Source organism: Dromiciops gliroides, chromosome 4 (genome assembly GCF_019393635.1).
Source record: "Dromiciops gliroides isolate mDroGli1 chromosome 4, mDroGli1.pri, whole genome shotgun sequence".
NCBI classification, from domain to species: domain Eukaryota; kingdom Metazoa; phylum Chordata; class Mammalia; order Microbiotheria; family Microbiotheriidae; genus Dromiciops; species Dromiciops gliroides.
The window spans coordinates 179,805,133-179,944,498 of record NC_057864.1 but is presented as its reverse complement, the minus strand read 5'-3'; the positions used below and the strand labels follow the sequence as shown (position 1 = coordinate 179,944,498).

General features: G+C 44.4%; 9 protein-coding genes and 1 long non-coding RNA gene across 18 annotated transcripts; 7 read left to right on the top strand and 3 right to left on the bottom strand.

The window, feature by feature from the left end:
• Positions 1-48,009: 48,009 nt before the first annotated feature.
• RAMP2 (receptor activity modifying protein 2) lies at positions 48,010-52,066 on the top strand. Of its 2 annotated transcripts, XM_044004713.1 has the most exons (5): positions 48,010-48,216; positions 49,079-49,153; positions 49,539-49,653; positions 51,310-51,414; positions 51,913-52,066. In XM_044004713.1, exons 1-5 carry the CDS (start codon positions 48,120-48,122, stop codon positions 51,986-51,988), a joined length of 468 nt encoding a protein of 155 aa, XP_043860648.1. In that variant the 5' UTR covers positions 48,010-48,119; the 3' UTR covers positions 51,989-52,066. The 2 variants fall into 2 exon arrangements, with proteins under 2 accessions (XP_043860648.1, XP_043860647.1); XM_044004712.1 differs by lacking the exons at positions 51,310-51,414; positions 51,913-52,066 and adding an exon at positions 49,878-50,342 and having other exon boundaries at positions 48,024-48,216.
• Positions 52,067-61,754: 9,688 nt separating this feature from the next.
• Positions 61,755-66,340, top strand: VPS25 (vacuolar protein sorting 25 homolog). The gene is made up of 6 exons (XM_043964831.1): positions 61,755-61,890; positions 62,360-62,505; positions 63,374-63,427; positions 63,827-63,915; positions 64,689-64,764; positions 65,704-66,340. The coding sequence occupies exons 1-6, from the start codon at positions 61,838-61,840 to the stop codon at positions 65,814-65,816; spliced, it is 531 nt and encodes a 176-aa protein (XP_043820766.1). The 5' UTR covers positions 61,755-61,837; the 3' UTR covers positions 65,817-66,340.
• Positions 66,341-67,463: 1,123 nt separating this feature from the next.
• Positions 67,464-82,115, top strand: WNK4 (WNK lysine deficient protein kinase 4). Of its 6 annotated transcripts, XM_043962908.1 has the most exons (19): positions 67,464-68,250; positions 70,119-70,291; positions 70,519-70,739; positions 71,147-71,304; positions 71,767-71,855; positions 72,005-72,221; positions 72,858-73,122; positions 73,397-73,518; positions 73,796-73,854; positions 73,972-74,089; positions 74,334-74,450; positions 78,436-78,573; positions 78,738-78,792; positions 78,945-79,663; positions 79,742-79,799; positions 79,887-80,298; positions 80,433-80,632; positions 80,769-80,866; positions 80,980-81,121. In XM_043962908.1, exons 1-19 carry the CDS (start codon positions 67,636-67,638, stop codon positions 80,980-80,982), a joined length of 3,837 nt encoding a protein of 1,278 aa, XP_043818843.1. In that variant the 5' UTR covers positions 67,464-67,635; the 3' UTR covers positions 80,983-81,121. The 6 variants fall into 6 exon arrangements, with proteins under 6 accessions (XP_043818843.1, XP_043818844.1, XP_043818839.1 ...); XM_043962909.1 differs by lacking the exon at positions 80,769-80,866 and having other exon boundaries at positions 80,980-82,115; XM_043962904.1 differs by having other exon boundaries at positions 80,769-82,115.
• Positions 82,116-82,175: 60 nt separating this feature from the next.
• On the bottom strand, positions 82,176-84,196 carry LOC122725689 (cytochrome c oxidase assembly factor 3 homolog, mitochondrial). The gene is made up of 2 exons (XM_043962910.1): positions 83,931-84,196; positions 82,176-82,753 (listed from the first exon to the last, which is right to left on the bottom strand). The coding sequence occupies exons 1-2, from the start codon at positions 84,142-84,144 to the stop codon at positions 82,650-82,652; spliced, it is 318 nt and encodes a 105-aa protein (XP_043818845.1). The 5' UTR covers positions 84,145-84,196; the 3' UTR covers positions 82,176-82,649.
• Positions 84,197-84,465: 269 nt separating this feature from the next.
• CNTD1 (cyclin N-terminal domain containing 1) lies at positions 84,466-94,467 on the top strand. Its single transcript, XM_043964812.1, has 7 exons — positions 84,466-84,637; positions 86,205-86,280; positions 90,803-90,977; positions 91,562-91,724; positions 92,539-92,683; positions 93,335-93,431; positions 94,297-94,467. Exons 1-7 carry the CDS (start codon positions 84,466-84,468, stop codon positions 94,465-94,467), a joined length of 999 nt encoding a protein of 332 aa, XP_043820747.1.
• Positions 94,468-94,687: 220 nt separating this feature from the next.
• Positions 94,688-103,710, bottom strand: BECN1 (beclin 1). Of its 2 annotated transcripts, XM_044005076.1 has the most exons (12): positions 103,530-103,707; positions 103,169-103,297; positions 102,634-102,701; positions 101,269-101,327; positions 100,521-100,611; positions 100,276-100,412; positions 99,902-100,096; positions 98,290-98,436; positions 97,764-97,913; positions 97,422-97,482; positions 96,744-96,886; positions 94,692-95,944 (listed from the first exon to the last, which is right to left on the bottom strand). In XM_044005076.1, the coding sequence occupies exons 2-12, from the start codon at positions 103,293-103,295 to the stop codon at positions 95,776-95,778; spliced, it is 1,347 nt and encodes a 448-aa protein (XP_043861011.1). In that variant the 5' UTR covers positions 103,296-103,297; positions 103,530-103,707; the 3' UTR covers positions 94,692-95,775. The 2 variants fall into 2 exon arrangements, with proteins under 2 accessions (XP_043861012.1, XP_043861011.1); XM_044005077.1 differs by lacking the exon at positions 97,764-97,913 and having other exon boundaries at positions 94,688-95,944; positions 103,530-103,710.
• Positions 103,711-106,373: 2,663 nt separating this feature from the next.
• On the top strand, positions 106,374-111,380 carry PSME3 (proteasome activator subunit 3). The gene is made up of 11 exons (XM_044000239.1): positions 106,374-106,921; positions 107,683-107,715; positions 107,852-107,914; positions 108,474-108,578; positions 109,367-109,415; positions 109,711-109,823; positions 110,068-110,136; positions 110,451-110,518; positions 110,610-110,664; positions 110,805-110,891; positions 111,138-111,380. Exons 1-11 carry the CDS (start codon positions 106,880-106,882, stop codon positions 111,216-111,218), a joined length of 765 nt encoding a protein of 254 aa, XP_043856174.1. The 5' UTR covers positions 106,374-106,879; the 3' UTR covers positions 111,219-111,380.
• A 1,515-nt stretch (positions 111,381-112,895) lies between these two features.
• Positions 112,896-123,747, top strand: AOC2 (amine oxidase copper containing 2). Its single transcript, XM_044000238.1, has 4 exons — positions 112,896-116,268; positions 120,296-120,581; positions 120,815-120,944; positions 123,480-123,747. Exons 1-4 carry the CDS (start codon positions 114,681-114,683, stop codon positions 123,744-123,746), a joined length of 2,271 nt encoding a protein of 756 aa, XP_043856173.1. The 5' UTR covers positions 112,896-114,680; the 3' UTR covers position 123,747.
• LOC122753116 lies at positions 116,344-123,700 on the bottom strand. The gene is made up of 3 exons (XR_006356243.1): positions 123,452-123,700; positions 120,791-120,954; positions 116,344-116,570 (listed from the first exon to the last, which is right to left on the bottom strand). It is a non-coding gene; the product is annotated as an uncharacterized LOC122753116 (long non-coding RNA).
• Positions 123,748-124,647: 900 nt separating the features above from the next.
• On the top strand, positions 124,648-133,166 carry AOC3 (amine oxidase copper containing 3). Of its 2 annotated transcripts, none has more exons than XM_044000236.1 (4): positions 124,648-126,252; positions 129,206-129,491; positions 129,921-130,050; positions 131,870-133,166. In XM_044000236.1, the coding sequence occupies exons 1-4, from the start codon at positions 124,656-124,658 to the stop codon at positions 132,146-132,148; spliced, it is 2,292 nt and encodes a 763-aa protein (XP_043856171.1). In that variant the 5' UTR covers positions 124,648-124,655; the 3' UTR covers positions 132,149-133,166. The 2 variants fall into 2 exon arrangements, with proteins under 2 accessions (XP_043856171.1, XP_043856172.1); XM_044000237.1 differs by lacking the exon at positions 124,648-126,252 and adding an exon at positions 128,942-129,067.
• Positions 133,167-139,366: the final 6,200 nt, after the last annotated feature.

The window sequence follows — 139,366 nt, the reverse complement described above, 5'->3', positions numbered from 1 at the left end:
GCTAGGTAGATGAATGAATGGATACAAAGTAACAGAAATATTGCATGATGATCACTGTGAAAGATCTAGCTACTCTGACCAAGACAATGATCCAACACAATTCCAAAGGAACCATGATTTAAAAAAAAATGCTATCCACCACCAGAGAGAGAACTGAGGAACTCTGAGTACAGATTGAAGCGTACTTTTTAGGAAAAAACCCTTTATTTTTCTTGCTTTTGAATGTTTTCTTTGCAACATGGCTAATATGAAAATACGTTTTATATGACTTCACATGTATAATCAATATTATATTGCTTGCCTTCTCAAGGAATAGGGGAGGAATGGGAGGAACAAGGGAAAGGAGTAAGAAAATTTGGAACTCAAAGTTTAAAAAATGAATGCTAAAAATTTTAAATGTAATTGAAAAATAATTAACTTAAATAAAAATATTTTTAAAAAAAACATCAAAAAACCAACCAAACAAATAAAACATAAGGTAAGTTTATCAGCTTTGGAGGGAGAGGGGAGGGGGAGTCATGGAAGATTTGAGGAGAAATAAAAAGGTTTGAAAGAATCACTGTGGAGAGTGGGATAGTGAGTATCACTATAGTATAGTATAGTAAAATTGTCCTGTTGAAGTTGTGTAACAAAAACTCATAGCTACATAAAGAACAAAGACCTGAGTGGTGAATCCTGATTCAGACACTTACTAGATATGTGACCCCTAGGCAAGTCACTTAACCTCTCTGTATCTCAATTTCCTCATCTGTAAAATGAGGATGATAATATAATAGCACCTACTTCACAAAATTGTTTTGAGGAGTAAATGAGTTTAACATTTGTAAAGTACTTTGCAAACCTTTAAAAACTATATAATGCTATTTAGTTAGGGTTGGGGGGTTTTTGCTATTTATGACTGATTATTCACTATGTATATGCATGTGCTCTAGGATATGAATGTACTATTACTGTATATAATTTTTAATTTAATTTTTTTCAATAATCAGTTTTTCTTCCCACCTTCTTCCTAAGGAGGGGGGGGGGGAACCCAAAACCCTTGTAACAAAGAAGTAGAGTCAAACAAAATAAATCTTCCTATTGGTTATGTCTAAAAAATTGTGTATCATTCTGTATATTAATCTATAACCTTTCTGTTTTTTGTTTGTTTTTTTGAGAGGCAATGGGGGGTTAAGTGACTTTCCCAGGGTCACACAGCTAGTAAGTGCTAAGTGTCTGAGGCCGGCTTTTGAACTCAGGTCCTCCTGAATCCAGGTCCAGTGCTTTATCCACTGCGCCACCTAGCTGCCCCAATTATAACCTTTCTGTCTGAAAGTGGGTAGTATTCTTCATCGGACCTCTGGAATCATGATCAATCATTGTGTGGATCAGTTTAAAGTTGTTTTTTCTTACTTGTTCTCCTCATTCTACTCATTTCACTTTGTATCAGTCCACACAAGTTTTTCCATGTTTCTCTGAAACTTGCTTTTTCTTAATTTCTTATAGCACAATAGCATTCCATTCCATTAATATACTATTATATAGGGGCAGCTAGGTGGTGCAATGGATAGAGCATTGACCCTGGAGTCAGGAGGACCTGAGTTCAAATCCAGCCTCAGACATTTGACACTTACTAGCTGTGTGACCCTGGGCAAGTCACTTAACCCTAATTGCCTCACCAAAAAAATAAAATACTATTATATGTTCATCCATTCCCCAAATGATGTATACCCCCTTAGTTTCCAAATCTTTGTCATCACAAGAACTTCTATAAATATATTTGTATAATAAGACCTTTTCTTCTTTCTTTGTTCTCTTTGGGGTATAGTTCTAATTTTGTTACTGCTGGGACAAAGAGTAGGTATGGCAGTTTTTTAGGACACAGTTCTAAATTTATTTCCAAAATGTAGTTCACAGCTCTACTAACAGTCTGTCAATATACCTGTTTTCCCACCCCTTCAATATTTGTCATTTTCATTTTTATCAGCTTTGCCAATGTGATAGGTATGAAGTAGAACCTCAAAGTTCTGCATTTAATTGAGTAATTTAGGTAGGGAAGCACCCTGTCAAGTGATGCTTTGTATTGTGCCATATCTATTGTGTGCATTGTTAATATGCATTTTATTTAAATGGTACTGTGGAATAATTAACTGGGATATGGGGATAATTACCCTTGTTATTTTAAAATGTTGGTGTTTCATTTATGCTGTATAATTACATGTTCTATATAATTTAAGTATAGCCCAACTGATTTTTGCAAGGGACTGCAAAATTTCTGACTCCAGAGAGTAATGTCATCCCTAGATTCCAGACTGCAGCCTGGTGAGGATTGATAGAGAGAGATAAACCTTTGGAAATGCCAAATAGACTCTGTCCCAGAGTTCACCAGTTTGGTGACATCTTTTTGAACTTGTCCTTGGAGGCTTCCTCCTTTGGTTGAAGGCGAGAAACCATCTATTTTGCACTACATGGGAGAAAGAGTAGTACAACAAGGGTAGGTAGTATCCTAAGTTCTGTTTATAATCACACAGAGACATACATGATATTTTGAGCAAGGTGGATTGCCACATAAATAACATAAATAAATCCTGGCTGCTTTACCTAGTACCAGGGGTCAGACCCTGAACAAGAGGTTCTTTTTCTTCTTCCAACCATGCAGAAAGTTAAGGAGGACTGGTACTGAACTTTCTATCAGTAAGTTCTATGTGCCATTGCCATGCAGCCTGACACAGTAATGAATGGAAAGGAGAAGAAACAGCATCAGAGAATCAAATGGCCCACTTGACCCTATACATTACTTTGTAACTAACATTGTAAAACTTAATAGTCACTTAAAAAACTTATGAAATAGATACTCACAGTTTATACACAATCCTCTTTTTCTATTCTTTGTACATTTTAATACTTACTGGTATATATCAAATTCATAATTTAAAAAATAAAAAAGAATAAAATCTCCTTATACAATGAAGAAATATGGATTAAGAAAAGCTCAGGGGCAGCTAGGTGGCGCAGTGGATAGAGCACCAGCCCTGGAGTCAGGAGTACCTGGGTTCAAATCCGGCCTCAGACACTTAACACTTACTAGCTGTGTGACCCTGGGCAAATCACTTAACCCCAATTGCCTCACTAAAAAAAAAAAAGAAAAAAAAAGAAAAGCTCAAGAGATAAATACAGAAGAAGACAATACATGATAAGTACACATAAATCCTCAGCAAAAAATAATTTCTTGGACACAGGAACTCCAATAGCAGATAGACAAGCTGAAGCAAGAGATAAATGAAATTGCAATTCTTGAGGAAGCAATTGGAAAGAGAATAAGCAAGATAGAAGGTAGAAAACATGACCCAAATAGTGTACAACCTGAAAAATAAAATGGAGCAAACAGAACTCAGATATTTAGTGGGAAAACAAACAAGAAATATTTGAATAAAGTAAAAAGATTGAAAAATTAGAACATGTAAAGTATCTACTATCAAAAACAGCTAAACTGGAAAATAGAACAAAGAAAAACACTTTAAGAATCAGTCAATTACCTGAAAAGCATAACCAAAACCAAAAAATCCTAGATACCTGGATAGCATGTTTCAAGAAATCATAAAAGGAGGGATACAGGGAGAAATTTATGTCATATACAAACAAAAGATAAAATTGATTAAAAAAAATTTCCTCTTGAAAGGAATTTCGTATTGAATATACATAGAAATGTCAGAATCAAAATTCAGGTGAAAGAAAAAGTACTATAAGCAGCCAGAAAGAGCTTAAGTACCAAGGAAACACAGTCAGGATCCCACAAGACTAGGCTGCAACTACAATCAAATAATGGAAGTTTTGAAATGCTATATATCAAAAAGAAAAAAGCGTTATGTAATAGATGTGGGGCAGTCCGCAGGGCTGTTCAATTGCTCCTATTTGCCCCTCTACTGACTTATTTTTTTCCTACTGACTTATTGAATAGATGTGTTTACCAATATAAATTCTCCTTCTCTACTATGTAATTTTCTTTTTGTTTTTTTTTGGGAGGGGGTCAGGACAATGAGGGTTAAGTGACTTGCCCAGGGTCACACAGATAGTAATCATCAATTGTCTGAAGTCAGATTTGAACTCAGGTCCTCCTGAATCCAGGGCCAGTGCTTTATCCACTTCACCACCTAGCTGCCCCTACTCTGTAATTTTCGCTATTTTTTTTTTTTAGTGAGGCAATTGGGGTTAAGTGACTTGCCCAGGGTCACACAGCTAGTAAGTGTTAAGTGTCTAAGGCCAGATTTGAACTCAGGTACTCCTGAATCCAGGGCTGGTGCTTTATCCACTGCGCCACCTAGCCGCCCCTCGCTATATTTTTTAACCCCTCACCCCTCACTAGTCAGTGTTCTGTCAAAACACCTCAATTTCTCTCTCTCTCTCTCTCTCTCTCTCTCTCTCTCTCTCTCTCTCTCTCTCTCTCTCTTTCTCTCACTCTCTCTATAAAGAAGTGAATGTTGAAGGAAAAGAGAGGAAAAATTACAATAGGGTATAATGGAAAGAAAACACAATTAACAATCTTCACTATGTGGAATATTATTGTGCTATAAGAAATGACAAGTGGGATGATTTCAGAAAGGCCTGGAAAGACTTGTATGAACTGATGTATCGTGAAGTGAGCAGAAACGAGAACATTGTGCACAGAGACAGTAATATTGTTTGATGAAGAACTATGAAAGACTACTATTCTCAACAAAGAACAATCCAAGACAATCCCAAAGGACTATCCATGAAACATACTATCCACCTCCAAAGAAAGAACTGATGTTGATGAAACAGAGAATGAAGCATGTTATTTTTCACTTTCTTTCATTTTTTCTTTTATTCAAATTTTCTTGTACAAAACTACTAATTTGGTAATGTTTTACATAATCATACATGTGTAACCTATATCTGATTGCTTACCACCTCAGGGAGGGGTAAGGAGAGTGAGGGAATGAGGGATAAAAATTGGAACCCCAAACTATAAATAAAAATGTTTATTACTTAAAAAAATAGGGCAGCTAGGTGGCCCAGTGGATAGAGCACTGGCCCTGGAGTCAGGAGTACCTGAGTTCAAATCCGGCCTCAGACACTTAACACTTACTAGCTGTGTGACCCTGGGCAAGTCACTTAACCCAAATTGCATCACTAATAAAAAAAAAAGTCAAGCAAAAAATAAAAACAAAAACCCAATCTTCACTATGAATGTCAATGGGATGAATTTACACCTAAAGTGGAGGAAGATAGTAGAATAGATTAGAAAGGAGAATCTGATATGTAGTTTATAAGAAACCTACTTGAAACATAAAAATTCAAACAGAATTCAAATAAGAGGCTGAAACATAATTTATTCTGCCTCAGTGGTATAAAACTAGATCTTAAATGGCTCCCTACTATCTACTGAATAAAGTTTAAACTTTCTGTTAGGCTTTCAAAACCCTTAAAATCTGGCATCATCCTGCCTTTCTAACTTGATCTCATACTTTATCTCCATGATAAGCTTTAGCCAAACTGGGCTACTCTCTGCCTCTAGAACAAGCACTGAACTCCCCCACCTGTGTGTCTTTGCTTACACAGCTCCCTATGCTTGGAATGTCCTCCTTCCCCCCTTCACCTGTTCAATTACTACCCATCCTTTAAAGCCTGACTCAAATGCCTCCTCAATGAAGTCTTCTCTGATTCCTTAGTTAGTAATAACCTTTCTCCTTAAACTTCCCACAATGCTTTGTTTACCAATTGTCTAATTTACTTCTCATCTAATGTTGGTGTTTTATAGCTTTCTATAATACTGACTTATCCTCTTACTGGATTGTAGGTTCTTTGGGGGCAGGATCAGTGTCTTAGTCTTTGTAATTTCCCCAATATTGAGCACAGTGATCTACACGTGGTAGGCGCTTAATCAATCAATCAATCAATTAACATTCATCAATAATTCACTATGTGTCAAGCACAAAGCCAGACATTTGGAATACAAAGACAAAAATGAAACAGACTGTGTTCTGAAAGGAATTTATGTTCTATCAGGGGAAATAATACATACATGAATAAGTGTAAGATAGATGCTCTGGCCAGCTTCCAATGTTCCTTAAAGGATTTGTGGGGTGTCTTCTTTCTCTGATGTCATTGACTCAAATCTCCATTAGCTGTGTTCCTCCTATTTTTACAGGCCAATGACCAGTACTCTAGTTCCATTAAACTATTTAACAGTGATTCATTTTAATAAATAGATATTTACTTCATATACATAGCAAGGACATATAAACATTTTCCCCCAACTCTTTAAGAAATACTCTCTCTTATACCATTTCGATTACTGGGAGAATAGACTCAAACCTTGACTCATTTCCTATATAGAATTGGTCCCACTGAATGTGTCCAAATGTGTCATCACTGCTGAACAAGTCCTCATTTCAGCTTTCGCTTGCATGGGTCTAGAAAGTTGCTCCCCAAGTTTATTCCTTGCTTCTTTGAGCATCAATGCTAAGGTGTAGTCAATGCCCAGCCTTCACTCCAACTCCTGGCTTACTTTCTCAACCAATTCAGAGACTCTATTACCTGTACCTAGAATGAATGAAAAGACCAATGACAGAGATCTTTTTTTCTTCAGGGCCATATGGCCTCAGAGGGGAAGAAGACCCTGAGGACTTATCCTTTATAGTCTTTCTCCCACAAGATGTTATGAGTAAAAGAGTCACCTTGTTCCCCAAGTCTCAAATGCAGCAAAGATTTGGACAAAGCTGACTTCTTATAAAAAGGGTCTTCCCAATCACATGGTTAGCCAACCAGAACTAGTTACAGAATGTACATATAAGCTCTCTCCAAGGTACTTTCCTTACATGGCATAAGAACTATTCCAGAAACAATATCCCAGTCACTCCACATGGAGAAATTCTATCCTCGGTGGTATGGGTAAGTGCCAGATGTCTATTACACAAGTATCCAAAGCAGACACAAGGTAATCTTGGAAGGGAAGGAAATAGCAACTGAGGGTGTCAGGAAAGTGAGATGGCACTTAAATCGAATCTTGAAGGAAGCTAAGGACTCCAAGAGGCCAAGGTGAAGGGAAAGAATGTTCTAGGTACAAGGGACAGTCAATGCAAAAGCCCTTGCATCACTGTCCTGTTAATATGCAGAAGAGAAACTTTTAGTAAGATTCACAAAAGATTTTATTATTTTTTTTAAAGTCCTCTTTTGGGTGGCTAGGTGGCGCAGTGGATAAAGCGCTGGCCCTGGATTCAGGAGTACCTGGGTTCAAATCCGACCTCAGATACTTGACACTTACTAGCTGTGTGACCCTGGGCAAGTCACTTAACCCTCATTGCCCTGCAAAAAAACAAAACAAAACAAAAAAAGTCCTCTCTTTCATTCGGAGGTACTGAGGGGAGAAGGGGGAAAGGATAGCAATTACATCACTGCTGATTTTTAGTGCACCTCTGGTGCCAGGGAAAATTAAACAAATGGAGTTGAGAAACCTAATAGGACTATTTCTTTTTCTAGGAATTCCCAAGGCAGAAAAATAAAATTATGAATTTAATTCTTGTAACCTGATCTCTGATTTATCTTGGCAGTGAGTTTTCTAAGCTTGGCTAAAGCATCCTGTAGTCTTACAACAAGCACTGATTAATACCAGCTCTGTTCCCTCCCTGGAGATGAACTTGATTTACTGTATAATAATAATGACAATCGCCCTTGTTTTTATTTATTTACATTTTGGCTTCTTATTGGTTTAAACATTATATGGAAAGATAGTTTTGATGTAGTAAAAAGAGCAGTAGATTGGGAGTATGCAACTGGGCTTGAAAATATTCTGCAAATAAATGCTTATTGCAAAGAGTAAAAACAACAACAACAATAACAACAACAAAACAACAAAACAACTTCTTAGCCTGGCATTGAAGGGCCTTCATAATCTGGCTCCAACCTACCTTTCTAGTTTTATCTTAAGCTCTGTCCAGTGATAAACTCTACATTCCAAACAAAAGGGACTATTCTTTGTCCTCTATTCTCATACTACCTCCTCCCTTGCCATGCCTTTTCTCATACCATCTCCCATCCCTGAAACGGACTTTCTTCCCTCTCTGATTCTCAAGCTCTTGTTTGTTCCTTTGGGCCCAATTCAAGTACCACCACTGCCTAGTGAAAATGATCTGTTCTTCCTCAAATTTCTCCTGACATTTCAGATAGTTCTCTCCTTTGTACTCATCTCCCTCTCCTATGCATTATGGTCTTTTGTGTCCCCATTTCTTTTTCCTTCCCATTATAAGTTCTTAGGAGTGGGTTTTTTGTTTTGGTTTTGTTTTTTGAGTATTTGGCAAGGACTCTTCTTGATTAGTATCTTGGAAATGTCCCTTCCTGTTTGTTGGTTTGAATTGAATTTCTAGCCTTGTAACTTTGGGCAACTTAATTAATCTCTATCAGACTCAGTTTCAATGCTACCCCTATGTCTGGGTCTTAGCTCAATGACTTGCACATGGTAGACATATGGATTCAGTCTGTGACTTCACTAGTATAGGGAACTCCTGGAGAAATTTCCTCTATTAATATATGTCAGCACCTTCTCTGATAATCTTAGAGTCTGGGAATAACTTTGTTTTATTTAATGTTTTGGTTTTTAACAGAGGAAAGAAAAAGGAGAGAAAAAGTAATCTACTAGGGAAGAAATGAGGAAGAAGAGAGTGGAACTGATGATTTTACATAATTGAGGTGCTGAAGAAGAATGTACAAATATGGAGGTGTTAAGTGACTTGCCCAGGATGGCAGAATTTGAACCCATGCCTTACTGACTTGGAGGCTGATGCACTATCCACCAGACAAAATTGCTTCTTATCAGACTGCTCTTACCATCCTCAAATATTCCTTTGGAAAAGCTAAAAACCAAAAGGCTAAAAAAAAAACCCCACAACACCTAATACTTATATATTTTTTAAATTTTTGGGGGGTGAGGCAATTGGGGTTAAGTGACTTGCCCAGGGTCACACAGCTAGTAAGTGTTAAGTGTCTGAGGCCGGATTTGAACCCAGGTCCTCCTGAATCCAGGGCTGGTGCTCTATCCACTGTGCCACCTAGCTGCCCCTTCAATATTTTTTTTTATTTAATATTTCCCCCAATTACGTTAAGAACAATTCTTAACATTCATTTTATACCTTTTTTTGGGGGGGGGCAGGGCAATGGGGGTTAAGTGACTTGCCCAAGGTCACACAGCTAGTAAGTATCAAGTGTCTGAGGCCGGATTTGAACTCAGGAACTCCTGAATCCAGGGCCAGTGTTTTATCCACTGCGCCACCTAGCCGCCCCATTAACATTGATTTAAAAAATTTTTTTAATTCCAAAATTCTTTTCTTCCCTTCTTCCCCTTCCCCCTCATTGAGAAAGCAAACAATTTGATATAGGTTATATATGTGTAGTCATGCAAAACTTATTTCCATGTTAGTCATGTTGTGAAAGAAAACATAGAAAAACAAGAAAAATAAGGTAAAGTAAAAATATTTTTTGATCAGCATTTCAATTCCATCAGTTCTTTCTCTGGAGATGTTTAGCATTTTTCATCATAAGTGCTTCAGAATGAGGGGCAGCTAGGTGGTGCAGTGGATAAAGCACTGACCCTGGATTCAGGAGGACCTGAGTTCAAATCTGGCCTCAGACACTTGACACTTACTAGCTGTGTGACCCTGGGCAAGTCACTTAATCCCCATTGCCCGGCAAAGAAAAAAAAAGTGCTTCAGAATGGCTGAACAAATTGTGGTATATGAATGTAATGGAATACTATTGTGCTGTATGAAATGATGAGCAGGCAGATTTCAGAAAAACCTGGAAAGACTTAAGTAGACTAATGCTGATTGAAGTGAGCAGAACAAGGAGAACACTGTACACAGTAACAGCAACATTGTGTGATGATCAACTGTGACAGACTTAGCTCTTCTCAGTAATACAATGATCCAAGACAATTCCAAAGAACTCATGATGGAAAATGTTCTCCATATCCAGAAAAAAAGAACTGTGGATTCTGAATGCAGATTGAATCATACTGTTTCTACTTTTGTTTTTGTTTTTCGTTTTTTGAGGTTTTTCCCTTTTGTTCTGATTCTTTTTTCACAACATGACTAATGTAGAAATATGTTGAATGTGATTGTACATATATAACCTATATCAGATTTCTTGGGGGGAGGGAAGGAAGGGAGGGAGAAAAATTTGGAACTAAAAAATTTTATGAAAACAAATGTTGAAAACTATCTTTACATGTAACTGGGAAATAATAAAATACTTTTATAATTAAAAAAAATAAGCCTTTCAGAGTTGTCTTGGATCATTGTATTGCTGAGAATAGCTAAGTCATTCACAGTTGGTCATTGTATAGTATTACTAGGACTGTATATAGCTCATTTCACTTTGCATCAGTTCACGTAAGTCTTTCCAGTAAACCCTAGTACTTTCAATTCCTTATGGACTTAACTAGCAAGAGACTTGAGCCAGGTTTGGGATAATGTGGATAAATGTCATGCCCTCCACCCCACCCCCATATACTCACTTACACTTTTAAGTTTAACCTGTATTATTTTTGTTTGTTTGTTTGCAGGGCAATGAGGGTTAAGTGACTTGCCCAGGGTCACACAGCTAATAAGTGTCAAGTGCCGGAGTCCAGATTTGAACTCAGGTCCTCCTGAATCTAGGGTTGGTGCTTTATCCACTGTGCCACCTAGCTGCCCCTAACCTGCATTATTAACACTTTCTAGATAAGTTTAGATAATCAACGAAGTAATGAATTAAAGCCTGAGTTGTAGTCATTGTGAATTTCTAAGGTACAAATGTCTACACTGAAAATTTAACGATCTTTTGCAAATAAACAAATTAAGTAGAGTTGGCTCCAGCACTCCTTTGACCAAGGACTCATACTTTGGAGTGCTTTTTTTTGTTGGGTTTGGAGGGGATTCTGTTTAATTTTCATCTGAAATGAGAATAATAAAGATAATATCTGCACTGTTTCCCAGGGCTGTAGCGTGGATCAAATGAGATTATTTATGCAAAGTAACATGTAAATGTCAATAATTATTATTATTAATATTATCCTTCTAATCACTTGGTTAAGTCAAGGCCTAGGGAAAGGAATATTTACATGCTTGTATCCAGTTTGTCTTTCATGGCAGAACAAATCAATTAATGAACAAGCATTCATAGGTGTAATGAAGTTTGGATCAAGCACAAATTTATCTCTTACTATGTGCCAGTCAATCCACAAGCACTTATGTGCCTGGCACTGGGCTAAGCATTGTAGATACAAAGAAAAAGCAAAAACAATCCCTGCCCTCAAAGAACTTACATTCCGATGGGAGAAGGCAACATAAAAATCAATGGTAGGGGGCAGCTAGGTGGCACAGTAGATAGAGCACTGGCCCTGGATTCAGGAGGACCTGAGTTCAAATCTGGCCTCAGATACTTGCAACTTACTAGCTGTGTGACCCTTGGGCAAGTCACTTAACCCTCATTGCCCCACCAAAAAAAACCAAAATCAATGGTACATACAAGATAGAGTAAATGGAAAGTAGCCTTAGAGAAGGCAAAGAGGAAATATTATATAGCACAAAGTCACCTGGTTCGACACCCCTCTTCTTACAGATGAGGAAACTGAAGCTAAAGCCAAAAGATGTTAAGTAACTTGCCTAGGATTACCCAGGGGAACCTCTAAAAGGGTTATTTTCTCTCTTTGGCTTATGCCCTGAAAATCTCCTGATATACACATGGTATAACTAAGTCCAGGTTCTTTAGACGTAGGTAACAAGGTTGCCTAGTGCCTATATAAGCACTCAAGATTATAATCAGGCATGAGACCTCACAGTAAAAGCAGAAGATGCATATGATTTACAGGAGTCCATAAACAGATACTGAAAACACATGAGGCATTCAGATGTAAGGGGCTAAAATTCTAGCTATATTGTCTAAAATATCTAATGAGTGGTTGCCAATAAATTATAAGCTTTAGCAAGAGTTAGACTTTTAAGCATTTATTAAGGAGAATAAGAATTTGGTAAAGAGAGAGAAAGGCCTACATTCATCTATCTATTAAAGGGAGAGCGCATTTCTCGCTCCACTCTCAACCAGAGTCCTGAGGAAAGAGAGTAAGAGCGCTAGCCTCGCCCTCTCTTCCTTCCACAAGCAAATGTCACTTCCTGACGCCAAAGAGCTGGATGTCTTGCCCTCAGATGCCTTCTCCTCATGGTGGAGCTTTGCTACAGTAAGTCTCCAGCAGGTGGCGTCATTGCAGTCATTACATAGATAACCCATCTGCTCTTCCTAGAAGGCAACTAAACTCACGGTTACTGCCCAGGCAACCCTGTAACATTTACAGTGAGTCCTATTTTCTTGCAGGGTCCTACATGCCCCCCCTAAAATCATCCTGTTGGTTATATTATACCCTGGAATGTTGTAACCCCAGTCCCAAAGTCCATTGTTATGGGACTCTCTCTCCTTTGGTGGAGATAAATGCATGCCCTGCATGAGTTGCATGGCAGGGGTAGCCAGATGAGAGTGGGGGAGAGCTCTTTAAGCCTTCATTGGATTTTATAAATAGACTTTGGCGCCTACTGAAGAATCAATCCTCTTTCCATCAGACCTGTGTTATGTGAGTAATGGCTATAATGAAGGGTGGCAAGGTCCAACTTTCATGCTGTGGGTTTTTTTTAGTTCTTCAGCTACAGGCATCATGTTAGTGATCCTCTTTGCCTTTTGCAGACATCTTCCTCAGATGATGCCTGAACTCTCAAAATTAGAGTCACCTATGAGGTAATCCCCACCTCCAAGACTGAGCTACCTCTCTTGGGCTGATTGGACATACATATATCTGCTTCTTGAAATAATCCCCCAGAGCCTCAGATGTTAACATCTCTTAAACTGGAAAAGTCCATTCCTAGAGTCTCTCCCCTCAGGCTACTTGTGTCTACATCTGCCATGTGCTTTTGTTTTGGTCCGAACCTGTGATTTCATGCTTTTGTTTTGGTCTGAGCATGTGGTGTTGGGAATTCCTAGTGAGGAAATTACCTCTACAATGTTAATTCCTCAATTTGAAGTTTTGGGGAATTGCTTGGGGCACTGAGAAGTTAAGTAACTTTCACAGGGTTATACAGGCAGTAAGTACATTTCAGAACTCTACCTTTTCTTGACTCTTAGACTGGCTCTCTATCCACTATGCCATGGTGACCCTCACTGCCACATGCTTTTGCTTCAAGTGTACCATTGGAGGAAAAGGCAAAATCTTTATTTTCCCCTTCTCCATTCCACAAACTCCAGACACAAGTGCAAGGGGATGGGGTGGGGGGGGGGGAAGCAAAGAGGAGATGAAAAAGGGCTTAGCTAATATGTCAGCTTGCTTTTATGGTGAAATGGTGGGAAATGGGGTACAGGTTGGTGGGAGTTGGGGTTCTTGGGAATTCCTCTTTAAAGAATTAAACCCTCTTGCACACAAAACATAGTTAGAATAAGGTGATAATTTATTTAGGAGCAAGGGAAAGGAAGGGTGGGGGGAGGGAAACCATGAGAGAAATCCTTGGACTTTTCATGGGAAGATTTGGCATAAAGCACATGGCTCAGAGGTACCAAATCTCCTCGAACAGGAGACTGGAAGGTACTTTTATAGAGGACTGATGGGGGTGGACCATCTGCCCATGAAAAGTTCCTTTAGTGAGAGAGGACCATCCCCCACTGGTGGTAGCTGGGGGAATTGGGTGAGGAGTGGAGGACCATCCCCCACTGGTAGGGACTAGAGAAATTGGGTGAGGGGTGGCTACAGATCCTTCTTGAGAACGCAAAGGCCACAGCCACACCCAAACTTATCTCCCCAGGGTAAGGGAGACCAGAATGAAGGGTAGGACAGTCCAATTTGGTTCAGTTTATCTCTCTAGGCGTTATTTGTCCTCTGGTTTAGTTTCTCAAGGAGAAGCTTCCTTGATGTGCCCCAGAGAACTTCTGGGGTGCTCTGCACCCCATGACAATGGACAGCAGAGAGGGGTATTTCCTCAGCCAAAAGTGTGTCCTCTTGAGTCCTCACTAGTAGAACATGTCAGAGGCAGCCTCAGTCTCTAAAATCATGTCAATAGGGGATCTTCTCTCCTAGGTGCCAGTAGCCATATGTATGCTCCATAAGGTACCCCTTAGCAATCTGATTTAGAAACTCATTAAAATGATCAGAGACCCCTCTTATTAACCTCCTAACATTTTAGTATCACTTTACCTCTCTGGGCCTCATTTTCCTCCTTTGAAAAATAAAAAAAAAAATTCAATTAAAAAAATTAAAAGGGGGAGGGAGGGAGAAAAATTTGAAATTGGAAATATTATCTAAACAAATGTTGAAAACTTAGATAAATAAGTAAATTTTTAAAAAAAATAAAAAATAAAAAGGGGTTAGAATGTGAGCTCCTTGAATACAGGAGTTTATTTTTCTATTTGCAGCCCCAACCTTTAGCCTAGTGCTTTGCAAATAGCAAGAACTTAATATTTATTCATTCCAGCTCTGACATTCCAAATTCTATGTATCCTAGAAGCCAATCAAAACTGCCCATCCCCTCAACAAGGTGCTAACCTGAGTCTCTTAATTTCTTTTTTTAATTTTTTTTTTTTTGCAGGCAATGGGGGTTAAGTGACTTGCCCAGGGTCACACAGATAGTAAGTGTCAAGTGTCTGAGGCCAGATCAGAACTCAGGGACTCCTGAATCCAGGGCTGGTGCTTTAACCACTGCGCCATCTAGCTGCCCCCAAACCTGAGTCTCTTAAATTGTCATTCCTCAGCACATCTGTCCTCCTCCCTTCCCATCAAAGGAAGGCCTTTCTGGATGGAGATCATTTATATATAGTCCAGCAGCAGTTCTAGAGTCAGGGGATCTGAATTTAGAGGCAGAGGAAAGAATAGGCAGCAGAGGCAACCCCTCCCCTCCCCCAGGGAAGCTCAACACATCTGGCCAGGGTAGAAGAGATCCAACCAGACCCCCACCACTGCCCCTGTTCAAATAAGCTGCTTTGTAAACAGAAACAAACTAAACGGAGAAGGCTGCATGAAGGTCACTAGAAACTGGGGACTTTGCCCAGAGCTTGGTGGGGCTCAACCAAAGTGCCAGTCAGTCCCCTCCCTCAGCAGCAGCATGGAACCCAGAGCCAGGCATTCCTGCGTCTGTCAACAAGACTGTGTTCCAGCTTAGCCTTTCAATCCCAACTCACCCACCTCCTAGGTACTCAGCCCCCTCCCTCCTGGGACCGAGGGGATGGGAAACATGCTTTTAATTGAGCTTTTGAGTGCCCAGATTGAATCCTTACACACACAGTGACATGTTTAAATTCCGCCCTTCCCACCCCACCCCACCCCCCAAGCCATCAGAAAGGGCCCCTTATCCTTTGTTAATGAGAAAATAAACATCTCCAGCTGAGAAAAGGGCCCTTCCTTTTGGGACTACATATATTATGCCTATGTTTGTACATAGCCCATAGCCAGGGTGGTGCCTTGCCAGCCTCTCTGCCCACTGTGCCTCATTTCATGCCTGATCTTGGCCGGAAGCAGTTCCAGATGACTAACTTCTCAAAGGGACACTCCACTGCCTCTCTTCTCTCTCTCCCTAGCTGCACAGGCCTAGAGAGTCTGCTTGGGGCACAGAGACATGCAGCTCCTGACTAAAAAGGGTCTCCTGAGAGGGTATAAAGGGCCCCAGGGACTCTTTCAGGCTCCATCTGCTCATCCGAGCCCCATATCAGCGAGGAACAGCCTGTGAGGAAGAAAAACAAATCCCAGCCAGACAGGAAAGGGGAGTTGCCTTCTGTTTCCAGACTTCCTCGCCGGTCATCCTGTCCTCCTCTTCCAGGCTCATACCTCCTGCCCAGCCTGGGACTCAGGCGAGAGACATTAGACAGACAAAGTGCTCCTCTGACTGAACACAGGCCTATAGTGGAGGCCCCAAATTTCCAGGTGAAGACAAGGTTAGGTAGGAGGTTAGTGAGGTGGTTTCTGTGGCTGAGGATGGGGAAATGAGGACCAAGAGACCTTTTAAGAAGAAGGAAAACTGAGGCTGTACATGAGATGCACTAGCTATATAGACACCCCAGGCTTGACATCTTATACACACACATACACATCTAGGGAATAGATGTTTATACAATGTGTTTGGAATCCTCGGTGTAATCCATGAGACCACTACTTAACTCCACAGACCTGTGTTGGAGCAGAGGGAAATATCAGTAACAAAAAAATGAAAAGTCCTAGAAAAGGAGCATTATGAAAAACAAAAGGGCTTCCTACAATTTTCTAATCATAACAGCTATCTATAAAAATTTAAGAATAATGATTTTTTGGGGGGGGTGGGGCAACGAGGGTTAAGTGACTTGCCCAGGGTCACACAGCTAGTAAGTGTCAAGTGTCTGAGGCCTGATTTGAACTCAAGTCCTCCTGAATCCAGGGCCAGTGCTTTATCCACTTCACCTAGCTGCCCCAAGAATAATGTTGTTGTTGTTTTTTAAATAGAGGTCACCTTACCAAAAACCTCTGAGCTGTATGGAATGAAAAGTTTTCAAAATATAGAGACCTACTGTGTTTTCTTTCATAACATGACTAATATGGAAATATGTTTTGCATGGTTGCACATGTATAAACATTTATAAATTGCTTACTATCTCAGGAAGAGGGGAAGGAAGGGAGAGAGGGAGAGAATTTGGCACTCAAAATTTTAAAACAAATGTTAAAAATTGTTTTTACATTCAATTATGAAAAAAGTAAATATTACTTTTTAAAACATCAAAATATAGAGACCTAGCAGATGAACTCAAATGAAACCCATATCATCCATTCCCTATCTATGTGTGTTATAGCCTGGGGGAGATGTTCTGAAGATGCTGTGGGGAGAACCTACAGATTGGGCTTACATCCCAATGCTCTTTTCAATTAACAAAACCAAAAACTCCAAAAACATTGTTATCCATTAGTATACTAGCTTTCATAACAATAAATCTATTTTTTAAAAAAATAGCAGGATAGTGGCTTGTCCCAAGTTTATTTCTCTCTGAATTCTATTGAAAAGATGGGAAGGGGACAGCTAGGTGGTGCAGTGGATAAAGCATTGGCACTGGATTCAGGAGAACCTGAGTTCAAATCTGGCCTCAGACACTTGACGCTTTTTAGCTGTGTGACCCTGGGCAAGTCACTTAACCTTCATTGCCCTGCAAAAAAAAAAAAAATGGGAAGAATGAGATGATAATGATGGTTGGTTGTGCCACCATCCTCCCAGGCACCCAGGCTCACAATTTCAGTATCATTCTCAGGTCTTCACTCTGTCATGGGGCACAGAGCACCCCAGAATTTCTCTGGGGCACACCGAGGAATCTTCTCCTTGAGAAACTAAACCAGAGGACAGATAACGCCTAGAGAGATAAACTGAACCAAATCGGACAGAGCTAGTTTGGGATTCCTACCCTTCATTCTGGTCTCCCTTACCCTGGGGAGATAAGTTTGGGTGTGGCTGTGGCTTTTGCGTTCTCAAGAGGGATCTGTAGCCACCCCTCACCCAATTTCTCTAGTCCCTACCAGTGGGGGATGGTCCTCCACTCCTCACCCAATTCCCCCAGCTACCACCAGTGGGGGATGGTCCTCTCTCACTAAAGGAACTTTTCATGGGCAGATGGTCCACCCCCATCAGTCCTCTATAAAAGTACCTTCCAGTCTCCTGTTCGAGGAGATTTGGTATCTCTGAGCCATGTGCTTTATGCCAATCTCCCCATGAAAAGTCCAAGGATTTCTCTCATGGTTTCCCTCCCCCCCCCCCCTTCCCTTCCCTTGCTCCTAAATAAACTACCACCTTATTCTAACTACTTTTGTGTGCAAGAGGGTGTAATTCTTTAAAGAGGAATTCCTAAGAACCCCAACCCCTAACCAAACCCATACTCCATTTCCCCCCATTACAACTCTCACTCACCCCACATATCCAAATTCTTTGCCAAATCTTATCATTTCTACATTCGTAACTTTTTTTTAATGTCTCCTTCATGTTCACACGATCACAACCCTCTCATTACCCATCATGTGTACTGTTGCAATAGCCTCTTGGTCCTTCTCTGATGCTCCAGAAATCTCTTTGCCCTGGAAGCTCAATCCCACTCTCACCCCCGGACTTCACACATTGGAAATACCCTCTGCTCCTCTGGCCTTTCCCTCTGATTGTTTTTTTCCTTTTAGAATTTCCATTTAAAATTTTAAAAATTTTCTGTTCTAAAATCCTCTCCCTCCCTCCACCCCCTTTCCCATCCATTGAGAAGGCAAGAAATACAATACCCATTATATATTTGAAGTCATGCAAAACATATTTCTACATTATCCATGTTGCCAAAAAAAAAAGACAAGAAAAATAAAGGTAAAAAAAAATATGCCACCATTTGCATTGAGAGTTCATCACAACTCTCTGGAGGTGTATAGCATTTTTCATCATGAGTCCCTTGTATTTGTTGTGGATCATTGCATTATCAGAGTAGCTAAGTCTTTAATAGTTGATTATTTTTTGTTTGTTTTTTGTTTTCTGTGGGGCAATGAGGGTTAAGTGACTTGCCCAAGGCCACACAGCTAATTAAGAGCTGCTAGAAATATTTCTGTACAAATAGGTCTTTTTTGTTCTTTTGTGTGTGTGTGTGGGGGGGGCAATGAGAATTAAGTGACTTGCCCAGGGTCACACAGCTAGTAAGTGGCAAGTGTCTGAGGTTGAATTTGAACTCAGGTCCTCCTGAGTCCAGGGCCAGTGCTTTATCCACTGTGCCACCTAGCTGCCCTAATAGTTGATTATGTTTACAATATTGCTGTTATTATGTACAATATAGAACTTCTATTTTAAGGAGAAGGTCCAAGTCAAGCTGTGCTTTCATTTCTTCCTAGTACCACTCCTGGCTCTCTCAGACCTTCTCACAATGCCCCAGAGTTATGAGCCTTCATCTCTCCCAACCTTTTTCACTCCCCTTAATGTGTTGTCTGTCCCCTTCACCATGTAAGCTTCTTGAGGCAAGGGCTGTCTTTCTACCTGTACAGTTAGCCCTTCCACATAACGACTTTCCCCATTGTGGTTTCGATATATCATAAGAAATTGAATGAGAATTTGGGGGGGGGTAGAAGCTGAAGATGACATGGGAAGGCCATGAGACAACACAGAGCCTATGATCAAATACTTCAAAATTTTACCATAAGGGGGCAGCTAGGTGGCGCAGTGGATAGAGCACTGGCCCTGGAATCAGGAGAACCTGAGTTCAAATTCGGCCTCAGACACTTTATACTTACTAGCTGTGTGACCCTGGGCAAGTCACTTAACCCCAATTGCCTCACCAAAAAAAAAAAAGAAAGAAAGAAAGAGAGAAAAAAAAGTTAAAAATTTTTTTTTTTACCATAAGGCATTGTAAATACCATTTAAAACAAAAAGAAAAAATTCAGACTTCTTCTCTGGTATGAAGGAAGGGCTAAAGAATTTTACACCGATGCCGATGGGGGAGGGGAGTGGACCTCCGCACCCCTAACCTTGGCATGTGGAAGGGATAACTATATTTATATTCTTCAAGGTGCCTGGCATATATAGTAAGCACTTTATAAATACTTTTTGACTTGACTAGCCTCCAAGTTGACCTTCTTGCCTCCAATCTCTCCCCAATTCAATTCATTCTTTATTCAGCAGCCAAGTTAATTTTTCTAAAGCATGGATCTGACTATGCTACACTCCCCCCATCCCCTCTCATGAGCTCAAACAACTCCCTATTATCCACAGGAACAAATACAAGCTCTTTTTGTTTGACATTTAAAGCTCTCTATAAACTGGCCCCTTCTTACCTTTCCCATCTTCTGGTTTATTCTTTTCCCTGAACTCTACATTCTAGTAACACAAATAATGCTGGTCTACCTGAAGTTTCTTTAACAGTCCACCCCGTTTTCCATTTCTCTGCCTTTGCTGTCCTACATGCCTGGATTGCTTTGCCCTCTCATGGCCATCTCCTAGTTCCTAGGGCTTCCTTCGAGTCATCTCAAAGCCCACATACAGGAGGCCTTATCTCCCTAGCTGTTAATGCTTCCCCTTTCCAAGGAAAAGCTGACCAGATATTCTGTGTCTATGTTGCATATATCTAGTTTTTTGTTTACATGTTATTTTCCCCAGTTGAATACAAGCTCCTTGAGGGCAGGCACTGTTTTTGCTTTTCTTTGTATCCTTAATACTCTGTACAGACCAGAGCCTGGCACATAGCAGGTATTTAATAAATGCTTGTTGCCTGATGACATTCATTTAGTGCTTATGATTGACATACAGTATTTCATCTGACGCTCACCATAGCCCTCTGAGGTAGGTCCCCACCCTTTTTTTTTCCTTTTTGGTCTAGCTCTGTGATTTCATCTACATACTGAAGTACATTGGCAACTCCTATGTAATTTAGTTTCAGAGAAATGCCTGGAGCACAGAGTGATGAAGGGACCTGCCCAGTATCACACAGTCTGAGGAAGGATTGGAACTCAGGTCTTCCGAACCCCAAGTCTAGCTCTCTAGTCACTAAAATAGACTCCCTGGAAAGGAGGGGCTCAAGCACAAAGGAATTCTGCCTGTAACTGAAGAAAGTCATGTCCGGGAAGCCTCCTGTCTGTGGTGGGATAGACAAGATAGGGGATCCTTCTGGTTAGTTCCCTTCGGTTCCCTCAACTGTTAAGAACTCACGTTTGTTTGGTACTTTAAAGTTTAGAAAATGCTTTTCTTGCAACAATACTATGATGTTGGATACTATGGTGCAGGTATTGATGAATCTAATTTTGATAGTTTTATAAAGGGGGCAGCTAGGTGGCACAGTGGATAAAGCATCAGTCCTGGATGAGGAGGACCTGAGTTCAAATCCAGCCTTAGACACTTGACACTCACTAGCTGTGTGACTCTGGGCAAGTCACTTAACCCTCATTGCCCCGGGGGGGAAAGCCCACTGATAGTTTTATTTTTTTTTTTGCGGGCAATGGGGGTTAAGTGACTTGCCCAGGGTCACACAGCTAGTAAGTGTCAAGTGTCTGAGGCCGGATTTGAACTCAGGTACTCCTGAATCCAGTGCCGGTGCTTTATCCATTGCACCACCTAGCCGCCCCCACTGATAGTTTTATAAAGATGGTGAATCAGGTATGCCTAGGTGTACCACTTAGGGAAAGGATCAATGGCAATGAAGTCTCTTCCTTACCGCCCCCCCCCCCCCATGCCTCCTTCAGGTGATTTAGCCTTCATCTAGAAGAGTGAGGTCATTAGAGAAGAGTTCCACTTTGCCCCAGGCATGCCTGGGCCGGGGTTCTATGCACACCTATGTTCATTTTACAAATTGGGAAACTGAGGCTCAGAGAGAGATTTAGTGACTTGCCCAAGGTCACAAACCTACTTAGCTGGAGGTGAACCCAGTTTCAACGTTTTGTTTTGTTTTTTGTCTGTATCATATAACTTAGTCTTACAGGAAGGTTCAGATCCCATCAGGAGATGTGCCTCTTCTTGACCACTGTGTTGAAGGAGGAAGTGGGACAGAGAGAAAAGTGAAGGAACAGTTCCTGGAACAAACTTTCCTCCTCCTCTTTCACCCAGGCCAGCAGCAGCAAGCACAGCTTCTCTTTGGGGAGTGAAAGGCAAGAGAGCAAACCCGGAGCCAGGTCCTGACAGCAGCAATGATTCAGCCACAAGTGTCAAGGGACTGTTCCTAGTCTTAGAACTGTCAGGCATATGGTCACTTGGCCAAGGCTCCCTGTGGTCACACTGTCTGAGTTGGATCTGTTGCAATCAGGCCTGACTGGCCAGAGGAGTGTGCTCATTTCAGAAAAACAATCACCAAGTAATGTCAAGGTCCAGGATGTGGGGAGCTGAGAAGGGAGCAAGGGCTAAGAGTGATAGGAGCTTCACTTCCATTCAGAGAAAACCTCATCTCCATTCACGTTCCCTTCCCACCCCACCCCACAACATCCACATAGCTGTTCTGGTCTGGGGAATGGCAGCCAATCCCCGCTTCAAACAAAGAAATAAAGTGATTCCCAGAGACCATCAATCACAAAAAATCTAATTTTTACTATCCTTGTCCCTTTGACAACTTGGACATCAATATGTCCCTTACATGGATTAGAAGCCATCCAACCAGACTTTAAAGCCAACTTGGAAATGTCACTCATAAAGAGAGACTTTTTGGTTGTTTTGCCCATTTCCTTGAGTCTGCTCTCAACCTTGTTGATTTCACTTACTAATAATGTTTGGTTTATAACTTTTACCTGGGTCCCCATGGCTACTTAACAATCCTATTTTACTCTTCTCCATCTCATTTGCTGATATGGACTCACTTCCAAACCTTTTCCTCTTTCCTCAAGCTATCCCACTGGCCACCCTCTTCCCAGCCCCTGTAGTCCTACTGCAGGTGATGTAGCCTTCTTCATCTATAAGAGCAAGGCCATTAGATAGGAGCTCCTCATTCCCTCTCCCTTCCTGCCATAGAGAAACAAGTAGTCCCATTTCTAAGACCATTCTCTCTACTGGTGTTCCTTTCATTGCCTTCCACTCCTTGCTTCAGTAATCATCCCCTCTCATTCATAGATCTTTACTCTGTCCCTCTCCACTAGCTCCTTCCCATTTGCCTACCAACATGCCCTAGTCACCCCAATCCTAAAAAGGACTCTCTTTGACCCTTTACAACTTTGCAAAGACACACAGCTTTGAAAGATTTAAGAACTCTGATCTATACAATGACCGACTACTCTTCTAGGGGACTCATGATGAAAAATGCTATCTACCTCCTGGCAGCCTAACAATGGGCCCAGGGTACAGATTACACACACACACACACACACACACACACACACACACACACACACATGCACATATACATGCACACATACACACATATACAAAAAATATGTATATATTATATATAAAATAGATATACATGTATATGTATATGTGCATATATATCCATATCTATATATTATAGTATATAGCATGGCCAATGAAAGAATTAGTTTTTCTTGACCATTCATCTTTGTTACAAGGGTTTCTATTTTTTCTTTCTCTCAATGGAGTGGGAGTAGGAGGAAGAGAAAATAGATTTATTTTTAATTAAAAAAATATCAAGAGAGTTGAGAACAGGTGTTATCCTAGAGTTCAAGTTAAGTATAGTGTTTCAGTAAAATCCTGAAAGAAGAATTGCTTGGAGGAGGAGGGAGAGACCTTGGTTTTGGCCTTGGCCTAGATCTCTTTCCCAAAGCCCTTGACTGGAGGATCCAATGGAAGCTTCAAGCTCCAAAGGGTAACAAAGATGTTGAACTTTTCATCTTACCATCCCTAGTGATATCTCCAGATTCATTGACAATAATGTCTGAATTAGGAATCATGGGTGATGAAGATTCATACCTCCATACAGAGAATAACAAAGAAGCTATAACGTGCCTAAAGGGAAGCTCCTAAACACACTTATGGACAACATGAAATCCAGTAGAACTGAAAGACATTTGTCTCTTGTTGCAAGAGAACTAAGCAGATATCACATCCAAATAGCAGCCCTGGGTGAAACAAGGCTGGCAGATGAAAGCCTGCTCAATGAAGTCATAACTGAATAAACATTTTTCTGGAGTTACCAACATGAAAGGGAACATCATTTGCTATCAAAACTAATCTAGTCAACAAGCTTGTATGCCCACCAAAAGGAGTAAATGACAGACTCAGGACAATGTGATTGCCACTTGTAGGAAAGCACCATGCCACCATTATCAGTGCCTATAACAAACCCTGATGAGGTCAAAGAAAACTTTTATGAAGACTTGGATACACACCATCCTCCCTCTCATCTGCAGTGGGGAGGAATTTCACTTTCCTCTAAACCAGAAAAATAGCCAGTTAATTTAACCTTATCATAATACCATATAAACATTAGCAGGCAGATGACAAACCTGAATATTAATATACCCTGTTGTTTGGCATCTCAAGTGACCACACATTTAAACTGAAAACAGTAAGACTGTACATACTTGCATTGTGCTCATTTCTTCTACTGACTACTTGCTCTGATTATAGAAATCTGCTATAAAAGAAAAAGCAGGGACATGATTATAAGGCCAGGATAAAACATCCTTAGCTCTGTTTGATTTCAAGTAAAAATTACAAGTGACCACCAGTCATACAGTAATAGCCAAATTCAGGAATAGCCAGGTGGGAAAACATTTCCTGTTTAGTAGGAATTCAATGAGCCAAAAGGAGCCTACCTCAGATTGAGTCCAAAATTGTCCTTGGCTTTTCTCCAGATACCTCTACCTTTAAACAGCACATTCCCTCTTGTGGCATTGCTTTGTGGCATTCTCTCCAATACTTGGTTTACTGGCTTAACCATCCAAACAATTATACCTGAATTCAAAACTCAAAACAATACAAATTACTGTCCCGAAAAATATTTTATCTTAAATAGCAAACCTCTACTCTCATGAAATTGCAATGAACAAAAAAGATTTACCAGGACACACACACACATGTTGCTTGGTTTTTTTTTTCTTCCTTCTTCTCAAGTTTAAACTTTATCCTGGTGTAAAGATCAATCATTAAAAATTACTTCTATACAATAAGCAACCTTATAAATCCTCAGCGAAACCATTCTTTGTAACAAAGCTCTTTTCTAGCAAGTTTACAAATTTTAAAAAGTCTAGAAGGCCTTTTTCTGTGTAATGATTTACCAGCTTCCAATGCTTTCTTCTGTCTTAGAGGAAACAACAACTATACCTGTTTTTGTTAAAACCATCAATTGCTTTTCCAATTTTAGCACAATTACAAATTTAACACAATTTTAACACAAATACATCAATTTAAAAATAACTTTAAAACTTTATTTTTTTTTTTGGTGGGGCAATGGGGGTTAAGTGACTTGCCCAGGGTCACACAGCCAGTAAATGTCACGTGTCTGAGGCCGGATTTGAACTCAAGAACTCCTGAATCCAGGGCCAGTGCTTTTATCCACTGCACCACCTAGCTGCCCCTAACTTTAAAACTTTAATAGTACTCTTTGGTTTCTTCCAGAATTCACAAACCTTGAAATGGTAGGTGAGCACTTAAAGTGGCAGTGAACCTTAAATATACTCCCCCTTTTTTCCCCCCAAAGTCTTTGAACAGTCAGTACAAAACAGCACAGCTTTCTTTTTATCTGCTTTTACCGATTATTTAAAATACTCTGGACAGTTTCTTAAGATTTTCTAAACAATCTCTCTCTCACTCTGCTTTGGTGCTGGGTAGCCAGCCAGCCAGCCCTTGAGAAGGAGGTGGGGGAGAGAAAGAGAGCAGCAGCACAAGTCACGCTTGACTAGCTTTGAAACTTTTATACATTACAAATAGTTCCTGATTTTTAACCATTCCACTGCAAAAGATTTCAAAGTAGCAGCATTTTCAAACCAGTTTTTACAATGTTCATCTAAGGCTATGAATGCCTAGCAAAGAAATTACATCCCAATTCCAAATTCAAACTCTTAAGTAGACACACACCTGTAAAGATTTTCAGAAGTCAGAGACTTCCCTTCCCCCTTCTTTCAGAGCCTGGCCACCAGTCTGAAAGACTATGGGGGTACAACCAAAAATTCCCCACAGATTTTTGTACAACACAGTTCCAACATTTGACACACATATATGCACGAGACAACAAGTAGACTAGCAGCCACACACAGACAAGCAAACAAACAGCCATAAAATATTACTTCTTCCTGACCAGCCCAGTCTGGTAGCGGGCTGATCAGGAGGTCTGTTACCTTAAATATTTCCCTTGCAAATCATTTGTTCCTTTTCACCCATGTCCAATTTTTTCCCTTTTTTCCCAAATTTGTAAGGCTACACCGGAGGGGTCATGCAGAATGTTTTTTCTCCCTGTCCTTTTAAGGTGGGTTGGGCTAAGACCACACCTGAGAAAAATCCTACCTCAGACCTTGGGGGCCCACCCAATGAGACTGAGGTTTCTGAGGCAACTGAGGAGAAAAACACAATGCATACTCCATCCTGGGGAACCCAAGAGCCAAATGAGGGGGTTGCTGTGGCCAGACAGTATTGCAATAAAACACCACCTATTTTATTTTTCAGGTCAGTGCAATTGGACTTGTCCCAATTTGTAATTTTCTTTTTAGCTACATCCAAGTTTTTTTTTTCTCCTTACTCCCTTTTTCCAATTTGTCAAAATTTCATGACCCATCTGTAACCTCCTGGAGGTTACCAACACTGCACCTGCGTCCAAGTGGGTGTCCATTAAAACAGCAAAGAACCCAATCCAGGGTGTCCCCCAGACTGCTGGGTCTTGCCAACAGGGCAATTCCTTTCTTCCCTTTTCAAGAAAAAAATTAAATCACTCAGGGTAAATTGCTTGATCCCAGATCAACAAGAAATACCCCTGCTCCCTTGGGTGAGCCGGCCAGGACTCCCAAATGAACCAAAACCCGAGTGCAGGAATTAAAGGTATATCCCAAACTTACCATAGCAAGATCTCACCCCACTGCTTTCAAAAAAAGAAAAAGGAAAAAGAGTTTGAGTCTTGGACTTTAAGTCACGTGGGGCACCAAATGATGTGGGATAGAATTGGGGGTCAAATTGATTGTGAATCATCCCAAAAGAATCACAAGACTCAGTGATTCAGTTTACCAAGTTTTATTGCAATACTGTGGGTGACCACAGGAAGAGAACCAGAATAGTGGAAAGGTATCTCTCAAATAAGGAAAGGAAAGAGAGTTATATTTATAGTATGGATACATTGATTATCAGTCTCATTATAATAATCTCCACCTTGGGGAGGTACAGGGGAGGACCTGTCCTCATTATAATATTCTCCACCTAGGGGTGTTACAGGGGAGGGCTTATCCTAATTTGGAGTTCCTGGGGTCCTAAGCCAACCCCCAAGGCGGGTACCTTTTTTAGTGGAAGTGTGTTTTGGGGGTTTGCATGTCACAAGGTGAATCTGGGGACAAATTTGCCCTTTTCTGAGCATGTCTCTTTCTGATTCCCATGCTGTTTCTTTTTTTTTTCTTTTTTTTTTAAAGTGAGGCAATTGGGGTTAAGTGACTTGCCCAGGGTCACACAGCTAGTAAGTGTTAAGTGTCTGAGGCCAGATTTGAACTCAGGTACTCCTGACTCCAGGGCCAGTGCTCTATCCACTGCGCCACCTAGCTGTTCCCCCATGCTTAGTTTCAAAACACCTTCATTTTTCATTAGAATTTCTATAGACTGTCATTTAGTCTAAGGTTATCATGGCTTCTCTCCCTCTGTTCCTTTTATGGGCACTGATTTCTGTGTGTACAAGAACCTAGTATCCTGACTTATAAGTTATCCATTAACTGGGGTCTGACTCCCTTTTTGAGTTAATATCTGAGTTAAAGCTTGGGTCTTAGGTTTTTCTATTAACCCCTTTTTGCCTCCTTCATCAAGGGATAAACTTGTAATCCTGGTGATTTTAATGAAAGAGTAGGCACAGACTACCAGACATTGCTGTAAGTTCTTGAGAGAAATGGAGTTGGAAACAGCAACAGCAATGGTCACTCTCTACTGAAGACTTATGGGTCTCATAACTTCATCAGCAATACTGCCTTCCATTTGCATAAACAAAATAAAATTTCTTGGATTCACCCTAGCAACAAACATTGGCAATTAATTAACTATGTCATTGTAAGGAGAAGAGAAATACATGATGTGAGAGTGAGGGAGGCAATGTGTAGTGCAGGGTGCTGGACTGATCTTAGACTTATCCAAGCTGAATATTCATATTCAACAAAAGTGGTGGCCCCAAGGCAAGAAAACTACCAGATGACTTGATGTCAACAAAGTAGAGCACTTCTCCAAGTGGGAACAGTTTGTTTCTAACTTGGAGAGAAAGCTGAGCCAACACTCGGTTGGCAACAGTGGAGCAGAAAAGGAGTAGGCAACTTTCAGAGATTTTGTGTACAGAACTGTATTTACTCATCTGGGCCAAAGCACTCACAAATATCAAGATTGGTTTGATGAAAATTATGGGGAAAGTTAGAAGCTGTTAAACAAAAAATGAGAACTGCACAGGGTTTATCAACAGGATAGTTCATCCATATCTAAGAAGGCAGCATTTAACCATTAAAAGAAAAGTGCAAATGAAGCTTAGAGAGATTCAGGACTCTTGGCTCAGTAAGAAGGAGGATGAAATTCAATTTTATGGTAATAGCAACAATCCAAAGCACTTCTGTTGATGTCCTGAAGGCTATTTATGGACTAAAGACCTATGTTGCATCTCTACTACTCACCACTAATGGAGCCACATTGATTAGTGATAAGGACATGATCCTGGAAAGATGGACTGAACACTTCCATAGTATTCTCAACAGTTCATCATCAACAGATGCTGAAGCCATTCACCTTATGTTGTTGTTGTTGTTTATGAGAAATAGCACTCAAAAATTTCTGGAACCCAGCTTTGGAGATGTTTCAAAAAGCTAATTTATTTTCATTCGCAGGAGAACGGGCCATTTCCTAGTGAAATGCACCACAAAATGGAGGCTCTCGGGCCTTTTTATCTCTTAACGTGACTGCCCCCCTCCCTCTTCTCCACGAGCCAAAAACTGGTGCCCAAAACTACCCAATCAGAATTCAGTGTAGCCAATGGGGGAGGCAACACAGGGACAATCCTTCAAACTCCTCCCTGACATGACCAGCCTAGGGTTTCCCTGAATCATGTGATTTTGGGGGTGGGGGGAAGAGAGAAGAGGCAGACTTTTACCTGCTTCTATTCTAATCAATTCCCCAGCTGAACTTGAGTACACTTCCCAGACATTAAATCACCTGTAATTGTTCCCCCAGACAGCTCCAATCAACTGAGGGGAGCCCACATTTCCCACATTGTTCATTCTTCATTCTCAAAATCATCAAGAAGGTGATATTTTGACTGGAAATTGAATCGACTTGCCTCCAGAACCTTTGGAGTCCAGTGACAAGACAAGAGTCGAGATGACTGGAGATGGTCCAGGATGCAATAGCTGACCTTGGCCATTTAAAATGAAGGACTTTCCCTGGTCTCTGTTTGTCAGAGACAATAACCATCCAAAGGCTAAGGGCTAGGCAAGAATTGAGACTAAAGATGGCCTAGTTTACCATCACAAAAATATCAGTCTGGGAGGGGAAGACCCCCAGAGTTTCTGGCCAGAACAGAAAACGACTGCTATTTGCACTCACTCTAAGCCATCAAAACCCAAACAATAAGCAACATAAGCCTAGCCTGGGGTTTATTATTGGCCATTCAATGAAAGCCAGAGTGATTTGGGTTTAAAGGCATGGTCTTGTATCTCCATTTGAATCACAATGGGCTTTTTTTTTCACAATGGGCTTTTACAAAGCCTGTTTTTTCAGAGCTATACTTCAAGAAATCATAAATGAAAACTGCAAAGGACAAAATCGATCCAGCTTTTTGAGGAAAATATAATAAAATAAATAGAAATTTTTAAAAATTCTAACCTCTAAACCCCAAGATATCTCACAAAATATAAGCAACCAAAGTTTATGTTCCTTTAGACAGAGTATGTACATATAAGGGTGCTCTCCTCAAGTGGAGAAAGGGACCACATGTGGCAAGGGAAGAAGAGGAGAAGAGGAGTCAGTGAAGGAGGAGAAGGAAGCTTCTACTACTCACTACTACTACTGTTCATCTTTCGTTCTTGAAGAGGACCAATGACATTACCAGGGTGATCCATTAATGCCTCAGGTTGAAGTCAATCCCTCTCCAGCTGAATTTCCAGCTGAAGAAGAAGTTTTGAATGACATTAGACTCCTTTCATGTGGCAAAGTGCCTGGTGCTAATTCTATTCCGGTTGAGATGTATATAAGGCAGGGGATCCACCTATCATACAAAAGGTTCATACACACACATATATACATACACACACACACACACATATACTTATACATATATACACACAAAAATGCTCATACACCTCTGTTGTTCTAACTAAGGTCTTTGATACTGTCAATTGTGAGGGCTTGTGGAAGATCATGGCAAAATTTGGTTTCCCAGAGAAGTTCGTCAGGGTAAAATATTCTTGTTTATAATATCCTGTCTTCTTCTTTTTGAAATATTGTATTCCAAGATTTCTTTTATTTATAGTTGGAACTGCTAATAAGATCTTATGTGGGGGGCAGCTAGGTGGCACAGTGGATAAAGCACTAGCCCTGGATTCAGGAGGACCTGGGTTCAAATCCAGCCTCAGACACTTGACACTAGCTGTGTGAACTTGGGCAAGTCACTTAACCTTCATTGCCCCATAAAAAGAAAAAAGATCTTACGTGATCCTGAATTGGTTTCTTGGTACTTGAATCCCTTTCTGAGTGCTCGTAGTATTTTTTTCTTTGATGTGAAAGTTCTGCATCTTGGTTATAACATTCCTGGACTACCAAACCTGGAGCTTTACTAGAAAGTGGCAGTCATCAAAACTATCTGGTACTGGCTAAAAAATAGAGTGGTAGATCAATGGAATAGGCTAGGCACAGGAAATGCAGTAGTAAATGACACTAGTAATGTAGTGTTCGATAAACCCAAAGACTCCAGCTTCTGGGATAGGAACTCAGTATTTGACAAAAATTGCTGGGAAAACTGGAAGATAGTATGGCAGAAATTAGGCATAGACCAACATCTTACACCTTATACTAAAATAAGGTCAAAATGGATACACGATTTAGACATAAGAGGTGATACCATAGGTAAATTAAGAGAGAAAGGAATAGTATACCTATCAGATCTTTGGAAAGGAAAACAGTTTATGACCAAACAAGAGATAGAGTATATTATAAAATGCAAAATGGATGATTTTGATTACATTAAATTAAAAAATTTTTGTACAAACAGAAGCAATGCATCCAAAATTAGAAGGGAGGCAGAAAGCTGGAAAACAATTTTTGTGGCCAGTACTTCTGATAAAGGCCTCATCTCTAAAATATATAGGAAACTAAATCAAATTTATAAGAATCCAAATCATTCCCCAATTGAGAAATGGTCAAAGGATATGAACAGGCAGTTTTCTGATGAAGCAACCAAAGCTATCTATTCCCATATGAAAAAATGCCCTAAATCTCTAATGATTAGAGAGATGCAAATTAAAACAACTCTGAGGTACCACCTGACACCTATCAGATTGGCTAAAATGAGAAAAAAGGAAAATAATAAATATTGGAGAAGCTGTGGGAAAATTGGAACACTAATGCATTGTTGGTGGAGCTGTGAACTGATCCAACCATTCTGGAGAGCAATTTGGAATTATGCCCAAAGGGCGATAAAGCTGTCCATACCCTTTGACCCAGCAATACCACTTTTGGGTCTTTTTCCCAAAGAAATCATGGAAAGGGGAAAGGGACCCATATGTACAAAAATATTTATAGCTGCTCTTTATGTGGTGGCAAGGAATTGGAAGTTGAGGGCATGCCCATCAATTGGGGAATGGCTGGACAAGTTGTGGTATATGAATACAATGGAATACTATTGTGCTGTAAGAAATGATGAGTAGGAGGAGTTCAGAGAAACCTGGAGGGTCTTGCATGAGCTGATGATAAGTGAGATTGTACACAGTATCATCAACATTGAGTGTTGATCTACTGTGATGGACTATATTCTTCTCACCAATGCAATGGTACAGAAGAGTTCCAGGGAACTCATGATAGAAGAGGATCTCCAAATCCAAGAAAAAAAAAAGAATTGTGGAGTATAGATGCTGAATGAACCATACTATTTCTTTTGTTTTTAGTGCTGTTGTTTTTTCTATTTTGAGGTTTTTTATCATTGCTCTGATTTTTCTCTTATGACATGACTAAGGCAGAAATAGGATTAATGTTATTATGTATGTATACATATATATATATATATATATAACCTATATCAGATTACCTGCTGTCTAGGGGAGGGGGCAGGGAGAAAAATCTGAAATTGGAAAGCTTGTATAAACAAAAGTTGAGAACTATCTTTACATGTAATTGGAAAAAATTAAAATACTTTATTAATTAAAAAAACCACATTCCTGGACTTTTCATTTTGGAATTCTTTCAGAAAGTAATTGGTAAATTTGTAGTATCTTCACTTTGTCCTCTGGTTCTAATAGATCTAAGCAGTTTTCCTTTATGATTTCTTGAACCATAGTGTGCTGGATTTGTTTTTTAGATAACATTTTGGGGGGAGTCCAATAATTTTAAAATTATTTTTCCTTGATATATTTTCTGGGTCAGTTGTTTTTGATAGTAAATACTTTACATTTTGTTCAATTTTTTCAGTCTTCTGATTTTGTCAATTTTTTATTTAGTTGTTATTGATTTTGTTCTAATATTTATTTCCCCAGGGAGTCATTGAATGCTATTTGATCCATTTAATTTCCAAGGAGTCTGTTATATGGATACCACTTGGATACCATTTATAGCTCTTATTTAATTTCTCATTTTCACTCTCTTCTTACTCACTTTCAATCTCATTCATTTCTTCTAGTTTTTTTTTAATGTAGTCCTTATGGAAAATAATTTTTCCCCTTTAAGTCTTTACTTATGGTAATTTTGGCATCAATCTGTCTCTCTGGGTTGGAATTTGGAGCATCCCTGGAGGTATAATAATTTCTTTCATGGTCAGTTTCACCTTCTGTTTAGTCATCTTTCCAGCCTCCCTTCCTGAATTGGGGCTTGATGCCAAGACCAGGCTCTGCCACCCTGCTGCACTTTTGGGTGGAACAGTCAGCTCAGCTTGGTTTGGACCTGGGTGACCTGGATTCCTGTGCTGAGCTCCCCTTCCTATGATTAGTGCTTCCTCTCCCTAGATCTTTGAGATTCTCACTGGATCTTCTAAGTCCTCTCTGTTGTTTCAAGGCAGAATGCTAGGTACCTTAGAGCTGATGGAGTGTCCAGATGTGAGTGCTGCCAGGCCTGGACTAGTCACTGGTGCTCCTGATGGCTTCCAATGTACATTCTGTAGGTTTCCATAGGCGACACATATCTCTGGTCTGTGTCTGAATGTTTGGGGATGCTGCCAGATTATTTGCCTGTTCTAGTGCCAGCCTTGTTGGTGGCCCCCTTTTCTATTACCTGGTTGATTTTTGTGTGCAGTTCTGTGGTGGAAGAAATAACTTACTATAGTTTTCATTGGCTTTCTTAATAGCTATTTGGCTTGAAACAATTTTTTAGGCTTTTGCTGGTGTGGGTATATGGGAGCTGGTCAGTCTGCTTATGTTCAGGCAGGCATCATATTCTCCCATTGCAGTTCGTAAATGCTCAGACAATTAACAATCTTTTCTGAAGGCCCATGGTTGGTGGGCCTGAATGTAACAATCATCCCCAAATATAAAGCTCCACAAATTCATCAATTAAAAGACATTTTATGAAGTTTTCATAGATGACCTAATGCTTTTAAGGACCTGTCCCAACCCAAAAGAAGTAAGAGAAAGTGGAAACCCAGCAGCCAGCCAGGTACCACTAGTCTGAAGCCACAGAGGCTTCATCAATTCATAGCTCTTGGTGATTTGTCCTGAGTTTATTGCTTTGGGATTGCTTTCTCCTCAATAGGTGACCAGATTCCCAGGGTTTCAATTCTACCCCCACCTCAGGTTCTTAAGGAATAATTCTATTTTGACTCTTTTCTAAGGGATTCTCTAGAGCAAGGGAGGATGAAGCTAAAAAAAAAAAAGGGACTCAGAGTACATGCTGAAGCATATTTTTTTCACTTTCTTGCTCCAACCCCTCAACATGGCTATTGTGGAAATAGGTTTTGCATCATTTCATATGTATAATAGGTATCATATTTCTTACCTTTCCAATGCATGGAGAAGGGGTAGAAGAAAGGAGAGAATTTGGAATTGAAAATAATGTTTTTTTACAAATTTTAAATAAAAAAATAAAAAGGTACTCAGAGTACAAACACAAATTAGATTTGGAACAGGCAGTTTTTAAACCGCACAGAAAGGGAACGCTAAGAAATAAAGAATCATTGAATAATCTTCCAATCAGTTACAAGTCTAGTACACAAACCTCCTTGGGACATTTGCAAAAGAGCTGCTCATTAGCTGTTTTACATTTCACCTCCACTGAGTATAACTTGATGGATGCCAAGTGGGCTCTTTTCTCTCTCTGTGGTGACTCTGTATTTCAGCCAGTCTCCCATTGCCTCTGCTACTATTGTGGTTACTGCAACCTCTCTAGTAGCTGACACTGGAAGACCAAAGGTATCAGCTGCCTTTAAATGTCTCACAAGAACCAGTACCAAGGAAAGATGACACAAACAGAAGATGGTCTGATCTCAGACTCCCTTTCTCTTTTTTTAAGTAATAAACATTTTTATTTATAGTTTTTTGTTTTTTGTTTTTGTGGGGCAATGAGGGTTAAGTGACTTGCCCAGGGTCAAACAGCTAGTAAGTGTCAAGTGTCTGAGGCCAGATTTGAACTCAGGTACTCCCGAATCCAGGGCCAGTGCTTTACCACTACATCACCGAGCTACTCCTATGTATAGTTTTGAGTTCCAATTTTTATCCCTCTTTTCTTCCCTCCCCTAACCCCTCTCTGAGGCAGTAAACAATCAGATATGGGTTATGCATGTACGATTATATAAAACATTACCAAATTAGTCATTTTGTACAAGAAAACTTGAATAAAAGAAAAAAATGAAAGAAAGTGAAAAATAGCATGCTTCAGTCTGTGTTCCATCAATATCAGTTCTTTCTTTGGAGGTGGATAGTATGTTTCATCAATAGTCCTTTGGGATTGTCTTGGATCATTGTATTGTTGAGAATAGTTAAGTCATTCACAGTTCTTCATCAAACAATATTGCTGTCTCTGTGCACAATGTTCTCCTGGTTCTGCTCACTTCACTATACATCAGTTCATACAAGTCTTTCCAGGCCTTTCTGAAATCATCCTGCTTGTCATTTCTTAAAGTACAGTAATAGTCTATCACCATCATATACCACAACTTGTTCAACCATTCCCCAATTGATGGGCATGCCTTTGATTTCCAATTCTTAGCCACCACAAAAAGAGCTGCTATAAATATTTTTGTACAAATAGATCTTTTTCTCTTTTTAGGGGTGTCAGACTGTCTTTCTGAGAAAGCCACAAGCTCATAGGCCAACCCCCAGCCCTCCAGAGCTCAGAGAGTCATCCTTACAGCTCATGGCCAGCAGGAAGGAGACTTCTCAAAGTTGAGGATTGCTATATCTTTAAGGGTTCTGGCTCAGCAGTCATGGCTGACAAAAAGGGCCCCTCTGCCAAGCATCTCCAAGGTGCAATTGAAATAAACCAAATAAGAGAATCTAAAGAAAAAAATAAAAGAAAAGAAGGGGGAAAGTAAGCTTCCCCTCTCAGGTGGAAATTTTAGTCCCAAAAGAGCTCCTGGAGCACATGCATCCCCAAAAGAGATTAGAGATTTGGAACTGAAGGTCACCAATTCGCCAGCAGTTGAGAAGTTAGTCATGGCTGAACAGTCCTCCATGAGTCCCTCCAGCATATTTGGCAAACCATAAATTAGATTCCTGCTAATGCACATAGTTCAAAAAGAAAGCAAATGGGGGCAGCTAGATGGCACAGTGGATAAAGCACCGGCCCTGGATTCAGGAGGACCTGAGTTCAAATTTGACCTCAGACACTTGACACTTACTGTGTGACCTTGGACAAGTCACTTAACCCTCATTGCCCTGCAAAAAAACAAAAACAAAACAAAAAGAAAGCAAATAAATTCAGATGAGTCGTGTACACCCATGACTTTATCCCCTTCTCTGAAGCCATAGGTGGTGCTAGAAAGCCGGATAACCTTTCTCCAGCCAGTGCTTCACTTACAGGAGGGGATGTTCTTCCTCCAATCAGCTCTTTCAAACAACTCTAAACAAAACAGCCTTCTGCATCAACAGCAGAGGCTATAGTCAGCAGGTCTCAGTTTCTGTGAACCTCTCTGCTCCAATGCGTCCTGATATGTTCTACTGTGTTTAGGGTGGGCCAAAAGTCACGATGAGGTTTCAATATTTAATAACTCCTTTATTTTTTGTTTTTAATTTGGAGTTAGCATCATATACAGTATATGTAGGAAATGAATTTACATTATATGTGAAAAATCAAATCTTGCTTTGCACAAACATACCCTTCCTAAGACATTTTTCATTACATCTCTTAGTATTTCAGGGTCCAGTACTCTGATTTTGGCCTGAATATTATTCTTCAGCTGCTGGAATGTCTGAGGCTTGTTAACATAAACTTTTTCTTTGAGGTAGCCACATAGGAAGAAATCAGGAGCCATCAGATCTGGAGAAGGCATGGCCAAGTTATTTCACAACTGTGGGAAATTATTCTTCCCTCAAAAGTTTGCCTTAGCATTTGAATTATGGCCCTTGCTATGTGGGCTGTCACTTTGTCTTAGTAGAATCATATGTCATGTTTATCTTGAACTTCTGGGAGTAGGAAATTTTCTATCATAGATGGATATTCATCTCCTGTAACACTGACAGGGTTCCCAATGGGATCTTCAAAAAGTAAGGTCTGGGGGCAGCTAGGTGGCACAGTGGATAAAACACTGGCCCTGGATTCAGGAGTACCTGAGTTCAAATTCGGCCTCAGACACTTGACACTTACTACCTGTGTGACCCTGGGCAAGTCACTTAACCCCCATTTCCCGCAAAAAAAAAAAACAAAGTAAGGTCTGATCACATCTTCCTGTCATGGGGTGCAGTGTCTGAGGCTGGCTTCAAACTCAGGTCTTCCTGATTCTAGGCCCAGTGCTCTATCCACTGCATTACTTAGCTGTCCTTCAAATTAGTTGCTGGGGAAGAATACTTGTTGGTTATCAGCCAGTACTTTTTTTTTAATGTTTTTTTGTTTGTTTGTTTTTGTTTTGTTTTTGTTTTTGTTTTTTTTTAGTGAGGCAATTGGAGTTAAGTGACTTGCCCAGGGTCACACAGCTAGTAAGTGTTAAGTGTCTGAGGCCGGATTTGAACTCAGGTCCTCCTGACTCAAGGGCCGGTGCTCTATCCACTGTGCCACCTAGCTGCCCCCAGCCAGTACTTTTGTCTGAGAAAGGAGCTGCTTTCTTTCTTTCTTTCTTTCTTTCTTTCTTTCTTTCTTTCTTTCTTTCTTTCTTTCTTTTTTTTTTTTGCGGGGCAATGAGGGTCAAGTGACTTGCCCAGGGTCACACAGCTAGTAAGTGTCAAGTGTCCGAGGCTGGATTTGAACTCAGGTCCTCCTGTATCCAGGGCCAGTGCTCTATCCACTGTGCCACCTAGCTGCCCCAGGAGCTGCTTTTTTTTACTTAGGTCCTCTCAATATTTTTATCTGAAGGGTTGTTTTTCTCTCAGATCTTCAAAACTCTTAAGTTACTTTTCTCAGTTTCACATATGATGTCTTTTTTCAGCTCTTTTCAGCAAATAAAATGTCCTCCAAGATGGGGGAAGTAACTTATACTTAAAACATTAAAACAGGAAATACTTCATGATACTGCTGAAGAGCCATTTCATTTTCATCTTGAATCTGCAACATCTGAGCAAATCACTCAAGATCCATTCCTTCTATATTGTCCTTTCTGTGTCTCCTCCAAGAAGCAATGGATTAGTAAGAATCACTTCTTGCTGTTGGTTACCACTTCAAGAGCTCTCCATTTCTCAAAACTCACAAGGTTGCCACATCCATCTTAGAAGTACTAATAATGGGGGTGCCTAGGTGGCGCAGTGGATAAAGCACCGGCCCTGGATTCAGGAGTACCTGAGTTCAAATATGGCTTTGGACATTTGACACTTACCAGCTGTGTGACCCTGGGCAAGTCACTTAACTCCCATTGCCCCGCAAAAGAAAAAAGAGGAAGAAGAAGAAGAAGTACTAGTAACTCTCTTGTGCTTAGGGAAAGGTCCTTTCCACAACTGAACTGCAAACTCTACTGCAGTGAGCGCAACTCCAATGAGCTGGCCACATTGTTTGAATGCCAAACGTGCATTTACATAAGAGACTCGGCATGGAAAACTCACACAAGGCAGGCATTCACACAAAGGTCAGAAGAAGCAATACAAGGATACTCTCAAGGTCTCTATGAAGAACTTTGGACTCAATTGTGATTCATAGGAGACGATGGCAAAGGACAAACCAGCATGGTATGCCCATATCAAAGAAGGTGCTGTGCTCTATGAGCAAAGCAGAATTGCAATAGCTCAAGAGAAAAGTAAGATGCTCAATTTTAGAGACATCTCCACTCCAAATGTTCATGTGAGCTATTTGTGCCCAACCTGTAGTAGAGCCTTCCAAGCTCCTATTGATCTGATTATCCACAGTTAGATACACTGTACCTTGACTCCAATGTTGTGATGTCATTTGGGTCCTCTTCAAGAATGAAAGACAACAACCAACTTAGGAAAAGAAACAGAAAGCAGAAGAGGCAGCCAGGATCTTGAGAACCAATCTCTGACTTGCCTAAGACAAAACACATGCTCTCAGTACCATGTAAGAGCTTCTACCATAGCTGTTGGAGGAGAGAAGAAAAATACCCATTCCTCCTCAATGAAGTCCAAGGAAAGGGCTTGAAGAGTCCTAAAACACTTTGTAAAAAAGCAAACACCAACTAACCCAGTTTGACTGAAGAGTAGAGTATAGCTAGCACAGTGGATTGAGCGCCAAGCTTGGAGTCAAATCTAAGTTCAAATCTGGCCTCAGACACTTACTAACTGTGTGACTTTAGGCAAGTCACTTACCCCTGTTTGCCTTAGTTTTCTCATGTGTAAAATGAGTTTAAAAAGGGGCAGCTGGGGCAGCTAGGTGGCACAGTGGATAGAGCACCGGCCCTGGAGTCAGGAGTACCTGAGCTCAGATCCAATACTTAACACTTACTAGCTGTGTGACCCTGGGCAAGTCACTTAATCTCAATTGCCTATCTAAAATAAAAATAAAAATAAAAAGGGGCAGATAGGTGGCACACTGGATAAATTACCAGCCCTGGATTCAGGAGGACCTGAGTTAAAATCCGACCTCAGACACTAGACACTAGCTGTGTGACCCTAGGCAAGTCACTTAACCCTCATTGCCCCACAAAAAAAAGAAAAAAAAATGAGTTAGAAAAGGAAATGGAAAACAACTCCAGTATCTTTGCCAAGAAAACCTCAAACAGGGTCACAAAGAGTCAGATATGACTGCAATGACTGAACAACAACAACAAAGAATATATGAAAGAGAGAAATATATAAGAAGCTTGGAAAGACTTTTTTTTTTAAGTGAGGCAATTGGGGTTAAGTGACTTGCCCAGGGTCACACAGCTAGTAAGTGTTAAGTGTGTGAGGCCAAATTTGAACTCAGGTCCTCCTGACTCCCAGGGCCGGTGCTCTATCCACTGTGCCATCTAGCTGCCCCAAGACTTATTATTATTACAATGGAATCAAATTGTGAAACATTTTTAATGCTAAATAAAGGCCTTTGTATTTAATCTCAGAAGCAAAAGGGAAATTGCATGAGCAGGAGAATAATGTGACCAAACTATGTTTTGTGAATATTACCTCGAGCTATGTGCTGAAAGGACTAGAAAGGGGAGAGATTAGAGGCACAGAGACCAATTAGGCTATTGCAATGGTCAGAGGTGATGAGAGAGGTTGTAGAGTTGGAGATAAGAAGGTTTGTCATCTGATTGGATATATGGGATGAGGAGAGGTGAACAGTCAAAGATAATGGCAAGGTTGTAAACCTGGATGCCTGGAAGGATGGTGGTAGCTCACCTCATAAGAAACTGGGAAGTGGGCAGCTAGATGGCGCAGTGGATAAGCACCGGCCCTGGATTCAGGAGGACCTGAGTTCAAATCTGACCTCAGACACTTAACACTTACTAGCTGTATGACCCTGGGCAAGTCGCTTAACCCCCATTGCCCTACAAAAAAAAAAAGAAGAAATTGGGAAGTTAAGAAGGGTTTGCTTCAGGGGAAAGACAATGGATTAAATTTTGGCCATGTTAAGTTTGAGATGCTATGGGACATCCAGTGAGGAATGTCCAACAGGCAGTTGATGATACAGCTGTGGTGCTCAGGAGAGTGATCCATACCTATGATTTCCCTGATGTAGAAAACCCATCAGTGTAGAGCCTTCTTCTATTGATGGAGGGAGCATGCTACAGGGGAAAGACTGCTAGCTCTGAAGTCAGATGACCTAGGTTTAAATCCCCTTTCTGATTCTACTACCATCTCTGTGACCTAGGCCTCAGTTTCCTTATTTGTTAAATGAGGGCATTGTACTATGTAGTCCTTTTCAGTATTAGGTCTATAATCCTTGGGGAATATGGGGTGTTCAAGGAGAACAAGCACCTCTGGTGTGATGGCTTGCTGAGCCCTTTTCAGGGCTGCTCATCCATTTTTGGTGTCTATCTGCCACCCAGCTCTCGCCTGTGGCTCCAAGAAGCTGTAGCATGTACAGTGATCATGCTTTGGTAAAAACCACCTGGGTAGATGGGTTAAACCAGGTTGAGAGTAAACCAATAGTCCGAGTTAGTGGGATGCCTACCCCAGGCATGGAAAGACATTCCCCTGGAGAATGGGTAGATGAGAACAATTTGTTCCAACATCCATGAAGGCAGCTGATGCAGGCTCTGTGGAGTGCTTAGAGCTTAGTGAGACATTGGAGACCCCCAGGCCATTGACCGGCGTCCTGACTTTTGTCCTGTCATTGGATTTCAATGACTCTGAAAAATAGAGCAAGGCTGATGACTTTGTGCAACTCTGCCTCACTCTTAAGTCAAGACATTACCCCAAGATGTCATTGGCCATCTTCAAAAATGACAGATGGGGGCAGCTAGGTGGCGCAGTGGATAGAGCACTGGCCCTGGATTTAGGAGTACCTGAGTTCAAATCCAGCCTCAGACACTTAACACTAGCTGTGTGACCCTGGGCAAGTCACCTAACCCCAATTGCCCCTCCCCCCCAAAAAATGACAGATGAACAACAACAACAGATCTATGATCCTATACGCAACTCATTAAGTTCTTATAAATAAATGAAAGCATACTTAACTAGAAAGCAGCATGGAACAGTGAACAGAGCACTGAACTTGGAGGGAAGATTTGGATTTGAATCCTGCCTCAGGTACTTAACTAGCAGCAGGACCCTGGGCAAGTCATTTAACATCTCTGGGCCCTAGTCTCCTCATCTGAAAAATGAGATGGTTGGATGTAATGACCTCTAAGGTAATTTTCAGCTCTAAATGTATAATCCCATGGTACAGCTAGGCAACTTCTAATTTGTAATTTAGATAATTGTCTGGACAACTAAAAGGTTAAATGACTTACCCAGGGTCACTCAGCCAATATGTGTCAGAGGCAGGACTTAAACCTAAGTCTTCCTGACAGTAAGGCTAGACTCCTATCCACTCTGCAACTCTGCTTTCAAATTTATATCTATTTATCTACCTATATATAGGGAGAGATATAATGAACACCTTTACCTCATTAATAACAACTATCAATAATAATAGCTATCATTTATACAACACTTTAATGTTTTCAGAGTGCTTTACAAATATTATTTCATTTTATTCTCACACTAACCCTGAGAGATTAGGTATTATTATCCCATTTTTATAGATGAGCAAGCTAAGACAAGCAGAGGTTAAGTGACTAGCCTAGGTCACAAAGCTAGTAAGTACCTGAGGCCATATTTGAATTCAGTTCTACCTGACTACAGATCAACTGCTCTAACCACTGTACCACCTAGCTGGCTCATTATATAATGCAAATGTAAACCACTGCTACACCAAATCTGTGGGGAGAGCCTGTTTCAATATAACAAACAGCTATATGTTAACAAAAAAGCAATATGGCATGGTGAGTTAAAAGCTGGCCTTGAAATAACAAGTCCTGGGTTTGTCTCGGCTCTGACATGTTCTGTCTGTGTGTCCCTAGGAAACCATTTAGCCTTTCAACCCTTTGAGACAGCTCTCTGAGGACAATAAATTGCAGGATTGCATTGGTAGAGGGGTCCTCTTTACCGATGAAATAATTAGTTCTAACAAAAAAAAGTTTTTAGAAAATATGCAGACATTAAAAATTTTAATCCTAGCTAAATTTCCAGGTCTTAAGTGTCTTGTTCTGCTTTGAAAAAAAAAAATCATTTGTTTCTGTAGCTATGATCTTGCATAGATAGAAAGGGAGATAGGCCTTCACTAAAATATTACTTCTGTCACTTATTTCTGTGGTCCATCAGTCAAGCATCAGAGAGAAGCTGGAGTACCTCATATCTGTACTCAGGGGAACCAGGAAATGATGTCAACACCTGGAGTCTTTGGGCCCCTGTGCCAATTAAGTCTGGGGGGGGTTTTAATACTATTTATTTTATTTTATTAATACTATTTAAGAAAAAAAATAGCCTAACTTGTGTGAGGGAGAGGAAGTTAGATATTGCTCCCACCACACCATTCATAGCAAGATTGTTTTAAGCTCCAAATATAAATTTGATTCCAGGTACATGAATTTTGTGTATTTGACTTTCGTTTGTCTGGTATGGCCAGTGGTTTACCATGAAATTACCCATTTGGAAAGCATTTGCTATAAATGGTAGGGAAAGTGTACAAGAGAACCTGATTTCCTCTCCCACCCCCAGAAAGCCCCTGAGAGTCCCATATTAAGTCACCTGATCACCTGCTTGTATACTCTATTTTCTCTTGGTTTATGATGATACATTCTTCTGGTTCTCCTTCTACCTCCCTAACTGCTCTTTCTCTGTTTTGTTTTTGACTTCTCACTTTCTTCCCAAACCCTTGAGATTCCCCAAGGCTTGTCTTTGGCCGACTTCTTTTCTCTGTGTTCTTTCCCTTTTCAATCTCATTTACTTCTGTGACTTCAACTATTTATTGGTTGGTTGGTTGTTATCCTTCATTCTAGAAGAGGACCAAAATGACATCACAATGTAAGGGTCAAAGTATAGTGTGTCTGCCTCTGGCTGATCAGACCAATAGGAGCTCAGAAGGCTCTACTAAAGGTTTGGCATTTGGGATGGAGAGGTCTCTCAATTTGCACATCTCACATTTCCTTTGAGATACTGTAATTCTGCCTTCTGTAATGTGGGCATGCCATGCTGGGCTGTCCTTTGTCAGTGTCTCCCTTATCATGCAATTGATTTCAGAGTTCTTCAGAAAGAACTTAAGAGTGTCCTTGTATTGCTTCTTCTGACCTCTGTTGGAGTGATTGCCTTATGTGAGTTCTCTGTAAAATAGTCTTTTAGGCAAAGCTATGTTTGGCATTCAAACAACATTGTCAGGGGCAGCTAGGTGGTGCAGTGGATAGAGCGCCAACCCTGGATTCAGGAGGACCTGAGTTCAAATCCAACCTTGGACACTTGATACTTACTAGCTGTGTGACCCTGGGCAAGTCACTTAACCCCAATTGCCTCACCAAAAAAAAAACCAAAACCCAAAACAAAACAAACAATGTGGCCAGTCCTTCAGAGCTTCATTCTGCTGTAGAGTTTGAGTGCTTGACAATTCAGCTTGAGAAAAGACCTGTGTTCAGTACCTTATCTTGCCAGGTGACCATCAGAATCTTCCTAAGACAATGCAAATGGAAGTGATTCAATTTCTTAGAATGGCACTAGTGTATTATCCAGGTTTCACAGGCATATAACAATGAGGTCAGCATAATGGCTCTATAGACCTTGAACTTGGTAGGCATCCCAATACCTTTTCTCTCCCACACTTTCCTTCTTTTCTCTCCCAAACACTGAGCTAGTTCTGGCAATGTGTGTGTCAGCCTCATCATCTACGTGCACTTCCTTCAAACATATACTTCCAGGACAAGTGAACTTATCCACAACATTCAAAATTTCTCCATTTGCTGTAACTGATGGGTCCAGGTATGGATGGTTCAATGCTGGATGCTGTGTTTTCCTGTTGTTGATTGTCAAGCCAAAGTTTGCACAAGCAGCAGAGAATTGATCCATACTCTGTTGCCTTTCAGCCTCAGAGATTGCATTGAGTGCATAATCATCTGCAAAAAGTCATGCACCAACTCTCCCTCCATTTTAGTATTGGCTTGTAGCCTTTTCAAGTTAAATAATTTACCCTCAGTGTGGTAGTTGACCTTGATGCCGTTTTCATCTTCTTTGAAGGCATCTGACAACACTGCTTGAAAACATCATGCTAAAAACATGGGAGCAAGCACACAGCTCTGCTGACTGGGAAAATGTGAGAGCATTGTCAGAACTCATGCAAGCATGCCATCATGGAACTGACATATAATACTGATGAACTTCTCTGGGCAACCAGATCTTGCTATGATCTTCCACAAGCCCTCACAACTGATAGTACCAAAGACCTTGGTTAGATCAGCAAATGTGTACAGATCTCTGTTCTGCTCCTGGCATTTCTCCTGGAGTTGTCAGGCAGCAAACATCATCTTGACCATCCCTCAATCCTTTCAGAAGCCACACTTCAATGTGCCAAAAGAGGACATGCTTCAACTATTATCTCTAGCCCTAAGCTCTTCTAAGCTCCAGAGCTGTATTTCCAACTGCCTAATTAATAATCTCTACCAGGATGTCCCACTTTTACCTCATTTTCAGCATTTCTAAAACTATGTCATCTTTTCCCTTTAATCTGCTCCTCCTTTTAGTGCCAAGAGCTTCTGGGGCTACCTGCCCAACTCCTCCTGGAAGTGGAAGAATGGGTTCCTGGGGGGGGTCTAGAAGGAACCCCAAGGGACTGCATTTCTAATATTCACATGGATGATACATTAATACTAACATGGATGGGAGCATTGATAATCAGCAAGACTTAATTAGCTTTTTTTTTTTTTGTAAAGGACAATTACTAAGGTAGTTTAATAAAAGCAGTTGGTACAAAAAAAAAAAACCAACCCTGGGCTACACTCTCTTACAAGTTCACAGAATCTAAGGGAAGAGTGGATTACTTGTGAGAGAAATGGGCAGGTTACACATGGGGCAACCGGGCAAATTCACATCACCTGGCTATTGGATTCCATAGCCGGAATTATTTTCTGGTACAAGGGGTCGGGCTCCTTGTAGTTGCTTCCTTCTTTGGGTGGCTATCTTTCAGTATTGGGACAGGATAGAGTACTGACCCTGGAGTCAAGAGAATCTGAGTTCAAAAATTCGGGGGGGGGGGTGGGTGGGTGGGTGGGGGCAGGGCAAAGAGAGTTAAGTAACTTGCTCAGGGTCAAGTGTCTGAGGCCAGATTTGAATTCAGGTCCTCCTGATTCCAGATCTGGTGCTTTATCTACTGCACCACCTAGCTGCCCCGAGTTCAAATTTCACCTCAGATACATACTAGCTGTGTGACCCTGAGCAAGTCACTTAACCCCAATTGCCTTAAACATCTAGGGCCACCTCCAGTCATCTTGATATATATCTTACCACTGGATCAAGATGGCTCTGGAGGAGAGAGTGAGGTTGGTGATCTAGCACAGCCCTCCCTCTCTTAAATCCAATCCACTGCAAGTCATGACATCACCTCCGGATGTCATGGTCCTCTTGGAGAATGAAGGACAAACAACAACAATCTCACTATCTCTTTATGTCCATGTTTATCCTTGTGTTTCTCTCTGTTCTTGGCTAGATGTCTTGTCTCTTGTCTCCAGGACATAGTCAATGGGGATGGGTGGGGGGTGGGGGGGGTGAAGGGAGAAAGAGAGAGGGAGAAATTATTTTCCAGTCCCCAAGAATGATTCTCTCTGAACCTGGAGTGATTCCTTATAGAAATGGCTGGACTGGGTCAACTACTGAAAATCCTTTGTTATTTAAATTCTCCAGGGAAGAGGTTAGCTTGTTTGATTAGCCAGTTAGGCTGTTTACTTCTTCTTCTTTTTAATGGTGAGGCAGTTGGGGTTATGTGACTTGCCCAGGGTCACACAGCTAGTAAGTGTCAAGTGTCTGAAGCTGGATTTGAACTCAGGTCCTTCTGAATCCAGGGCTGGTGCTCTATCCACTGAGCCACCTAGCTGTCCCAGGCTGTTTACTTCTTGATCCAATTAAAGAGGAATAACAATACTGAACTACCTTGTTCAGACATTTAGAACTTTATCACTGTGACTACCCTTACATTGAACATCTTGTAATTAATCATACAAGTTGGGATAGGGATGTCAACTCTATCCTTATGCTCTGATTTCTCTTGTGTATGGCACAACTTTTCACCCATTGTTTCATGTTCAAAACCCTGATAGTATCTTTGACTGTACTCTTTCCTTCACCTTCCATATAGAGGTGCCAAATTTTGCCAATTTTATTTCTAGATCCTGTCTTTTCCTATTTGATCTTGCACCAGTGCAGGTCTTTATCTCTCACTTATGTTATTGGAATAACCACCTAAACAGACTTTTCACCTCCAATTCATCCTCTTTCCTTTTCTCTAATCCTCAATACTACAGCCGAACGAATCCTTATGCATGTAAAAGGGTAGTTGTGGACTGATTTAGTCAATCAAATGATTTGCACTCCAATTAAAGTATGCTATGGCCTGTCCAAAAATGTTTAATTCTTCATCCTTCTATTTTAAGTACAAACCTGTCAGAAACAATTTTTTAAAATTAATGTAACATTATTTCCCTCCTCCTTTTGATGCTGGTTATAATACCAGTAATAATATATAAGATCTGGAATGTGTAAAGTGAATCCCATTATCCCCTGGGCTGCCTTAGGAGGTACAGCTCCCCAACTCCAACCCTGAAATCCCTAAGCCTCAAATCATAGCCATACCCATCTGAGTATTTCCATCAGCAAATATAAAAGTGGAACCTGGATGGAAGGGAGAAGGAGGCAAGGGAGAAAGAGATGAGAGAGAGGGAAAAATACCAACTCCTCTCCCTATTAAGTGGACCCTCAAGTTTGAGAATAGACATTCAGACTCAGCTGCCCGTGTTGATAAATCATCTCTCTACCAGTCCCAGGTGTGCAAACTACCTGAACTATAATGAAGAAGGTGATTTAACCCTAACTTTCACTTTAACCCTATTATAATACACAATTTGTAATCCCAATCCTACTCCTAATCCATATTGGAGACAACTAGATCCAAGTGTTCAAAGATTTATTAGGTCTGATCAGTGAACCTAGACTTACTCAAGGCTTATATATGGAGGCAAAGGAATATTGGAATATAAGAAATCTTTGAGTAAGGGCAAAATCAGGAAATTTGTGGGGGTAATGGGAACAATTTAGAGTCATTTTCAGGGGAGATGATTATTGCTGTGACAGTCATTATCCAGATGGGGCAGCACCTCTAACCTTACTCTCTTCCCTCGAGGTTTTAACTCCACAGAGCTTCAAAGGTTTGTTCTATCTGCCCCTGTCATGTTGGGTCTTGGACACCATGTTGAGAATCCACACCAATTCCTTTCTTTGATGCTCTTAAGTGCCAACTGCCCGTTGGAGCTCTCACCTTTCTGTCCACTAGCCCACCGCTCATCCTCTTAAGAGCCAGCGGCCCTAGAGGGAGGATAACAAGACTTCAGGCTCCCCTTGCCCAGGCCCTTTCCCCGCCCAAAGAGGCCCCTTTCCCTCCCCTCCTCCTCTCGAGTTATACTGGGCTGACATCAGAGGGTGTTCCCCTGGAAAATAAATTCTAAGTTACCCGGCCCAAAGCCCAGTTCCAGGCAGCCCCTAGCTCGATCCCGGTCCCTATCCCCACCCCAGTCTGCAACAGTTCCCAGATCCATACATGAGTTCGCTGAGGTCAGCGGCCTTAACCTGAACCTCGCAAACTCCCAAATCAACTAAACCAAATCCCCTATTCTCAGACCCACTAAGACAGCTCGAGTTCCCCCACTTCCAAGGAGGAAACGGGGGACTAGGGGCAGAGGAACCGGGAGTCCGGGAACCTAGGAGTCAACGGATAGAGTACAAGGGTCCAGTGCTGCTGAGACTGGGAAACTGATTCCAGTTTCCAAGCTTCGAGGGGGAGCTGTCCAGCGAGTCGGGGTACCTCGCTTTGAAAGGGAGGAGAGTCAAAGTTTTGGCGGGGCAGGAAAAGAAGAAGAGGCCACGGGGTAGGGAAGGGAAGCTGACTCCCCCTCTAGCCGTCCGGTCCGGGGCGTCCCCCGCCCCCCACGTGTCCACAGCTGCCCCAGCCCCTCGGAGGAAACGGCGCCGCTTCCTGCGGGTCGGGCCGGGGATAAAGGCGTCCAGCCCCCCGCCCTGGTCCCGGCTCTGGGTCCGCCAGCTGCCTCTCTGCTTCGGCTGCACCATGGCCTCAATCGGGACCGACCGCTCTGGCTCTTCTCATCTCCCTGCGATCCCAGCCAGACTTCGAAGCCCCCTCTGGCTCCTCCTCCTGCTCTGTTGTGAGTGAGATGCTTCCCGGGGCCAGGGAAAAGGGAGCTAGAAAGAAGGGCTGGGGAGAGGGTCAGGAGGAAGGACGCGTGTGAGGGACCGGGATGGGGGAGGTAGGGCAACTGAGGGAGAGATGGCTCTGGGTTTGGCGCACCATGTGTCTTGAATCCCTCCACTCCAGCCCATCTCGAGGAAAGTCCAAGCACTGTACTGAAAAGGGTAAGCCCCTGGGAGGGCTGGGATGTGAACCAGAGGATGAGTTTTGTGGGGGAGAAGTAGGGGGTTCAAGGAAGCTGTGGCCTGACTTTTCTAGCAGGGGCCTGTCCCAACCAGTTCCTTCCGGGAGCTTGGAGAAACCCATGTATGAAAGGATCTGTTCTACCTCTTGCCCCAGTAAACTAGTCCCAAGCCAGAGCAACTTAGTCTTACGAGGAGCTAAATGATAGCTTACATTGATATAGCAGCTTACAAAGCGCTTGTCTTGAAACAGTCTTTGTTCGGAAGGTGGTTAAGTATTATTGCCCCCATTTTGGGGAAAAAAAAAAGGGTGGGGGAAGGGGTCTCCGAGGATTTCAGTGACTTGGCCATTGCCAGTAAGCGTTGGACCTAGGGATCCAAATCTTCTTGCTCTGGGACTCCAATTCACCTGGACCTTCTGACTCTAAGTCCATTGCCCATTTTACTACATCGCAGTACCTTTACTAATCCATGCAAGGAATCTTGAAGGTTGTCCCTTGCCATCCTTTCTCCTTTCCCTTCTCCACTCCCTAAGCCTTACCCACATCCTTTCTGCAGTCTCCTTGAAGCACTGGCCTGAGGTTGATCCCCATGGTTTGCTCTCTCACTTCAGTTCATAGCTTCCTCTTCCCGCAGCTACCCTAAACTCGAAAGGCTCTGATGCACAGACAGTCCCTGATGTCAACAATGTAGACCCCTCTAAGCTGAATGGTGAGTGTCCAAAGTGGCATTAGAGTAAGAGCCCAATCTTTATCAATGCTTCCTGGGGAGGGGGATACTCCCTTGAGATCCTACATTGTTCTTCCTTTCCAGCAACACCCCCCACCCCCAGTAAATACGATTGCCCTTCTTCTTTGTTTCCCTTTTCCCTCTCTGCATTTTGCTGTTTTAAGCTACCTATCTCCCCATCCAGAACTGACTTAAGGAGCTCCTTAATTGACTAAAAAAGCTTGAGAGTATCCAGGGCTTCCATGGGATCTCAATATCTGGAAGGAGGGAGGAGTGATCCTCTTAGTGGGGAAGATTGTTCAGGGCTGTGAGAGAGGAAAGGCACAAGGGTACACAGATGAGGGACCTTTTGCATTTGTGCCTATAGTGATGACCTCAGAGCAGAAATATGAACTAACAGCCAGACAATGCTGGTTTTACTATTCGGAACACATGGAAAACATCAGCAGAGAGGACTGGTGTGAATGGGACATGATCAGCAGGTAGGAGGCAGAGGCTGGGCTGGGAACTAGGCCATGGGCCTGGGATTATGCACCAGAATCTAAGGGGTGGGACCTACTTCTCCAGGCTGGGTATTATCTTAAAGAGTTATGTACAAATGAAGGCAGAGCCCTGGGTCTGGGGTGGGACAGTGGCACAGGGGATGGCTTTTCCCCAGCCCTCCCTCATTCTGATTCTCCTTTTCCCCTTTCCCCCATGCCCACAGGCCATACAGTGATTTACAATCCTGCCTGGAGAAATTGGCAGAATTTTTCAAAATGGGTTTCCCCAATCCCTGGGCCGAGCAGATCATCTTCCAGAGCCACCAGATGTACTTTGCAAACTGCTCACTAGAGCGAAGGCCCCTCTTCTTTGACCCCCCAGAGGAGGTGCTGCTCGCACTGATCATTGCTCCCATCTGCCTCATCCCTTTCCTTGTCACCCTGGTGGTATGGCGGAGTAAGGACAGTGAGGTCCAGACATAAAATGTCCCTGCCCCTCATCAAAATGTCTCAGTCCAATTTCCAGTTCCTCCCCTCCCCTGAGACTCTATTCCATCACACCCACCCCCTGGGGAAGCTCAGTCTGAACTTCTGGTGGGAATGGGGGCAGAAAGGGAAAGACATGTGTGGACCTAGGCTCTAGAATCACCATAATAAATAAACCAGTTGTTGGTCCTCCCCCCCAAGAAGTTTATTGAGCTGTGTGTCTTCTCTCAGTCTGTTTCTGGCATGGTCCCTGGGCTTGGGGTAGCAAGGGTGGAAGGAGTCAAATGGACCCCACGGCCCTCTCATAAAGGCTTTCCTGATCCTTGACTCCATTCCTGCTCCTTCCTCTGAGGGTAGGGCCCTTCCTGACACTGCTCCTAACCCAGCCACAGGAAACATTCAGGAAACAACTCCCATCCGCCCTGGATCGGGAGATTGGATAGGGGGAGGGGGAAGTATAACACCCTTGCTTTCCTGGCCTTACTTTCCTTTTTAGGGCCTAAGGTGCTAGACCTCCTAAGGTGAGTGCAAGGAGATTCATCCAAAGAGGTCTCAGGACAGAGGGCAGTATGCAAGAGAAGCTCTCTCTCAGTTACACTGAGCTCCCTCCTGGACCCTGTTCTCCCCTCCCCCTCTAATTCAGAGGTGTTTTCTACAATTCTGGACACCAAACTGCAGCCTGGCCACATGCTGCCCTCTGGCGTCCACACAAATCAAGGACACTCAAGGGGGATGGGGCCAGTGAAATCATCCACATGTGGCAGAACAAACTCTAGTGTACCACACTTGGCATTTCACCAGAACCTACTTACCCACTTATTATGACCCAGGGTCCTCCCAATGAAGATGCTTGCCCACTCCTTTGTATGCAGGGGCTCCTTCTGGGATCCATCTGCCCTTGGACACCCCTCATTGCTCCCTGAGAGTTACCCCATCCCCTCAAAGTACACACCTTTCCTCTTTATGAGCAACATCTACGTGCCCCAGGTACATTCCCTGGGACACACCTATTTGTACCATATGGCATGCCTGTCCTCATATATGTCTCTGTCCTTATGGATACTCATCTCATAGGACACACCTCTTCTTTCCCATTAATGTGATTGACATCTGGGATACACTTAGACTCCTTCAAGTAGGCTCCTTTCTTCTCATTTAATATACATGTAGTCTACAGGTACATGGTCTCACTCAAATGGCCTTTAGAGATGGAGTCCTAGAAAAAAAGCTCCTGGGTGAGAAGAAAGCCCTGACACAGGATTCAAGATGCCTGGGGTAAGAACATGCAGACAATGGGGCAGCTAGATGGCGCAGTGGATAGAGCACCGGCCCTGGAGTCAGGAGTACCTGAGTTCAAATCCGGCCTCAGACACTTAACACTAGCTGTGTGACCCTGGGCAAGTCACTTAACCCCAATTGCCTCACTAAAAAAAAAAAAAAGAACATGCAGACAAAACACTCTCCCCTCTTAGTCTCCTTGCCAATCAGTACTTGGGGGGGGGCACAAAGATGCCTTCATTTGAGACATTCCAGGGACCTGCTAGACAATGCAGCTGTATCACTCCTGAGCTGTAGAGGCTTACCTAAATTTGACTTTTTCTCTGCAAACCATACAAACCAGCAGAAATGCACCTAGGCAAGATGGCTGGTGGCCCAATTATCTGCAAGTAAACCAGTATTTCTCCTTAAGTCTCCTCTAACCACTATTGCAGGGGCAGCACTATTATTTCCAATGTATTTCACCTACTCCTCTTGGACTTCTTTGGTTACTAGGAGGCACCTTGGTGGCTCTGTAGATGGAGTGCTGGACCTGGAGTCCTACCTGTGTGACCCTGAGAAAATCACTTAACTGCTGCCTGCCTCAGTTTCCTCATCTGTAAAATTGAGATAAATAACAGCAAGAGTGTTGTGAGAATAGAACGAGATAATAGTTGTAAAGAGCTTTGCAAATCGTAAAAATATAAACACTTGCTATTATTATTACAGTTCTGGAAATGTCTGTCCTCTGAGATCTCAGCCCTTTTACCTTCTCCATAGGAGAGGATATATTTGGTCTCCTACATGCTTGGGTGGATACTGGGGGGAGGGGGAACTGGTTTACACTAACTGGCACATGAATGCCCTTCCTCTCTGTTGGTATACAATTTGGTTGCCACATTATTTATATCTATCTGTTGTTAATTGGCTACTTTCCCTCATATCAGTTGTTCAGTATTTATTTTTCATGTCTTGATGTTTCAACATTACATTACATAGTCTCTTTCTTTGCTCTTCTCTTGAAGTGATGCCTGGTTGGTTAGTGCTAGTGGTCAGTCCCATTATTCCCTAGGCTCCCTTTGTACTTACAGGCTTCTACTAGGAGATGGTAGACTGTGGGTTCCAGTCCTTTCTCTTTTGCTTATATCTTTCCCACCTGGTGCAGAGGCTTGACTTTTTTTTTTTGGTGAGGCAATTGGGGTTAAGTGACTTGCCCAGGGTCACACAGCTAGTAAGTGTTAAGTGTCTGAGGTCACATTTGAACTCAGGTCCTCCTGACTCCAGGGCCGGTTCTCTATCCACTGTGCCATCTAGCTGCCCTGAGGCTTGACTTTTTTTTTTTTAATTGACATTAAAATTGTTTTTATTATTTTTTTTAAATTTTTTTATGAGATATTTTATTTTTTCCATTACATGTAAAGATAGTTCTCAACTTTTGTTTATACATGCTTTACAATTTCAGATTTTTCTCCCTCCCTCCCCTCCCTCCCCCCTCCCCTAGACAGCAGGCAATCTGATATAGGTTATATCTATATATCTCTATACATATACATATAGATATATATATATATACACACGCACATATATATACACATAATAACATTAATCCTATTTCTGCATTAATCCTGTTACAAGAGAAAGAATCAGAGCAGTGATGCAAAACCTCAAAATAGAAAAAAAAACAACAGCACCCAAAACAAAAGAAATAATATGGTTCAATCAGCATCTATACTCCACAGTTCTTTCTTTCTTTTTTTTTTCTTGGATTTGGAGATCCTCTTCTATCATGAGTTCCCTGGAACTCTTCTGTACCATTGCATTGGTGAGAAGAATATAGTCCATCACAGTAGGTCAACACTCAATGTTGATGATACTGTGTACAATGTTCTTCTGGTTCTGCTCATCTCACTCATCATCAGTTCACGTAAGACCCTCCAGGTTTCTCTGAACTCTTCCTGCTCATCATTTCTTACAGCACAATAGTATTCCATTGTATTCATATACCACAACTTGTCCAGCCATTCCCCAATTGATGGGCACCCCCTCAACTTCCAATTCCTTGCTACCACGTAAAGAACAGCTATAAATATTTTTGTACATGTGGGTCCCTTTCCCCCTTCCGAGGCTTGACTTTTAATAGTTTTGTTTGCCAAGTGCTTCTCCTACTCCTTAAAAACAAGGTTCCCTGAACTACTGTGTACTCATGGTGAGAAAGCTGTTGTTACTTGGCCCTTCTCCAATCCAATCTAATCCAGTCCAATCCAATCCAACAAACTTTTTTTAAACAAGATTTTTAAGGATATATTTTGTTTTTGCAACACCTTCATTTCCAAATATATCCCTTTCTCCTCCCCTAACAAGTAACCCATCCCTTGTAACAAGGCATCTTTTATTAAAGAGCAAGAAAAAAAAATCAGTGAAGTAAACTAAACAACACATCAACAGAACCTAATGGTATACGCAATGTTCCATACACATCATCTCTCACCTTTGCAAAGAAGTGGAGGAGGTGCATTTTCTCAACTCTTCTCCAGTGCCAAGTTTGGTCAGTATAATCATACCATGTCCAGGTTTTTAAAATTTTGTTCTTTCCATTTCCATGGTCGTTTCCTGGTTCTGCTGATGTCACTCTACATCATTTCAAAGGTCTTCTTATGCTTCTCTGAATTCTTCATATTCATCATCCCTTATTACACAGTAATATTTAATTACATTCATGAACCATTCTTTGTTTTTGTTTTTGTTTTTGCTTTGCGGGGCAATGGGGGTTAAGTGACTTGCCCAGGGTCACACAGCCAGTAAGTGTCAAGTGTCTGAGGTCGGATTTGAACTCAGGTACTCCTGAATCCAGGGCCGGTGCTTTATCCACTGTGCCACCTAGCCGCCCCCCCCCCCATTTTTTGTTTAGCTGTTCCCAGTGGATGAGTGTCTACATTGTTTCCAGATCTTTGCTAATAACAAAAAAATGCTTCTATGAAAATGTGGTCCTACATGGAAATTTTCTTTCTATTTTGGACTTTTTTGGCATACACGTCAGCAGTGGAAGTCTTGCCTCAAAGATGCAAAATAGGGGCAGTTAGGTGGTACAGTAGATAAAGCACTGGCCCTGGATTCAGGAGGACCTGAGTTTGAATATGGCCTCAGACACTTGACACTTACCAGCTATGTGAACCTGGGCAAGTCACTTAACCCTCATTGCCTGGCAAGAAGAAAAAAAGATGCAAAATATTTTAAGACATTTTAGCATAATTCCAAATTCTTTCCCAGGAGTAATTCACCACTAACAATGTACTTCTCTTTCTGAAGTCTCTTCGGCATGGACTATTTCCAACTGTGTCACCTTTGACAATTTGTTGGTCATGAGGTAAAACCTCAGAGAAGTTTTGATTACATTTCTCTTAAATTATGTAGGGCTATCTTTCATATGATTGTTAATAGTCTGCAATTCTTTTGAGCACTGTTTGTTCATATCCTTTGACTATCCACTGGGATCAGGATCATGGATTTAGAGCTGAAAAGGAACCTCAGAAATGATCAAGTACAAACCTCTTATTTTGTAGATGGGGAAATTGAGGCCCAGGAATGTAAAGTAACTTTGCCCAAGGTAAGTGGCAGTGTCAGGATTCAAACCCAGGTTCTCTTATTCCAAATCCTGTGGCTTTTGCACTGCACTATGTTGCCTACATGCTAGTCAATGGCTCTTAGTTTTATATATCTGTTCTCTGTATATATTAGCTATCTTTGTACCCTGTATATTGAATATCATGATCCTTATCAGAGATATTTGATTCAAAGATATTTTCCCCAACTAGCAGCTTTTTATCCTAGTTGCATTGCTTTTGTTTATGTGAAAGCTTTTCAAAGTAATACATTTTATGTTCTATAATCATCTCTATCCCTTCCTTTATTAAGAACCCTCTACTCTTCCTTCCCATCCAACCTCAGCTGTAACAGTGAAAGGTATCTGATCTCATTCTTTTCTAAATTTATGACATGACCTTTAATATTCGGATTACTTATCCATTTTGAGTTTATGTGGTTTCTGCTAAACTTCTTTCTAATTTTCCCAGAAGTTCTTAGTAAATATGGAGCTCTTCTCCAAGTAATTTATGTTCTAGGTTTATTGAACAAACTAAGTTATGGGGTTCATTTTTTTCTGTCTCTTATTTAGTCTGTTCTATTGATCTATATTTCTGTTTTCCAATCAGTACCAACTATTTTTGATGATTACCGCTTTATAATGTAATTTGAATTCTGGAAGTTTTATTCCTCTTTCATTACAACTTCATCACTTTCTACAGGAAGTCTTTCTTGATTCCTCAACTCCAGTGTCCCCCCTTCCCTAACTTTTGTTGTCCTTGTTTAGTAGTTTCAGTCCTGTATGACTCTTTGTGACCCCCATTTGGGGTTTCCTTGGCAGAGATACTGGAGTGGTTTGCCATTTCCTTCTCCAGCTCCTTTGACAGATGAGAAAACTGAGGTAAGAAGGGTAAAGTGACTTGTCCAGGGTCATATAACTAGTAAGTGTATGAAGCCACATTTAAACTTAGGAAGATTAGTTTTTCTGACTTCATACTTGGCACTCTATCCACTGTGCCAGCTAGCTGCCTTGTATTAATTCTGAAAAAAAAATTCTATAATGTACAGGTCTCACATAATGTTTCTGTCTGTGTTACCTTAGATGAATCACTTTACCTCTCTGAGCCTCCGTTCCTTTATCTGTAAAATAAGAGGATTGCATTTGATGACTGCTGAGGTCACTGCCAGTGCTAAATCTATGATTCCATGATCCTAAAGGATAAGTGCAGGAAAAAGAGCCAAAATCTGAAAAGAAGAATTGCAAACTATTAAAAGCTCCTTGAAAGCCTGGATAGTTTCATTTTTTTGTCTTCACATCCCCAGCACCCAGCATAATGCCTGGCACAAGAGAGGCTCTTAAATGCCTGTCGATTAATTGACTAATTGCTTTTTTCATTATTCCTTTTGATATTTTGGATCTTTTGTTCCTCCAAACAAATTTGGATATTACTTTGGCTAGCTCTAGCCCTTGGTGGTTTGACTGGTGTAGCACTAAACCTGTAAACTCATTTAAGTATGGTCATACTTGACCATGCCAATGAATATTCATCTAGTTATTTAAGTCATCCTTTATTTCTTAAAGAGTAATTCTGGGCTAGCTATGTGGCACAGTGGATAAAGCACCAGCCCTGGATTCAGGAGGATCTGAGTTCAAATCTGGCCTCAGACACTTGACACTTACTAGCTGTGTGACCCTGGGCAACTGCCTCACCAAAAAAAAGAAAAAGAAAAAAAAAGAGTAATTCCAACAAGCATTTATTAAGTATCTACCAGGTACTAGGTTCAGGGCTATGTGCTAGGAATTCAAAGACAAAAACAAAAACAAAATACTCCTTGCACTTTAAGAACCTACTAGGAGGTGAAAGGTGTGAGAGGAGGGGAAGGAGAGAGAAATGTAAACAGTTACATTTATATAGATATAGAGAAAGATACATATACATATATACAGAGATACATTTAAATACAGAGAAAGCTATGTATAAACATATATACATATATGTGTACATATATTTATTTTTTGAGAAGACAGATTACTAACAACTAAGGGGATGAGGAAAGGCTACCCATAGGAGATGGCACATTTGATGAGCCTCGAAGAAAGGTTTCTAAGAGATAAAAGTGAGAAAGCATAGGGAACAGCCTGTGCAAAGGCAGGAAGTGGGATGCGGAGTTCAAGAAATAGCAAATAGGCCAGATTAGCTGGAAGTGTGAAGGCTACTAAGCTGCAACAACAATAGTGATGGCTAATGTTTATGTAGTGCTTACTATGTATTAGGTACTTTACTAAGTACTTTACAATGATTATCTTATTTGATCCTCATGGCAACCCAAGGATGTAGATACTAATAATATAACCATTTTTACAAATGGGAAAACTGAGGCAAAATCAGGTCAAATAACTTTCCCAGGGTCACACAGCTAGTAAGTATCTGAGGCTGGGTTTGAATTCAGGCCTTCCTGAATCCAGGCCCAGGGTTCTATCCACTGCACCACCTAGCAACAAGTCTAGAAAGGAAGGTTACAGTTTATATGTGCTAAATTCAGTTTACATGTTTTCTAGAAACAATAGGAAGCCATTGAAGCTCCTTGAGTAAGGGAGTGACGTATACTTTTATTTTAGGAATGTTAATTTGGAACTACAGACCATTCCCAAAACCACCTGATCTAACCTGCCAATTCAATTCAATATACAGGGATAAAAGGCCTACTTTATACTAGGAACTAGAGAAACAAAGACAAAAATGAAATAATCCCTGCCTTCAAAGAGCTTACAAAGGACACACAAGTAAATACAAGTTGATTTGAGGAAGGAGAGGGCACTAAACAATTGGAGCAGGTGGGGGCACAATACTGGGGAAGGAAGCCTCAGGGAAGAGGTGACATCTAAAGGAAGACAGATTCTGAGCAGCAGCAATGAAATACTTGGATGGACCCACAGGCGTGGGAGATGGATGATGGAGTTTGGGGAATGCTTAATAGTCTAGTTTGGTCGGAATGTAGCATTCCCGAAGGAGAGTGTTAAGGATGGAAAGGTAAGTGGGAGCCAAGTTGTGGAGGGTTTTTTGTGTCCTATCTGAGTCGATATGAGAAAAGTTCATTAAAACATAGGAAATAATAATACTGATCCTCCTCCTGGGCTCCAGTGATGGTAATAGTGTTTTCCCAAGGTCTGTGGATTGGCTTCCTGCCATAGGAACAAGTATCAAGCACAGCAAAGACCATAAGATACCTGGGGAAATGACATGGCCAAGGTATCACAGTCCTCCACCCGAGGTAAACTTTGATTTCTCTTCTAGCTTAAAATCTATGATCCTGATGTATATCTTGCCACTGGACCCAGATGCCTCTGGAGGAGTGAGGCTGGTGACTTTGCACAGACCTCCCTCACTTAAATCCAATTCACTGCAACTCATGACATCACCTCCTGATGTCATGGTCCTCTTGGAGAATGAAGGATAAACATTATTATTAAATGTCTCCTCTAATAACAATGGCAGAATAATTACTTGAAATGTATCTCACCTGACCTCTGTTCAACTTCTCTAATTATAGTGCTAATAGTACATTCCTTGGGATGTACCTGCCCTTCCTGTGAACCTCTCTCTTCTCCCCCTGAACACAGTCATCCTTTACCAATAGATCCAACAGTCTGCTGCCCAAGCTCCAACTATTTGCTTCTGATGACAACTTTTCTTTCCATGAACATATGAATGCTCTTCAGGTACTTCCCAGGGAAACACCTCTTTATATTTAACATCTGTCCTATGTACATATCTATTCCTGCCCTGAACACAAATGTATCCAATGACACACCCATTCTCTCCCATAAATATTCCTGGCTACACTCAGCCTTAATCATTTTAATGAAAATTTATTAAGCACTCATGAAATGTAGGTCATTGTGGTAGGCATTGGGGAGAGATGAAGTTTGGCATTTACAGTACGTGTTACCCCCTGCATCTACATGGATTATAACTCCTCTACAACCTAGTAGAGAGTTTTTGAGGATTGCTATGGCCAAATCCTTCATCACTCTGTAGCTAACCTAGAGATGTCTCTCAAAATTTAGCTGGGCTGGTCAACAAATGGCAGATACAAAGTCTGTTGGCCAGCCCACTCTCTAGCTTGGTAGGTCTTCCCAGAGCTTACGCCGAAGCAGTACTCACATCCCCTTTGAGAGGACACATGTGGAAGACAGGGTAAATATTATAACAGTCAGGAGGGGCTAGTTTAGGGATAAAAAAGATGAATTTACTTTCAGAAACAATGAGCTTGAGATGGTATCCAGATATAGAAAGCCTATGGGTAGTGGGAAACACCAGATGAGAGTTCAGGAGAAGTCAGGGTGGGTGATAGGGATTTGAGAATAAACTGCATAGAGACAACAGAAGAAGACATAAGTGATTAAACATAATGAAAAAAATGTCCTCTTGTGTTGTTTTCTATTTGAAGGCAAAAAAAAAAAAAAAAGGTCTAGGCTATAGGAAAGATTCAAAGATAAATAGGGGGCAGCTAGGTGGCGCAGTGGATAAAGCACCAGCCCTGGATTCAGGAAGACCTGAGTTCAAATCCAGTCTCAGACACTTGACACTTCCTAGCTGTGTGACCCTGGGCAAGTCACTTAACCCCAATTGCCTCACCCAAAAAACCAAACCAAAACAAAAAAGATAAATAGGACACAATCCTTGACTTTAAGAAGCTCATGATCTGGTACTGGAGAGAAGACAAAATTGAAAACAACAAGAAAGGTATAAAGTGCTATGAGTGTTCTTTCTAAGGAAAGAAAGTCAGTTTCTGCTTGGGAGGAATTGGAGGAGGCTTAATGGAAGAGGTAAGATTTCACCTGTATGGAGGGCAGCTAGGTGGAGCAGTGGATAGAGCACTGGCCCTGGATTCAGAAGGACCTGAGTTCAAATCCAGCCTCAGACACTAACACTTACTTGTGTGACCCTGGGCAAGTCACTTAACCCCAATTGCCTCCAAAAAAAAAAAAAAAGATTTCACCTGTATGAAGAGGTTCAGCAAGAGGGACTAGAGGTGAGAATCACAGATCTGGAACAGGAAGAGACCTCAGAAGCCATCTAGTGCAGCAGCCCCCTCATTTTACAAAAGAAACTGAAGCCAAGGGAGGGGTAAGAGACTTGCCCCAGGTTGCCCAGGTAGTGAGCACCAAGGTGACATTTGAACCTTGGTCTTTTGCCACCAGATCCAGTAAGTGTTTTCTACTGAGAGTTCTTCTTGACTAGAAGACATTGCTTTGCCCTTGAAGGGCATCCAAGGCATTGAAGAAACAATGTTAACCAAGTCACAGAATGGGGGGCAGGGGCGGCAGGGGGGGGGTGTTACAAGGACAGAAAACAGCTCAGTTAGGTTGGAGTGAAGAGTATGTGGAGGAGGAAGAGATGGGGCTGGAAAGTTGAAGTGATATCGGGTTTTAGAGGGTGTTGGATACAAAGTAAAGGAAAACTTTGCTCAGTAGATGCCGATGAAAGCCAATAGAAAGGTTTTCAGCAGAGGAGTGACCTTGCCAGGAATCATTAGAAAGATTAGTCTGACCGGAGTGTGAAGGATAAAGGAAGGGGAGTAGGGGAGGCAACAGTGGAGGAAGGAAAATCTTTTAAGAGCCTACTCTATGTAATACAGCAGTTGGCAGTGAGGGCCTGATGGGAGGCTAGGGGTGGTAGGAATAAAGGGGAAGGGATGGATGTGAACCATTGCCAACATAGAGTTAAGAGCTTGTGGTCACTGTCTGGATATGAGAAATGAAGAAAGGGAAAGAGCCAGAGATCTTGAATGTGGAAGGCAGGGTAAATATTATTGCACTTGCAAAAAGAATCAAGTTCAGGAGGGGCTGGTTTGGGGGTAAAGAGGATGAATTTCATTTCAAAAACAAGGAGCCAGATGGAGATAGCCTGTGGGTAGTGGGAAATACCAGGCAAGAGTTCAGGAGAGGTCAGGGCTGGAGAGAGGGATTTGGGAGTCAACTGCATGGAGATAGCTGAAGCCAGGGAGTGACTAAGATTGTCAAGGGAGAGAGAAAAGAGACAGAAAGAAAAGAAGGCCTAGGACACCCTGGGGAACACTCAAGTTATGGGGGTAGGGCATTCTGAGGGGCCATCGAAGGGGCAGTTTGGGAAACAGGAGAATCAGAAGGAGCCACAGATGCCAAGTCAGATAGCTTCCTGAGTCATGGGAGCTAATAGGGTGAAAAGGAAAACAGACCGGGAAATCACTCTTCTCCCTATGGACTGGCTAGAAGACTCAACAGATTGGCAGTCACAGAGCCAGAGTTTCACCATGCTCTTTGCTAACTCGCTGTAGGCACCAGGCCAACTCACTTAATCTCGGGGCCTTCCCTCTTTTGATTATCTCCAATTTATCCTGTAGAGAGCCTTACTGACAATGTGATCTTTGAGAGTAGGGCTGGTTTTTTAAAAAATTATTATTATTTGCTTGTTTGTTTTTGGCCTTTCTTGGTATGCCAGGGCCTGGCTCATACCAGGTACTTCACAAAGGCTAGTTGACTGACTGACTTCATCTCTCTGGGCCTCAGTTTCCTCATCTGTGAAATGGGCTACATGGCCTCTCCACCCTAGCGTTTGGTGACCCCCGGACACCTCCCACGGACACGTGGCTTGGTCCCTTGTATGCACACAGTGAGGTCCCTAACAGTCTCCGAGACCACCCCCTCACCCGCACTTCAACAGGGTGTACTCGACGTCTCCCTCTCTCACTGGCTCAGCCCCATCTAGAGCGCAAGGATCTCAAAGTGCCCGGAACCTTTCTACTGAGCTCGGTTCCGGAAATACTGCATCGGATCCCGGAAGTCCGTTCACAGCGATTCCGGTTTCCCCGGGTGACGATGGCGACTAGTTTCGAGTGGCCGTGGCAATACCGCTTCCCTCCCTTCTTCACGTGAGCCTCGGATCCGTTTAGGGAACACCCCCCACACACACACACACCCCTTTTTGAGGGACTTCCCCTCCCCACTTCTTCCTAAAGGTCGCCCCCCCCCCCGTCCCCTTCCCCCAACGGCTGAGAAGCGTGAATTCGGATGCCCCTCCCCCCGGGTGGAGGGCACAAGGACCCCTTAGCCGACCCCCAGCGCTCTCGTCTCTTCTCCCCTCCCCGTGCCTCGTGGGGGCCTCTCCCTTCCCCTACTCCGTGTGCTTTTCCCTCCCCCCTTCCTGTGGCCCCCCCTTCCCCCTCGCTGCCGACGCCTTCCCCCCTCACGCCCCCCCTTCCCCCGCTGCGCTCGCTTCCCCCAGTGGCCTCCCTCCGCCCCTCGGACGGTCCCCTCCTCCTGCCCTTCTCGCTTCCCCGTGTGCCCCTCCCAGCCCTGATTCCTCTCCATCCCCCTCGGACCCCCGGGTCTCTCCTCCAGGTTACAGCCGAATGTGGACACCCGGCAGAAGCAGCTGGCGGCTTGGTGCTCCCTGGTCTTGTCCTTCTGCCGCCTGCACCGACAATCCAGCATGACGGTGATGGAGGCTCAAGAAAGCCCTCTTTTCAACAACAACAAGCTGCAGAGTATCCTCCCTTAAGGAGCCCCGCCCCTCCTCGTCCTGCCCCGACACATTCACTGACACCCTCCCCCCACAGCCCCCCAATCCCCTCGGGGTGGAACCTCGGTGCAGATTTAGACTCAGATGTCAAGACAGACTTCTTAGCAAACAAGAGATGGTGAGTTTTCCCGTTAGTGACACCTGGATGTTGTAGAAGAGACTTAGGTCTGGGCTAACATTGGGCCTCGAAGGTTCCCTCCAGCTCGGGAGGTCCTCAGATTCTGTGATCTGCCCAGTAGTGATTTTGCAGCTCAGCCCTGACTGACCCGGCTCTTTTCTGTCTTCCTCCTTGACTGTTTTGTGTTGCTGGGGTGGCTGGCCTGGTAATACAGGACAAGCGGATTCGAGGCCAAATTGGCCTTCAGCAAGAAAAGGAAATTAAACTGTTTTGGCCCAATAATTGCACCACAGAGCTCTGGGTCCACTTTGGACAGACACTGGGTTCTCTGGTTCATCCTTAGAGCATCTGAGAAAAACAGTTAGAATGACAAAGACAGAGGCCAAGAAATCCTTTTATTCCTATAACCTGTTCTTCCTGTAATAAAAGGCACTGTTCTTGATGCTGGAGAAAGAAAGACAGGATATAACCCCTGCCTTTGAGGAGCTTACATTCCATGGCTGAAAATAGCAGAGACATATATAAGAAAATATAATGTGTACAAAGTAATTATAAGCCCTTCTCCCCATCTCCACTCTCCAGAGACATCCATCCAGATCCCATTTGGATATTCTAAATATTGTATGTGGTCTCCAGGGTTTTATTCTCTGTTGGGTTTGGCTTTATAATTTGTTCCACCTCCCCCATTCCTGTCATTCCCTTAACCCTAAGTCAGGGAAGCTCCCCATGGAATCTATCCAGATTGTGTTGGAGGAACTGAGGAAGAAAGGTGGGTGCCATTCCTCAGTCCTTGTACTGTCTTTTCCATGATGGTTTTACCTTCCAGTAGATCCCCTGGTGTTTTCCCTCTTCTCCTTGTCCCTCTTTTACCTCTCTCCTCTCCTTCATGGCAGCAGAGCCCAGGGTGACTGGCAGAGTAATAGCTATGCTTTCTTGATTCATGGCCTTTCATCTGCCTCTAAAAGTTGGGGTTTTCTTACCCATCCTCTTTATACCTATGTAAATGGGAAGAAAGGAACATTCTTTGGTAAAGGCAACAGTAAATTTGGGATGGGAGCTGGGTGTGGGACAGGGTTAATCTCTCAGTGTCCTGAAAGTAGGACCTCCTCCACTCTTTTCCACCTCATTAACCCTCTTAGCAACTTTCCCATGCATGATTGCTTTCCAGGAAACCTGGAGTGGCTGGATAAGAACAAGTCCAGCTTCTTGATCATGTGGCGGAGACCAGAAGAATGGGGGAAGCTCATCTACCAATGGGTGAGACACCCCAGCATTAGTACAGAAAAAGCACCTCACCTTGGGGCTAGAAAGGAATTGGGGTTCAACACTGTGTGTGCACACTTACTTCACTGTGCAGATCTTCATACCAAGCACTTTGGGAACGAGTTGTAGAAGAAAGCTACGTCTTGGGCAGGCCTTTCCTAATGCCTCAGTTTCTCTGGCCGAATAAAGCTTCCCTCTCTTTCCCTTCTCACTGTCAGGAGCCATGGGGCTGGGCAAGGCCATATTTTCAAAGCACAGTGAGGGGAACAACAGGCTACTTTTTGACCGGAGGCTCTGACCACAGGAGATAAATGAGGAAAGGGCAAAAAAATAACTCGAGGCCTCCTCCTCACACACATACTCAGGTTTTCCTCAAACTCACAGAATGCCAATGAATTTCTTTGAGCCATTGTAGAGTCAGAACAGGCTGAAACTTGCAGCCACAAACCCAAAGCCCTCCAAAAAGGGAAGCAGCACTAGTAGCAATCCAGCTTGTACAACAACATCTAGCCCCCACCCTCTCTCCTGAATAGGGGCCTAACCAGGACAAGAGGCCCCTCATTAGCCACGTGAGAAGTTGTGGTTTGAGTGCTGTGTATGTATGTAAATATAGCTTCCCTTAGAGAATGTGGCTACTCAGCCACTCTTCCTCAGAGGCTAAAATCAGCTCTGGTACCTGATTCCTGGATTAGAGGGGTGGGGTCAATGAGGTGACAACCCTGAGGACCTCTCAGGCCCCACTTAGCCCTCATTTTCTATGTCCACAGGTTTCCAAGAGTGGCCAGAACAACTCTGTATTTACTTTTTATGAACTAACCAATGGAGATGACACAGAGGATGAGGGTAAAACCTTTGATAACCTCCCTCCCTCCCCCCTCCCCACTTTGAATCCTGTATTTCCTATTCTGTTTTATTATCCATCTCATATTCTTGACCCCTGGGCTGCAGATACTGAGGAAAAGCTGAGTGAATGTGTGTGTATGTTTGGGGGGACAGGATAATAATATTCTTCATTCCCCCCTGACTCAAGTATCAGCAGAGGTGAGTTGGGGGGAAGGGAGAACCTAGCTCATTCAGGTGTTTTTGGCTTCTGTCTAGTCAAGAATTGGGGTTCATTTTGATTTCTGAATCCTTTTCCTTATAAGCCCGTTCTTCTAGATCCTCAGAATCACCTCTTCTCCCTAGAGCCAGTTTCTAGATCAGTAGCAGAACCGATAGCTCTTGGCTTCAGCTCCCACCCTTTGGGGTCCTGCTTGCTCCTTCTACCCTCTTCTCCCTTAACTTGGAATGCTATTGCCTTGCATAGTGGCCAACACCACACAACAGCCCGGTCTGGGGAAAGCTCAAGGTGCTTTCAGAAAGTAGGCTCCTTTGTGTCTATGGGGTCCATGGACATGTTATGACCTGTACTGCCTTGCCTTTGGCACCTTACCTCACCAGTCATCTTGCCCATCTCCTCTCCTATCCATGGCCAGGAAAGTTGGCTATACTAGCTAGTATCCTGGACCTATATAGCCCTGGGATATGCCCTCTCCTCCCCTCCTTTGCCAGTTATTGAAATGCTAGGTGGAGTGTTAGCTCCAGCCCACCAGGTATCTTGAGTTCAGCAGCCTATATCTGTCGCCAACTAGCAATGACCCTACCCATTTCTTTTAGGGGAGAGAGAGAGAGAGACAGAGAGAGAGAGAGAGAATGTGTGTGTGTGTGTGTGTGTGTGTGTGTGTGTGTGTAGGTGGGGGCTCCTCTACAGAGGGGCTCCTCACAGCTCTGCTTTTCCCACAGAGTTCCATGGGCTGGATGAGGCCACGCTTCTTCGAGCTCTGCAGGCCCTGCAGCTGGAGCACAAGGCTGAAATCATCACAGTCAGTGATGGCAGAGGGGTCAAGTTCTTTTAGTGGACCCCCTTCCCCCACCCCATTCCTCAGTTCTTTGAAGGAGATAGGCGCTGTCCCCACAGATTGGAGCTCAGACCAAAATGTAACTTAAAGGAACTTTTCACCTCTCCTGCCCCCCCACCCCAGTTGTGGGCTGGGAGAACCATGGGAGAATTTGGAAAAGAATTCCTCTGTTACCCCACTGTTCTGCTCCATGAGTGGGTTGAGGTAATAGCCCCAGAGAGAAAACATGTGCCTAGTTTCTCCTTACTCTTTCTATTCCCTTACTTCTGTCACTTCGGCTGATCCAGGGTCAGTAAACCTACAAAACAGTCACACATATCTATAAGTACACAGTACCTACTGACTTCTCCCCTCGGGTTTAGCCTGGATCCTCTAAAGAGGGGTAGGGGTTACATAGAGGACCTGGCTGCAGGCAGCCCACAGGGCATCATAGGAATAGGAGATTGGAGAGGGAGGACTGGCAGCCAAATGCCAGGCATGGCTCTGATCTGTGTTATTAAAGCTGGATTTTTCAGCTCTCACTGCCTTTGTCCGAGTGACTCTTGTGCATGTGGGAGAGGGGGCCTGGAACCGAGGATGGCTAGAGTGGTGTATGAACGGGTAAATCTTAGCATAGAGATTTGGGAGCCGCTAAGGTGAGGAAGAGAAAGAGGTCCTGTGGTCTTTTTAAAATATCCACAAGGAATTTCTGGATCAATTTTCTCCAAACCAATTCTAGTCTCTTCCACTAGGATTTAGCTGTTAATGCTTTTTTGGTCAGCATTGAAAGAAGGACCTTGCAACTTGAAGAAACACTAAGATTCAAGCCACAAAGCAGACAGTCCCTCTTTCCCCTGCAGGTCCTAAAGATTGGGTGGGGCTCTCTTTAGTAAGCGGAAGCAAAGGGGTTAAGGCGGATTTGGACTTTGCTTTATTGGAGAGGTGGTCAAACAGGAAAGCGCAGATGACTGCAGGATAGCCAACTGGCCCGGGTTGTGGTCCCTTGGTTGGTTGGGTGGGTGGGGAGCTGAGAGGAGACGTAGTTCTCAATATTGGAGTGGGTGATGGAGAGAGGCGTGTCCTGACCGGATAGCTCATCAACTGGAGCAAACAGCTGAGTGACCAAGGGGGGCGGGGGCGTGGAAAAGAAACCCAGGCGTTCTGTACTCCTTGTGCCCTCTGTCTTTGCTTTCGCCGCTGGAACTACTCAGGCCAGTTAGTGGACGGGGGTGGGGCTGCCTTATCGAGGGAGAGCAGGCTGGTGGCTGTCTCACCCCGACCCTGGAACCAAGAGCTACTCGCATTTCCTCCCCTCCTTTAGGCTGGCGCGCTAGCTCCTTGTATAGCGAAGAACCTCCCTATTCAGAACAAGAATTTACTTCTGGGGGAAAGCGGAGAGAGGTTGTCGGCCGTGAGGAGGAGGGCGAATAGTTGTGGGAGATGGGACGGAGCGGGTCTTAGGAGGTGGAGTCCTAAATGAAGCAGGTTTAGCAGCATCAATAATCCAGCCCTTCCTGGCTCGCTCTGGGGGAATGTGAGAGTACTGAAACCCCGAAGGGGCGGCCTGGGGTGGGCGGGAAGGGAGGTGGAGAATAGGCGGGGGTTAGAGAGGGAGCCCCCCAACTGAGGGGCCTGTGGGTAGGGCCAGAGTGGAGGGGGCGGAGCTTCGAAGCAGGAGAGCTGGGGGCCGGGGCTGGAGCCCTATTGCAGGAGCTTGAGCCCAAACCTGAGTGAGGCTCTCAGAGCTAGCGCAATTCTCTGGACCCAGAGCCCAAAGCGCAGAGTCCTGCTACCCTTGGCTCCTGGCCTCCGGTGCCACCAGACCCTTTCCTTCCTCATGCTGGCCCCCCCTGCTCCGGAACCCCCCGTTCCTATGTCTCAGACCGAGGCGGACCTGGCGCTGAGGTCCCCGCAGCCTCCTGCTCCTGCCGGGGTCCCCCGCCTCGGCCCCGCACCCCGGCGGATGCGTCGCTTCTCCGGAAAAGGGGAGCTCCGACCACGCTCCACACGTTTCAGCCGCCGCAGTTCGGTGGACCTGGGGCTCCTGAGCACTTGGTCTGAGCCCGCCCCGCCCCTCCCTGATCCCCCGGGCCCTCCGGATTTAAGCCGCCCGGGCTCCCCCAAGTCTTTACAGTCTAGCTCCAGGGAGCAGGCGGAGGGCGCACCGAGCGGGGGTCCTGCAGGGAAGCCGGGAGATCTAGGGCGTCCGGAACTCTCAGGGTCGGGGGGAGGCCTGGGTTTCGGGGAGATGCTGCAGAGCCCCGGTGGGATGGCGCCTGAGAGGCTACGAGAGCAGGAGGAGAAGGAAGATACGGAGACGCAGGCTGTGGCCACGTCCCCGGACGGTCGCTATCTTAAGTTCGACATCGAGATCGGACGTGGCTCCTTTAAGACTGTCTACAGGGGTTTGGACACGGATACTACGGTGGAGGTCGCTTGGTGTGAACTGCAGGTGAGAGTGGGCTGGGGCAGGGGGTGGGGGTGGATGCACTTGAGCCGTGGCAGAGTGCAGAGGAAGGTAGTAAATCGCTTCCAATCCGGGACCCCCACCCCCCACCCTCCGTGGGATCTTCATGGGAGAGAGTTCCTGAATCGAGAGAACACAGCAGGCAGGATACCAAGTTTGTCTCCCTGCCTCTATCCTACCCACATGTCCCAAATGGTCTGCGTTGAAGGTAGTGCTGGTCCGATCACTCTACCTAAACCCTAGAGAATCCCTCTGAGAAAAAAAACACAGATGAGTAACGTGCAGTGGAGATTGCTTGTCCCTTAGCAGTTAATCCCCCTGATTTCCAATTTAACCTTAGGTCAAGAGGAAGGATAAGAGGCGAGGTTGTTCCCTGATCCCTGTTGCTGGCTAGACCTGTTCGAACACAGCGGGTTAAGGTTGATCCCAGGGGTTATTTGCTTACTCTCCCTCTCACCCCAACCAAAGATCCAAAGGGAAACCAGCCCTGGATCCCTTCTCCTCAGCGCCCTCCCTAGAGGTCACTAGAGGTCATGGGTGCAGAAGGAGAAGCCCAAGTCCCTGGGGCAGGGTCCTCAGAGCATCGGATTTAGTTGGACCTAAGAAAGACCCATCTTTCCGGGGTTTTTTCCAGCATAGGGAAGGAAGAGACAGTATGTGGGAACTCCTAGAATCCATCACCCCGAGACTGCTCCGGCGGCATGGATTCAGGGAAGTTCCCCCCAAAAGATTCTTAGAGCCTTCAGCGAGAAAGCGAGAACAGGGATCCTATGTCCTGGGTTGGGCATCGGAACACGTAATTCCTCAATTCTCTCTTCACCCCACGGCCGTCCCCAACCCTCAGGTGTGGGTCTGGGCTGAAGAGTGTGAGTGCTGGAAGGGGTGTGAAGTCGCTTACGTCTCCCTCCTCCCGCCCTTTCAGACTTCACTACAGGCTTGAAGAATAGAATCAAATCTGGGTCCTGAGAGAGGCTGCTTAGCCCCCGATTCCTCAATGAGACTGTGTGTGGGGGGGGGAAGCAGGGGTGGAGTGGGCACCTTGAGGGAAGGGTCCCTCCCCTTGGGTCCTGGCACCAGGCTGGGCCCTCACTCCTGCCAACGCCTCGCCCCGGGACCAGGGCCAGGAGGAAAGTGGCAGCCAAAATGAGGGGGGTGGAGATGAAGGAGGAGAGACATGAGGCGGGGGCGAATGGTGGAGGGTAGGTCAGGGGGAGAGGCAGGGGCTTAGGCTTCAAGAAACCTAGTCCAAGATCTTCGCACTCCTCTCCGTGACCCTACCTTGACTCTTCTACCCAGTTCCTCTCGTTCTCCTACCTTTCCTCTTCTGGCCCTCTCTCTCCTTTCCCACTTTTCTTCCAACCTGCTTCCCCTCCGGTTCCCCCTCGGGCCCCAGGTCGCCCCCTCCCACTCCCACCATCGGAGTCGGGCACAAAGACAGCATTGAACTCTAGGCCCCTAGAACGTACCACATAAAGGCGCTTGTGTTCATTGGTGGGGGTCCGAGTACCGCGGCGGGTACGTCCTTGGAGCCAGAGCGGGAGAGGGCGAGCAGGGTGGGGCCGGGGGCCGGGAGCCTATTGGCCAATAGCCCCACCCGCCCCCCAACCCGGTCCGTCCCCGTCCCCACCCCCAGGGCGCAGACCTCCAGGAGTTTCCAGACCTGCCCCACTCAAGTCCCATCCCCTCCAGCCTCCCCCGTTCTGTTCCTTTCTTGACCTCCCTCCCTCCCTCTTGCCCCGAAGAGGACCCCACAGTTAGTTGCTACCCCTTGTCCAGGCTTTCTCACGGTTAGAGGCACACTCCCTGGGCGTTGGGTCTCGAATGTCATTCACTGCCCTCTCCCCTGCCCCCAGACTCGAAAACTGTCCCGGGCAGAGAGGCAGCGTTTCTCTGAAGAGGTGGAGATGCTGAAAGGGCTACAGCACCCGAATATCGTCCGCTTCTACGACTCGTGGAAATCTGTGCTGAAGGGCCAAGTCTGCATCGTGCTAGTCACAGAACTTATGACTTCGGGCACGCTCAAGACGTGAGTTCTGAGACTATGCCACAGCAGCTCTCGGGAAAGAGCTGGGAGGTGAAAGTGCAGGGGAAATGATGGGGGTGGGGAGAGAGAACGTAGGATGAGCTGAGAGTATGCTCAGGGGTGCTCGATGGAGGACATGGAGGCCCCAAGACTTCCCCGAATGTCCAGTGTGCCATTCTCATACCCTTAGGTGAACATCACCGTGCTCAGCATTTCATTTCTCCTTCCAGATACCTGAGGCGATTCCGTGAAATGAAGCCTCGGGTCCTTCAGCGCTGGAGCCGACAGATCCTGCGTGGGCTGCACTTCCTGCACTCTCGGGATCCCCCTATCTTGCACAGAGACCTCAAGTGTGACAATGTCTTTATTACGGGTCCCACTGGCTCAGTCAAGATCGGGGACCTTGGTCTGGCCACGTTGAAGCGCACCTCTTTTGCCAAGAGCGTCATCGGTGTGCCCCCACACTCCCCTCTAGCCTGACTTTCCCGACTCGATTTCACATCTCCTCCACTCACTCTAGAGCTAGAGAAGCAGCCCCAGAATCCCCCAAATCCAGGGACCTTTGAGATCTGAGGGGTTGAAAGGCTATAGGAACTCGTTGGAAGTGTGGCCAAATGCAAAGAGAATAAACCCCGGATATGACTAGAGAAGCGAAGCAACGTCCAACCCAGCCCTAATTACAGATGTGGGGATCAGTCTTGTCCTAGAGTCCCTCTCTCCTCACTCCCAACATACTTCTACCCCACCTCACCCCTACCACCGTCCACTCAATCTTTCTTGCCCTGGTTGAAACTCCTCTATTGGGGGCTATGGAGAGAATAGGGACCACTGGTTGATCCCCATTTTGCCCCCACCTAGGGACCCCGGAATTCATGGCACCTGAGATGTACGAGGAGAAATACGATGAGGCAGTGGATGTGTATGCATTTGGCATGTGCATGTTGGAGATGGCCACTTCTGAATACCCCTATTCTGAGTGCCAGAATGCTGCCCAAATCTATCGCAAGGTCACTTCGGTGAGGAAGTGGGAGGAAAGGATCCCCCAACTGCTGATTCCAGTGCTTCTTCCCAGTCTCCTTTGCTGCCTCATTTCTAATACATATACCTGGACAAATAAATACTGCCCCACCTCCTCCTGGGAAGACAAGAATTTGAACCCTTATTTCCAGTCTTCCATTCTGAAATTTGTGAAACAATGTAGGAGATGGTAGGTGGGCAGCTAGGTGGTACAGTGGGTAAGTTATTGCCCCTGGAGTCAGGAAGACCTGAGTTCAAAATCAACCTCAGACACTTACTAGCTGTGTGACCCTGGACAAGTCACTTAACCCTGTTTGCCCTGGTTTCCTCATCTGTAAAATGAGCTGGAGAAGGAAATACCAATATCTTTGTCAAGGAATACCCCAAATGGGTATCATGTCCAGCTCTGAGGTCAGACACTACACTAAGTCTAGCTCTCTTCTCTTCTTTCTTTTGTCCAGGGCACCAAGCCTAATAGCTTTCACAAAGTGAAGGTACCAGAGGTGAAGGAGATAATTGAAGGCTGTATCCGCACCGATAAGAATGAGAGGTGGGGGCTGGGGATGGAATTCTGTGAGATATTGAGGATGGGGTAAAGAAATGAAGAAGATTGCAGGGGGGGGAGGGGCGGCCTTCGGGGGGAGGAGAAAGAAGAACACCATATTGGCCCTCAATTAATCTGTCCTGCTCCATTTCAAGGTTCACCATCCAAGATCTCCTGGCCCACGCCTTCTTTCGAGAAGAGCGGGGTGTGCATGTGGAACTGGCAGAGGAGGATGATGGGGAAAAGCAGGGCCTGAAGCTGTGGTTGCGAATGGAAGATGCCAGGAGGGCTGGCCGTCCTCGAGACAACCAGGCCATTGAGTTTCTATTCCAGCTAGGAAGGGATGCGGCTGAGGAGGTGGCCCAAGAAATGGTGAGAGGACTGGACCTTAAGGATGAAAGTAGAAATGTGTGTTGGGGGAGGGGGCAGTGGTGGCAGCATTATTGTATGGAGGGAGGGTCTTGGTGGAAAGAATGGAAAGAGAAAGAGAATGTCGATGATGGGAAATGGAGAGGAAGTTGGTTCCAGTCACTACAAGAAGGGAAGCTGTGGGGAGGTGGATGACACTAATTTGGGAAAAGTCTAGCTTAAAAGGAGAATTTAATAATATTCCTCCCCCATGCTTATTTAGGATTGAACCCTTGGTGGGGAAATTGAAGTTGAAAGGTCTGGGGATTCTCATCCATTTCTTTTTTTTTTCTTTTTCTCATCCATTTTTTTCTTTTTTCTTTTTTTTTTAGTGAGGCAATTGGGGTTAAATGACTTGCCCAGGGTCACACAGCTAGTAAGTGTTAAGTGTCCTGAGTCCGGATTTGAACTCAGGTACTCCTGACTCCAGGGCCGGTGCTTTATCCACTGCGCCAACTAGCTGCCCCTCTCATCCTTTTTTAATCCTGGATCAAGTAATCTAGGAGGAATGATAGTTGTAGGTGTCTGTTGCTGTCTCAAACTGTCTGTGTATGTAAACTTGTCTCTGTCTCTATGCATTGTTCTTTTCCTTCCCATCAGGTGGCCCTGGGACTAGTCTGTGAAGCCGATTACCAGCCCGTAGCTAGAGCTGTTAGAGAAAGGGTTGCTGCCATCCAACGAAAAAGGGAGAAGCTTCGGAGAGCTCGGGAAACAGAGTCACTCCCACCACCCCCAGGACCACCTCCAGTAGTTGCCCCAACAGCTCCTGGTCCCGAAGCTCCCTTCCCCCCTGAACCTGAGGAACCAGAGGCAGATCAGCACCAGCCATTCCTTTTCCGTCATGCCAGTTACTCCTCTACCACTTGTACGTGACTTCTGACCCCTGGGACTGGGCAGTCCCCCCTCCTCCCAACCTTTGATTTTTAATCCCTGGGGCTGGACTTGTAACACCTCTCTTTAGAACAGTCTCCCCACCTGGGTGGGAAAGATTCTTCCCCTTTCTAGCCCTAGAGCTGTCTCTGGGAAGGAAGAAATGGAACTGTTTGGGGCCCTTTACCACTCAGGCATACTCCTTTATTGTTTGGCACCCTTCACTTGGCCCTTTCTAATGAATTCTTCCTCCCTTCTCTCTCCTGCAGCGGATTGTGAAACTGATGGCTATGTCAGCTCCTCTGGTTTCATTGAAACTTCAGAGTCAGTGCCCCAGCCCCCTGGAAGTGTACCATCCAGCCCTGCTGATCCCCAGCTCTGTCTGCCTTCGGTGAGAGAGGCCAAATTGGGGGAAGGGGATGCTAGTGGTTTAAGTCTCTGACTCATCTTCTAGTGACTCATAACCCCATGAGCCCAGATGTTCTCTCTTACCTGATGATCCCTGGCTATACCTCCTTGGAACTTCACCACCCTTGACTTCATTTGTTCCCAATCCAATTTCCTAGGATCCTTGACTGTCACCCCCAAAACCCAGAACCACAGAATGTCAGAGTGGGAAGGGACTGTCCTGATTTCTTCTGACCCCATGTACTTTCATCCTTTTTCAGGCCTTTGCTTTGTCCATTCCTCGATCTGGTCCAGCCAGTGACTTTTCTCCTGGGGATAGGTATGCTCTGGGCTAGGATGGATGAAGTAGGTGTGGGGATGTGGTTGGGGGAGGGATTTGGGTTCAGTGTGCCCAAAGCTTTCTTCTCCTTTCTTCTACCTCCTCCCCTCTCTCCAGTTATACTTCAGATGCGGCATCAGGACTCAGTGATGTAGGAGAAGGGCCAGGAAGAATAAGGAGACCTTCTGGAAGGAGTCCAAAGCGCAGACCCCGATCCCGTCTACGTGTTACCAGTGTGAGAAGGGGATGATGGGGCAGTTGGACTCTGGCAAAACCATAGGAAGAACCAGGAGGGAACCATGGGGGATGGTGGGAAGAGGCTGGGAAACATAAATTATGGATGGAAATGAGGACCTATCCCCCCCTGGTTTCTGTGATCTGGTTTTAAGGTGTCACCTGTCCTCTTTCCCCAAGTTTGATCACTGTCACTTAGGGGCTAGGGCAGTGACCTCTATCCCACACTGACTCTGTACCCAAAGGTATCGGACCAGAATGATCGAGTCGTTGAGTGTCAGTTGCAAACACACAACAGCAAGATGGTGACCTTCCGATTCGACTTGGATGGAGACAGTCCTGAGGAGATTGCTGCAGCCATGGTTAGGAAGAAGGGAAAGAGGCTTTGGTGACTGACCTCGGATGGATCTCTCTCTCTATTGATGGCCCCCAAAATCATTCTAGGCATAGTGGGGAATTCCAAGGAAGTAGAAGGGATGGTCCCTGGACTTGAAGGGCATTTGGGAGAGAAAGATCACTTAAAGCCATAAAACAAAGGAAGGCAAGATCTAGTCAAGTGTTCATTAGAATGGCATAGACATAATGTCAGAGTTTAAAGAGATGGAAAGATAGTATGGAAAATAGTGGAAAGAGCCCTTGTTCTGGAGCAGGGGGTCAGTCAGTAAACATTTATTAATCACCTACTATGTACCAGACACTGTGTTAAGTGCTGGGAGGAGAACCCAGTTCAAGTCTCACCTCCGATGTGTGACCTTGGGCAAATCACTTGACCTCCTTGGGCCTGTTTTCCTATTACTAAAACCAGTAGATTGGGCTAGATGACCTCTGAGGTCTCTTCACAGCTCTGTCTATAATAAGCTCATAGACTGATCTAACCAATGATGACTTTTACAGCAATTGATTTAGTATTAAGTAAGACGGGTGGATGGAAGGGCAGGTAGGTGGCGCAGTGGATAAAGCACCGGCCCTGGATTCAGGAGTACCTGAATTCAAATCCAGCCTCAGACACTTGACACTTACTAGCTGTGTGACCCTGGGCAAGTCACTTAACCCTCATTGCCCTAAAAAAAAAAAAAAAAGATGGATGGGTGGATGGATGGATGGATGCATGGGTAGATATAGGTGATTAGATAGAGGCACATATAAACATGCATACACTCATGGATATGTGTATATACATGTATATGTGTGTGTTGAATATTAGGCACAAAAAAGAGGAAGAGTCAAGGATTAGTCTAGAGTTTCTAGCCCAAGAAATTGGAAGGAGAGCTGCCATTAAAGGAATAGAAACGGATACACACAGTGAAAATTGAGAGGCAGTGTTGCATATTAGAAAGAGGATGGGGACCGGACCTAGGATTTCATAGGAAGAAAAGGAACTCCCAGATAGGAAAATTTCCTCTACAAATAAAAGTCAGCACCTCTGAAACTGAGTCTTAGAGAATTGCCTTCTGAGAGGTTCAGTGACACAAAGTCAAGATCAGAGGCAGGGATTTGAAACTGGGTCTTCCTGACTCCAAAGCACATCCTCTAACATCATGTTGTATAGTGGAGAGACCACTGGATTTGGAGCTTAGCACAGTGCCTAACATATAGTAAGCATTTAATATTTCTTTTCTTTCTCTTTCTCTCTCTTTCTGTCTACCCATCCATCTACCCCCCTCTTTCTCCCCCCCCCATTAATCTATCTATTTACCTATCTATCTGTGCATCAAACTATCTGTCCAGTCACTTTTTTTTTTTAGGGCAATGGGGGTTAAGTGACTTGCCCAGGGTCACACAGCTAGTAAGTGTCAAGTGTCTGAGGCCGGATTTGAACCCAGGTACTCCTGAATCCAGGGCCGGTGCTTTATCCACTGCGCCACCTAGCTGCCCCAGTCCAGTCACTTTCTATGGAAATCTGGTTTTGAATCCAGCCTCTACTCCTTACTACCTTTGTCCTTAGACAAGTCACTTCAGGTCTTTGGACCTCAGTCTCCTTGTAAATGAAGGGGTTGAACTAGGTGAACCCTAAGTTTAATTCAATTCAATGAAGAGCTCATCCAACTAAGAATATATTACATTTGAAGTAATAGTATTTCTTTATAGATAGAATACGGGGGTGGAAATTTAGGGGAAGTCATCAGAAAAGTAATAGTTAAAGCTTTGCAAGTGGATAAGAGGGAGTGTAGAAGAAAAGGAGCAGAGAGCCAAGGACTGAGTCTTGGAAGACACCATTAGCATGGAAATGGGAAGAGGAATCGTTGAAGGAAACAGGCCAAGTTGCTCAAGAGGCAGGAGAATTGGAAGAGTCCAGTGCCACAGAACCCAGAAAAAGTGTCCAGGAGGATTAGATGGCCAACAGTGTCAAACTCAGAAGGTTGAGTAGGAGGATTGAGGAAAGCTTGTTTAGCTTTCCCTGGAAGTTAGTTACTATCAGTCTTATAGAGACAACAGTTTCAGCCGAGTACTGGGGATGGGAGTGCAGTGAAAGTCAGAATGCTGGGAGCTGAGGAGAGAATCCGTAGCAGAGAGGTTCCAGTGCTCATTTGAGGAGCTTGGCAGTGAAAATACTTCCTGAAACATCCTGTTGCTACGCCCTTCCTCCCTTCCCTCTCAAAACCCTCTAATGGCCCCTTTCTACTTGCATGATAAAGGACAATTCCTTCACCCAGACATTCAGGGCTCTCCACAATCTGACCCCAACCTTCCTTTCCAGTCTTTTCTTTTACTATTTCCTCCCTTTCCACGTATTCTGTACCCCAGCCAGCTTGGGCCAGTTCCCTGAATTGGCCATGTGAGTTCCCAACTGTACTCATGATGTCACCCCCAAGTTTCTAGCCCTCCTTTCTCCCTTCCACCTATCCAGGGGAATGAATGGGTGAATTCATCTACCCACATCTGAGCCATCCTTCCAGATCGGTTTAAAATGCCACTAACCAATCTCAGCCTTGCCTCCTTCAGGTTCCTACAACTCTCATTACCAGCACAATTTGTGTGAACCTTTGAAGTATTTCCTGCCTTCTGCAGTAGGTTGTCTTTTCTTGTGGGTGTGTCTTATAATCTTGTTCTTCTCCCTCATCTAGCACCAGCATCTTATATAGAATAAGATTGAGTGAAAGTTGCACTACACTTGGAAGGAGTATGAGGGTGATGACTTGTAAGCAGCAACATGTAGGCAGTGTGGGGTAGTGGAAAGAATTGTGGATACAAACTATAATTCCTGCCTCCAGTGTTCTATGTGACCATAGGCAAGTCATTTCAGTTATCAGTCAATCAATCAAGTTTGTTGTTGTCCACTATTTTTAGTCCTGTCTGATTCTGTGACCCCATTTGGGGTTTTCTTGGCAAACGTACCAGAATGGTTTGACATTTCTTCCTTCAGCTCATTTTATAGAGGAAACTGAGCCAAACAGGGTTAAGTGACTTGCCCAGGGTCACAAACTAGTGAGTAACTTGAGGCTGAATTTGAACTCAGGTCTTCCTGTCTTCAGGTCCCACCTAGGTACTTTCCCACCTAGCTGCCCACCAATCAATTGATCATCTTTTATTAAGTCCCCACTATGTGGCAGGCACTGGGGAGACAGTGACAAAAAAGGTGATGGGAAACCACTGGAGCTTATTGAGTAGGAGAATGAGGTGGTCAGATCTGTGTGAATATCTGTCAGCTTTGTGGAGGATGGACCAGAAAGGGGAAAGATTTCAGGCAGAGACCAATTAGGCTATTGCAATAGTCCAGGTGAGAGGTGATAAAACCTTAGGTGGTGGCTGTGTGAGTAAAGAATATTAATTTCCTTACCTATAGCAATGTGAAGAATATCTGCAGGGCATACCTCAGACTGTTATGAGAATCTATGAGATGATGAATGTAAAGGGTTTTGTTAGCCTTAAAAAAGTCATCTAAATAGCTAATAGTTATAACAGTAGCTAATAATATTAAAGCTACTTGTGATATAGCTATCAGTTCATAGACTTTTATAATGAAAAGTCATCTAGTCTACCCCTATCAGAAACAGAGGCTTCTCTCTGCTCAGATAGTAACTGAATAAATCGTCAAATTCAGGGCCTCTGATTCCATCATACTTTCTCCTGAACCTTTATTAAAATATTGGAAAACTAAAGAAAAGTAATATGAGAGGGATGTATATGGGAGCAAGGTTACTCAGGAACACAGAATAGTTTTTGTTCCAGAGAACAGAGCAAGGGATAGCTATCGAGAGCTTAAGGAATAACGTTCCACTCTTGCTGAGCACTCCCCAGTTCTACCCAGATATTTGTCACTGAGATTTGCAGAAATTTGAGCAGAATATTTTTGTTGAGGAGAGGAGGAACTGATCCCTCACTCTTTCCTATGTTTAATCTCCCTAGGTATATAATGAGTTCATTCTGCCATCTGAGCAGAATGGATTTCTTGGCCGGATTCGGGAAATTATTCAGCGTGTGGAGACGTTGCTAAGGAGAGAAGGGGGTCCTGTGGGGGCCACTGGAGATGCCCCAACTCCCCAGGTTAGATTTCTTCCACATCCATGATTGACATCTTATTCCCTCTCTCCTCACTCCATCCATTCTAAGACATTTTATCAACCCAAACTTGTTACTCCACACCCTCTGACCCCCTATTTTAAAGACTGGAGACCTTCGGCTTTGTGACATGAACTCCCTGTTTCCAGCAGGAGGAGTCTATGATACCAGCTCTCCCTGGCCCCCTCTCACTCCCAGTCAGTGGTATGTATTGAGTCTTCCCTCTGCCCTTTCTGATCCCTAGAGAAGTAAAGGAGATGTCTCAGGGGATTGCTTTGGGAAGGTGACCTAATCAAACTTCATGGTAGGACTGAAGTTGAGGACTGCAGCCTCAACACTCCCCTTTTCCCTTGCAGAGACCAACAGTACCTCTCTAGAACAGAGAAACTGGACATCCTTCCCTTCCTCTCCTCTGTCTCCTGGAACCCCCTTGTCACCAGGGTACCCCCTATCTCCTGGGACCCCCTTTACTCCAGGTCCTTCCTTTCCCATCACAACCCCCCATTTACCTATCACATCTTCCCCATACCCCTTCACTTCCTCTCAGTTTCCTTCCAGTCCCTCCCAGTTCCCCATCACATCTTCCCAGTTCCCCAGTCTCTCTCCTTTCCCTCTTAGTTCTCCATCCCCATTTCCCCCTAGCCTCTCCCCATTCCCCATCCCATCCTCCCAGTTTCCCCCAAGCCCCTCTTCCTTTCCCTCCACTTCTCCACCCTCATTCTCCCCTAATTCCTCCCAAATTCCCATCATATCCTCCCAGTTCCCCCAAAGTACTTCATTTCTGCCCAGTTCTCCACCTCCATTCCCGCCTAGTTGCTCCCAATTCACACTCAGTACTTCTAACTTTCCTTCAAGTCCATCTCCTCTTCCCCCACCCCCTTCAACTCCGCTCCTTTCTCTGGCTGGTGCCTTTTCTTTGGCTGTGATGACTGTGGCTCAGTCCCTGCTAACACCCCAACCTGACCTCCTTCCCCGACCTCCAAGCCCCCCAGCCCCTCCACCAAGTCCCCCAGCTCCCCCTGTACCCTGTGTCGTGGAGAGTCCTCCACCACCCAAAGCTGAGGAGCAAAGTGAGGTGAGTATGAAAGGGAGTACTGAGGGAGGCTTGGTGACCCTAATCATGACCTGTCCCTTACAGTCGTGATCTTTTTAGGCCACCCCCAGTTCTCAGTCGCTCCTGGTTGAAACCAGGCTGTCACCCATCACAGAAGGTGAGCCTCTAATCTCTAGTGACTTTGCCCAGCTTGGGCTCTGGGCAAACATCTAACCTCTGCTCTTTTCCTCACCGTGGACAACAGAAGGGAAGCCACAGCTTGTTGGGCGTTTCCAAGTGACTTCACCAAAGGAACCAACTGAACCCCTTCTCCAACAGCCAACAGCTTCACCTCCGGGTTCCCCAGAACCTTCCAACCCCCTGCTGGTCCCTGAGAGTTCAGACACAGAGGACAGTGCTGGAGGAGGACCAGAGACTGGGGAGGCTCTGGCTGAGAGCGATCGGGTGGCAGAGGGTCTGGAGACTGGAGCTGAGGGGGAGGATGGGGAAGAGGAGAGGGAGCCGTGGAGGGGCACCAGCCCCACTCCTCCAAGCCAGCCCAGCCAGGTGTGGTTGCACTACACATACAGCGGCAGCCTGTGTCTGAGCAGCGGGGACTCAGAGAGCAGCGGGGAGGATGAAGAGATCTGGGCGGAACTGCAGAATCTTCGTCAGAAGTGAGGGGGAATGACAGCCGGGGAAGTGGTGATGGGGGAGGGGAGCAGGGGAAACAGTGGGAGTGGAGAAAGGAGTAAGGGCAGTGTCTATGTGCTAGGGTCTCTTCATAATTAATCCTCTCGCACTGTCGTAGACACCTGTCTGAGGTGGAGACGTTGCAGATGATGCAGAAGAAAGAGATTGAGGAACTCTACAGCAGGCTAGGGAAGCAGCCCCCACCAGGCATAGTGGCTCCTGCTACCATGCTCTCCAGCCGTCAGCGCCGCATCTCCAAGGGCAGCTTCCCTGCCTCTCGTAGAAACAGCCTGCAGCGAGCAGAGCCCCCACTCCCTGGTAAGGCACCCCAGCACCTATTTCTTCAACAAGACTCTCTTCCCCAGTTTCTTCCAGGCCCTGGGAGGCACAAGCCCTTCATCTCCTCTCTCCTAGTTCCCTGGTCCCCTTCACTCAGTATCCATCCTTTCTCCAGGCATTATGAGAAGGAACTCTTTAAGTGGCAGCAGCACTGGCTCTCAAGAACAACGACCAAGCAAGGGGGTGACATTCGCTGGGGATTTTGGCAGGATGGTGAGGGGGAGCCAGGGACTGAGGGCAGAAGGGAGGCAGATGCTGGGGAAACTTCTACCCCAAGATTTTTCCTTTCTCCCAAGTCGGCTCAGTCCTTTCTTTTTTCCCTTTAGTGAGCCCAGAATTGAAGCAATGTGGGACCAGGGCAGATCTGACGCCTTCAGGACCCGATTCTTGATCAATGAAATTCATCGTGCTACACCAAGACAGAGTGGCAGTGGGGTGCAGTGGAAAGACTCCAGCGTTTGATAGCATAAGTTACCTGGATCTGAATCTTCCCTCTGATACTATGTGGCTATGGGCAAGTCACTTTTAACTCTCTGTGCCTGTTTTCTTATCTGTAATAATAGGGTTTATAATGGCTGTACCCACCTCACAGGCTTGTTGTGAGGACCTGGCCATGAATGAAAGGCCTGTCCAGTGCTCCACAAATCTTAAAAGTGCTATATAAATATATGTCTGCCATCATGTTTCTCACATCTCAGGAATAGAGATGGAAAATCAGGGCAGAGTGTCTCTACCCTATCAAATGAAACCAAATTGGTAAAGCATTTTGCAAGTCTTAAAGCAATATATAAATGCTAATATCATTATCAAAAAAGAGCAAATGAAGAGACTGTTCTGCAGTGTGGGGTGTGAGCCCAAGATCTTCCAAGGACCAATCACTAAAACTACACCAGGCTGCTTGTGGAGAACTTCCCTCTCCAATTCCCCCCTCCCCCAACCTCCCAAAACTGAGGGCTGGGCACACTCATGTCAGACTTGTAGAGAAGCCAATAAAAATATTAGAAATGAGTCTGTTGGTCTGTCAGCCCTGCAGGGGATAGAGGGTGGGTGGAGGGCCCAGCCTCATGGGGGGGGGTATTAAAAGATCTCTCACAATGGGGAGCAGAGCTGGAGGACACCCAGCTTCCTGGCATCATGCCATAAGCAGCTTAATTTCAAGGTCAATGATCAACTCCACCAATCTAACCTCCCTCCAGACCCCACCCTGGACTTGCACAGGCAAGCTCAGAAAGCATGAGGGCTGGATGACCCCTCTACTCTGGGGTGGGTAAAGGCTACTGTGAGGGCCCCAGGCAATGGAGGGAAACTGGAGAAGAGAGTTATGAGTGTGTGTGTGTGTGTGTGCATGAAGGATAGCTTAGCCTCACTCAGCCCAACAATTCCCGTGATCCTTACCTGCTAATCAGGTGGAAAGATCGAAGGAAAAACCATTCTAGTTAAACATTCACATTTCCTTAGGGCAACACAATTTCCATAGGTGGTAGAGCTTTCTGCACCCCGCCCCCCAACAGATTCACATGGCTCTACAATGGATGATTCACTTTATTGTGAATCAGTCCTCAACTTAACCACCATCACTGCCATACCAGGTTCCAACAAAGAGAAGAGGTACCATACTTGCCCCCCAACAATGGCTTTCAATCTCTAGGGTAGGAAGAAGCTACAAAGATATGAATAAGGCGCTACTGAAAAAGTTTGGGGTGACCTAGTTGGGCCTCCTCCCTATTGTGACAAAGGCTTTTTTTTTTTTTGGTGGGGGTGGGGGGGAAAGAAGGAATAGGTGTTTCATCAAATTGGCTGGATACACAATTCCCAAAGGAGGGTGGGACTCCATAACCAAACAACATCCCAAGCTCAGGCCGGCCAAAACACTCCTTATCCTAGTAGGAATCTTTTTTTCTTGGATGGGAGGGGAAGTACAGAAGGTGGAAGCATCCATCCTCATTCTGAAGAAGTTCCATTCAGGGTGGACAGAGTCTGAGCACCTGCTTGGGGGTTAGGGGCTGCTGGTCCCGGCAGCTTTCACTCTAGCAGCTTTGGCCTTGTCCTCCAAATCATCCAGGAACCGTTCTTGGGACACGGAGTAGAAGGTATAGCCATCTGGGCGGCAAGGGCTCAGGAAAACCACGAGGAAATCAGAGCATGCCTTTCCAAGTTTCTTTCCTCCAGCTTGTCCCAACCCCTCCTTCCAGTCTAAAATTTTCAGCCTCCTCCATGTGGTTCTCACACCATCCTGGAATTTCAAACTGCACCCACTCTCCCCACAATGGCCCCCAACATCCACACATGGTGAACATTTTTGCTCTCTACCTGCAATCCTGTTCATTGTTCCTTTTCCAACTCCACTGGGACAGTAGTGGAGAGAAAATAGCTTCTAATTCAGGAAGAGCTGGGTCCAAGCCTGGCCAATGGACACACACTGGCTCAACAAGGACAATTAGGAACAGTGTGCTGAGAGGCAGTATTGCATAATGGATAGCAAGCCAGCCTCAGGTCCAAGAAGTTGTGGGTTCAAGTCTTCCCTCTGCCTCTCCTAGGACTCTAAAGCTATGTTACCATTGCTGACCTGCAATGGTAGAGTTTCCCCACCAGGGAGTTTCCTAGACTGCTGAAACCAAACATCCAGTGTCAGTAGTTTTCTATTTCCATTGTATTTCCCGAGTGTAAAATGCTACATCTCGGGGCTACAATCTGGGTTCTATGAGACTCCTACATGGAGTGGAGTCAGGAAGAAACTGGAGGTTTCCAGACCAGGAATTCAAATTCACCCACGGATGCTAGTTGTGTGACCTCCGGCAACCAAACCTGTTTGCCTCAGTTTCCTTATCTGTCAAATGAGTATAATAATAGCACCTCTGCTCTCCTGAGGAACACACGAAATAGTAGCACATGGTAGGCATTATACAAATGTTGGCTATTGCCATTATTAAATAAGGTAATAACTGTCTATTATTATTAGACGTGGCTATGGTACTGACTTGATATGTGACCTTGGTTAAGTCACTAGGCGCCAGTTTTCCTCCTCCGTAAAATTTAAGTTTCCTCTCTGGACTTTAAGGCCCAGAACCTTCGGCCACCGCCCCTCCCCCCCCCCCCCCCCGCCCCGCACATGCCGTCGTCCCGTCCTCCCCTCCACCATCTCACCTGCTACGTCTCTCTCCCTCCTTCCCCTCCCCCAGCCTCGTTTCTCCCTCTCCTTCCTTCTCCTCCCCCCAGCCTCGTTTCTCCCTCTCCCTTCACCGTCCCCCCTCCCCCAGCCTCCGGGACCCACGGATACAAATGGCCAACACCAGGGCCCCGATGCTCAGGCCCGTCAGGATGTTCCGGCTCCGCCGCTGCGGAAGCGTTTTCTGCCACTGCGTGAGCTCCACTTGCCGCATAAAGTGCAGCTGGGCCGGGCTCAGCTTCTCTCGCGCCGGGTCAATGCGCTGCGCTACGGGGGCCTTCCTCGCCTCGGATCCCGCCGCTCCGCTAGCACTAGCATCAGCCATCTCACTCCTCGACCTACTCGAGGGGGTCAGAGCCACCGGGCACGCCGGGAAGGACGGCAGCCCCTTGGTAGTCTTCGCTGCTGAGCATTCTGGTACTTGTAGTCTGGCTGGTCTTTCCTTCAGAAGAATTGGCGGCGCGGGGCGAGGGAGGGCCGGAGTGTCCTGGGCGCACCCTCTGATTGGCCAAAGTTCCCGTAGCGCCCGCGAGTTCGTCGTTTGAAACCTAGAAAAGCCGTTGGAAGCACGAGGCTGCGCAGACTACGAAGTTTCTGAGACGCGTCAAGTTTCACGTCTACTGGAGGGTCGGAGGAACAGCTGACTATGGCTGGGGTCGTAGGGACCAGGGGGTCGGCCTCCCTCAGTGACTTTAAGTTTGGCGCTGTAGACACGCAGACCATCGAAGACGCCCTGCTCCACTTGGCCCAGGAGAATGAAAGGGCGGTGCGGGAAGCCCGGGGGCAGGCGGGCAGCTTCAGGGAGACCCGGATCGTGGGTGTGGGCCTAGGACTGGGGGGGCGGGGGTGGGGAGGGGACTGTTCTGCACCAGGGACACTTTAGGCCCTAATCTCACCAAGTATCCTTGCCCTCAACTCCTCCCCCCACCCCACCCCGCCTTAAATCAGCAGAAAACAAGCCATTGCCCGGATCATTCAGACCCCAAATCAAACAAAAAATGATCCTAGCGTTTTATTTTGACACAAGTGAATCTGGACCTAATGTCTGAATTGCCATGGTCCAGTCAGGTCAAGATGCATTTAGTGATTGATTGATTGATTGATGGGGCAATGAGGGTTAAGTAACTTGCCCAGGGTCACACAGCTAGTAAACGTCAAGTGTCTGAGGGTAGATTTGAACCCAGGTCCAGGGTCAGTGCTTTATCTACTGTACCACCTAGCTGCCCCTCAAGATGCATTTATTAAGTGCTTATTATATGCCAGGCACTGTGCCAAGCATTGGGGATCCAGGCAAAAATGAATTAACTTAACTCTCCACTTTGTCAGTAGGGATATGTGTGTGTGTTGGGGGTGGGGCTCTCTATGTGCTTGCGAGGATATTTTACAAAGGGGTGTGTGTGTGTGTGTGTGTGTGTGTGTGTGTGTGTGTGTGTGTGTGTTCTCGTGAGCGAGCGAAATATGGGTCAAAACGGTTGTGGGGCTGTCTTGGATTTACCGAAGCACATACCCGAGAGAGATTTAACGACTCAGTGAAGAGAGGGGTTTGGCAACCTGTACAGTTCTCATTCTCCATATCTGACCATCTGCAATTGCCCTGCTGCTGATGTTTTATGTAGAACCCAGGGGTCTTGGAAAGCTCCTCTGGTAAGAACTGAGATTTACCCTGGTTCCCACCCTGTGATGGAATTGCAAGCCAAACAATTCCAACTGGGACTGTTCTTTCAAAGGCAAATATTGGAGGCAGTTAGGGCTTGTCCTTCCCACCTTCCTAGTGTGTTTTCAAAATCCCTATTTAAACAATCCTACAATTAAAAAAAAAAAAGAGGGGGGAAGAATTCAGTCACCATAGTCCCATTTAACAGACCAGAGGAATCATGTTCACTTTAAGTTGCATGGTGGCGTTAAACTATGCATGGGAAATCTCCATGAAACAGGAAGGTTGCTAAGCAAAAAGGTGTCTTCAACAAGATTAAAGTTCCAGGAGGTTGTTTTTATGTTTCATATTAAACTTGATAGGAATTAGGATTTTTCATCTATTCAAGAATCTCCCAGTAGTCAGGAACATGAGCAGGTCGTTAGGGGGTGGGAAAGGGGGTGTGTTTTGGTACCAGGCAAGAGCTCTTATCTGCTGAGCCCTTCAGGAGTAAGTCACCAAGGAACTTGGTAAGCCCTTGTTCTTGGCACTCAGCCCATCTTCCCTTTTTGCCTCTGATCAACTTGTTGGCAGCAAAAGAAATTAGGCTTGGCTTTAGTTATTCTAGTCTCATCTTTCTCACCCCCTGACCCTCTTTCTTGGGTCATATCATGGTTTTTACACAACACCAAGAGTTCAGAGTGGTTAGGGTTGCATCTTGTGATTCAGGCTTTTCTTTTCTATTTTGGCAGAGTTCATTTTTCTCCTGTCCGAACAATGGTGCCTGGAAAAATCCGTGAGCTACCAGGCAGTAGAAATCCTAGAAAGGTAAAGCCCTCGATATGATGTCTTTGCAAATAGATAGCTCTCAGATGAACTAATGTGCTCACTCCTATTGAAATGTTTGTACTAGTCACCTCTTACCTTGGTGTTGCTTTTGACCCCCCTCTGCCCCCAGCCATTTCTCCCTCTCCTTCCACCACCCCCAGCCTTGTTTTCCCCTCTCCCTTCACCATCCCCTCTCCCCCCAGCTTTTTTTTTTTTTAGCGACAAACATTTATTTTATTTTTTCCAGTTACATGCAAGGGTAGTTTTCAACATTCATTTTCATAAGATTTAGAGTTCCAAATTTTTCTCCCTCCCTCCCTCCCTCCCTTTCCCCCCCCCTCCACAAGATCACACCCAGGTTATATATGTACAATCCACAAGTGTTCTTTTTATCGGTTCTTTCTATGGGGGTGGATAGTAAGCTTCCTCATTAGTTCCTTGGGATTGCCTTGGATCATTGAATTGCTGAGAGTAGTTAAGTCATTCACAACTGCTCATTGAACGATACTGCTGTCACTATGCACAATGTCTTCCCAGCTCTGCTCACTTCATTATACATTGATGTTCATTAGTCTTTCCAGGTTTTTCTGGGATCATCCTGTTTGTCATTTCCTATAGCACAAGACCATTCCACCACAATCATAGCACAGCTTCTTCCATTATTCCTCAATTGCTGGACATTCCCTTGATTCTCAATTCTTAGCTTCCACTAAGAGTTGCTATAAATATTTTTTGTACAATTTTTCCCCCTTTTCTCTTTTTCATGATTACTATTGTTAACTGTTTCCCTTCCATCCTATTCCCTTCCCCATGATATTTATTCTATTATCCATCTTCTTTCATCTTATCACTCTTCAAAAGGGATTTGCTTCTGTCTGTCCCCTCCCCCAATCTGTCCTTCCTTCTTTTGTCCCTCTTTCTTTATCCCCTTCCCTTCCTATTTTCCTGCAGGGTTAGAGAGATTACTCTACCCAATTGAGTGTGTACATTATTCCCTCCTTGAGCCAATTCTAATGATATTGAGGTCTTTGAGCCAATTCTTTTTTTTTTTTTAATTTTTAAAAATTTTTTATTTTTTTGCGGGGCAATGGGGGTTAAGTGACTTGCCCAGGGTCACACAGCTAGTAAGTGTCAAGTGTCTGAGGCCGGATTTGAGCTCAGGTACTCCTGAATCCATGGCTGGTACTTTATCCACTGCACCACCTAGCCGCCCCCCTCTTTGAGCCAATTCTTATGAGTATTAGGCTCATTTACTGCCCAGATTAAATAGATTACTCCACCTAGTTGTGTGTGTGTGTGTGTGTGTGTTAGTCCCTCCTTGAGGCAGCTCTGATGAGTTTAAGGTCTTTGAGCCTTTTCTGATGAGTGTAAAATTCACTTACTGCCCTGCTCCTCTCCCATCTCTTCCCCCAATCCATAAGCCTTTTCCTGTTTCTTTCATGTAGGATTTCACCTCTGCCCTTCCCCCTTCCCCTCCCCCAGTGCATTCCCCTCACCTCTCAATTTAACCCTAAGGATGTCATCATGGAGCAGCTAGGTGACACAGTGGACAAAGCATCACCCCTGGGCCCAGGGGGATCCTAGCCAAAACCCAGCCTCAGACACAAGACAGTCACCCACTGTATGACCCCAGGTATGTCCCCCAACACCAATTTTTTATAGTTCTCTAGGGTCTTGTATTTGAAAGTCAAATTTGCCATTCAGTTCAGGTCTTTTCATCACAAATATCTGAAAGTCCTCTTTTTCATTAAAGTCCCATTTTTTCCTCTGAAAGATTATGATGAGTTTTGCTGGGTAGGTTATTCTTGGTTGTAACCCCAATTCCTTTGCCCTCTGGAATATCATATTCCATGCCCTCCGGTCCTTTAATGTAGAAGCTGCTAGATCTTGTGCTATCCTGACTGGGGCTCCACAGTACTTGAATTCTTTCTTTTTGGCAGCTTGCAATATTTTCTCCTTGACCTGAGAGCTCTGGAATTTGGCTATAATATTCCTAAGAGTTTTCCTTTTGGGATCTCTTTCTGGAGGTGATCGATGGATTCTTTCAATTTCTATTTTAGCTTCTGCTTCTAGAATTTCAGGGCAATTTTCCCTGAGAATATCTTAGAAGATGACGTCTAAGCTCTTTCCTTGATCATGGTTTTCTGGTAGACCAATAATTTTCAAATTATCTCTCCTGGGCCTATTTTCCAGGTCAGCAGTTTTTCCCAGAAGATATTTCACATTGCCCTCTATTTTTTTATTCATTTGGATTTGCTTTATTGTGTCTTGGTTTCTCATAAAGTCACTGGCTTCCATTTGTTCAATCCTAATTCTTAGGCAATTATTTCCATCAGGGAGCTTTTCCATTTGGCTTTTCAAGCTGTTGACTTTTTTTCTCATGTCTTTCCTGCATCACCCTCATTTCTCTTTCCCTTTTTTCCTCTACCTCTCTAACTTTATCTTCAAAGTCCTTTTTGAGTGTGTAAGAATATCTTTGAATTAACTGGCCTAATTTTGGGGCTAATCTGACTAGAGGACTAATCTGGGGACTTTTGACTGTTTGGCTATCTGACTGCTGTTAATTTAACGTGGGTCGTTTATAAAGTTCCACCACACTGCTCCACTCCCAAATTGATAAGCAAAATATTAAGAAGCCTCTTAACTAAATAATCAAAGCAGAGTTTATTTATGAGATACTATTTAAAATGAAGAATACAGGGAAATAAAATGTACAACCTGATTGCATTGTGGTGTGTCTCTTTCCACTGCATTTCTTTCCCACCTGCTGCACCTGGACCTTCTTTAATACAATAAGGGCCTTAGCCCCCTCTTGCCTTAGGGCACTCAGGTTCTTTATTCTAACTCCAAGCCCTTTCACTTTGTAAATCCCCCTGCTTCTAACTTTCCTTTCCTTATTGCCACAGCTGAACCCGTGTTTCTCTCTCACTGACCTTCTGTCTGCTGTCAGTCTGCCCTTTAGCCTCTCTTTTGCCGCCCCTCTAATCTTGTCCGCCAGCCTTTCCTCCTTGCTCCTAGTCCTTTAGCCTTCTCCTGCATCCTTGTAACCCCTGTCTCTCTTCTGCCTCGCCTCTAATCTTGTCAGCCATCCTCCAGTCCTCTTCTCAGCCCCCCTTTAGTCTTCTTCAACCTTTCTAATCTTGTTTATATATATAATATATATCTTATCTCCACTCAAATCTCGGGGCTTTTTGTACCCTCACACCAAAGTAATATGCCAGTCAGGGCTGCGGCTGGTGAGGGGGGCGCACTCTAGCCTCACGTGCCTCAGCACAGGCCCACGCCAGAGTCTGGCCTGGACGAGTCCGGGATCTCTCGGATAGCTTCACTCAGGTCAGAGGGAGCTGGGGGCTTTTTTACCCCAGCTGTCTGACCTGGCGTCTTGTACAGCCCACGGGGCTTTTTGGCTCAGCTGAAGCAGAGGGGGAGGGGCACCAGCACCTTCCACACAGAAGAGACCCTGAGGGCCTAAGGCTTTCTAATCTCAGCCTAAAGGTAGGGTCCCCAAATCAAAATAAATTTCCACAAGTGCCTCTATGGCCTGAGACCAATTCATATTTTTCTTGGAAACTTTAGCTATAGGGGTCCTGATGTTGACATCTTCCTCTGAGGGTGCACCTCGGTCTTCCTTGTTACTAAAGAAACTTTCTATGGTCCTCACCTTTCTCTATCTGCTCATCTTGCCTTTCTTTTACTTGTTTTTTAGCTCCTTAAAGTGGGGCACTGTTTCCAGGGTACAGTATCCCAAGCTTAAGAAGTCTCAGGTGGTATGATTTAAGGAAGATCAGGTTCTTCACTCGCCTGGCCTGTTCCCTGGTCCATAGATGACCCCAGACCAACTTGCTAATCAACCAGCTTTGTGGGTTGTGGTTGTTAGCTCCGATGAGCCTGTGCCCCTCCCCAACCTGGGCCATTGCTGCTTGAGCCTACCTCCTGGTTCTCAGCAGGGGTGTAAAACCCAATTTCTGCCTTAGCACCAGCATAGACCCCTGTAGTCTCTCCCCTGCCCAGGGCTCAGCCCTCTCACAAGACTGTGAGCTTAGTTCCAGACAACACTGGCGCTTCAGCTGATTCAGAGGCTCTGGAGGTCTCCTTCTCTGGTGAGGCCTTCCTGGGACTGGATCTGTGTCAGGGTGACTGTGGGGTTAGGCTTGACTCCTGTATCAGCACAGCAGCTCCCTCCTTCTGACCTTCCAAGCCGTTCTTGGTTAGAAGATGATTTCAGCACATTCTTCTGTGAGTTTTGCTACTCCAGGCATTTTCCTATGGCATTATTTAGATATTTTTTGGAGTGATTGTGTCATGAGTTCGAGAGCTCACTGCCTTTCCTCTGTCATCTTTTTCCGCCCAGCCTTTTTACTTGCAAGTGTAACCATGTCTTAAATTGATATTGGAGAGGCTAAGATGTAGCAGAGTTTTGAAGAACAAATGCTCCCTCTGGAATGTGTGGAAGTCCAGATTGGTTTTTGTTTTTTGTTTTTAGTCCAGATTGTTTACTCCTGTCCTCCCCCAACTCCTGTAGGTTCATGGTTAAGCAAGCAGAAAGCATCTGCAGCCAAGCAGCACCTGTGGTGAGAGGTAGTGAGAAAGCAGAGTCCTGGAGCTGGCGGGCCCAGAAAGAACAACTCTGCAATATATTTGTACTTCGACTTGTGTCATGTGTTCAGCTGGCAAGCAAACTTTCCTTCCACTACAAAGTAAGGAGTTGGTCCTGTTCTTTCCACCTTCACAGTGCTGTGCTCAAAAGCTGGCCTTTTGTGGACAGCCAGATGTTATGAGTAAAATAGGCTGTCCACAGGGCAGCTCTGAGAGTAACGACCCCTGGGCTGGGTGATTTTACTCATGTGGAAACTCCAGAATGCAATTACACTTCCTAAGCACTGCTACTAAACACACACAGCTGTTAGAACCTGCAGTCTTGTTCTCACAGCACAATAGCTGGATTAATGCCATCTTATATAGGTATACAGGTTACCTTTCCTCCCCTTCGGACTCAAGGACAGTTTGCATAAGGTGCCTGAATAGTCAACATGCTTTAATCATTAAGGGTGAGATTGTTAAAAGGGAAAATATCTCTGGGTACTAGATTTGGAATATGAGGACCTGAATTAAAATTCTATCTTTGAATTCTGGGCCTCAGTTTCCTCATTTGTCAAATGAGGTTTTCTAGTTTTAAATCTATGATCTCCTGCTTGTTTCACTCTCTCCAATGTTTGTGACCAAAACCCAACTTATTAGAGAATCTTTTTTTCTGTCCCCTCCCCCTCTTTTCTTTATTCAGATAGTCAGCAATGTTACAGTCCTGAATTTCCTCCATGCCCTAGGGTACCTTTATACTAAAGAAGAACTACTGGAGTCAGAACTTGCCATTCTGAAGTCTTTAAACTTCCAGATCAATTTACCTACTCCTCTGGCATATGTGGAGATGCTCCTAGAAGTTTTAGGTATCTCATTCAAAAGATATCTCAGTGGAAATTAGGCAAACACTGTAGCCGAAAGGCCAAGTGTAGCTTGAGACTCCTCTAGCAGAGGCAATTGAAGTGCCCCAGGGCTCTGGGCAACCTGACAGAGAGAACAGCCAGTTTGAGTGCTCTGCCTAGTGGTTTGCCTGCCTTGGGAGGTGGGTGTACTTGGCTAGCTTTGGGGAAGGCATTCTGTCCTCTGGAAGGACATCGAGAAGTCCCCATAGCCAGCTTCTGCTTAGAATCACTAGGCACCTCCTTCAGCATATTCTCTTCTTTATAAAGAGGTAAAGGGTGGGAGGGGAGCAAAGAAATAAGGCTTCCATGGTTATTTTTTGGTATCTGTATAGCCTGTGCACTGACGGGTTTTCTCTCTCTTCCACAATTTTACCTTTGAAATTGACCATGACCTAATCAGATATCCAATTCACTGAGCAACTCTATAGCAGAACGGAGTTACCAGGAAGACAGCCTAATAGCTTGCTACATTCCATAGTCATGTGCAGAAATGGCTCACTTAATGTAACATGACTTTTTTTTTTTTTGAGGGGCAGTGGGGGTTAAGTGACTTGCCCAGGGTCACACAGCTAGTGTCAAGTGTCTGAGGTCAGATTTGAACTCAGGTACTCCTGAATCCAGGGCTGGTGCTTTATCCACTGTGCCACCTAGCTACCCCGTAACATGACTTTTTTAAATGAACTACCCTGATTAGGAATCTGACCATATCCTTGGTCAATTTTTTCCTTTGAGAGAGGGACAAAGATAGAGACTTCACCCCTCTCTGTGCCCCACCCAGGGTATAATGGCTGTTTGGTCTCAGCCAAACAGCTGCATGGAACCTGCCTGACATTACTTGACTTGGTCTATCTCCTGCATGAGCCCATCTATGAAAGCCTGCTGAGGGCATCATTTGAGAACTCTACATCCATGGAACAGCAGGGGTAAGGCACTTCCTGTAGATTTATAAATAGTGGGAGCAGTGTTCTGAAAAGGACCTGAGGAGTGGATCAGACCTAGCAGGACCAACTAATTTGTCCCTTCACTTTGGTAGAGATAATTGTTGTAGAGGATTCATTCTCATAAACTTGTAATTTATTAACTTGCAACTTATTGTTCTGATGTAGCAAGTTCAGCCCAACTAAAATCCAAAAGACTTAAGATTTAAATATTTAGATGAATTCAAGTTATTGACATCTCCTATTATCCCTCCTATTATTGATTCTTGATCATAGGTTGGGATGCTTGGACTGTTTTCAGAAACAGGAAACAGACAAAACAAGCCAGTCATAAGGCTGCAGCTTAGACAAAAGTGCCTGATTACTGTAAAGGCAGATGAGAGAAAGCCCCACAATTATGTTGTTAGGATAACAGATGGGAACACAAAAGACCAGTAAATCAAATACACATGAATGAGGCTCATGTGTTATCCAAGTTGGGAGGAGGCTACCTATGGGATGGCCAGCTGGTTCTACCATTTCTTTCCATATGAGAATATACAACGTAATCAAATAATAAATTTCTATGATCTAAGACTTATGCACTCAAAGTTCTCACCTTAGTTATAAAACTGAACTGTGATTTTAATTGCTTAGGGGAAAATTTGTGTCAGTGAAAGAAGACTTCATGCTTTTGGCAGTTGGGATCATTGCAGCCAGTGCTTTCATCCAAAATCAGGAGTGGTGTGGCCAGGTATGCACTGCTAAGTAGCATTGTTATCAAAATTGAATAAAAAAAACATTCCCCAGTCAATTAAAGGAAAAGGGCAGATTTAACTTCATCAGAAATTTAGCATGAGAGAGATCAGGGTGCTAAGATGAATGGGCAGTAGAGCTATAACTGAGGTTAGGTTGCTGATTAATGCGTTTTCAACTTTTTTGTTTGTTTTTCCTGAGGCAATGAGAGTTAAGTGACTTGCCCAGGGTCACACAGCTAGTAAATGTCAAATGTCTGAGGTCAAATTTGAATTCAGGTCCTCTTGAATCTAGGGCTGGTGCTTTATCCACTGCGACACCTAGCTGCTCCTGCGTTTTCAACTTTTTAATAAAGCAAAATTTAAGATGCTCTGAAAAGGTGCATTCACTAATCTGGCCAACTATCATACTTCTTAAAATCTTTTTTTTTTTTTTTTTTTGCAGGGCAATGGGGGTTAAGTGACTTGCCCAGGGTCACACAGCTAGTAAGTGTCAAGTGTCTGAGGCTGGATTTGAACTCAGGTACTCCTGAATCCAAGGCCAGTACTTTATCCACTGTGCCACCTAGCCGCCCCTTAAAAGATTTTAAGTAAAAGTCAATTGCACATTAGGTTGCAGTGCTAAGAGATAAGGAGGAGCCATTCTTAATACAGTTTTGTTCTAGTAGACATTATAATCTGGATCCAATTTTCCTGTTAAATTCCCTTAACCCTCATTGCCCTGCAAAAACAAAACAAACAAAAACAACACAGAACAGGAAGATTTAGTTAACTTTTGACTCCAGAGGCTATCTAGAAAACCACATTAGTGTAATAAGTCGATAAAATTTAGACAACTAGCTGCTTCTGTCTCTCTCCCTGAAGGTTGTAGAGCACTTACACAGCATCACCGGCATCACCACTGAGAGTATTGCTGAATTTTCATATGCAATCCTGATTCATGGGGTAGGAGCCAGCACCCCAGTTCGACAACAACCTTTTCTGCACCACCTGGCAGCCAGACCACTGAGGGCTGCTGCCACCTGCAACATGTGAGCCTGTGAATTTCCAGAGTATCATCAGACTCTAGGTCATGAACCCTCCCTGCCACCCAAACCTGTTTAATCTTTTATAACCCAGTACAGAAAAAAAGCTCAAAAGTATCTTAAGTCTTTCAAGTTTGATTTTATGCTACCATTTTCTGTTTGCTGATCTTCAGAGTAATGGTTATGGTAGATATTTTATTTTTTGCAGCCTCAGTAAAAAATAAAAGGGGGAAGAATGCTAGGTTGGAATGTTTGATTTTACAGTATAGACATGATTTCCTCTTTAGATGTGATTTTTTTTTTTTTTTTGGCAAAAAACAAAAACAAAAAAACAAACAAAACCCAAATAAACCCAAAACAGGTAGTAAGAGTAAGAAAAAAAGGACCAAAAACCCAGGTCACCGTGACCTGGCATATTTCTTGTCCCAAATGCTCCAGTCCAAGTGCATTCTCAGTCAAGGATAGGACCATCGCCCACTCCTCTGAAATGAGCAAACACACTGGATCTTCCAGAACTGGCAGTTTGCAGTCTACTTGAAATAACTAAAAATGCAAAACAATTTCTTGACATGTCCCAGCCTTTTTTTTTTTTTAAACACAGCTATATGAGTTTGATTTTTCCAGAATACAAAGTACTTTATTATGGAAGTGTTTTTAAATTTTACAACCAGCGCACCGCACCTCTGCACAGTAAGAAACTGCAGCAAATCATTATTGCAAATAATTATATATCTTCATAATGTTCCAAACAGTATTAAAGTCTGGTTCATGTCTTTCTTTTTTTTGCTCTGTGTCTGTTGGCAGAGCAGATAGGCAATAAGCACTAGACTTGAGAAAGTGTTCAATTTCAAGCTTCTGATCACATTATATGGCCTCCAGGCACAGCTTCTATGACATTTTCCCATGTTACTTAATGTTGCACACATTTCACTCCTCTTAATAAAGAGGCATTTATATAAAAAAAACCCCTCTATGCTGAATATGCATAAAATTAGGAGATAAAATCCACTGATAAGCACTCAGCTCTAACTTTTTATAAAAGCAACCTTATTTTCTGTTTTCAAGGAGAGTATAAAGTTGTGAAATGGACTGGTGGAGAGTTATAGAAATTTTGTTACTGCTCTGGACACTACTTGCAAAAGGATGTTATTCTTTAAAATAAAGTGGCTTTGAGGATTTTCTTTTTTGGTACTGTAAACATGTTGTACTATTTAATATTAAATGAACTTAATTTATAACATTTCTGCCAGCAAAACATATTCTCAAGCCATTAAGGCAGAAGTCTCCCTCACCCTCACGGAGAAAAAAAAAAGAAAATTCATTTGTTATAAAATTGTGAAGAGACCCAAGCAAGACCCCACTTCAGATTTGTCAGCATAAACTTGAGTGCCTTTGTCCACTGCTCCTCAGAGTTGAACTGGGTTTTGATGGAATAGGAGCCGCCACTGCCTCCTGTGTCTTCAATCTTACCTTTCTCCACATCCATCCTGCAGCAGAGAAACATCAGAGCTCATTAGTAACTGAGAATCAAGTCAGTTCAGGCAAACGGGCAGGGCCATGATCATGGGACCATTCACGTCATTGTCTCCATTAAAACACTCTTGTCAGGGAAGGGTGGTGTACTTTGGATTTGCTCAAAAGCCAAATATCATGCTGGCTGTCACAAGAGCCCCATTGTCACTGCTGAGTGCAGAGACAGCACATAGAAGCAAATGAAAGGATAGGAGCAGGGAGTGGGCTGTAGTGGGGGGGTGAGGTCAGAATATCCCTCACTGATCTCTAAAGCACCCCTAAACTCAATGGAGAAGAAAGGTAAGAGAGGAAAGGAAATGCTTTGTCTTTGTGGCCAGCAAAAAACGGCTCTGCCCCATTGATGGAATAAATTTCCTGCCTGTTAAGGAAGGGTGGTGCCAACATCTGATCAAAATGCTTATTTCCAGGAGCATCTGGAAAAACCCTCTTGAAACTAGAGAAGCTAGAGTTCTGTGCCCAGATAATCCCCACACCCATGTAGTGTAACATTCTCTCTCTCTCTGTCTCTCCAGGGAATGGGGATCACATCCTGCTCCATTCATAGGATCAAGGGACCTGAGCAGAAGATTGAGGGTGAGCAATACTCAAGTCCCCAACAGTCAAAGCCATGAGATCTAGCATCTGCTAGATTTCCTGCTCTTCTTAGGCCTTACAAGTTCATGACACTATCCCAACTACCTGCACTATGAACTCTTTCCAAGTTGCTTAGTCTGCTGTCACTGCAGCCTCACTCTAGGCTAGATGCACACCAACCTGTAAGGCAGACAGAAGCGTGTCTCGCCCTTCTCCACCTCTTCTTTGAACTGCTGCACACAGTCCAAGAAAGCCACCATTGCATGATCAAACTTGTTGTCCCAGAAAAACCGCAAACCTCCGGAACAGTATAATGGCAGCTCCTGCTCGAGAGAGGCATAGCAACACATGTGGCACCAAAGCAAACCAAATGGCCTCAGGCCTGCTGACTTTTCAATCCATGCTCTATCTGAATCCCATTGATAATGTGCAACTAAGTCCTGGTGGTTCTTTTGTGCCCTAATGTGGAGCAGCTTTGTTACTTCAGGCACAGCCTGACTAATCTGGGTTTGCTTTCTCCATTTAGAAAATGGGAACAAGAAAGATCTACTTCATAGCAATTCCTTCCCCATGCCAATTTATACAACCCTCTCCAGGTAGCTACCTCTGCATCTCAACTAGATAAAACTTAGGACCTCTCATTCAGTTTTCAAGCAGATGATGAAAAACATTTAAAGTCTCCCCTGTAGGTCCAAAGGAGTTGGGTTTTAACTGCATCTTAGATATTCACATTTTAGAGACCATCTGAGTCTGGGACAGAAGCTGAAGTGCAAGATTAGAAGAACAAAATTCAGCTGTCTCATTAGAAAGCATCAGGATTATTCTATAATGCAGTTGAATTGGAGATATCCAGAGTACCTTGGATTTGTCTGTGAGAGACTCCAGATATGAGTGGTTTCCATAAGGAACAAGGCGATACCTAAAATAAAAAAGAGGGGGGGGGGGGGATAATGGGGCTATTCAAGAGGATACTATTTTCTAATAAAGATGAAGTTTATCAATCATCTATGGATTTAATAGCCCCTTTCCTCCTGTGGACAAAACCCTTTACGGAGTAAAAATGTTCAGGAAGGAGATGTAGTCCTCACCCAGAGGAAAATCTTAATCTACTGAATACAGCAGAGTGCTACTGCAAATGTACTGTCAGTCTAATGGAGAAACAAGAAAGAGCACAACAACAAAAAAGATTAATCTCCCTACCTCTGAAATTTCAGGCCCATTTTATTGGCTAGGGCATGGAGCAGCAACACTGTCTGCCCCCATGCAGCGTTGATCTCATTCCACTCCACAGGGACACTAGGGAGCCGCCCCAGCCTAAAGTTATTAATTGTGCCAAACTGTCCACTGTGCCTGTGGTGGAAAACAGGAAAGAAAGCAGGGGAAAAAGAACTTTGTGACCCTAGTGGGCCTTTGCCATAACGTTGGGAAAATTCTGAGGTGCAAGGGGGGCAAGAATCAGTCCACTGTGATAGGACAAATAGGTCTTTATGTGACTAGAAGGTTTGGCCTAATAGTTCTCTTTTCCCCTTCAGTGTTGGGTAATTTTGTGCCCTAGAATTATGAGGTGTATTCATGCCTACCCCATTCTTAACACCATACTAAAAGAATGTTATAATAAGTACAATACATAGTCCATTTTGTGGGGGAGAGGTTCTTTGGTGGTCAGTAGCTAAAATTCAGATGTGTATTGTTCCCCACCCTCTTCCCATCCCGAATTCCATATTACCAGATGTGGAATGTTGCGTTAAAAACATTTGTTTTCTTCAGCTTGTCCAGTTGGATCTGGGCATAACGCATCTGGTTGTCCACACTCTTCAGCTCATCATCTAGCTCCAGCTGTTGTCGTTTAAATTCACTATATTCCCTCTGGTATCTGTGAGTAATTAAGGCAAACATTAAAAGAGCTGGTCACTCTTGTGGTCAAGGCTACCAATCTTATTCCAACCAATGAATAGTTTTGGCTCTGATGCTTTGGGAGCCTCCTGAATTTAGTGCAAAGTCGCCAAATAGGGCACAATATTGGGCATCCTTCCTTTTTTCCAGTGAGAGGAGGAAAAGAATGTCAAATTCCATCTGTTTCAGGCTGGGCATGTCCTTCAAAAAGGATAAAAACACTCTCATTTCAAATCTTTTCAAAAGGAGAGCTACAGAAGATTTCCTCTAAAACCATGCAGGATGTATACATACTATGTGGGTTGGCTCATTTTACTTGTCCATCTGAGCACTTATTAACACTATTCTAATATGAATTTATGTTACTCTAAAATCCCTAGCCTTTTTCAAAGCTTAGCTCAATTTCTACCTTCTATGACTTTGGGGACAGCTAGACATGCTGTGTATGTATTTCTCTCCATAATACAATGTAAATTCCTTGAGGGCAAGGGTAAACATAGTGCTTTCACCATCAGATTGAAAGCTCTTCCAGCTTAGTAGGGAGCTAACAAGAGTGGGCAATGTTACAGAATAACAGAATTGTAAGCCAGGAAGAGACTTTTAGAGATCTTAGAAATCAGCTACTAATAGTGAAAGCATTGGGTTTATAATCAGAAGACCTAGGTTTGACTCTTCATCTGTCACTTACTAGCAAAGTAAACACAGGTTAAATAATTTTACTTCCTAACCCTGTTTCCTCATCTGTAAAACAGGGATAATGATATTTGTATAGCTTAAAGTTGCTGTGAGGATAAAATGAGAATATACATAGTGTACCACCATTATATACAGACAATGAAACTGAGGCCCAGTAAGTTTAAATATTCAGTGCTTCCCTAGTGCCTCTAAGATAAAATGCAAGCTTCTATTCCTGGCATTTAAAGCCCATCACAATCTGGCTCTAAGCAATCTAACCAGACATACATTAGTCCCTTTCTTGTTCTCTATATTCCAGCCAAACTGGTCTGTGAGATGTTTCCTGCATTTAGAACCCCATCTCCCAATCCTGTTCCTTTGCATAGGCTAAATCCCCATCCCTCACCAGCTTCCTTCAAGGCTCAGCTCAAGCTCCAAAATCCAAATGAACCTTTTCTAATGAGTCTATATTTATTTGTGATATGTTGACACTTTCCTGGCAAAAACTGAGCTCTAAAAGCAGGGCCTTTTTTGGGTTTTGTCTTTGTATTCTCAGTGCCTTAGGAGGTAGAGTGATATAGTAGAGAGACTGCCTGGCTTGAAGTCAGGAAGCCCAAGGTTCAAATTCCAATTGTGACACTTACTAGCTGCTGTATAACTATGGGCAGTCACTTATTTGTGCCTCAGAGAACTGTCCAGGGCACATTCAGGCCACAGCCATCTGTTCTTTAGCCTCAAAGGGGGGATGCACTGAGAGATGAATCACTTACTGAGCTTCTTCCTGATCTAGCCGCTCAGTCTCTGCCTGGACTTCCTCAAGATCTTCTGCCACGATTTTGCGGTTCTTTTCTACATTTTCCAGTTCCTGGATCAGCCTCTCTTCCTCAAGTGCCAGCTCCTTCAATTCCATCTTCAATTTTTCCTCATCATCTTCATTCATTTGCTCCAAGATCTCCAAACAGCGTCTGCCAAAGATATTCCATTTAATCTGAGGGAACCTGTCATTCATACTATGGCATTCCAGCTAAACTCAAGGAAAAAGAATATTAATCTGGGACTCCTACATCCAAATGGCACTTTGGACAGCAGCAGTTGCCTGGCTCTGATTTAGAGTCTCATTTCTCAGGCTCTCACAGGAACTCACTTGTAGTTCTGACATTCATTTTCTGTGATGTTGAGCTGGGTGTCCAGCTGATCCAACAGAGTATCTGTACATTCCTCACACAGAGGGTGATCCACATCTGTCTGGCCTGACATGATATCAAAAAGGTCTCCAGTAACCTAAGGAATAAGAAGAAATGAGTGACTTATGAAGTTCGTTGTGAGGAGTCAGTGAGAGGCATCTTCCTCCACCAGCTCAGACCATACCCCCAAGATGGACACACTTGCCTTCAGTCTTCGGCTGAGATTCTCCATGGTGCCTCCATCGGACGCCTCCCCAATCAGAGTGAAGCTGTTGGCACTTTCCGTGGACATCATCCTATAGACAGTCCCCCACCCACCAGCCACATGAGGGAGCAGAGAGGCTCCCCCTCCACCTCCTAAAGTGCCAGTGGTCAGACTCTTAGGTAGCAAAGCCATAGAAACTCTTAAGGGCCAAACCTATTCCCCCAACTCTCGTTAGCTCTAGGTCTCTTCAAAGCCACTCTGATCATGTTTCTTGGGATGGCACAGGCTAGTCTTATTGGATTGAGGAGAGAACAACCATGGCATCAACCTGAGGCTCAAGACATAGAAACTTCAGGAGGGAGGGTGGCCAAGGAGAAGCATTTCCTAATTATACCCCCTCCAAAAAACCCAACTTCATCAATATCGATCCAAGGATAACCATTTCCAGATTTCTTTTCCTGTTCCCTCCTCTCCAGTGAATTGGATTAACTTTTCCCAGTACTTAATACTCCCAAGCACTACTTGATCTGCCCTCCCCAACCTAATAACTGCCTCAGGGAAAGCCCTTTTTAGATTCACTCCATGACTGTAATGGGCTGTGGGAGGAAGGGAGACAGGACACCATGGCCTTGTTGGAAGGATCATATGGCTATCCATTGCCATCTGATCCTAAGATCTTGCATGGAGAAAGCCACCCTGTATTTTATGTGCCTCTAGTATAGAATAGGGGCTGAGGCATAATAGGCACCTGGCTGGGGGGATGTATCTGCGGGAGACACCATCCTGCCGAGTTTCAGCAAATGGCTCCTGGAAATGAGAGGGGACAGTGTTAAGATACCAGTAGACTGTGGTACCAGCTTGTGTCCCAAAACAATAGCCCTGCTCTCCTGAATATAACTGCTTGCCCTGCACCTGTATTTCAGGAAAGCTCCAATCATTATGCTAATATTTACTCCCCACTCTCTAGCCATACCTTCACAACCTCAGCAAGACTAATCCGACACTATGCTCATACCCTGTCCTCACCCTCTGCCCATTCTGGAACTAATAACCATAAGTCAGCTCAGTTATTGTCCCTAGATTGGGTGACCTACTTCCCAGTAGCCCATTCTTATCATCCCAATAACTTTCCAGATCAAAGTGTTCCCTCCCACTCCCCCAACCACTGCCAGGGTCAGCCCTATTAGAATAAAAGTTCCTTGAGGGAAGGGACTGACTGCTTAGGTAGTTAGGTTCCCAGCACTAGCAGAGTATGACCAAGGCCAGCATATGATAAAATATGTGTATAATCAACCTTTGATTAACTATACTAATAGACCAGATGATTAAAAAAATCCAATTTGCCTTTGAATGTCCTGTCCTTATGCCAAAAAGTGGCACCTTTATCTGTTTTTTTCCCCCTCAGAAAAAAGGAGCAAATTTACCTAATTATAAATCTGACCTAGGTAGTTATTAAATGTTTGCATCCTGTGGACATAAAGCAGTATAATATAGTAGAAATTTGACTTTCAAGATAAGAACACCTGACTTTCTTGTCTCTGACACACTGGTTGCATGAATCTGAGCAAGTCAATTAATTTGTCCTGGTAGAGGGGAGCATGGTTTCTTGTGTGGCAATTCCTTATACTGATGAAACCATAGTTGATGAAATTTGCCTAGAATTGGGCTGGCAAGACCAAGCCAGCCTATGATTAAAAATAGCATAGTAAAGCATGAACTAGATAATTCATGTGTTCATACCAAAACCTGTTCACACATTGCTTTTATATTAAAAGCAAATACTAAGAGTCATTCCGCATTGATGTTAGAAAACACCTATATTCAAGTAACAGTCTTCTCTGAAGTGTCACAGCTGCTCCAAGGAGGAGTGCCTCCCCAGATCCCATTACTTGAACTCCCTCAAATTGTTATGTCTTCCACTTCTTTGTCACCATGGGGATTCGGATGCATTTCTGATGTTTCACAGATACCTTAAGTACAATATTTCTCACTAATGCATGCCTCCTATAAAAGGAGTCTGGGTAGGTTCAAGGGACCACTACAGCTGAGTAGAAGCTCTAAATATTTTTCTCAAGCTGGATTTTACCTTCGAGAAAAGTATAAACCTTATTACCTCTCCTGAATTAGTTTCTTCCTCCTGAGTCTCTCCAGGCTTGGTCTGAGCTGTGGTGAGTAGTGGAGCTAAGGAAGAAGAAATTACTCCAGTCAGTGAAAGTTACCTCCTTCTCTAGCAGTGAAGATATATATACAATAGCTTTGGGCCCCTCCCCCCATTTCCTTTAGAATACTATTTACATTTGTTGGAACTGTTGTTTCACTTTACATACCTGTCCCTGTACTCAAAAACCACCAATTTTAGGTCATTTAAATTTCACCCCCTTTCCACCTCAGTCGAAGCTCTCGACCCAACACAAGAGCAGTAAGTAGGTGCCTTTTTTTGTTGGAAAACTCTATTGAATTCTAGAACTTATAGAATATTAGAACTCAAAGAAGCCACAGCCTTCAACTTCATCTTATAATTTACTTAAAACAAAAACCCTCAAGCAAAATGACTTGTCCAAGGTCCTGCAGCTTGGGACCAGTCGATTTGTGACTGGTCCATTTCTCAGGGCAACGGCCCTCCCCCAACCCCTTAGAACGCAGCAGACCTGTGAGCTCCCGGATGGTGACTTGGTCTAGGATCTTGAAGGACGTGTCCAGTTTCAGGGGCTGGCTGCAGCGCTGGCACACGAAGCTCACCTGCATGGTGCTGCTCGATGACTTCGACCCCTCCATCCCTGCGGAGACCCGGCTGTCAGCGTGGGGCAGGGACTCCCGGAGGCGCTTCTCTAGCCTAGGACTCTCGCTCCAGCCCTCCACCCTAGGATCCCCGGAGGTCTGCAGTCACAGGACAAGGGAACCCACTTTTGGGCTAGCTGAAGCCGGTACTAAGCTATGGCGGGGTTGGGGTCGGGCTCGCCCCGGGGTCAGGGCCTCAGTCCCGGACCACCGCCGCCGCCGTCTCCTCACCTCGGCGTTCCAGAGTCCGTTGCCCAGGCTGGGCCGAGTCGGGCCTACCGCGGAGGCACCTTTACACCTCCGGCTCTCTCCAAGATCCCCGTCTCCCCGACCCCCATCGCCCACAGCCGGGATCTCGGCCCGCTCCTACTTCCCGGTCCACTAGGCGGGACTTCCGTCCTCTAAAGGATGTGACGAAGGACGCTGAGACGCGATCTCCATGCACCAATCCCAGGCATCGGCTCTTCCTTTCCAGAATAAGAGGAGCGCCACAGCGGCCTCCGTAGCCCGGATTGAGAACTTCAGTTCCTCCCATGGAATAGCCCAAGACGGGCATGCAGAGGAGCGGTAGGGTAGGGAACTGGAGCAACTGGAAGCTTATGAATTCCCGGGCTCTTCTCAGGATTTTTAACTTTAGCTGAAATCATATTCTTTTAGAGTTTCCTGTCGTGTCAGGGCTGTTTCTATTTTGAAGTCAGCGTAGTAAACTGGAAGTCACAGAATCTGAGTTGGAATCCTGGTTCTGCTACCATGACCTGTGTGACCTTGGGCAAGTCACCACCTTTCTGAACCTGTTTCATCAACTGTAAAATGAGGATTTTGGCATGGATGGTCTCTGAGGGCTTTTATAGATAGATCTAAAGTCATGACATTAAGATGAACTTTTCAACAGTGTGTGTGCTTGCCTCCCCCCCCCCCCCCAAAAGGCAATAGGCTGCTTGGGGAGGTAGAAAGCTCTCCTTCCTGGAGGTGTTCAAGTTAAGTGTGAGTGGGGACTTGTCAGGGTGACTGAAAGGTGATTCCTGTTTAGGTATGGATTGGACCAGATGACCCTTGTGGTACATTACAGTTTAGATTCTATGATCTGAAGAGTAAGTAGAGCATGAAACAGATCCACAGTGTCAGTACTTGCAGTCTTTGTCCCCTCCTTTGGGAGGCCCTTAATGGAAGTCCTTCTACACCTTTTATTCCCAGCCACATACATACTCTTCTATCTGGTAACACTGGCCTCCTTGCCATCCAACGGATTAAAAAAAAAAATCCATCTCTCAGCTTCAGCTGTCTCCCTAAGCCTGGAATGCTCTTCCTCCTCATCTCTGCCTACCTGCTTCTTCTTTTTTTTTTTTTTTTTTAGTGAGGCAATTGGGGTTAAGTGACTTGCCCAGGGTCACACAGCTAGTAAGTGTTAAGTGTCTGAGGCTGGATTTGAACTCAGGTCTTCCTGACTCCAGGGCCAGTGCTCTATCCACTGAGCCACCTAGCTGCCCCTACTACCAGCTTCTTTTAAGTCCCAACTAAAATCTTATAGTCTACAGGGAGACTTTCCTAACTTTTCTTAATTCTAGTGCCTTTTTTCTCAATTACTTCCTATTCCTCCTATATAGACCTTCTCTGTACATATTTGTTTGCCTGTTATCTTCCCTATTGGATTGTGAACTCCTTGAGGGCAAGGGCTGTCTTTTCTCTCTTTTTGTATCCTCAGTCCTTGGCCTGGCGCATAGTAGGAATTTAATAAATATTTACTGACAAAAGCAACCAGGAGTGAATAGCTTATGAAGTGTAATGGAGTGCTGAACTCAGTATGAGGGGGGGAAAAACCCTAGTTCCACATCCAGCAGTGTGATCCTGGGCAATTAACGCCTTTTCCTTTCTAAGCCTGTTTCTTCACTCTTAAAAAAATTATTTATTTGTGGGGCAGCTAGGTGGCACAGTGGATAGAGGCCATGGGGGCAGGAGTACCTGAGTTCAAATTCGGCCTCAGACACTTAACACTTACTAGCTGTGTGACCCTAGGCAAGTCACTTAACCCCAATTGCCTCACTAAAAAAAAAAAAATTATTTATTTTTCTTACTCTTAAAACAGGGTAATCATAGTATCTCTATCTTATCGGGTTGTGAGAATCAACTACATAAAGCGTTTTCCAAACTTCTATAAAATAAAGCTATTCTTTATACTTTTCCTCCTAACTATGAATAGTAAAAGCTAACATCTTGGAGTCAGCACTGAATTTGAACTCAGGTCTTTTCTTACTCCAAATTCATCATTATAAGGAAGAGACAACATGGGTTGTAGAGTACAACAGTGCAACCTCTCTGCCAAACTACTCAAGGAACTGTGAAGACCCATCACACACCACAGCTCATTAGTTATTCCAACTCCCTTTAGACACAGGATACAGCTTAACAAACCACTAAGAGATTTCTCCTGTGCAAAGCCATGTGCTGCTAGGTACTTGAGATACAAAACTGAGATAAGACTGTTGACCTCATAGAGGTTACAGTCATGTGGGGTATAAAACCTAAATATCGATCATTGTAAATAAACATTACATAAGAAGTGTATTTGAGAGTTAGAAAACAAAGTGCTAATAGGAGAAGCCCAAAGAGAATGACATGGGGCAGGACTTGGCTGTCCATGGTCCTAAACTGTGGTTAGAGAAGGGTGTGGTCTGTTTTTGGCTTTGGTTTCTAGACCTGGCTCTGCCACCTGTGTAAGTAACCTTGATCAACCGATTTTTCCATTTCTGGGCCTCAGTTTCCTTTATCTGTAAAAGGGCGGGGTTGGACGAGATAATCTCTAAATTCCCTTTGAAATCTAACTCTTTGAATCTATTGACGAAGAGTCAGTCGCTACCCTCAGAGAGCTGCCAGATTAAAGTAAAAGGAACAGGACAAGACGGGTGCAATACCTCTGCACAGATCGGGTGGCTGGCACCTGGGCAAGTATCACAGGGCCCAGAACAAGCCCGCCCCCGCCCGAGGCTTCCCGCACCTGCTGGATTCCACTGACAGCCCAGGAAACTAGACCGCAGGGTTGACGTCATTGGCACGCGACGGCGCACAAGCGCCTCACCTCCACTAGAGATGCGAACAAGGCTGATGATCCTCGGGGCCCTTCTGGCCTTTCTCACTCTCTATGTAATGTCCCGCGATCTAAGGGAGGAAGGCACAAGCACGTGTTAGCCTCTTAGGGCGCCCCTGACTCCAATTTTCTGCTCAGGGCGGCGGAGAAAACCAGAGGCAAGAGAAACCACATCTTCTTGGCCTCCTGCCCGGTCTAGCACCGCGCGTTACGGCGCGCGTGCGTAAGAGCGCGCGCCGGGCACGTGCCGCCCGCGAGCCCGCCGGCGATTGGCTGTGACGCGCCTTCCGGTGCAAGCGGCGGAAGCCGGGCGGGCAAGCGAGTGAGCGAGCAGGGAGGCAGGAAGGCAGGCAGGAGCCCGGGAGGCAGGCAGCGAGGAAGCGAGGGAACCAGACAGGCCGGTGGAGGCTCGAAGGAAGCCAGAGCCTGCGCCTGTGTCCAGGTCCTCCGGTACCCCGCCCCGGAGCCCCCAGCGGAGCGGACGCGGCCCGCCCCGGCCATGGCCTCGCTGCTGAAGGTGGATCAGGAAGTGAAGCTCAAGGTAGCAGCCCCCGCCTCCTCCCCGCGACCCCGCGGGGCCGGTTCTTAACCCCCGGCGGCCGCCTTTGTCTCCCGAGGGGACTTCCGAGCCCGTCGCCCCCTCCCCCTGCCCTGGGCCCGCCCCATCCTTCCACCTGCCCCGGCTGGCCACCGGTTCGTCCTCGGGGCGGACAGAGCGTCGCTTCACCCGGGGATGCTACTATTCAGGGTCCGCTGCTGCTTCTCCTTTCGCTGGGCTCGGGGGAGGCGTTGACGGACACGTGTTGGGCCGGGTCTGCCTAGGCAAGCCGCAGCGAAAACCAATCCTCCCCGTATGGATCCTGCGGTCCCACCCCCCCACCCCCCCTCCCGGCGTCAAGATCCCACAGGTGCTTGGGGTTGCAGTCGCATCGTCACTGAGGGTTGGGGGATGCGTTTGTGAGATCACAGCCCCCAAGTCCCCACTCCCCTACTTAGCCTCCTTACCTGGGAGCACAAGCTGACATAGGGAGGGAGGAAAAACCGACGAGTGTCGGCCCCTGTTCCGTGGGTACCACCCCCAAGATGGAGAAATGGATCCTCAAAAAAATAAAATATTTAGAATCTGGGGGTCTCTCGTCTTCTCATTACAACTACAAGGTGAGCAGAGGCACCAGGAACGGTTTTTTGGTTGTATATGTGTGGGTTTGGTTGGTTTGTTTTGTTTTGCTTCTGAGGACACATCTCTTCCCCCTGCTACCAGGCCCTGGAGGAAGTCCTGATGTGTGTTCTTGCCCTTTGCAGGTTGATTCTTTCAGGGAGCGGATCACAAGTGAGGTGAGTGCTGCTGCTTGTTGGATGGGAAGAGAAGATTAATTTAGTTGGGAAAACCCAACTAAACTGGGGAGTGTGTAGATTGGAGATCAAAAACCCTCCAGCAAGCAGTAAGTCAACTTCACTGTGTCTCTTTCAGGCAGAAGACTTGGTGGCAAATTTTTTCCCAAAGAAGTTGTTAGAACTTGATAGTTTTTTGAAGGTGAGAGATACTTTCTTTCCCTCTCTTCCCTTCTATAGCTACCTTTATCCCTAGTTCCCTCAGCATGCTGGCTGCATAGCCAATTGGAATTGCCTGCTTTGTGTTTGATTCTAATGTATTCTAACTTTCTTCTTCCTAACGCCTTAAAAAAGGTTTTACTTGGGGGTGGCTAGGTGGCAAAGTGGATAAAGCACCGGCCCTGGATTCAGGAGTACCTGAGTTCAAATCCAGCCTCAGACACTAGCTGTGTGACCCTGGGCAAGTCACTTAACCGCTATTGCCCCGCAAAAAAACCCCAAAAAACCAAAAAAGGTTTTACTTGTTCTTTTTGTTTTACCACTGGAGTAATTTCTAAATGCTATTGTACCTCCATTCCCCTGAACCCTTCCATATAACAAAGAAAATTGGTTAAGCACAACCAGCTGACAGTGGCCACATCTGAAAGTGACATTCCACAACTGTATACCCTTTCCCCACTTCTCCCCCTCCCCCCAACTTAAATCATCCTTCCATTTCTATTTAACTTGAAAACATACAGTGGGTTTTTTTTCCCTTCCAGGAGCCTATCTTAAACATCCATGATTTAACCCAGATCCACTCAGACATGAATCTCCCAGTCCCTGATCCCATCCTTCTTACCAATAGCCATGATGGATTGGATGGTGTAAGTTTCTCTTTACTACTCTTTTACTCTTTATTGTTGATCAGTAAAGGTCCCTAGACCAGAGTTCTGTTTGCATAAAGGACCAGTATAAGGACCTATTTATGGGATTAGGAGCCAGTTTCTTTGTGACCCAGAATTTAGCATAATTCTCTTGTTTTCTGTATTCATAACACTAGGAGACTCTTAACTATCCTGTTCCTAAAGATGTTGTGAGATCCAATAGGACTGAAATCACCCTGTGCATTCTTTAGAGGTTATAGGATATCTGGTCATGGGCAAGACCTTTTCACCAATTTGTATCTCATACTCTGTCAATGATTAGGAAGTTCTTGCTATCTAAGCTCATTCCCTTCCTTCTAACTTATACCTTTGTTTATAAAAATTTCATAATATGTATAAAGCATTTTGCAAATCTTAAAGCAAGCACTGCATAAGACCTGAATCGTAATAGATTATCCAAATAAACATTGATCGTTTCTTTTCTTAATGTTTATTAGTGTTTATTTATATGTAACTCATACCAAATTTTCTGTCATTTCTTTAATGAATCTAACCTTTTCAATTAGATTATTCCATGAGAGCAGATTTCTTCTTTGTTATGTCATTATTCCAGGTATCTTAGTACAGTGCCATGCACCTAGGCACATAAATGTTGACTGAACTGAATGGAGTCAATAATGGGGGTCTTTCAGTTTAGGTTTCAGGACTCTATGGGAAGAGTAGAGTAAAATAATTTAAAAATTGGTGTCTTTGATGAGGGTAACACTTAACCTCTGTATGTCCTATAGCCCAATTTGAAGAAGAGGAAGTTGGATGAGTGTGAGGAGGCCTTCCAGGGTAAGCACCATTTCTTTCCCTATACCTAATTCTGTAAGCCCCATCTTGGGGATCTGATGTCTAGAGAGCTGTAGTCTGAATGCATTTTTTTAGAATTGAATGTACCCAAATTTAGTATTCTGAGCCAATGGAGGAAGGGAAGGCTTGACCTGGCATTAGTGTCATAGGTAGGGGGAGGCCCTGAGGATTTGGGGGGGGGGTGGTGGAGAGACTTTGGCATATCAGGCCCAGGGGTAGAGGAGAAAAATATCTGCACCTTTTTCAGACAAAATTAGTCGTTTCTTTTTCCTGCCAGGCACCAAGGTATTTGTGATGCCGAATGGGATGTTAAAAAGCAACCAGCAGCTGGTGGACATTATTGAAAAGGTGAAACCTGAAATCCGGCTATTGATCGAGAAATGTAACACGGTAAGGCCAGACTGGAATGGGGGGCTGGGTGTGCAGATGATGATGGATTGGGGAACCTAGTGAAGAGGAGAGTGGTTTTGTATTTTTATTTTTGAGGTGGAAGGACAGTTCTTTGGCCCTGCCAAGTTTCTCTGTGTTTAGTGACCCTTTCCCTTTCTTCCTCCATACAGCAGTGGCTTTCACATAAATAATGCTCTACAACGGAAAGGTCCCTGATTCTCATGTTGCTCTCTTTTCTTTCCAGGTCAAAATGTGGGTTCAGCTCCTTATCCCCAGGATAGAAGATGGGAACAACTTTGGTGTATCCATCCAGGTAATGCCTTTTGAACTAGGTAAGATTTTAGTGAGCTTGCCATCTCATGAAGGGCAGAAATTTGGTCTTCTGTATGTCTTAATCCTGTGTGACTTTTATACTTCTGCAAAATAGGTGCTTGCTTGTTTGATAAAATCCTTGAGTGAAAGTCTACTTATGTGGTCATTATGAGGGTGAAGGAGATATCTAGAGGAAGAAGTTAAGGCATTTTCCCATCTGCTCTGCCTCTTTTGGATCTCACCTAGCCAGTGTCCTCTGGGGTGTCAGTGTGAATAGATTTGCTTTCACATATCCCATCCTTTGATCCCTCACAGGAGGAGACAGTTGCAGAACTAAGGACTGTGGAGAGTGAAGCTGCATCTTATCTGGACCAGATATCTAGGTAGGACTGTAAGGGGTTGTCCCCAGGATTGGGGAGTAGGGTTAGTCTTTGACTTTTTCTACTACTCGCTCTTTCCTTTTTTTCCTTCCAGATATTACATTACAAGAGCCAAATTGGTTTCTAAAATAGCCAAATATCCCCATGTGGTAAGTGAGAAAATTGTGGTGGGTGGTATGGGAAGTATGAAATTTTAGAAGAAAAGCCTTGAATTAAGCAGACCCTCAGTCTGGCCCCTAAAAATAGCTACTATTTTTCCTCTCCTTTTTCCTTCCTTCCTGTTCTTCAGGAAGACTATCGACGCACAGTGACAGAGATTGATGAGAAGGAATATATCAGCCTTCGGCTCATCATATCAGAACTGAGGAACCAATACGTGAGTGACTCCTTTACCATATAACCTCCTGTTACCCTAGCTTCTCTCAGCTCTCATCTCCAGTGGGTGGGGGGGTGGGGGGGTAGATTCTGCTTCTCATCTGAGGGATCAGGGCCATGAAGTTGGTGGTTGATATCCAGTGATCCCATCTCTTGACCTGAAAGCTCTGTTTGAAGTCCCTGTGCCTATGCTGGATGAGAGCCAGGTGGGTGATTTTCCTTCCCCCTCCCCCAACCTCTCTCTCAGGTCACTTTACATGACATGATCCTGAAAAACATTGAGAAGATCAAGCGGCCCCGGAGCAGCAATGCAGAGACGCTGTACTGAGGCCAGGGCCAGAGCCAGGGGACTCTGTGAGTCTGGCTCAAGACCGACATTGCCTTGGTTTGTTACATGACTATCGAGATGGGGAAACTGGCTGGAAATAGTAATCACACCTCTCTTCTGTTTTTAGTTAGAGTCTAATGAAGCTCTCATGTAGTTCTGTGACGTGTTTACCTCTTATTTCAGGCCTCAGGAACTCTCCTACCCTAGTCCCCATTCCCAACCTGCCCTGTTGAGACTCATTTCTGGAGTGTTTGCATATGTGTGTCCATGCACACATGCACTTTCTCTTGAACTTTTTTCCATCCCAATCCCACCTTTGGTCTCTTGGTCTGTCTCCTTTTCAGTTAGTTGGTTAGGCATGGGGGGAATTGGAAGTGAAAGAACTTAGTGTTTCTTTGAGGGAATGGGATGGGGGGGGGGGGTCTACCCATGCCTCTCTGTGACATAGAGGATCCCTGATGATGGGGCAGGGAGTGGGTGGAGAAGGGAGGGAGAGGTTGTATTTCCTAAATTGCATCTCCCCTACCACTAGGACCTTGGGAAATATTATACCTTCTACTGTCTCTTTCAGAGTTTTTTTGGATGTCTTTATTGAGAGGTTTTCAGTTTTTCATATGTAGCTCTGCCACCACTCCTATTCCTGACCCTATTAACCGACCTCCCATCATCTTCAGGAGTTCATCCTAGCTCCAAGAGTCAGGTGTCCAGACTAAGTGGAGGAGGATTCCACTGAGAGGCAGTCTGTTCCACCTGAGCAGAGAGATGGATGGGAGGGCATCCACTGTCCTGTGACTCAGAGTCTTGTTGGGAATTGTTGCAAAAACTGCTGTCCTAACCATTTGGCTCTTCTTAAATCACTTACAAATGGGAGGGTGGTATTTTAGATTCAGATGCTACTTTGGGGCTTCTTCCTTTTGGAATATTTTTCTTATTTATATTTTCCCCAAGGAGGATAGGAGTGTGGTGCGTGTGGGTGTGCGTGCGTGCGTGTGTGTGTGTATGTTTGTAAAAATCTACAAAATTGCTGTCTTTTTCTTGAGAACTCTCTGGATATATTCCATTCGTTATTACAGGTTCTTGGACCTCCCCCATGCTCCCCCAGCTCTGTTACTTCTCAGAGAGATCTGATTTTTTCAGCCAATCAACCCTTCCCTGTGTGTGTTTCCATCTTCCCTTCTGTTTTTCTCCCTCCTGCTGGTTTCCACCTGGGATGCATCACTGTCTGCCCCATTATGTTATAGCGAAGGAGTCAGGACATTGTCTTCCCATGAATAATATTCAGTAACAAACCAACTGTGTTTTAGTTGGGCCTCCCCTAAACCTATCCCCCTCCCCCATCCTACCTTCTCCCTCTCCGCCACGTGTTTCTTGGTGTTGTTTGCTTTTTTGTTTGTTGGATTGTTCTGATGTTCCCAACCCAGCTTCCCCAATCCTTATCGTACCCCAGCTTCCCTGGATCGTAATGTAAACTTCTTTTACCATGTCAAGAAATTATTAAAAATACAGGTACTTTGACCTTTTTTTAAACTCACAGACCCTAGTGTGATCCTCAGACAACTGAGGCCAGTTTCCATATGCCCCCTCTTCCCCCTTTACAGGCTGACTGAAAATGAGGTGAACAAACCTCTACTACCTTTCAGTGATATCAAGATTGATTTGAGACTGTCTTCCAGTATTGGGGGGGGAAGGAGGACCCTTTCTCTGATGGCCCCACGGTCCAGCTTGGCTTGTGTTAAAAATGGCTCCTCCCAAACCTGAGGGCCTCAGGCTCTCCCCCCCCCCCCATCTGTGCTCCCTTCCCCAGTGACTCTCAAGAGCTGCCAGTAGGGGCCACTGTGCTCTCATATGTCGTTGGTGCAGAGCTGCCTCATCATTGAACTTGAAAGACCTACAGTCCTTGAGCTGAAAGGTCATCTGAACCCACTGGACTCCTGTTTTATAGGGGAGGTAATTGACACCCCAAGAAGTAGAATGACTTGTCTGAGGTCATATTAGCTAGTTAGTGCCAAACCAAGACTCAAACAGCAGCATCCTAACTCGCTTGATTGGTGCTCGGCTCGATGCCCACCATGCCCTTTGCCCCTGTCCCTTTTTCTCTTGTTCGAGGGCAGGGTCAGGAAGAAACCCTACCTAGTGACATGCTGTGCCTGTGGCTTCATTGGTGTGGGAGCTCCCAGCCAGGAACTTCATTTACCATTGTAGATCTGTACCTTCTCTGGTACTGGGGAAGGGAACTGGACCACTAAGAAGACATCTAAGTCAGGGACAGGGTTCCATCTGGTTCTCAAGTCTTTAAGGGCTTTGTATACCGGGCTCCCTTCTAGGAGCAGTGGGGGTTTTATGTTTGTTTTTAGTGTGTTTGGCTGTGACTCCTTGATTTGCATCTCGCAAATATACCTTTCATTTCCCAATCATAACTCTGATACCAGCCTAACCTTGCTGCCACTTAGGATTTGTTGTCTTCCACCTCTCAGAATCCGTTAAAAAAAAAAAGATAAAGATACATAGTGTGGGAAATGGATATTAGACAATAGGGAGGGCTTTCTAGAGATGTGAGGCAGAGGCCCATGTGGGGAAAAGTACCTGCCTTCACCATGGATGGTTACCTAGTCCTGGAACTCGGGAACTCCCTTTCTTTTAAGGGCATATAGGACCTAGCTTATTTACTAAGGAAAACAGGTAGGAGAGAAGGCTGGGACAAATGCTGGCTACCTCTACGCTCCCCTTGGACTATACTAAAATAGAATCCTCACCCAAGGCTCTGTGAAGAGATGAGGAGAGGGGCATGTATACATACACACACACATACTATCAGAATTAAGAAAGGACTTTAGGAACTATTTCAACTACATTATATAGATGAGGGAACTAAGACTTCCCCCCCCAAAGGTAAAGTGACTTAGCCTGAGTCTCGGAGAATATTAATGATTAGAGCTAGATCCTGAGTGCAGGTCTGTCCTTTTGAGTTCTCTGACTCCCAACCCATGCTCTTTACCTCTGCACAAGGATGCCTCATAAGGAGACTTTTAAAGCAGGAATCCTTCCAGCACCTGTTTGGTTGTACTTCAAGATTTTAAAAATTTCTTTACTCTTGTTCTATGCTCTCCTTCAACTAAAGGACCCCCCCCCCCCAATTAAAGTTTTTAACCAATGACATTGGCAGTAATGAAAAGTACCTAGGGTGTTTGCTGATGCTGGAACCTGACTCACCAGTGTGCTGGGGCTGGGAGTGGGGGTAGGGGTAGGGGTGGGGCAATTGGGGAAGCCAGACCACAGAAGAGGAAAATGGAGAGGGCAGGACCAAAGAAGCCAATTATAGGGGAAATTACATATCTAGACCAGAGGGTGGAGAGCTTCAGTCCTAACCCAGAAGAGTAGCTTTTTCCCCAGAGTTGATGCCTGGATCTGGGAGAAGCAACTGGAACTCCCTGGAGCCCCTAATACTACACTTCTATATTCACTATGAATATGAGGGTGGTCCTGGTCCTCCTGGCTCTCTCCATTGTTACCATTTTTGCTCTGGTTTGTGTTCTGTTGACTGGTAGGGGTGCCTCCAGCCAACCTCCCCACTGCTCCTCAAGGACCCCTGTCAGTCACCCTTGGCAGCATTCTAACAGGAGCCAGCTGTTCTCAGATCTGACCCAGGAGGAGTTGGCCTCAGTGATGCGCTTCCTCACCCAGCAGCTGGGGACAGGGTTGGTAGATGCAAGCCATGCCAGCCCGTCAGACAACTGTGTCTACTCAGTGGAGTTACAGCTGCCTCCCAAAGCTGCGGCATTGGCTCACCTGGATGGGGGGAAACCAGCACCTCCCCGTGAAGCTCTAGTTGTGGTCTTCTTTGGCCATCAGGCCCAGCCCAACGTGAGTGAGTTTGTGGTGGGGCCACTGCCGGGCCTTTCCTATTTTCGGGATGTGACAGTAGAACGCTATGGGGGTCCCCTCCCTTTTTATCGGCGCCCTATGCTGAAGAATGAGTTTGCTCAGATGTGGAGGCATTTGAAGGAAGTAGAACTGCCCAAGGCACCTGTTTTTCTGACTTCTGTCTTCAATTATGATGGTTCTTCTTTGGCACCTTTGCCCTCTCCTTCTCATGGCTTTGGATCAGGGGAGCGTATGACCTGGCTTGCCCTCTACCAGAATGTTTCGGGTGCTGGCTTTTATCTGCATCCTGTGGGGCTGGAACTGCTGCTGGATCATGGGGACTTAGACCCAGCTCAGTGGTCCATCCAGAAGGTCTACTATCAAGGCTACTACTATGAGGACCTGGGCCAGTTGGAGCAAAAGTTCAAGGCTGGCCATGTGGATGTGGTTAGGGTTGTTCCACCCTTACTGGATGGGGCATCATCTTTGAAGCCCAAGGTACCTCCAGGTCCTCCTCCCCCTCTACAGTTCTCACCCCAGGGTCCCCGTTATAGTGTCCAGGGGAATCAAGTGTCCTCTCCATTGTGGACGTTTACCTTTGGCCTTGGGGTATTCAGTGGCATGAGGATTTTTGATATATGGTTCCAGGGGGAGCGGGTGGCTTATGAAATAAGTGTCCAGGAATGTCTCTCCATCTATGGTGCTCACTCACCTAAGACAATGATGACCCACTACTTGGATAGCACTTACGGTATTGGCCGTCACAGTCAGGGGCTTGTGCGGGGAGTAGATTGTCCCTATTTAGCCACCATGGTGGATGCCTATGTGCTGGTGGGTCAGGGGACAGCCCGGTTGCTCCCTGGGGCCCTGTGTGTATTTGAGGAAGCAAAGGGGATGCCCCTTCGAAGACACCATAATCAGGCACAGGGGCGTTACTTTGGTGCTGTGGCTGGTTCAGCTCTTGTTATCCGGTCAGTGTCAACTGTGGGCAACTATGACTACATCTGGGACTTTGTTTTACATCCTCATGGAGCTCTTGAGGGACGAGTCCATGCTACAGGCTATATCAATACAGCCTTTCTAGGTGGGGGAGAGGAGGCCCTTTCCTTTGGGAACCGTGTAGGGTATCAAGTTCTGGGGACGGTGCATACTCATGCTTTTCACTTCAAGCTGGACCTGGATGTGGCAGGTAACTTGGGTCTGGGGACAAAGAATCTATAGATATCATTGGAACACCACACAAATAGTGTAATGCTTCTGGTGAGAGCGAGAGAAGTGATTATATTGTCCACTTCATGAAGGATTGGGCACAGATAGTTCATGAAACATTAGATCGTCAAACATCTTGCCTCACATTTTCAAGCTAGTCAGAATTAAATTGGTTTAGGTTTTCTTTTTCTGCTTACACTTTGATCTTTGCCGCTTGCAGCATGCTCTGCTCTGGAGTCCAATGGTAATGCAAGGTGGGAGGTTGTGGGCAGCTGCATAAACCTACAGGGGGGATCAAGGTGGTTCTGGTGAGTTGGGTGATTACCAGCAATGGCCAAAGGGAAGCTATGAAAGAGGCCTATGTCACTTAATAACGTGTTGTAGACCCCTTAATGATATTACGTCACTTGAGCCTTACAACACCCCTGTGAGGTAGGAACAACAAATACTATTCTCCATTACCCAAATGAGGTAACCTCAAGGAAAGTGAGTGACTTTTCCACATCGCCATGAATTGAACCTAACTTTTCCTTCCTAAATTCAACACTAAGCGCATGGATTTATTGTGTTGTAGCACCTTAAGATTTTGCAAAGTGCTTTATATGTATTATCTCAAGAGATATCCACCTGAGCCTAACTATAAAGGCAGGGCTGAATGGGAGTGGGGAGAGGTTGGGAACTGATAAGTGGAGGAAGCTCCCTTGCAGCACAAGATTTTGTGATCCAGGGATGTCCCTTTAAGAGACCCCTTTAACAGACGTTTAAGAGGAAAGGCATCCAATTTTCCCTGCTGTGGATAGTATCTTACCCCAACCTTACAAGCTCACACCGGAGGTATATTTTGTACATGTAATGGAGTTTGCTCACCATCATTCAATGGACAGGATGGAGGCTGGCAGGGAAATCTGCCACAGTGATATCACAGGATTTGGAGCTGATGGGGACATTGGAGATCATCTATTCTACCCCCCTTTTCTGTTTTCCTATTTTTCATTCTTATTTTTTAACAACCATAAACAAAAGCAAATTAAACACCAAATGAAATGTGTTTGCCTTTTATACTTTCTCAACTCTGGCTTAAGTTCCTTTCTACCTTTTGTTTTTTCCCTTTCTCCCTCCCCTCCCTGCCTCCCTTTCATTGTAGTCTCTCTCTCTCTCTCTCTCTCTCTCTCTCTCTCTCTCTATATATATATATATATATATATATATATATATATACAGCTCTGATTTTGTTTTCTTGATATGCATCTTTTACCATAGATGATCTTGTATACTCTATATGTATGTGTATATGTATGTATGTTACATATATGTATATATTATTGATGTTCAGTTGTGTCCTACTTCGTGACTCCATGGGCCATACTATCTATGGGGTTTTCTTAGCAAAGATACTGGAGTAGTTTGCCACTTCCTTCTCCAGTGGATTAAGGCAAACAGGTTATGTGACTTGCCCAGGGTCACACAGCTAGCAAGTGTCTGAAGCAGGATTTGAGCTCAGAACTTCCTCACTCCAGGCCCAGTGGTCTTTCCACTGAGTTACCTAGCTGCCTTCATATTAATATACATATTTACAAATAGCACCGTAGAGAGAGGGACTGGACCTTGTGATTTCATTGATCTAGAGAAAATTCCTCTGCCAATGCAGGTTAGCACCTCTGCCTAGAACACTAAGAGATTCAGTGACTTGCCACAGCCAGTGTGTGTTAAAGGCAGGATTTGAACCCAGGTATTCCTGACTCCAAAGCCAGCTCTCAATCTGCTTGTATTGCGTTAATACACCAGAATATATTTAGCCATTCTTTGATTCTTGGACATACAGATGATTTCCTTTTTAAAAAGTTACAAATAAAGCAATTGTGAATATTTTAAACGTAAACATGCCTTTATAATATTTTAGGGCAAGGGTCTATAAGAATGACTAGAACAAAAATTATAATTTTCAGTCTTATGCTGACATACTGCTTTCCAAAATTGCATCAGTCTACAGCTCCATCAACAATAAGAGTTCCCATTTCTTTGCAGTTGCACCAATTTTGATTTTGATTATTTTTGCTATCATTCTATTTGGGTATGAAGTGGTATCTTAAGGCTGTCTTAATTTGCATTTTTCTGGTTACCAATACTTTTATTTAGTTGTTAGCAGTTTGAAATTCTTTTGAATTGTTCATTTTTCTAATTCTTCCATTGGTCATATACATATGTCTGTATATATAAAAGTATATATGTGACAATCACACACATATATATATAAGATCTTTATAGATTTTATATGTCAGATTTATCTGATATTTGCTCTAAATGCTTCCCTCCAATCTTTTAATTTTAAAGGTGCTTTTTGCATTGCAAAATCATGTTGTTTTTGTATAATCAAACTTGTTAATTTTATCTCCAATAACGTTCACTTGTTTGACAAAAATATCCCTCCTATCCCTGGTCAAGACAAATATCTTACTCTTAAATATTTTAAGACAAATATTCCAAGTCAAAACATCTTACTCTTAAATACCTTAAAAGATATTTAGGTAATGACCCCTTCATTTTACAAATGAGAAAACAGCTTCAGGGAGGAGAAGTCGCTTGCCAAAGTCACACAGGTAGTAATCCTCTAGGAAGATTTCCTAAATTCTTTGAATTGAACTTTAAGGGATGACTAGGGATCCAGCAGGAAAAGGCAGGGAACAAGGGCATTCTACAGAATGCACAGCAAATGTTGCATTTAAAGGCAGAGTTACAAGAAGACAAGCACTGTGCATGTGTTTAAAGGACATAGAATAGTCCAGTTTGCTCTAGGATAAGAGTTCAGGAAGGGGAGTAACAGAGAAGACTGTAAAGGTACAGTGGTTAGAGAGTGAAAAGCCTCGAATATCAAGCAGAAAAGTGAACTTGAGAAGGCAAGAGAGCCACTGATGATTTTTAAGCAAAAGAGTGACATAACTACAGTTGTTAAGAATTCTGGCAGTGGTATACAGATTGAGGACTGACTATAGAGTCAAGGGAGAATGGAGATTGGAGACCTATAAAGAAGTTGTTGCAGTTGTCCAGGTAAGTGGTCTTCAGGGCCAGTACTAGGTGGTGGTCATGAAATAGAGGGGGGGAGCACAAATGAGAAGGGTATAGCAATCAACAAGATTAGGTGACTGATTGGATATGAGAAGCAAGGGAGAGGTGATGCTCAAAGATAGTCCCAAGGTTATTATGAATGTAGGAGACTAGATGAACAGTGGGTGCTACACATAATGGTCAGAAGGAAGGAACAGGTTAAGGGGAGAAAGATTATAAACCTAGTTTTGGACATATTGAAGGAAGGAGAAGGAAAGCTAATAGGACAATAGCTTCAGGGGCAGCTAGGCGGCGTAGTGGATAGAGCACCAGTCCTAGATTCAGGAGGAACTGAGTTCAAATCCAGCCTCAGATACTTTATACTTACTAGCTGTGTGACCCTGGGCAAGTCACTTAACCCCAATTGCCTCATCAAAAAAACCCCAAACAAGTAAGAAACGGGAAGTTTTGGTCAGTGTAGGGGAAACCTAAGCATGTCTATAAGCAGATGGGAAGGAACCAAAGATGAAGGAGAGAGAATATGATGGAGCAAGTCCCGTGACTGGAGAAAATGAGATTGGAGCAGAAGTGAAGGGATTAACTTTGGCAAAAGGAGAGTTGTAAAGGAGATCTTACTTTGAGGCCAGAGGGAAGGAGGGAGAGGATGAATGATGATAATGTGATGGGTTTTGGAGGGTGGAAGAGATAGATATGAGAGGACTCCTGATCTTAATAGAGGAGGAGGCATGGTCATTTTCTGAGTAAGGGGGTGGAGTTGTGAGTTTTATAGAGGAAAAGGTATGAAGCAGCCTTGTGGGAAACTTGATAAGAAGTTAATCACAGATGTGTCAGTCATTTTTTCATCACTTATTCCCATTGTGTGTATGTGTGCGTACGTGTGCAGTTTGTCTGAATTGATCTCAAATGATGTGTAATCCAACCCCTACCCTGCCTCACCCCTGCAGGGCTAGAAAATTGGGTGGTGGCAGAGGATGTGGTGTTTGAACCCATAGCTGTGCCTTGGAGTCCTGAACACCAGCTGCAGCGTCCACAGCTGACAAGGCAGATACTGGACAGAGAGAATAAGGCAGCCTTCCTCCTGGGAGATGACCTCCCCAGGTACCTCTACTTTGCCAGCAACCACACCAATAGCTGGGGTCACCGCCGTGGATATCGTGTCCAGATCCATAGTCCTGCTGGAGTACATCTACCCCAGGAGACCACCATGGAGAAGGCATTCAGCTGGGGAAGGTGAGGTGGGAGGGAGGGATCTGGGTGGGAAGAATCAGGAAGAAAAGGTAGTCCTCTAACCTGGGTTTAGCTCCCCATCCCTTCCTCCAGACCAAAGGGAAGGGAGGTGGGCAACGATATCTCCTAGCATCTGGAGGGAAAACTGGATATATAAGGATTCCCCCCTCCCAACATCCACCCCACTCCCCAGCTAAGACCCTCAGGCTTACCTGGAGCCCCCACCTCATGGTTAGGTACCAGCTGGCAGTGACTCGCCGGAAAGAGGAAGAACCACAGAGCAGCAGCATCTACAACCAGAATGATCCTTGGACACCAACTGTGGTCTTTGCCAACTTCATTGACAGTGAGCTGCTCTCAGGGGAGGTCAGTTGCCCTAGAGATGGGGTGGGAAAGGAGATACCTAGTCTCCCAAGTTGGTCAGTCTTTTTGACTCTAGGTTGCCAGTCCTTAAACCTTGACTTTGGACACCTGAGACATTTGGAAGAATGGGGACTTCTCCAATGATCAACACCATGGGCAAGAAACAACAACAAACATGTGCAAAGCAGTGTGCTATAGGTGATGGGGGAGGTAAAGTTTAGGTAAGAAACAGTTGCTTCCCTCACACATCTTAGAAAGGGCACATAGAATTTTACTCTTAACACTGCCCATTCCTTGATATTTCTGTCACTGCCTCATCCAGTTTCCCATATTCCAATCGGTTTACCAAATTCTGTTGTTTCTGGTTTTGAAACCTTTCACACATTTGTCACCTCTTCAGTCCCACTTTCAGCATTTTAATACCAACCTCCATTACCATCCACCCGGAATATTGAAATAGCTTCCCAAAATTTTTCAGCCTTCACTCTCTCCTCTCAAGTCTATCTTTCTCATTGCTGTCAACATTAAACTCTATGCATTAATTCAGTCATCATTCTTCTCTTCAAATATCTGTGAGAGGAGCAGCTAGGTGGCGCAGTGGATAGAGCACCAGTCCCAGAGTCAGGAGGACCTGAGTTCAAATCCAGCCTCAGACACTGTGCCTTAGAAAGGGCACAGGACTCAAGAGGACCATAGCATCCAGAACCAGAAGGGGTCTTACAGGTCACCTAATCCACCCCCTTCATTTTACAAACAACAAAACTTAGGCCAAGAGAAGTTGTGACTTGTTCAAGGTATAGTGGCAGAGCTAGGATTCAAACCCACATCTCCTGAATCAAAATCCACTTCTGTTTCTACTCATTCAGATAACTACAGAATAATACATAAGTACAACAAAAAGTGAAATCATCAGGGAAATAGTGGGTACTGGCTAGGGGAATCTGGGAAGGCTTTATGGAAGAGGTGGCATTTGAACTGGGTTTTAAAGACTATTTGACAAGGTGAAGATTGGAAGCAGAAAAAAGTGCCAAACAGGGAACACCAGGAACAAAGAGGTGTGCAGGCAGGAAAGTGCAGGACATATTCAGGAGATACGTCAAATTTGACTGGAGTGCAGTCTTCAGAGAAGAATAGTATGTGATTAGGCTGGGAAGGTGGTGTGGCCACAGATTGTGGAGGGCCATGAATGGTGGGGGTGGGCCCTAGGGCGGGGAAAGGAATTTAACTTGTTTGGCTAATAAGCAGCAGCCTCACAGACTTTTTTTTTTTTTTTTTTTGGTGAGGCAATTGGGGTTAAGTGACTTGCCCAGAGTCACACAGCTAGTGTCAAGTGTCTGAGGCTGGATTTGAACTCAGGTCCTCCTGACTCTGGGGCTGGTGCTCTATCCACTGCGCCACCTAGCTGCTCCTCTCACAGATATTTGAAGAGAAGAATGATGACTGAATTAATGCATAGAGTTTAATGTTGACAGCAATGAGAAAGATAGACTTGAGAGGAGAGAGTGAAGGCTGAAAAATTTTGGGGAAGCTATCTCAATATTCCGGGTAGATGGTAATGGAGGTTGGTATTAAAATGCTGAAAGTGGGACTGAAGAGGTGACAAATGTGTGAAAGGTTTCAAAACTAGAAACAACAGAATTTGGTAAACCGATTGGAATATGGGAAACTGGATGAGGCAGTGACAGAAATATCAAGGAAGGGGCAGTGTTAAGAGTAAAATTCTATTTTGGACATGCTGAGCTTGGGGGGTTTGTCCAGCTGGAGACAACTTGCAGACATTTGTAGACACAGATGTGGAGGTTGTCAGGGCATAGAAATGTGAATTCCCTGAATAGAGGGAAGGGAGAAGGGGATAAGTATTATTAAGGACCTACTATGTGCCAGGCACTGTGCTAAGTGCTTTCCAAATATTATCTCAGCTGATAGAGGGACGGTGTTTGAAGGCACAGGGGTTAAGGGAATAGTGTGGAGGGAGAAGGGGAGAAGGCCAAGGGCAGATGTGGAACATCTACCTTGATGCTGAGGTACCAGCAAAAAAGACAGATGGAGCTGTTAGAGTGGAAGGAGAATCAGAGAGAAAGTGAGGCCAAGAAATGAAAGAATAAGCAGGACAATAATGTCAATAATGTTTAAAAAAAAAAAAGATGCTGAGTTTAAGATGGAAAAATGAAAAAAAGGGTCTCCGTGAGAGTGGTTCAGGGGACAGATGCAACATGGCCAGGGATAGTAAGGAAGTGGAGGCCCCTCCTATTCTCATTGGGTGATAGCTCAGACCTGGAGCACAAATCCTCCCACAGCTGCTTTTCCACGGGAGCAGCTGGGACAATGGATCCTAAGGGAGACCACGGGAAGTGTGGTTATCCGGCTGGCTGATAAATGGAGTTGTATTGTTGAGCTGGGTGCTGGAGAGCAATAGCGACAATCCTGGGAGGAGGACTCCTCCCTGCCAGCAGCTGGGGTTGGGCAAAGTTCACCCTTCTCACCCCCCTCCCCCCAACCCCTCTCCCTACCATGGAGCTCCTCTCCTCTTTTTTCCAGGACCTGGTTGCCTGGGTCACAGCGAGCTTTCTGCATATCCCCCACGCAGAGGACGTCCCCAACACAGTGACTTCAGGAAATGGCGTTGGTTTCTTCCTCAGGCCCTACAACTTCTTTGACGAGGACCCCTCTGCCTTTTCCCCTGATGCTATTTACTTTCGGGACGATCAGGATGCTGGAGTGTGCGATGTCAACCCCATTGCCTGCCTCCCGGACTTGGCTGCCTGTGTGCCTGACCTGCCTCTGTTTTCCTACTACGGTTTCTAATTGTGCCCAGAGTCCAGAATCTGGACTGTGTCTTTTGGCCCAAGTCTTTCTTCTCACCCCTTCCTTTGTCCTTACCGGCCTACTTACCTTGCACATTCTTAAAGTCAGCTAGGAATCATTCCAAACATCCCTTCTGAATTCATTCCCACCCATTCCCAGTGCTGTCAAAATTCTTTATTCCTTCTCATTTCCTCTTCACTTTGATTCTTTTAAAAACCTCGCCTTTCTCTGCCTTGTCTCCAGAATTGTCATGGGGAGGAGGGGGATGGGCAGAAGGAGGAGGAGGGCTGTGAGAAGGGGGAAAAGTCAGAATTGTGGTTTAAGAAAGAGGGAGCTGGTAGGGTGGAGGTGCATGAGGAGTAAGTTTGCCTTGGAGGCGGAACAATATTTTGCAGCTAAAGGAAAAGAACACATCTGGATGTGAGAGGGAGGGAGAATAGGGTGGAAGAGTTGGAGGGAGGCTGGAGATGGAGGTGGGGGTAGGACGTAGGGCAGTGACCCTCTCTTCTTTGTTCCCCTCATTTTCCTTCTCCTTGTCTTATTTTGAAGAACTCCCCTGCCCATACCATGACACCCCCCCCCCCAACTCTGGCTCTGGAAGTAGGACCTGATCTGAAGGACAGGTCCTTATATGGTACAGCTGAGGCTCCAGCTCCCCTTGCTTCAGTCCCGCCTCACCCTCCACCCCCCACAACCCTGGCCCGCCCTTGGTCCTCCCACCCCTCCTGATCCTCCCCCCTGCTGCTCTGGCCCTACACATTCCCGTCTATCTCTGCATTCTGGCAGCTTCACCCGGTGGCTAGGCACCTAAATCCAAGCATTAGAGTTTGAAAGAAACTCTGCCCTTGCCTGGAGATACCCCCCCACCCTTTCTATTTAGGTCCTGCCTCTCTGATCATCCACGTGACCATGAACCTGAAGACAGCCCTGGTGCTCCTGACTCTCTCCATCATCACCATCTTTGCTCTGGTTTGTGTCCTGCTTACCGGTAGGGGTGGGGGTGGGGGTGGTTCCAGCCAACCTCCCCAATGCTCCTCACTGACAGCCAAGGAGAGTCCGTTCCGATCACACCCTGTCCAGAGCCGGCTGTTCTCAGACCTCACCCATGAGGAGCTGACCTCAGTGATGCGCTTCCTGAACCAGAAGTTGGGGTCAGGACTGGTGGATGCAAGCTATGCCAAACCATCTGATAACTGTGTCTACTCAGTGGAGCTGCAGCTGCCCTCCAAGGCTGTAGCCTTGGCCCATCTGGACAGGGGGGGTCCACCACCTCCCCGGGAAGCTCTAGCCATTGTCTTCTTTGGCCAACAGGCCCAACCCAATGTGAGTGAGCTTGTGGTGGGGCCGCTACCCAACCCTTCCTACCTTCGGGATGTGACTGTAGAACGTCATGGGGGCCCCCTCCCCTATTACAGGCGACCACTGACCATAAAAGAGTATGAAGAACTTAACAGGATGATCTCTGAGCGTGAGCTGCCTCGAGTTGTTGGTCTCCTCCATCGTTGTTGCTACTACAATGGGAGGAACCTGTTGTCATTGAGCACTGCCCCAAGAGGGCTGCGCTCTGGGGATCGGGCCACCTGGTTTGGGATCTATTACAACGTCTCAGGTTCTGGCTTTTACCTCCACCCTGTTGGGCTGGAGCTGCTAATAGACCATGGGGCCCTGGACCCTGCTCAATGGACAGTTCAGCAAGCCTTCTACCATGGTCGGTACTATAAGAACCTGGACCACCTAGAACAAGAGTTTGAGGGAGGCCGGGTAGAGGTTGTAGAGATCGCACCCAATGGCACCAAAGTGTCTTCATCTCTCAGGTCTCAGGTTCCACCAGGTTCTCCTCCCCCACTACAATTCTCTCCCCAGGGTCTCCGATACAGTGTCCAAGGAAGTCAAGTGGCCTCCCCATTCTGGACCTTTACTTTTAGCCTGGAGTTATTCAGTGGTATGAGGATTTTTGACATCCGGTTTCAAGGGGAGCGAGTAGCCTATGAGGTCAGCCTTCAGGAGGCCTTGACCATCTACGGTGGCAACTCCCCAGCAGCCATGATGATTCGCTATTTAGATGTCAATATTGGCCTGGGCTTGTTCACCACACCACTGACTCGAGGAGTGGACTGTCCATACCTGGCCACCTATGTGGACTGGGACTTCCTCGCACATTCTGGGACTCCAAGGACACTACGTGACGCTCTGTGCATATTTGAACAGAACCAGGACATCCCCCTGCGGCGGCACCATTCTGATTTTTTCTCCTCTTACTATGGGGGCCTCCCAGCAACAGTGTTGATTGTTAGGTCTGTGTCCACTCTGTTGAACCATGATTATGTATGGGACATGGCCTTTCACCCCAATGGAGCCATAGAGGTCAAATTTCATGCTACCGGCTATATCAGATCATCCTTTTTGTTTGGCGCTGGCCGAAGATATGGGAACCAGGTTGGGGAGCACACCCTAGGCATCATCCATACCCATGCTGTTAACTTCAAAGTTGATCTGGATGTGGCAGGTGAGGGGATCCTCTAGGCTCCTGTGGAAGAGAGCCAAAGGGAGAAGGGGATAGGTTTGAATTTTCATCTTTTACCTTAGCTTGATACAAACCATCCATTCATTCATCAAATGTTTATCAAACAAAGAACAGAACAAAGTAAGGTGTCAAATGCAAAGGGGCCCTCCAGAAGCTTATAGTCCAATAGGGGAGATTCAAAGTACTGTCACAAACATTGTATAGAATGCCCTGTGATTTCACAGGAGGGAGAGATCCCTTCTGGTTGGGGAAATCAGAAGGTTTCATGGAGGAGAGAATTTTAGCTGAGTTTTAAAGGACATATAGTCAGGTGAAGATGGGAAAGGGAGCATTCCAGAAGGAAAAAGTGTGAGCCAAGGCCCAGAATTAGAGAACACAGGGTGTGCAGGAAGAGCTGGGAGCTGTACAAAAATCTAGTTTGACCAGAAGTGTAGGGTACAAGTCAGGGAGTTGTAGGAGATAAATTAGGAAAAGTAGGTGACAACTAGACTATAAGGACCTTGAATGTCAGCACAGAAATGTTATTTTGTAGAATGCTCAAAAGGTTGTTTTTTTGTTGTTGATATTGGATCTGATTTTTTAAAGCATTTAAAAAATTATTTGAGCTGCTGTTTTAATTATCTTTACTCCTCTATCTCTGTGATCCTGTGGATCAGAATCAGCTGGTGATTTTCTATTTGATTTCTTGCTCTTCAGCATCAGAGCACCTGAAAGGACTCTTTACATAAGACTTTTTACATGACAAAGTCATGGGAACTATTAGGGCTCAGGGAACAGCCTGTAACCTGTGATCTCATTTCTCTTTCCTGGCTTCCCTGGAGGATTGAGTGTTTCCCAAGTCTAGCTTGGGTCCAAAAGCTCATGCTTTTTGCTCCTTTTGGCCCTGATTTCTGCAGCCAGAGCAGAGCAAGGGGCATTTACTTTGCATTTTTCTGTGTACTACATTCCAGCACCAATCTCCAAGGGATTGGGAGTGGGGGGAAGGTGTATGGGGAGGAAAATTGGGCAGGCAAAGAAGAGGAGTCAATTTCTGTTTCCAGGAAATCTCTACCTTCTTCCTTTTTATTCTTTCTCTTCCAATTTAGTACAGGGTGGGCCAAAGGCCCACCTTTTTTTTTTCCTTTTCCTTTTTTCGGTGGGGCAATGGGGGTTAAGTGACTTGCCCAGGGTCACACAGTTAGTGAGTGTCAAGTGTCTGAGGCCGGATTTGAACTCAGGTACTCCTGAATCCAGGGCCGGTGCTTTATCCATTGTGCCACCTAGCTGCCCCCCTTTTTTTTCCTGGCCCACCTTTTTTAATAACACCTTTTTTATTTTTAATTTATAATACCATAGCATCACATATAATATATATATATATAAGGAAATTAATTGATACTAGTATGAAAAATCAAATCTTGTAAATGGTGAAAAATTTTTAAAAATTTTTCAAAAAGTTATTAAGGGGCAGCTAGGTGGCACAGTGGATAGAGCACCCACCCTGGAGTCAGGAGGACCCGAGTTCAAATCCAGCCTCAGACACTTAACACTAGCTGTGTGACCCTGGGCAAGTCACTTAACCCCAATTGGCTCACCCCCCAAAAAACAAAATTTGACCTAAGCGAGTAGAAGCTAATTACTCCATTAGACATCAAGAAACAATAAGAGTTAAAAAAAAAAGTTATTAAAACTTTTGGCCCACTCCATACATACAGCCAAGAGGGGAGAACATGAAAAATGACAACTTGCACATTTGCACCCCATAGAATCACAGGGTCATCTGCCTGCCTACAGTTGGGAGAGATTTCAGAGGCCACTTCATTTCACAGATGAGAGACTGAGAGCCAAGAGAAGTCCATGACTTGCCCATGAGGTTTTCTTAACCTGAACTCCCCACAGTCACTGAGGAAGCTTCTGGTAGTTAGTCACCATCAATCGCTCCATGACCTTTCTGATGAACCTTGATTTTTCCTAATTTCTTAACCTTGGCAAGGGATGAAAACTCTTCTCCCTCCTTAACCCAAAGATATGTAGGTGTGTAGAGAATATAACTTTACCCTCCCCCCCACCCCTGCAAATAGCTGTGTGACCCTGGGCAAGTCACTTAACCCCAGTTGCCTCACCAAAAAAAAAAGGAATATAACTTTATTCTTCAGTTTATGAGAGAAGAAGCAGAAAGCAAACGGATCTAATCTTGTTTATGGGACCCATGGATGGCCTTTTTTTTTTTTGAGTCTGTCATTTCTTGGCTTCCTTGTAGTCAAGTGGCTTCTGTGGCTTAGCATAATACCTGGTACATAGTAGGCACTTAATAAATGCTCATGGAATGGCTGACTGAACATACCATTGGTCTCTACTTGTAAAAACACCTTTTTAGAGAGGGATTTGTGATTCAGCTGTGTGTTTTGTCTCTGCTTTGCATGGGGAAATTCTTGAAGTTACCAGGTTAAGAGTAGGATTCATTGGAGCATTCAGGATTATTATTGGGGTTGAGAGTTACTGAGGAGAACATCACCTCCAAATTTTGGAGCAATTTTGCCATTTTAGTCAAAGGATAAGGGGAGGTAATAGGAAGTTATAAGATTTTTTTGTTGTCATTTCAGTTGTAGCCAACTCTTGGTAAAACTAGTGGAGTGATTTGCCATTTCCTTTTCTAGCTCATTTTTAGAGATGAGGAACTGAGGCAAACAGAGTTAAGTGACTTGCCCAGGGTCACACAACTAGTAAGTGTCTGAGGCCAAATTTGAACTCATGAAAATGAATCTTCATGACTTCAGGCCTGGCACTCTATCAACTACATCATCTAGCTGCCAAAAAGGTATGAGATGTTTGTAATTTATTCCTGAATTATTCTTTGATTCTGCCCCACCTTTCTTCTCCGGTCCTAGAGTTGTTGGAAGAGAGTCCAGAAAATAACTATATAAATGAATGAGTACCATCCTTTTTGAATTTTCAGGACAGGAAAACTGGGTAGTAGCAGAGGACATGACATTTGAGCCTAGGCCTGTACCCTGGAGCCGGGAGCATGAGATGCAGCTGATGCAACTGACCCAAAGGACTCTGGAGACCGAAGACCAGGCGGCCTTCCCCTTTGGGGGCACCACTCCTCGATACCTCTACCTGGCCAGCAATCACACCAATGCCTGGGGTCACCGTCGTGGATACCGGATCCAGACCATCAGCTTTGCAGGGCAGCCAATGCCCCAGGAGAGCCCCATTGAACAGGCCTTCAGTTGGGGGAGGTCAGGGATTGGGGCCAGCCTGGGGGAGGGGGAAAGGGCACCAGTGCACTAGGTGTTTACTAGCCTATAGAGAAAGTGGCTACAGAAGCAGTATAGGAGATGGAGGATGGAGGATCTTGGGAAGATGCTAGAATGGGGTCAGCCAAAGAGCTCAGGCCCTCAAGTTCTCTGGATATCCCTGGGTACATGAGAAAGACTCCTGTCTGGCTGGGATGGGGTGGAGCCATCCTGCCCATAGGCAGGGGAATAGTCCAGTAAAGGCTAGGAAAGCACTGCAGATCCCAGGGTAAGATGAATAATCTTACCACAATAATGGAAGAGGGGGAGGAAAAAGGGACAACCCGAAGATCCTTGTTCCTTTTCCCTGTTCTCTTCTGGTGGGATCACGGCATCTTCCTCCTGGGAGCTCTAACCATAGTCCCTGATTAGGTACCAGCTGGCAGTGACACAGAGGAAGGAAGAAGAACCTTCAAGCACCAGTATCTATAATCAGAATGATCCCTGGACCCCTACTGTGAACTTCACCAATTTCATCAACAATGAGACCATAGCAGGCAAGGTAGGCAACTCTGTGGGGCAGGAGGGGAGGGAGGGAGAGCAAGGGTGGCTGAATCTCCTTCCCTAGGCTTCATTCTCCAAATTCTCATACAGGATGGCAACCCAAATATATTAATCATAATAATAAGTATAATAGCTTAAAATAACACAGACTTTTGCACTATCCTATATGGAGTTGGGTGGACTGGGGGGTACCCTATGGCAGAGGTGTCAAATATGCCTACCTGGTCCACATGTGACCCACAACACCCCCAAGTCTGCCTCAACTATTTTTATATATTATACATATATATGTATATATTTTTTATATTTAACAAAATAAATTTTAAAAATATAATAGGACATAGATAATGTTAATATGTGGTTTTTTAAGTGAATATACAGCCTGCAGGGATTCTTATCCTGGGGCCTTTTTCTTGAGTTTTTCACCACTACCAGAGAATCCCACCGGCCTCAGAATGTAGCTGACTCTTTCTCTTCTTATACTTCAGTGAAGCTCTTCATTAACCCTTTGCCAAAGTCTTCCCAAAGATCTTGGGAAAGACCCAGCACCTGTCATTTTTCAATGTTTGGCAACAGCTTGGCCTTGCTCTTGACCCTGGTGTGATGAAGGGAGAGCTGTCCCGTGCCACTGAGTAGAATCTGTTCCCTGCTTTGGGAGTTACCACTGGCCTCTGCCATGATCCAGTGCACACTCTCTCCTCCCAATGCATCCCTCCCCCACACACACACAGCACCCTCTCTGGCTGCCCCTCTCTTCCCTCAATAGACAGGACTCTCGTGACACAAGCACATGAGAGGCCAGCTAGGAGATCCAGCTCTGGGCTCTCCAAGCAGGGATCTTTGGATCTGTGCAGTGGGAGGGGGGAGGGCATGTGTTCCTGTAACTTTACACAGGCTAATTGTTACTGTACCCCCTCTAATTCTCTGCCCGCCCCCATGTCTGAAATGCACTCCCCACTTACCCCCACCTCTCAGAATTCCTGTAAATAGTTCAGGGACCACCATCTACCAGAGGCTTTTCCATGTCCTTTCCATCACTAGTTCTGTCATAATTACTTGACGTATACTTTATTTATTGTGCATTGACATATCTGTATATACTATTTCCTCCTGTAGAATGTAAACTCCTTGCTCAAAGTCAGGGGTTGTTTCATTTTTGTCTTTTTATCTCCAACGTATAGTACATAGTAGGTATAGACCATTGCACTCAATGCATATCACATACATAGTTAAACAAATGCAAATGCTGTTTTGGAGGCAGCTAGGTGGCTCAGTGGATAAAGTGCTGGGCCTGGAGTCAGGAGGTCCTGAGTTCAAGTTAGGTCATTAGACATTCACTAGCTGTGTGACCCTTGGCAAGTCACTTAACCTGTTTGCCTTAATCCACTGGAGAAGGAAATGGCAAACCACTCTAATGTCTTTGCCAAGGAAACTCCACATGGGGTCGTGAAGAGTTGTACACGACTGAACGACAGTTGTGGGAGAGGAGCACAGGGAAACACTGTCAATTTCTTATGGGATTGGGGGGAATGGGATACCACCAGTACCCATCACCATTCCCATTTCATTGACCATCTTGCTTCTCTTTAGGGCAGAAGCAGGGTGAGAGGGCAATTGTCACACCCACTCTATGTACAATCTACTTGTTACCAGGCCTCCTTCTGGATCAGAGGGAAAGGTTGTTTGGCTGTATTGAAATTCCTCTTTGAGGGTTGGAAGAAGTTATTTTGTCAAACTAGGTCCTCCCTTACAAGGCCTCTTGTAAAGGAGCAGATTCTTCATCCCCGAGCCCTCCCTCTTTTCTTCTCCTCCTCCAGGACCTCGTCGCCTGGGTGACCACTGGTTTTCTGCACATTCCTCATGCAGAGGACATTCCTAACACAGTGACTTTGGGAAATGGTGTTGGCTTCTTCCTCCGGCCCTATAACTTCTTTGATGGGGACCCATCTGCCCTGTCTCCTGATGCCGTCTACTTTCAGAATGACCAGGATGCCAGAGTCTGCGGAGTCAACCCTGTTTCTTGCCTTCCAGAGACAGCTGTCTGTGCTCCCCACCTCCCCAATTTTACCCATGGTGGTTTTAGAGCTTATCTCTGAACCTCAGCATCCAGATACATGGGGAAGCACTTAATGCCAGGCCTCCAGCTCTGGAGCGTTGCTCTCCACAGTTGCCAGACCTCCTTTTCCCTACTTCAATGTGAATCAGTGAAGACTCAGCTCAGCCTCATTTATTCTAAAACATGTTGGATTCCTTCAGAGAGGAAAAAGGAGCCTGACCCTGAAGGGATGGCCCAACCATAACCTAAAACATTTAATCTTTTCCTTTCTTTGACTTCTCCAGATTTGCTGCAATCACAGGGCTATCCTGCTTCCTTCCTTGTTAAGGGACACAGAGGAATAAGGCTATTCAGGGCCTGAGGGGAAGGGAAGCTTAGGGGAGTAGCTTGTAAGGAGGAATATGTATTAAACAGCAGCTTTCCAGATGCAGGTGTTTCCAGTGGACTCCAGGGCAATCCCATCTAAGCCTGTATTTATAGCACTGCTGAATTGACTTTGTCTCTTTCCCCAGTCACAACCCTCCTCCCTATTTTTCCAACTTCTTGGGATTTCCCTTCAGTTAATCTACTAGTATTTATTAAGCAGCTACTATGTGCCAGGCACTGTGCTAGACAAAGAGTGAAACCATCCCTGCTCTCAAGGACCTCAATAGAATATAAGATCCTTGAGGACAGGAATCATTTCCCTTTTTTTTCTGTCTTTGTATCCCCAGCACCTATCATAGTGCCTGACTTATAAGTAAGTGCTTACAAATGCTTGCAGATTTCTCTTCTGGTGCTAAGAATGTGAGATTCTATGGCAGTGGTGCCCTTACCACTTGTACTCCCAAATCCTTTCCCTCCCCCCATCTCCCATGACCTTAATGTCTGTCCTCCCCTTCCTGTGGTCCTGAGGATACAGGGGGTCGTGATGTTTTTGGTGAAAGGATAATAATTCTTATCTTTCCCACTGTAAAAAAAAATTAATTATATCTAATCTGAAAACATTATAAAATTGGACTTATATGAAAAATTATGATTATATGAGAAAAATTATAATTGGGCTGTAAGTCCTTCCATGGTTGCCAATCAAATGTGAAAATATTTTAACTGACTAGGGCTAATTTGGGGGAACTAATCTGACTGGAGGGCTAATCTGGAGACCTTTGGCTGGCTATCTGACTGCTTTTAATTTTCTATGGGCCATTTATAAAATTTCCCCCACAGCTCTGCTCCCAAATTGATAAGCAAAAGATTAAGAAGCCTCTTAATTAAATAATCAAAGCAGAATTTGTTTATAAAAATCAATGTAAATGATAAAGGTTAAGAAATGTAAATTATACAACCGCTTTTGCAGCCTCTTGCCTTAGGGTATGCTCCAGCTTTCTCCAACTTTCACTCTTTTTCTCCTTCACTCTGGCTCCCCTGCTTCACTTTCACTTCTAACTCCAAGCCCCTTTCATTTTGTTGACCCCTCTGAAAAGCCCCTTAGCGTCCTCACCTCTGTTGCCAACCCCGTGGGCATCTCTAGCTTCCCTTTCTCACCGACCTCTCCAGGTCACTAGCCTTCTGGTGTTCTTCCTTGCTCTTAGCCTTTTCTCTGTCTCTGTCAGCCCCTCTCTTTACACAGCCTCAGTCTCCTTAGCGTCCTTGTAGCAGCCCCACTTCTGTCCCTCCTCTTAATCTTCCAGCTTCTTTGTGTCCTCCTAGTCCTCCGGTGTCCCCCTTCCACTGTCCTGCTAGCTCCCCTGTATATATGTTCCTTCTCTCCCCTCAAACCTCGGGCTCTCTGTGCCCCTGCACACACCAAGCTAATCTGTGGGCCGCACTAGGGCTGTGCCCAGTGGGGCTCGAGGGGCCTGTGCCCCCTGCTGCGCCGTCTGGGACTTCTGCACAGGCTATGCTAGGGCCTGGCAGGAGAAGCCTGGGATCTCCTGGGCGTAGGGAGCTGGGGCTTTTTTCTTCCCCCCAGCTGTCTGACCCGGTGTCCTGAAAAGCCCACGGGGCTTTTTTAGCTCAGCTGAAGTGGAGGGGGAGGGGCACCAGCCCCTCACACAGAAAAAAACCCTGAGAGCCTAAGGCTTTTTTTTTTTTTTTTTGCTGGGCAATTGGGGTTAAGTGACTTGCCCAGGGTCATACAGCTAGTAAGTGTTAAGTGTCTGAGGCTGGATTTGAACTCAGGTCCTCCTGAATCCAAGGCCGGTGTTCTATCCACTGCACCACCTAGCTGCCCCGAGCCTAAGGCTTTTTAATCTCAGCCCAAAGGCAGGGTCCCCAAATCAAAATAAATTTCCACACCACTATAAAGATCACCTCCCCATCATGCCTTTGTCCATGTGTATGTATGAGAGAGGGGGTTGTATGGGTGTGTCTGTCGCTCTCAGATGTAATACAAAATTTCCCTAATAAATCTTATATTGTTGATACCAGCCCAATAAATTTCTTTCAGGTCCTTACCTTCTCTAGGGATAGTGTGAATTATTCATTTGTGAAATAATAAAGGTCAAAGCAATGGTAGCAGCTTAAATTAGAAAATATGGATGGATAATTAGACATGACTGGTTGCAGAGGGAGTGGGTGGGGGTGGTAAGAAGAAGAAGGAGCCATTTGCTCTAAGTGCTGTGGGATTGAGTGCCCATTGGATCAACTGGGGTAAACAAAAACTTGTAATAAATAATTCCTGTGACCTCAATATGTTGCTGTCCAATCTAGTTAAGGGATGCAAATGAGCTTGGGTTTTACCATTGTAATGATTGGAATGACATCACCTGCTGGAGGCTTACTGTAGGAAACCTCCACCATGAGGAGAAGGCCTCTGAGGGCAAGGTCATGCAGCTTTTCTTTGGCGTCAGGAAGTGACGTTTGCTTGTGGGAGAAAGAGGAGGCGAGGCTGGCTCTCTTACTCTCTTTCCTCAGGACTCTGGTAGAGAAGGGAACTAGAAATGCGCTCTCCCTTTAATAGATAGATGAATCTAGGCCTTTCTCTTTCTTTTCATCAAATTCTTATTCTCCTTAATAAATGCTTAAAAGTTTAACTCTTGCTAAAGCTTATAATTTATTGGTAACCACTCATTAGATATTTTAGATAGACTAGCTAGAATTTTAGCCCCTTACACCATTTTGCGATTGGTTTAGTCTCATCTAGGCTAACTCCTGTCTTCCTTTTTCTTCAATCTCCCCAGTGGCCTCACATCACCTGTCGCTCCTTGGAATGTTTGGACATTTAAATGGGTAATAAACAGGAACTGAGATATTTACTCTTGAAGAGGAAGGAGATGGGCAAGAACCAAGAAAAATAATTTGTCCACATTCCTAAGAAATTTATGGGGCCTCTGGCACCTGCTGTATGCTATTTGCCTCCTTTGGTGTCTATCTTGAAAATTTTTCACTTTATTTAATTTTAGCAGCTTTGTCTTGGGAATATAAACATGGGGTGGGTAGAGGGGAGCCCCCTTCTCCTATCCTTTAGCCTTAAACTCTTACATACAGTAAGCATATTTCCATCTATAGTCTATGTTGTAGGACAGGGCACATTAATTAGGGCAGCAGATCAGGTTCATAGAGCAGAGATCCAGCTAATAATGTTCAGTGTATGAGCAGAGGATGGAGGATCCCATTCTGATCACCAAAGCAGCATCCATGGACATCCTGTTTTTGTTTTTAATCCCCTCTTCCAATGAAGAGGGTACAGCCAGGTGGCTCAGTGAATAGAGAGCCAACCTTGGAGTCAGGAGGGGCCGAATTCAAATACAGCTTCAGACACTTACTAGCTGTGTGATCCTGGGCAAGTTATTTAACCCTGTTTGCCTATTTCCTCATCTGTAAAATAAACTGGAGAATGAAATGACAAACCATTCCAGTATCTTTGCCAAGAAAAGCCCAAATGGGATGATGAAGAGTCAAACAGGACTGAAACAACTGAATAACTACAGCAACTTTCACTGAAATTTAAATGTGTGTGTATATATATATATATATATATATATATATATATATTCCTACTCCCATCCTCAGTCATGGAAAAGTGAAAGGGGGCAACAGGGGAAGCCAGTGAATAGGGGAGGAATTGAGGTTAAGGTGACAAGTTACTGAGAAGGAATGAGAGCAGTAGGAGCTCAACTAACACATTTGTCTCTAAAAAAGAAGCAGCAGGAAGGTTCTCTCTGGCAGGTTTCCAAGCCCAGATTCTGTTCCTGACCATTCAGCTTCCTGTGGCATAGATGATAGATAGACAGACATCACATATACATGTAAATATACATATACATGCATATATAATTTAACTTCCTGTGCCTCCTATATATGTATATTTGTATATATTACACATAGACTTGTTACCATATCCATTCTCATTATCTTGAGTTCTAAGGTAATTCAGAAGTATGTTTGGAAGTTGTTTTATTAATGACTAAAATTGAAGCCTCTTTCATTTACTATTCAATTAGATCTGACTGTGTGTGATAGACCTTTTCCCCCCCACGAGCTGTTTTTCATCTCTCTGTATATAACTAAACATCAAAATTACAGGTTATACAATTTGTTAATAATGTAATAACTGGGGCAGCTAGGTGTTGCAGTGGATAGAGCACCAGCCCTGGATTCAGGAGGACCTGAGTTCAAATCCGGCCTCAGACACTTAACGCTTACTAGCTGTGTGACCCTGGGCAAGTCACTTAACCCCAATTGCCTCTCCAAAAAAAAAAAAAAGTAATAACTAATCATATGAAGACCTAAATAATTATCTACATTGTTTTAATTGTGAAAAAGATCACAGTCACCTCCAAACATCAATACAGCCACTGATAACTTCTCACTTCTGAAACAATAGTTCCACCATTCGATTCACTCAGGATACCATTTACAATCTCTTTTCTTTTTTTTTCTTTTTTTTTGGGGGGGGGTTGTTTTTGTGTTTGTTTGTTTTTGCAGGCGATGGGGGTTAAGTGACATGCCCAGGGTCACACAGCTAGTAAGTGTCAAGTGTCTGAGACCAGATTTGAAGTCAGGTCCTCCTGAATCCAGGGCTGGTGCTTTAACCACTGTACCATCTAGCTACCCCTAAAATCTCTTTTCACGAATTGCCATCTTCTCACCAGAAAAGCAAGTTATTTTCCTCTATTTTCTTCATTGTTCTCAAGTCATCATTTTAAACACCTTCTCCAGAATTAAGTTAAACTTCTTGTAATTCAAGATTCTATTGTCTCTCTTAAAGATACAATAGCAGTATTTTAAAGATACAGTAGCAGCATAGCCCGTGGGAAAGGCTATTGAAGCTGACATTATCTGTCCAGGCTCAGCTCAGGTGTCTCTTCATACATGAGGTTTTCTTTGCTCTCCCTACTCCAGTTATTTTGTATTTATCTGTTATAGTAGATGCTTACAAATACTTTCAGATTTCTCTTATTTCAGATAATTCAGAGTTCTCTTATTCTCATATTGTATCCCCTAGTAGAATGTAGGCTTCTTGAGGGCAGGAACTTTTTGTTTGTATCTACAACTAGTATAATGTCTTGCAAATAGTAGATACTTGGTAATTCCAGGTGAGTTCACTTTGAGAAGTCCCTCTTATAGAGCTTTAGGCATAGTACTTATCTAAATCCACTGGGGGGAAAAACCCTCAACTATATTTAGAGGAATCCATATCCCAAAGAAGTAAAGAAGTCAACTAAATCTGGCTAAAAGAACTCCTAATACTGAAGAACCTCACAAAAACCCTACACATATGACACACACAAACATAATGATTTCCCTGGATGTTAAGGGTCATCTTTCAAGCCTGCTGCCTAGCTCTGACTACCCTCCAAATCTTCCTTTTTGCCGTCTGCCCCTCCCACATGATAATGCTTCATTGGTGGGCAAAGTTTTATCATGTTTACTCCTTCAGATTCTGCAGGGGTGGGTTTCTAGGGCCCCCTTCCTGTGTTTATCATCAAACGAGGTATCCCAAGCTTTTTTCTTTATAGTATTTGTTGTGGGGGGCAGCTGGGTGGCATAGTGGATAAAGCATTGGCCCTAGATTCAGGAGGACCTGAGTTCAAATCCAGCCTCAGACACTTGACACTAGCTGTGTGACCTTGGGCAAGTCACTTAAACCTCATTGCTCCACAAACAAACAAACAAAACAAAACCAGGAACAGAAGAGAAAGACAAGGAGAGAAGAGATTTCAGACCCTTCCAGAAATGTAGCCTTGCTGCTCCAGGCACACTCTTTTTTTTTTCCTTGTGGGGCAACGGGGGTGAAGTGACTTGCCCAGGGTCACACAGCTAGTAAGTGTCAAGTGTCTGAGGCCGAATTTGAATTCAGGAACTCCTGAATCCAGGGCCAGTACTTTATCCACTGCACTACCTAGCTGCCCCCAGACACACTCTTAACACACCAGACCTTTTATTTTCCATTCTGTTTCAGTAACTGTACTTTAATATCAATTTTAAATAGTGGTCCTTTTTTGTTCACAAGCAGTCAGTCAACAAACATTTATTAAGGGGAAGGGAATAAGCATTTATTTTTTTTTGATGAGGCAATTGGGGTTAAGTGACTTGTCCAAGGTCACACAGCTAGTAAGTGTCAAATGTCTGAGACTGGATTTGAACTCAGGTCCTCCTGACTCCAGGGCCAGTGCTCTATCCACTGCACCACCTAGCTGTCCGGGAATAAGCATTTATTAAGCTCCTAGTATGTGTCAGGCACTGTGCTAAGTGCTTTACAAATATCTCATTTGAGCATTTTACAGCTAAAGAGACAGAGGCAAATGGAGAGTAAGTGACTTACCTGGGGTCAAACAGTTAGTGTCTGACTCTGGATTTGAACTCAGGTCTTGATGACTCTAGACCTAGAGTTCTATCCATCCACTGCTACCTAGTTGATTTTTTAAGCCCTATTATGGCTCAGGTACTGTCCTAGGTGCTAGGGATACAAATACAGTGAATGAAACAATCTCCACTCCCAAGGACCTTAAGTTCTTTTTTTTTTTTTTTAGTGAGGCAATTGGGGTTAAGTGACTTGCCCAGGGTCACACAGCTAGTAAGTGTTAAGTGTCTGAGGCCGAATTTGAACTCAGGTACTCCTGATTCCAGGGCCAGTGCTCTATCCACTGCGCCACCTAGCTGCCCCGACCTTAAGTTCTAATGAGGAATATAATAAATACATAAATAAGTGTACAAATAATAAATATAAAAAAGAAGGAATACAAAATGCACAATAGTTATATATGGTAGTTTGGGAAGGAGACCATTAATAGTTTAGGGGATCAAGAAAGGATCCATGTAGCATGAGATATAG

Bases quoted from the DNA above. Each gene is read 5' to 3' on its own strand.
- RAMP2 (XM_044004712.1), top strand. From the start codon at position 48,120: ATGGCCTCAATCGGGACCGACCGCTCTGGCTCTTCTCATCTCCCTGCG. The intron at 48,217-49,078 runs GTGAGTGAGATG...CTCTTCCCGCAG, and splicing joins GCTCCTCCTCCTGCTCTGTT to CTACCCTAAACTCGAAAGGC. The intron at 49,654-49,877 runs GTAGGAGGCAGA...CCATGCCCACAG, and splicing joins GAATGGGACATGATCAGCAG to GCCATACAGTGATTTACAAT.
- VPS25 (XM_043964831.1), top strand. From the start codon at position 61,838: ATGGCGACTAGTTTCGAGTGGCCGTGGCAATACCGCTTCCCTCCCTTC. The intron at 63,428-63,826 runs GTGGGTGCCATT...ATTGCTTTCCAG, and splicing joins GGAGGAACTGAGGAAGAAAG to GAAACCTGGAGTGGCTGGAT. The intron at 64,765-65,703 runs GTAAAACCTTTG...CTTTTCCCACAG, and splicing joins AGATGACACAGAGGATGAGG to AGTTCCATGGGCTGGATGAG.
- WNK4 (XM_043962904.1), top strand. From the start codon at position 67,636: ATGCTGGCCCCCCCTGCTCCGGAACCCCCCGTTCCTATGTCTCAGACC. The intron at 79,800-79,886 runs GTGAGCCTCTAA...CGTGGACAACAG, and splicing joins GCTGTCACCCATCACAGAAG to AAGGGAAGCCACAGCTTGTT. The intron at 80,299-80,432 runs GTGAGGGGGAAT...GCACTGTCGTAG, and splicing joins CTGCAGAATCTTCGTCAGAA to ACACCTGTCTGAGGTGGAGA.
- LOC122725689 (XM_043962910.1), bottom strand. From the start codon at position 84,144: ATGGCTGATGCTAGTGCTAGCGGAGCGGCGGGATCCGAGGCGAGGAAG. The intron at 82,754-83,930 runs GTATCCGTGGGT...CTTGCCGCCCAG, and splicing joins GGCCCTGGTGTTGGCCATTT to ATGGCTATACCTTCTACTCC.
- CNTD1 (XM_043964812.1), top strand. From the start codon at position 84,466: ATGGCTGGGGTCGTAGGGACCAGGGGGTCGGCCTCCCTCAGTGACTTT. The intron at 90,978-91,561 runs GTAAGGAGTTGG...TTCTTTATTCAG, and splicing joins AACTTTCCTTCCACTACAAA to ATAGTCAGCAATGTTACAGT. The intron at 91,725-92,538 runs GTATCTCATTCA...TGCCCCACCCAG, and splicing joins GATGCTCCTAGAAGTTTTAG to GGTATAATGGCTGTTTGGTC.
- BECN1 (XM_044005076.1), bottom strand. From the start codon at position 103,295: ATGGAGGGGTCGAAGTCATCGAGCAGCACCATGCAGGTGAGCTTCGTG. The intron at 100,413-100,520 runs GCAAGTGTGTCC...CTTATTCCTTAG, and splicing joins ATCTCAGCCGAAGACTGAAG to GTTACTGGAGACCTTTTTGA. The intron at 98,437-99,901 runs GTAAGTGATTCA...AATTACTCACAG, and splicing joins CTAGATCAGGAAGAAGCTCA to ATACCAGAGGGAATATAGTG.
- PSME3 (XM_044000239.1), top strand. From the start codon at position 106,880: ATGGCCTCGCTGCTGAAGGTGGATCAGGAAGTGAAGCTCAAG. The intron at 106,922-107,682 runs GTAGCAGCCCCC...TGCCCTTTGCAG, and splicing joins ATCAGGAAGTGAAGCTCAAG to GTTGATTCTTTCAGGGAGCG. The intron at 108,579-109,366 runs GTAAGTTTCTCT...TATGTCCTATAG, and splicing joins GCCATGATGGATTGGATGGT to CCCAATTTGAAGAAGAGGAA.
- AOC2 (XM_044000238.1), top strand. From the start codon at position 114,681: ATGAATATGAGGGTGGTCCTGGTCCTCCTGGCTCTCTCCATTGTTACC. The intron at 116,269-120,295 runs GTAACTTGGGTC...TCACCCCTGCAG, and splicing joins GCTGGACCTGGATGTGGCAG to GGCTAGAAAATTGGGTGGTG. The intron at 120,582-120,814 runs GTGAGGTGGGAG...CCTCATGGTTAG, and splicing joins AAGGCATTCAGCTGGGGAAG to GTACCAGCTGGCAGTGACTC.
- AOC3 (XM_044000236.1), top strand. From the start codon at position 124,656: ATGAACCTGAAGACAGCCCTGGTGCTCCTGACTCTCTCCATCATCACC. The intron at 129,492-129,920 runs GTCAGGGATTGG...GTCCCTGATTAG, and splicing joins CAGGCCTTCAGTTGGGGGAG to GTACCAGCTGGCAGTGACAC. The intron at 130,051-131,869 runs GTAGGCAACTCT...CTCCTCCTCCAG, and splicing joins ATGAGACCATAGCAGGCAAG to GACCTCGTCGCCTGGGTGAC.